The 144,179-nt window shown below is 46.1% G+C and overlaps 1 protein-coding gene across 4 annotated transcripts; it reads left to right on the plus strand.

Moving 5' to 3' along the window:
• The first annotated feature begins 31,382 nt into the window (after positions 1-31,382).
• RASSF7 (Ras association domain family member 7) lies at positions 31,383-101,883 on the plus strand. 4 transcript variants are annotated; one of them, XM_066582994.1, is made up of 6 exons: positions 31,383-31,506; positions 86,281-86,475; positions 87,657-88,549; positions 95,495-95,663; positions 97,972-98,121; positions 101,523-101,883. In XM_066582994.1, exons 2-5 carry the CDS (start codon positions 86,373-86,375, stop codon positions 98,079-98,081), a joined length of 1,275 nt encoding a protein of 424 aa, XP_066439091.1. In that variant the 5' UTR covers positions 31,383-31,506; positions 86,281-86,372; the 3' UTR covers positions 98,082-98,121; positions 101,523-101,883. The 4 variants fall into 4 exon arrangements, with proteins under 4 accessions (XP_066439091.1, XP_066439088.1, XP_066439090.1 ...); XM_066582991.1 differs by having other exon boundaries at positions 97,972-98,067; XM_066582993.1 differs by lacking the exon at positions 31,383-31,506 and adding an exon at positions 80,009-80,239 and having other exon boundaries at positions 97,972-98,067.
• Positions 101,884-144,179: the final 42,296 nt, after the last annotated feature.

Genomic DNA, 144,179 nt, shown 5'->3' on the forward strand with positions numbered 1-144,179 from the left:
CGGGGGATTTCCCCACAGCAAGGGACAGAGAGCGGAGAAATGGGGGATTAACCCTTCACCCCGCTCCGTCTCTCCGTGCTATGGGGAAACTCTCGAAGCCCTGCGTGGCTTCTTATCTCTGCTCCAAGCGCAGCAGCTCCAGTGAGCGGGCAATGTTTCATGCAATGTGCACATGAAATATTGCCCGTTCATGTGTTTTCAGCACATGTGAGTGGCGCATTTTTTTAACGCACGCTTGTCTAACCCAGGCCTAAAAGTGAAATCCTAAAAACAAATGGCAGAATTACTTTTTCCCCCCCAATCTCCCTAACAAAAAATTTACAAAAGAATTATACAATACATTACCTATAAATGATGCCATAAGAAAATACAACTTGTCCCGCAAAAAACAAGCCCTCATATGGCTGTGTCGACAGAAAAATGTAAAAGTTCTGGCTCCTGCAATGCGACAATGAAAAAAACTGAAAAATTAGTTGCTCATTAGGACACAAACAGGCTTGGTCACTACGGGGTTAAAGGGGTTGTCCCGCGCCGAAACGGGTTTTTTTTTTTTTCAATAGTTCGGTGCGAGACAAACCCGATGCAGGGGTAAAAAAAAAAAAATGTCCAGTACTTACCCGAATCCCCGCGCTCCCGCGACTTCTTACTTACCTTACTTACTTAGTAAGATGGCCGCCGGGATCTTCACCCACGATGCACCGTGGGTCTTCTCCCATGGTGCACCGTGGGCTCTGTGCGCTCCATTGCCGATTCCAGCCTCCTGATTGGCTGGAATCGGCACACGTGACGGGGCGGAGCTACAAGGAGCAGCTCTCCGGCACGAGCGGCCCCATTCGGAAGGGAGAAGACCGGACTGCGCAAGCGCATCTAATCGGGCGATTAGACGCTGAAATTAGACGGCACCATGGAGACGGGGACGCCAGCAACGGAACAGGTAAGTGAATAACTTCTGTATGGCTCATAATTAATGCACAATGTACATTACAAAGTGCATTAATATGGCCATACAGAAGTGTATAACCCCACTTGCTTTCACGGGACAACCCCTTTAAGGCTGTGTTCAGCAGAAAAGTGAACAGGGAATCCACTCCTACATCTGCATCAAATAATGCAGATTTTGATGCAGATAAGCCGCCAATTTCACTCTTTCAGTTGAGGGGTTTAAAACCTGTGGCGGCTCTGCACCAAAATCTGCAACATTTGGTGCAAATTCACTTCCCCTTTTTTTTACTGTGGAAAATCTGCAGGAAATCTGCCATGTGTGCACAAGCCTCAAGACAAAGGCATATCAGCATGCGGTATCCTGCCTACATGTGACTAGCTGAAGTCTATGAACACTTTACATGTATAGGTTGGGTGCCGGTAAGGGTTTCCAGCAAGGAGTCCGGAAACATGTAATATCACTTCAAAACAAATCTATGAACACGTTTTTTACTATTACTGTAAGTGGAATTTGCCAAACCTCTGAGCATACTTTTCTATTCCTCTTGTCACTTGCAGATATATTAACTGTATAGGATGAGACTTGCAGGCAGCAACTTTCTAAATATTTTTGACATTCTCAGCATATCTAATGGTGGCGCTGGTCTAGCTGACATCACTGTCATATACTGTGATTACTCACGTACCGCATGCTCAGCAGTACAGCACACAATGGAGTGATTGTACATGTATGACAACATCATTTATTACATGTCACATTAATATTCTGCAGCAGAAGCAGAATCACGTATGTGATTGACGACTAGTTATGGCTGATCTCTGTTCACACTTGCATTGGCGGATTTCCTTATTCTGACAAGACTAGCGCCATAGGCAGCGTTACTCTTGCTGTAAGAAAATGACAAAACCCTGGCAGAGCCCCAAAAGACTCAGCTTGAACTTCGATACAGTCACATTAAATTGCGCAGATTGAGAGATTTAACACATTACGATGGATGATCCTGTCATAATGTACTACTGGTCTTATTTTATTATTTAACCCTTTAAGGACATTTGGGGGGATTTCCATCTCCATTTTTCAAGAGCCATAACTTTTTATTTTTCCGCCGACATGGCCAGATGAGGGCTTGTTTTTTGCGTGTCGAACTGCAGTTACTTTTGTTACCATTTTGGGGTACCTATAATGTATTGTAAAACTTGCATTGATTTCATTGTAAAACACGTCAATTATGCCTTTTTTATGGCGTTAATCAGGCAGCATAAATGACATGATACATTTTTTCTGTGGGATGGTATTATTACGATGATACCAAAATTATTTTTTTTTTAGGTTTTTCCACTTTTACACAATAAACATTTTTTTTTCCAGAATATTTTTTTACATTGTTGTATTCTGTCCCAGAACTTTTTTATTTGTCCACGGACAGAGCTCTGTGAGGGCTTATTTTTGGCATAATGATCTTTAGTAGAGATTAGCGAACGTGCTCGGCCACGCCCCTTTTTCACCCGAATACCGCGATTTTCGAGTACTTCCGTACTCGGGCGAAAAAATTCGGGGGTCGCCGTGGCCGCCGCGGGGGGTTGCAGCGGGGAGTGGGGGGGAGAGGGAGAGAGAGAGGGCTCCCCCCTGTTCCCCGGTGCTACCCCCCACGCTGCCACGCCTCTCCCCGCCCCCCGGCGCACCCGAGTACTTTTCACCCGAGTAGTGAAGTACTCGAAAATCGCGGTATTCGGGCGAAAAAGGGGCGGGGCCGAGCACGTTCGCTCAGCTCTAATCTTTAGTTTTTATTGGCACCATTTTGGGGTACATACGGCTTTATTAATCACTTTTATTGTTTTTTGGAGGGGCAGAATAAACATTTTGCCTCAGGTTTTTTTTTCTTTTTTTTTCTGTGCCAAGTAAATAATGTGTTCAATTTATTGTACAGGTCGTTATGGATACGATGATACCAAATATGTGCTAGTTTTTAATTATTTTCTTTTTATACAAATTGGAAAGTGCGCAAAAAAGGGGAGTGTTATTTTTATTTTAACTTGTTTTTATCACACTATTTTTATTTATTTTCTTTACATTTTTATGTCCCTGTTCTGTTGCATTAAGTGTCCCTTAACTAGGACGTAAACTTACAAGCCATCTATTGCACTTATATTCCTGACCAGGACTGCAGGCCAAACGATCAGCAGATTAATGGGGACCCCAAGAGGCAGACCCCTATTGATGAACTATTGATGACTTGTCCTGAGGATAGGTCATTAATAGTTAAAGGGGTTGTCCCGCGCCGAAACGTTTTGTTTTTTTTCAACCCCCCCCCCGTTCGGCGCGAGACAACCCCGATGCAGGGGTTAAAAAAGAACACCGGAGAGCGCTTACCTGAATCCCCGCGCTCCGGTGACTTCTTACTTACCTGATGAAGATGGCCGCCGGTATCTTCTCCCTCGGTGGACCGCAGGGCTTCTGTGCGGTCCATTGCCGATTCCAGCCTCCTGATTGGCTGGAATCGGCACGTGACGGGGCGGAGCTACACGGAGCTACACGGAGCCCCATTGAAGAAAGCAGAAGACCCGGACTGCGCAAGCGCGGCTAATTTGGCCATTAGACGGCGAAAATTAGTCGGCTCCATGGGAACGAGGACGCTAGCAACGGAGCAGGTAAGTGAAAAACTTTTTATAACTTCTGTATGGCTCATAATTAATGCACAATGTACATTACAAAGTGCATTAATATGGCCATACAGAAGTGTATAACCCCACTTGCTGCCGCGGGACAACCCCTTTAAGGCCTGAAGTACCCCTTTAATTTTATTAATACTTTTATTTCATGGCACAATCAAAGGCAAAAATGGGAAGGAACTGAATGACCAACAGAGTATCAAGGATAGGTGGAGAGAATACACAGAGGAACTATATGCCTGCAACCACATACCTGGAGCATTGCGCGACGTTGAATCTGTGGACTTGGAGCCCTCCATTATGGAGTCAGAAGGTTATGGCAATGAAACAACTAACCAAAAATAAAGCACCAGGCATAGATAACATACCGGCAGAGCTATTGCTGCCAGTGCCAGTGAAAACCATCACAGCGCTGTGCTAGGTAGTATGGGCATCCACACAATGGCCACAGGACTGGAAAAGATCTGTCCTCATCCCTCTACCAAAGAAAGGCGACTCCCCAGAATTGCTCCAGCTACTGAACAATAGGCCTCATTCCGCATGCATGCAAGATCCTTCTCAAAATTATACAGGAAAGACTGAGATCAGTAGTTGAAGCGGCACTCCCTGATGCGCAGACAGGATTCCGTCGAGGACACAGCGCCCGCGACCATATTGCAAACCTGCGATGAACCATGGAAAAAGCTCAAGAACACCAAAAGAATATCTACATGTGCTTTGACTGCATCAACCATGACAAGCTATGGCATGCCCTACAAGAGCTGGGCATATTGACACATCTAGTCAAGCTGATAAAATCACTTTATACCAGTCTACAAATCACTGCGAGAACACAGTAATGGGGCAAAGATTGGTTTAGGATTGACAAAAGTGTCCACCAGGGCTGCATCCTCTCACCCTTCTTGTTTAACCTATATGCGGAAGTGATTAGGCGTAAAATGGACCTGGATGAATTGGAAATCGGGGATAAAATAGGTGGAAGAAGCATCAACAATCTCCGTTATGCGGATGACACAACTCTGCTTGCAGAAACAGAAGCAGCTGATATGTAAGATTAAAACTGAAAAGGAAAAATGGGCCTCTACCTGAATTTAAAGAAGACAAGAATTATGACAACTGCAAAAAAATGGCCAAATTCAAATCAAACCATGACCATGAGATCATAGAATGTGTGCCAGACTTCATCTTCCTTGGTTCGAAAAATTGATCAGGCTGGAGAATCAATGCGAGAGATAAAACATAGGATAGCATTGGGGTGAAGCGCGATGCTAAACAGGGACAAAATCTGGAAAAGTAGGGATATTGGTATAGCAACTAAACGAAGGATAGAGCAAACCACCGTATTCCTCATAGCCATGTATGGATGTGAAGACTGGACTGCGAAAAAAGCTGATGGAAGGAGGATTGATGCATTTGAGCTGTGGTGCTCGTGAAAGTTGCTGCATATACCCTGGACGGCGAGAGTAACAGAGAAGTCCTGAATCGTATAAGACCCAATACATCACTGGAGGGCAAGATGACCGGCTCAGACTCACATATTTTGGCCATGTAGTGCGAGCAGAGTTGCTAAAGAAATCTATAATGATTGGACATATCAGGGGCATAAGAAGACCTGGCCACCAAAGAACACGATAGCTGATACTGTCAGAACTGATACTGGCATGGATATCACACAACAGAAAGAAGCAGTGCAAAACCAAAAAACATGGAGGGAGCTCGCATTTAGGGTCGCTGAAGGTCGTGAATGACTAAACTCTTAACAACAGCACTACTTTTATTTATTTTTGTTTGGGGAAATGTTTCACTTCACACCTTTTTTTTTTTTTTTACACAAATCCTCTACTACACAAGTAGTATTTGTTATCTGATCTGTTTGCATAGTGAATTCCAAACATTATTAAGTCGTCTCGCACATGTTACTACTACTGCTGGTGACGTGGAGAATATCTCTCTTCTGAAAACCCTGTTATTTACTGTCTCTGAAGAGCGTACCGTAATCATCCACCTCACCAGCAGTAGTAGTGACTTGCCAAGTCCTTTCAGTCAAGGGAACATGACTTTTCCTAGCTTGGAATTAAACATCTGCCCAAAGTTGGAAATAAACAATGTTTAAATTAGGAAATTTGCCAAAATGTTGCTCCAGATTAATCCATTTTCGGGCCTCCCTTGGCAGAACCTTCACCACCAAGACATGCTTCATGATAGTAAAAATTTCTTGTCTCTTTCATTAAAGGGATTTTCCAGGAGAATAGTATTGATAACCTGTCCTCAGAATAAGTCATCAATAGTTGATCAACTAGGGTCCACTACTTAGGACCCTGGCCGATCAGCTAATTGGGCACCCGCTGTCAGTCCGGCAATACACAGAGGTCGGAGTGGAAGCTGCTGCTTCGACTCTTACTATCTTGGTGTGTATGCATGACTTATTTTGGTTTTCACTCGGTTCTTTGTGTATTATCCTTTTTCTTGGTCTTCCAGCTATCCAGTATATAACATATTCTTTTAACTTTTTTTTACAGTTGCAAGAAAAAGTTAGTGAATAGAGGTGAGCGAGCACGCTCGGTAAGGCGATATACTCGAGAGAGCATCGCCTTTTTCGAGTACCTGCTGGCGCGTCCCTGAAGATTCGGGGGGGGGGGGGGGGTCCCCGGGGCAGCGAGATGGAGCGGGGAGGAGAGTGAGAGAGATCCCTCTCTTCCTCCCGATCCCCTCTGCAACCCCCCGCTCACCCCCGCGGCCCTCCCGAATCTTCAGGGACATGCCAGCAGGAAATTGAAAAAGGCAATGCTCTCTCGAGTATATCGCCTTACCGAGTATGCTCGCTCATCTTTATTAGTGAATCTTTTGGAAATACATGGATTCCAATTAAGATGAGATCGGAAGTGTTGGTTTCACATGTGCTTTGTCCAGTCTAGAATTGTAATTTATAGGGTTCGTTCTGCAGCATTTTTTCATCCAAAACCGAGTCAAAATCCACATCATTGGTGCATATCCGCAGCTGATTCCAGCAGATACAACACTTCTCTCACTTCCCAATTCTTTGCAGTGCCGCTGGGCAGGTGATGCCACTTCCGCATCACCTGACCAATAACACCGCACTCACCACGGGGTGCAGGGTGAAAGGCTGCAAGGCTAGGCGGCAGTGCTCTACTGCAGAAGTCAGCTGCAGATTTCGAGCCATAAAGTGTAATGGGACAGTCCGACAGATAAGGGTTCCAACTTTGGAACCCGCACCTGTCTCTAGTTCTGGCTCCTATGGTCCCCAGCCCAGCTAAATGCAGCAGCCAGGGGTGGTATGGAGTTACGGAAACAGCTGAGCAGGCTGCACTGTGCTATTTCTTAACTGCACCGTGAAGCCCGAAACAGATATTGGTGAGGGTCTAAATGGTAAGAACCACATTTATCAGACTTTCTTGGCGTATGCTGTAGGTTATGCCATGCAAGTCTCAGTTGAGGATACCCCTTTAAGCCCCCCTTTTCATGTACAGCCCCCTGGAATAAATGGTGCTTTAAAATAAAATATATAATAATTGTGACCATCAGACTACATGCTACTAGTGATCAATGTAGATGCCAGATCATTATATAGGGTTCATTTAATTCTTCGTACAGCTGTAGGTGTTTATCCATTCTCCACTATATCACATGCAATAAACTAATATTTCTTGTTTTCTGCAGATTATCAGGAATGTTGTCCTGTAGAATGTTTATGGAGGTGAGCCGACTATCTTCTAACAGCCGATAGTGGGGTAAAGAAGGATCGAGCATGTTGGATTTCAGCGTGTCCAATTCTTTGCTCTCATAAGATATAATATACTGTCGGACCCTCTGTCCCCATTGTAAACACAAATAAGGGAGATGCAACAATACCTTTGCAGCGTCACCTACTGGAAAGCAGCATTCCTGCAAGTCAATATTAGACTCTTTATACAAGCCCTGTAACAATGACAGGGAATTGAAAGCCAAAGTCAATTCCCAGTCATTGTTACAAGGCTTGCATAAAGAGTCTAACATTGATTTGCAGGAATACTGCCTTCCAATAGGTGGCGCTGCAGAGGTATTGTTCCATCTTCCTTATTTGCATATCACCCAGAGGAGCATTGATGGCCTGACAAGTCTCCTCACCCACTCACCTTCTAGGTGCTCTCCCTAAGGCCGGCGCCCCCCAGAGACCCCATACTTACCAGCGGAAGATAGCGTGAAAACGCTTCCCCGCCCACCGCCGTCGCGTCATGTGGTACGCCCACCGCATCACATGACGCGCCGGCCGTGTCACGTGACGCGCCGGCCGCGTCATATGAAGCGGCGGCGGTAGGCGGGAAAGCGTTTTCACGCTATCTTCCGCTGTGTTACAGCGGGAGATAGCGTGAACGGACGGCTTCCATTGACTGCAATGGAAGCCGTCAGCGTGTACACCCGCGGCAAATAGAGCGTGCCGCAGGTGAGGACGGGAGATTTCACGGTGCGAAATTCCACGGTGGAATTCTGCATCGTGAGCATTGAGCTATTAGGTTCAATAGAACCTAATAGCAGGGGGCAATGCAGCGGATTTTTGCCGCGAATTTACGGGAAGGAGGCCTTAGGATAAAAGATAGCGTTCTTGACCCATTGTAAACACATGCACGCCATACATACTTTGCCGAGTCAGGCCGTATAGCTGCTGATAGTTCATGGTTACCTTTAGACCAGGGCAGGGTCAGCATAGGGCAGGGAATTAAATGACAGCTCTATTATACTGCTGGAGGCCTAGATAACACACTATACACACAGATAAGGCTCTGTATGCATCTCCCCATCACTCCCAGGTCACTGTTCACAGGGGTGACAGGGCTCCATCCCTTACTGGACACTTTATACTCCCAACTTTCAAAGAAAACAACAAGAAAAATAAGCTCTTCAGGACACGGGTGCCATGAATGTTTTTTGCATTAGGCCATGTTTCTAACAATAAGACTATAGGAAAAAAGCAATGCTCTTTTCTGTAGTCTTACAAGAGTAGGCAACTACATACAGGCCATATAGCTAGAGTCTGAGACCCTAGACCCCCCCATGATCAGGAGAGATGGCAAGGGGAGACCCAAGTTGGCATGGTATTGGTATGTAGCGCGAAGAGAAGTCCACAAGGTGGCAGAGACTTTTTGGAGTGGATAGGGGAGAGATCAGTGAAGAAAGGCCAGGGGATGCACAAAGTCACAAGGGCTTTGTGTAGGGATGGGATTAGAGCTGGGCAACTTTTACCATAGGGCAAACAGTGCTCAAGAAACAGGCACCCTGGTGCCATTTACAACTGGGTTTGTGTCCTTTGGAACCCGGGAGGAGGGGAGGGGGCAGGAAAAGGCAGCCTGGTGTCATTTCTTCTTTAGGGAGCTCCATCCCAACTCTGTCACTTTTTATCAGTGAGCTGGCCTATCATACATTTCACAAGTGCACATCCACAGTCCTGCTCCCTAGTACCTTGCTTCTCGGTGCTGGAACCAGAGACACTGCTGGGATGCACATTACAATGTATGGCAGGCTTGCACAATAAAGAAGTACCCGGGATGGAGCTTCCTAAAAGAAGAAATAACAGGATACTTAGGAAAGAGTTGGCAAAGAGGGCTCTTATTATAGTGAGGGAAAAGATTAGGGGGTTATTACAGTGTGGAAGCACAGAGCAGGGGCTTATTACAATGGGGCATGTAAGATGGTGAAACAGCCCTCCTGTTGTGAATGTACCTGTTTCTGTAAGTTTATGCTGTTATAACTGACATTTTGTTGTTTCACCACAAGGTCACTATGGCCTGAAATGAAACAGGGGAGAGGAAGTGCATCATCCTTGCCCAGGCAGGAAAGGGCTTAGAAGAAAAGAGAGAAGTGTGTGTGTCAGCCATCTTGTGAAGAGTGGTTTGGAGGACTGGAAAAAGTGAGCCAATGTGATCCATGTGGAAAAGGACCCCTAAAGAACCGGAGTTACAGTGAAGGGGAGCTGAATTAGAGACTGTTACGGCGTTTGTTAGCCCCCCCATATTAACCGAGAAGATTGCTTTAAGGACCGGGCTCAGAAGTAGCAGCGTCAGTGAGTTCACATAGTTCTCGGATGAACTTCTATTCCTGCCGTTCCAGACAAAGCATAGAGGTACCCAACAGACCCGGGTCAGCCAGAGAACTATGGCCTCTGGTGTAACCGTGCATGCACCGCATTGTATGTTTGGCGCCAAACTGCTCGAGACTGATAACAAGGCCTGTAGTTAGTTAATTAGTTAGGCATACTGTCAGTCACAGGCCGCACTACTGGTGACTGATCTGTCTGTTTATAGCCCTCAAACACAGACAACTCTATGGAGCTGTAATTCTCAGAGTGAGAGCTTTCTCCAAAAGTCTAAAAGATCTAAAAGTTACATGTTATATATCTTTACATTTCCTTGGCTTGTGAGCTATATACTGTGATATCTGTTTGGTGGTACTGTGGTTGGGGTGGATAGGGATATGTTGGTAAGATTGTAAGCCCTTGTGTCGTGCTGCTGGTGCTTTCTTAGCATCCTCACTAATTGTTCCTGTTTCTAGGGTGATAGAAGGTAATAGCGGCTGGTTAGAGACAGTCCGCAGATAGGCAAAAGCTTGGAGTATATTGGAAGCACACATTATAAAGCACCGTGCTGCATGGCATAAGGGTCTCGGCTGCCCAGCTGAGTGTATGTAAATATCTGGGGGGTTCTTTTTGGTAAAGGGTTTTACTAATCTAAGTAAAATCTCATTTTTACAAGTGAGTTGGAGTTGTCTCCTTTGTTCAAGACTTCGCTGTATCCTGGGGAGCCCACCCTGGTACACAGCTTACAGGAACACAGCTGGAGCATATTATAGTGGCGGGGTCACAGAAAAGAGGCTTATTACAATTGGGGCCACAGTGAGGATTTTTTACCATGGAGGTAGAAGGGGACATTGTTAATTTGTGGTGGGTACAGGGAGGGTACTATAACTATGTAGGGAGCACTGAGAGGAACATTAGGAGTAGCATCAGGAAAGGGAGAGTGTACAGTGATGAGTCATGGCTCGAAGAAATCTTTGTGGTGGTCTGGGCTGGAGAGGGGGTGGGGCTTATTTGGAGCATTAGTGAAGAGCTGGTTTGCAGTGGAGCAGGAAGAAGTAGACTCCTGCGAGAAGCAGAGCGGCTGCACTGAAGGAAAACATAGGAGATGCCAAGCAACTGCATCAAAAAGTACAGGGCATCGGTGTCGGCTCATACCAGGAGAGCAAAGCAGCAGGTGAGCTGTACAAGTGCGCGGGTCTAGGTGAATTTAAGCTTTTCTTATTTTTTGAGGCACAGAAAAACTGTGAGGCTACTAAAAGCACTGACTATTGGCCATTGGGACATGCGGTAGTCTTTCTTGGACAGCAGGATAGCTACCTGAATCTAGGACTAAACCACTGGATCAGGGACAGTTAAAATGTGTGTACATATCTTCATTTCACTGATCATTACCTCCTTCAGCACCATAAAGCACACATACCCTGCAGAAAGTTCTATTCAGCCAATGCAGGAAAGACACGTGTATCTCCAATATGATTGTACCCAGAAAAAGTTTTTAAAAATAAAACAATAATGCTTATTATACACACCAGCTTCAAACCAACATAATGCATAACACCAAGTTCTGAGTGGGAATGAGATAGCATGAATAAATAGCACCCTCAAGTAAGAGGGGCTGGTATTTATATGCGGCAAACCGGTGGGGATTGACTGGCTGGAGAACTGCACACCATCAGCCACCCAAATCATCCACACCTGCAGCAGTGTGCTACTGGAGACCCATAAAACTACAGGTCCCAGGAGCACAAACATGGCAGTACCCCCTTAAAAAAGTAGCCTCTGAACCCCTAGGGCATAAAAAAAAAATTGTAGCAACTCCTCCACAGATGCAATGTCAATACAGGATTTATCCTACGGGCCTGATACAGACGCATCTATGTCATAATCAGAAGTTAGTAAACAATCCGTGACACCCTGAAGAGAACTACTGTGCCTTACACAAACGACCTCAGTCACAATGGTCTGCAAAGAAACAGTGCACAAAACGTCACATTTGTCCTGAACGCAATGCACACCTCACCCAGGTAAAACGCAAATAGGACAGGAGGGAAAGGATTATGACAGGGGAACGCGCATACACGCCGAACAAGATAACACAGTAAACGGGACCTGTGAGCAGACATCCAACACCGACTGACAAACACCATAACAATCCCCTAGAATACCAATACACATAAGCAGATGGAAAAGCTAAAGCACATACAAAGTATTGGTTCGTATTTTGGCCAAGATACTTAAGCTCAGAAGACCATGACAAGGGTCCTTGTTGTCTCGTGAGTCCCTACTCTAACAAGACAACTGAAATCCCAGGGAGTCCTGCCTGCAAGCAGGGCGATCGTCCTAATAGGGACGGCCCCACGCTGGAAACTAGGGGCCTAGCTCGTTATGGATGGTAAACACCACACAAGCTGAATAGGACACTGTTCACACCAACAGACTTGGGAATCCCACCCAGAACCTCATGCATACTGCAACACCAAGTAAAACATGCATGACTCCATACACCGGGGTTCTGCGAGGAATGAAGAGAAGGATAAATGACCAGCACCCTCTAGCATGAGGGACTGGTATTTATGTACAGCAGACCGGCGGTAATTGGCTGGCTGGAGAACTCCACACCCAGCTACCTCAATCACCCCATATCTGTGGCAGTGTGCTCCTAGAAACCCAGAGAACTACAGGTCCCAGGAGCACAAACATGACAGCAAAGCTTTGCATTTCTGGTACATGGACGGTCCTACGATGAGTAAGGAGGCATACACCTTTTAATAAAGTTGGCGCATCTTATTCTAGCACTCCTCACATTAAGATTGGTGCCAGTCTTAATAACTTCCTCCTTTGTCTCTTCAGAGTAGACACCTTATTACACTTTTTAATTGAATGGCCTATTCTTTTCTAGACGGTTATTTCTCAGACAGTAGAGTCAACATCGAAACGGATACTGCAATATTTGTCTTTCTAGGGTGACTGTTCCTCGCTTCTGTAGGAACATTGTGAGCCAATTGTAAATAATGTTCTGAGTCCTAGAAGAAGCACATGACTCAATATCCTGATGTGTATAAACAGCACGACAAGCTGATGACCTTATTTCTTCTCCCTCACAAATCATGCCACAGGCAGGTTACACACGCAATCCTTGAAAAGCAATTCTGTCCGCAGTTTTACGGACTCCAAACTCCTGATAGTGCGAATTAGGGCCAGGGCAGAAGGGTGTAAAGGTACCTTTGTGGATGCTTCAAGGGTCCCAGCAAATAGAAAAACAACGAATACTCCAAAACTGATACACCTGATTAAGGCCCAATGCCCACGGATGCAAATTCCACAGTGAGATTCCGTGCGGAATTTCCGCTGTTGCATGCTGCCATAGGATTGCGTGCGCAGGTTCTGCTCTGTGCATGTGCGGCTGTGCGCCAGCCAGCACATTGCAGAGAGACAAGATGCCTGACAGGTAAGCGAGAGGTCACTGCAGGGGCACGGGTCTCAGCCCACTGCGAGAATCTCGTCATCGGAATCCGACTCAGCCGTATGCATGAAGCCTTAGGCTGAGTGTCCACAGGTGAGACGGAATATCGCGAGCACTAATGTCACCGCGATTTTTCACGATGAACCTATCTTAGTGATAGGTTCATCATGGAGAATTGCGGCGAATCGCAGCATACTGCAATTTTTAGATACGGGCGGAATCACGCTATGACAAATTGCCCCGGACACTCGGCCTTATTAGTGTTGTCTAAGTTTGAACTGTCATATTGTAAGAGGCTTTGGGGATAATTTACCATTATGGGAACTTTTCTGACATGCTCTTTTTCCCATCTCCAGTTTAAAATGCGACAAATCGAAAACGATGTTGATATTCGGGGTGTTGTAACATCTATCTTGCTATTTCTGCTCTGTATATTTAGACAAGAAAAGCAAAACTCTCACCTCGTTGCTTCTTCTTCTGAATTATATGCATGCAGGTATATACTCAGGTCCTCCACCATTCGGTCTGGATGGTTACACTTGACTTAGTAGACGTAGTGTAAGGGAATACGGACGTAGGCAGAGTATATTTTAACCTGCTTTATTGCAGATGTGCTTATAGAACAGACAGCAGAGAACGCATTTCATTCGATAGAATCTGCTGTCTGTTCTATAAGCACATGCTTAATAAAGCAGGTTAAAATATACTCTGCCTACTATTTCTGCTCTGGTATTTCATCTGGTTCATTATGTGCTTGTTCACATATATGTGACATGTATTGTTAGTTATTGTAGCAAACATTATCCCTGTTTCCAAATAGGCAGAATCAGGGTTGCCTGAGGTTCCTGACCTGGGGTCACCCTTATCAGAGAGAGTGCTTCGCATTTGGGCCTCATGCACACAGTCGCGCACGAATTCTGCTGAGTCCAGCTATGCCCACAGACATGGGCATTAAAAGACAGCTTCATACCTCTCTGGATCCAGCCCGGGTGTCCTCCGTCACGGCCGGATCCTCTTTCTTCAACACTGCAGATGCATCCGGGAACCTCCTACTTTAAATTGCCTTGCGGATGCTAATGCATCTCTATGGGCGGCTCGATTTGCGGATCTTTTGCGCACGAGTGCCACAAATCAAATCTGCCGTGTGAATTAGGGTCTCATCTAGAGATGAGCGAGCACCAAAATGCTCGGGTATTCGTTACTCGAGCCAAGCATTTTGTAATGCTCGAGAACTCTTGGCTTCAGCCAATCACAATCAGAGCTACCAGCAGGCGGGGATTTTAAATCCCCGCATACTGATAGCTGAGATCTACAGGGCCGGGGACAGCGGCAGAAGTTGCCACTGAGCCCCGGCAGCCCTTAATGGCTTTTCAGGAAAGGGCTTCATAAGCCCTTCCCTGAAAAGCCATTTAAAATTGTGTAAAAAAAGAAAAAAATAAATAAATACTCACCTCCCTTCAGCTGTCGGTGCTCAGCCGCGACCTGAAGCACTTCAGCCAATCACAATCAGAGCTACCAGCAGGCGGGGATTTTAAATCCTTGGCTGCTGATAAGCTCAGAACTACAGAAAGCCGGAGACAGCAGCAGAAGTCGCGCCTAAGTCCTGGCAGCCAAAGCGCTCAGCCAATCACAATCAGAGCTACCAGCAGGTGGGTATTTTAAATCCTTACTGATAGATGAGATCTCCAGAGTCGGGGACAGCCAGGAGAAGACAAGGCTGAGCCCGGCAGCCGAAGGGAGGTGAGTATGCATTTTTACATTTTTTTTTAACACTTTTCTTTGTTTGTCAGGGAAGGGCTTATATTTAAAGCCCTTCCCTGAAAAACATTTCAGGGGTGTCGGCAGCAGGATCCTCCATCGCAGCTGTCCTTTATTCCCTGCAGGGATTTAGAATTCCTCTGCTGCATCTGTCACAGATGTGGCAGGTGCAGCAGGGAATTCTTTTTCCTTGCGGGGATGCAGGAAACATCTGTCGCGTGCCATAGTTGCAAATTTTAGTGAATCTTTAAAAATGTTTAGATGTGGATTCACTTTATCTTCCATTGAGCTACTGGGTAAGGTTGCAACAATTTTTGCAGTTTTTTTTTAAAGTTGCAACTCTTAAATCTGTCTAAGAACCTCGCTAAATGTGCCCCATGGTCTGCATCATTTTTTGAGTAAATTCACATGTGGCATAATTTGTATGTGTAGAAAGGGGAAGGGCCCTGATCTACAACTCATAGTATCCTGTGGTGTTCACTAACACTACAGAGCACCCACTCTGAAAGGGGCAATCCCATGGTGGAACCTCACCGTATGTATCCCTAATAAACCCTAATTTAGGGGCGAAGAAAAAAAGGGCCAAAAAGAATAAAAAAATAAGCAAAGAAGAATATGAATGGTTTTTCTAAATATACCATATAAGTAGATGGTTGTTAGAGGATAACTGAAAATATACACAGAGTAGGATCACAAACCTCATCAAACCATCATGAACCTGAGAGGGACTTTTTTGTGGGAAATGGACTGTAGATTGAAGAAGCTTCATGTATTGGTAATAGTGATAGCTCTGTGGTCCCAAGGGAGGACACTGTCATTATTAATGGATGTCAGCAACACTGTGGGCATTCAGCGGTCAGGAAGAACCTGCATCAAGAGGCTCTGATGTAGTAACACAGCTAAAGATTTAACCTATATGCTCAATTTGAGCCACGTGAGAAGCGCTGGTCGCTTTTTGATGCCTCATAAAATATGTGATAACCGGCATCTTCACAAGGGGCAAACGACTGTTCAGATGGACATTTCTTCCCAATCATCAGTCTGTGTAAAAGCCCCTAAACTCCCTGGCTGTGGTAATTAATTTTATAGTTTGCTTGCAGAGTGGGATGAGTCCTGAAAAGCAATAGAAACAGTGATAGGAGAAGATAAGAGAGATGGGTCATTAGGAGAGCAAACAACAGAGTGGCTAGAAGAGATAAAAAGAAAAAACAAAGTAATCAGGGGTGCCCACCCTGTTGGCATCTCTGGACCACAGGGGAAGAGGAGTTGTCTGGGCCGCACATTAAGTACACAAATACTAGCGGAATTCTGCATGTGGATTTCGCTCATTGACAGGGCTAAATCTGCATGCAGATCCATGGCAGAAAGCCATGGATTTTGTCCCATTTGTTTAGGTGGAATTTGCACATGTGAGAATTCTGCTCTGTGAGCATACCTTATAGACATTTCACATGGAACCGATTGTTCTGCAACATGCCGTTCCTGAATTCTGCACCAAAATCTGCTAACTGCAGATTTTGATTTTTGCTGTCAGGATCCTGTTGTTTTCAATTCCACACTGCAACAAAACTGCGTTAGCAGTTGCGGAATATTCTGTCCTGTGTGAAAGGTCCCTTAGGCCTCATGTCCACGGGTAAATTATTATTTAAAATCCGCAGCGTTTTTCCTGCACGTGGATCCGCGCCCCATAGGGATGCATTGGACACCCGCAGGTAGTTAAATACCTGCGGATGTCATGTTTCCCTTCAGCCGTGGATCGACGTGCAGGGAAAAATCCGGACATGCTCCATTTTAGTGCGGGTCTCCCGCGGGGACGGCTCCCGCAGGCTTCTATTGAAGCCTATGGAAGCGGCCCGGATCCGCGGAACACCCGTCCCATAATTAAAACTTACCTGTCCCGGACACTGCAGGTCTCCCTTCCTTCCCAGCCGGATCTTCTCTCTTCGGCCCGGAGGATGTGCCCGGCGCATGTGCACGGCACGCTGCCGACGTGCCGAGCACATCCGCCGGGCCGAAGAAAAAAGATCCGGCTGGGAAGGAAGGAAGAACCGCAGCGTCCAGAGAGGTGAGTTTATTCCTATTTTTTGGCCTCATGTCCGTGGGGCAGGAGGGACCCGCTACGGATTCTCCATGAAGAATCCGCGGCGGGCCTGATTTTCCCCATGGACATGAGGCCTTAAAGGGGTTGTCCCGCGCCGAAACGGGTTTTTTTTTTTTCAACCCCCCCCCCCCCCCCCGGTCGGCGCGAGACAACCCCGATGCAGGGACCTAAAGAAAGCTTACCGGAGCGCTTACCTGAATCCCCGCGCTCCGGTGACTTCTATACTTACCGGTGAAGATGGCCGCCGGGATCCTCTTCCTCCGTGGACCGCAGCTCTTCTGTGCGGTCCATTGCCGATTCCAGCCTCCTGATTGGCTGGAATCGGCACGTGACGGGGCGGAGCTACACGGAGCCGGCATTCTGCACGAGCGGCTCCATTGAGGAGAGCAGAAGACCCGGACTGCGCAAGCGCGGCTAATTTGGCCATCGGAGGGCGAAAATTAGTCGGCTCCATGGGAACGAGGACGCTAGCAACGGAGCAGGTAAGTAAAAAACTTTTTATAACTTCTGTATGGCTCATAATTAATGCACAATGTACATTACAAAGTGCATTAATATGGCCATACAGAAGTGTATAGACCCACTTGCTGCCGCGGGACAACCCCTTTAAGGTTAAAATAATCAATTAATAGCTTCCTGAGACATGGACAGGCAGCACTGAACCCATGACTTCTAAATTAATGCAGCTGGGGTGGCCGACCTGGCTACTCCCGCTTATTAACTCCCACAGACTCACTTACAGTACTGCTGCCAGGCACTGGCCTAGCTGTAGCCTGAGAGAGAATTAGAAAGAGGGCAGGAAGAGGTGCAGCTAACAATGGTGCCAAGCAGCTCCCTGCTACTTTGCTGGGTACCCCCCGATGCCTTCAGGCCAGCAGCGTATCACGTGATCAGCGCAGCCTGGAGGTGGGACCAATGAAGGGTTTCGCTGGCTTAAACTAAGCCAGCATGGCTCCCTACTGGCTCTCTTATTGAGAGGGGGCACATTATTGGAATATGAGAAGCTGGATGTTAGTATCAACATATTACCCGCCACCTGTTTCTAATCAAACTGTTAGGAGGTGTTGGGACCAGTGGGTGCATGACGGCACACAAGGTGACCGGGCTTAGGACCCCGAGAGACCACCAGTAGAGAGGATTGTCTGATTGTCCAACAAACATGAGCAGCTCTGATTGTTTCACTGTCTGCCATCCAGAGACAGGTGGCACCATTGTTACATGACCCTGTGTCTGTCGGAACCATTTCCAGGAGCTTAGCTGTCGAATATTTGGTTTCACAGTGCCCATTACATGTTCTGCCTTTGACACCCACTTTCGCCTCCATTTGCAGTGACATTGTGAATCACAAAACTGGATGCTATGGAGTGGAACCGGGTTGTCTTCAGTGCTGAATCCAGGTTTAGTTTGGGGACTGATGATAGTGGTGTTCATGTCTGGAGACCGTGGCGTGAGCGCCTCAATCCTGCCTTTGCTGTGGAGCGGCACACTGCCCCCTGCTGGTGTAATGGTCTGGGGGAGGGGCCATCACATACAACAGTCAGTCACCCCTAGTAGTGGTACGAGGGACAATGACATCTCAGCAATATGTTCAGGACATCCTGCAGCCACATGTGTTCCTCTCATGGCGGCTTCAAAGAGGCATCTTCCAGCAGGATAGCGCCCGGCCGCACACACAATTTTCACTAATAGAACATGTATGGAACCATCTGGGACACCAACTTCCTACAAGCCTACAAGTTTGCACAATCTAGAGACTCAGTTACAACAGATGTGGACCGATATGCAGAAACTGCATGCCTCCATGCCCATCTGTATCACATCTTGTATCCAAGCTAGAGGCAGCCCAACAGGGTACTAGATTCTCCTTGCCCACCGTATCACATCTTGTATCCAAGCTAGAGGTGGTACAATAGGGTACTAGAGCCTCCACGCCCCCGTATCACATCTTGTATCCAAGCTAGAGGCGGTACAATAGGGTACTAGAGCCTCCATGCCCCCATATCACATCTTGTATCCAAGCTAGAGGCGGTACAACAGGGTACTAGAGTCTCCATGCCCCATATCATATCTTGTATCCAAGCTAGAGGCGGTACAACAGGGTACTAGAACCTCCATGCTTGCCCGTATCACATCTTGTATCCAAGCTAGAGGTAATACAACAGGGTACTAGAGCCTCCATGCCTGCCTGTATCACATCTTGTATCCAAGCTAGAGGCGGTACAACAGGGTACTAGAGTCTCCATGCCTGCCTGTATCACATCTTGTATCCAAGCTAGGGGTGGTGCAACAGGGTACTAGAGTCTCCCTTCAAGTGTTCAGTCTTCTGCAATAAATTAACCTTTTGCACTGATATTGTAATCACTTATTTACATCCATCACACACATAAAGTTTCATTCAATTCTGACAACTCCTTCTAGGTGCTTGATTTCATTTGACAATGAGTGTATATGGTCCCTGAATCTTTTGGACCTTTTCAATCATGTGACCTCCTCAGAGCCAATCCTACAACACACAGGAGCCATTATCTGGGTGCATTTTTTCCAATTGGCCACTAGAGGTCATTACAACCTTAGGTTTCCCATTTCTAATCAACTCTTTAGGGAAGCCCCTTCGGGGTAGGTAGGTCCAGTACATAACTACCTTTGAATGACAGCATTACAAACATCTTCACTGACAAAACCCTCTCCACATATTTTATGATGTCCTAATGTGAATCTGTGTGAGGCCGGCTTCACAGGGGCGAGGAAATCGCAAATTGCGAGATGCACAAATCTCATGTGAACATGAGCAATTTGTTCCCATATAGCAATGTGATGCGGGTAACAAATCGAGACATGTCCTATCTTGGAGTGTGCTCTCGCACCGCATCTCCCATTGTTTGCAATGGGGCCGACGGGAGCATCGCACCGCATGCTAGGTGCACGTGGTGCGATGCGATGTGAGGTTTCCTCCATTGAAAACAATGGGAGAAACTCAGTGATCCTCCTATCAGCTGCGCCGGAGGATCGCTACTTCCCCAAAGTGATGCAAGGCAGTTTTGAAACAAAAACGCCCCACATCCGTGGCGAAACCGTATGCTGGCGAGCGCAAAATTGGGCCCTGGTTCACGGCCTGATATTGTACTCGCCCGTGTGAAGTTAGCCTGAGTGACAACCAATGTGTTTGCTGTTACCGCTCCCATAAGAAACTTTACCCAACTTTACCCAGCTTTCCCATGGTCTTAAATGACAAATAAGTCTAGTTATGAAGCAAGATGTGGCAGCAGAGGCTATATGATGGCGGTACATCAGCAGAGGCTGTATGATGGCGGTACATCAGCAGAGGCTGTATGATGGCGGTACATCAGGAGAGGCTGTATGATGGCGGTACATCAGGAGAGGCTGTATGATGGCAGTACATCAGCAGAGGCTGTTTGATGGCAGTACATCAGCAGAGGCTGTATGATGGCGGTACATCAGCAGAGGCTGTATGATGGCGGTACATCAGCAGAGGCTGTATGATGGCGGTACATCAGGAGAGGCTGTATGATGGCGGTACATCAGCAGAGGCTGTATGATGGCGGTACATCAGCAGAACTAATTTTCAGCCTCTTGATGAAAGAAATACTTCCAGTCAATGTCGGAACGCTGAGATCTTGAAAAACTGCAAGGAATTGAAACATGATATATTAGAAAGTAGCAGTATATCCCATGATAGCCATAAACTTGTGAACAGTATGAATAAGGCTTTTAACTGGCGCAGTATAATAAGTTCAGTATACTGCGATGCTATAAACTGCATTATCAGTCATGGTAATGATTGCTGCATCCGTGCATAGAAGACGTCATACACAAAAGTTACCGAACTCGCCTGGAATTCTCTCCTATATTGTGACCGCATTATTTCACCCGCCCAGTGCACGCTGTTTTATTTTCTAGTTTTGCTTTGATGATTCTACTTTGCCGGACCCCTACCCTCCCTTACCCCCCTCCCAATGTGCCTTTACCCTCCTCCACTCTCATCCATCCTCTTCATAGTAATTGTTTCCCCCCCTCACAAATGCCAGGGCACTCACTCCCAGCTTTTCTGATTGGTCACAAACTTCTTTTTAAATCATGGGTGTCCCTGGCAACCACAAGCCCCCTTGTATCAAGAGATGCCCACCCACCACCACAGAGAGTAAGTGGGACGCTGTGCAGAATTACTCCCACAAATCAGAAGTTTCTTTTCCCACATGCAATCAGGTCCGAGCTGTAAACGTCTGACAAGGTGAGAAGAAATGACTTAGTTGTAGAAGTTAATATATAGAGGTTCGGTGGCATCCCCCCCACCGCAAGGAGCACCTGGGGCACATGCCCCATCAAGCCTCAGCTACATCCTTGCATCTTTCTGTGCCCGCTTGAAATGGCCTGAATACTTTGTATATATATGTGTGTATATATCTATATCTATCTATAGGATTATATTTGGTATATAAGCAATGTTTGGAGTAATGCGTATTTTTCTTATTGTTGCTTGTCTGTTTGGATAAATGCGCAATTCTTAATTGCACAAAACTAATGAGATGTGTGTATAGATTTTAAATAAAGTAAGTGCGTACGATATTAAACATCTGTAATATACAGTATATTATAATTCAGACCCCAGTAAATGTGGCTGAGGATATAGACTGTCATATGGAGGGGATACAGAGATTACATATTGACTGGTTATGGATATAGATCTGGAACCCCCCACGCCCGACCCCAATACTGCCCAAACATGTTGTAATCTATTGGGAGATAGGATGTGTTTAGAATTGAGGTTACTTACCCCAACCTGTTGCTCTCTGACTGTTGTACAAAGACAGCGCCCAGTATGAGCCACAGATCAGAGACTGCCAGTCTACATAGTATTCACACTGGCACTGACAAACGCAGCATTATGAAACCGATGATTTTCAATGGTTTCCAAACATTCGTGATGTTTTCACTCTTGCGAGGAGAAAAAATAAATAAAAATCGCGGCATGTCCTATCTTTCTGCATTTTGCAATTTTTTTTTCTCTTCCATGTTTCCCTATGGAGTCTCCTTTTTACCACATCGTAATGCACAAATTTGCGTTTTTATTTTTTAACATTAGAAAGTCCTATAAAATCATGTGGCAAAAACATGTGAGAAAATCGCAAGTGGCAGCCATGTTTTTGTGACAAAAATGCTCAAGAATCCTGGGAAAAAAATTGTGATTTTGCTGCGATTTTCTCGCGCCGATATCATGATCACCAAAGTGAAGGAGCCCTTAGGCAGTGTTTCCCAACTCCAGTCCTCAGGGCCCCCCAACAGGTCATGTTTTCAGGATTTCCTTAGTATTGCACAGGTGATGTAATTCTTGTCAGCACCTCAGACATTGCCACAGGTGGTATTACTAAAGCATGGGGGTCCAACTCATTGTCACCGGGGCCACATCAGCCTGAGGGCTTTTTCAAGCATTGCAAGACACACAATGAATGTGAACTCTATTCTCTGAATGGACTTATTCACATGAGCGCTGCTGCGAGGATAGAACATGCTGCGATATTCATCTTTGGGCGTTCCCACGGAATGCCTAGCCCATTGTTTTCAATGGGACCTTAAAGCCATTGCATGGCACTCGCCTGCCGAATAATTTTTTCCTCGCGAGTGCAATGTAAAATCAATGGGTAACACTTGCGATCCTCTGACAGGCATGAAACACACGCCTAAGGATCGCAGTTTCGCAGAAGCAAGGCGTTTTTGAAACAAAAATGCCTGGCATCAGCATGAAAAACGCACGTTGGAAAGAGTGATAACGGGCGGAGTTGTTCGGCCCGTTACTGCGTTCTCCCATGTGATTGTAGCCTAAAGCCGGGTTAACATGAGCATAAGGGTATTTGCGCACCTTAAAGTACCATTTTTACACATGTATCGGCGTATGTTACTGCACTTTTTGTGCCCGCAGGGCATATTTATTTGCGTGTGGCAAACAAAGTCGCGCCAAATGAAATGATTAATGAGTTTCTGATATGTTTTTATTCCAGCACAACTACGCAGTGCTTCATGCATGGTCTTGCCTATTGCGCACACATTTGCGTACCCCCAATTGACTTCTATGGGGACCTCTGGTGCGCAAATATACAGAAAAATGGAACATGCTCTTTTTTTTACGCGCGCGACCGATATGCACATGCTAAAATACGAAGATGTGAACAAAATGATTGAAATCAATGGGTTCTATTCTCTGAGTATTGCGCACACAAATTTTGAGCGCACATACCCAAGCAAATATGTCTGTGTGAAACTAGTCTTAAGCCCCCTCCACACGGGAGTATTCGCAAGCACAAAATTTGTGCACGCAATACGCAGAAAAAATAACCCATTTATTTCAATGGGTTCATTCGCATACGTTTTGTTTTATCCTGCACATTTCAGTCGCACCAAAAAAAAAAGCAGCATGCTCTATTTTCCTGCACATTTTCCCACCAGATGTCAATGGGGATGCGCAAATGCACGCAAAATACGCTAGGAGATGCGTGAAAAAGAAAAAGAATACATCTGGAACTCATTAGACTAATTAGCCATTTCAATCAGTGTGTGTTGTTTGCTGCACGCAAAGGAACATGCTTGCACGTGGAAAAAGTACAGTAAAACATGCCGATGCACATGCAAAAAAGCATTGTTCAATCTGCAGTTACACATATGCTTGTGCTCAACACTGATGAGGGGCAATCAGCCGAAACAGCTGTCTGTGCATTGTCGTTCTGCTTTGGCTCACAATTCCCAATCATTGTTATAAAGTTAGTTTAAAAAGTCTATCATTGACTTGCAGGAATGCTGCCTTCCAATAGGTGGCGCTGCAGAGGTAATGTTCCATCTTGCATTTACATTTCCCAGAGGAGCATGCATGGCCTTATAAGTCTCCAAACAATACGCTTCCTGACCAACTTCAAGAAGTACACACATCTTAATAAATGCGGTGCTCCGTTGGTCAGTCCATGCACCAGAATCCAAATCTATGGCAGCTATGAGCCAGTGTAGATTTGCTCTATAATTCACACAGTTTATGACATAAATTAGTAACTCTTTCAGGCCATAGGTGGCCACAGTTACCCGACAAGCTGGATGGCTACGGTGAGTGTTTAGGTTACCATGCCAGCACGGCCAATAGGGAAACTATAGGGAGAGGACGATCTGCAGGTGTGGCTCCTGGTGTCTGAAGTGTAGGTAGCAAAAAAATTAAAAACCTTCTTATCTTACCATCATCACCATTTTTTAGCACTGCAGTATATGTTGGCGCTATATAAATAAGGGTTTATATTATTTTTGAGGTCGTTGTGACTTGAGACATTTTTCTTTCACTCCCACTTGGACCATTATGGGGGACACTGTAACTACAGAGACCACTATGGGGGAGACTGTTACTACTAAGGCCATTATTGGGGACACTGTTACTACCAAGGCCATTATCAGGGACACTGTTACTACTGGGACCACTATGGGGGACACTATTACTACTAAGACTATTATCGGGGACACTGTTACTACTGGGACCACTAGGAGGGACACTATTACTACTAAGACTATTATCGGGGACACTGTTACTACTGGGACCACTGTGGGGGACACTGTTACTACTACGGCCATTATCGGGTACAGTGATACTACTGTGACCACTATGGGGGATACTGTTACTACTGAGGCCATTATAGGGACACTGTTACTACTGGGACCGCTATGGGGGACACTGTTACTACTGGGGCCACTATGGGGGTCACTATCACTACTACTGGAGCTCCTATAGAGGACACTGTTACTACTGGGACCACTATGGGGGACACTGTTACTACTAAGGCCATTATCGGCAACCCTGTTACTCCTGGGACCTCTATGGGGGACACTGTTACTACTGGGGCCAACATGGGGGTCACTATCACTACTACTGGAGCCACTATGGGGGACACTGTTACTACTGGGACGACTGTGGGGGACACTGTTACTATGGGGGTCACTATCAGTACTACCGAAGCCCCTATGGGGGACCCTATTACTACTGGGACCACTGTGGGGGACACTGTTACTATTGGGGCCACTACTGGGGTCAGAGGCGTAACTTGAAGCTCCCAGGCCCCGATGCAAAACTTGTAACAGGGCCCCCAACTATAATGCTTTACTCATAGTACTGGGTTCCCTATATGGACAAGAGAGGCCGTATGGGCCCCCTAAGGCTCCTGGGTCCGGGTGCAACCGCATCCCCTGCATCCTCTATAGTTACGCCCCTGACTGGGGTCACTATCACTACTAGAGGAGCCCCTATGGTTGACACTGTTACTACTGGGACCACTGTGGGGGACACTGTTACTACTGGGGCCACTACTGGGGTCCCTATCACTACTAGAGGAGCCCCTATGGGGGACACTGTTCCTACTGGGACCACTATGAGGAGGGTCACTATTAGGACTCATTCACACAGGCGTAGGCATATTTTGGTCGTAAAAATACGCTGTGTATTTGCGCAACTAAAAATTTCTTATGCCCGTGTTTTTTGGTATTTCTACAATGCCCCGTTCATGTAAACCATGACACGACTCCCCAGATTTTAGTTTTGAAAGTCTTTGTTGCTGAGGTTGACTAACTCTAATAATCACCTTCCTGTACGGCTGCACACTGGTGAGACGGACTGGTTAGACCTGCCCTGAGAGGTTTTGTACTTACTCTTGCAAACCAGGAACATTCCTACTTGCGAGGAGCCGCTTTTTACAGCCGGTTTCACACGCCGCATTGTAGTCATGTTTTTAAGTCTTTCTTCACCAAAAACGCTGCGGCCGCACATTGCTGGGGAAATATAAAATGCATTACATACAAAGCCTGGTGCCCCCCTACAGGCTGGTGCCCAGTGTGACCGCATGGGTTGCATGTAGCGAATGCCGGCCATGTCCTTATCTATACTATGTCTGTCTACAGCTTTAGATCATTTGCAGCCTCCATTAAGTATTATCACCCAGCTCTTCTAGACACCTGAATGGCCATTTTGCCTTGTGATATAGTTATATAACCTCTGATGCCCAGTTATTGTATAATGAGGGAGGGTACAACGTCAGCGCCATCTCTACTGTACCATCAGGTCCTATTAGTTGGCATCCATCATTTCTGTAAACAGAAACTGCTAGACAGTTTAGTCACCTGACGGCTCTAGGACAGAGACTTTATGAACTCAGAACTTAGTTTATCCACATAGTAATCAGTATAGAAGTACATGGGTGGAATCACACCTGGTGGAATTTTACGCACAGAGAAATCCGCACGTGGTAGGATGAGTTCGCACATCTCCGAACTGCTGTGGAATTTCGACTTTAGATTTCACCCCAAAAATTCTGCATCAATGTACAGTACAATGTAACTGAACAAGGATTTAACAAACCCCGTTGTCTTAGGCTACATGCACAGGAGCGCAAATATGAACGCCATTCGTTTGGATGGAGTTATACACATGAGTGGGTTTTTTTCCGTCACAGCGATGTGAGGTAAAGAAAAAAATCGCTGCACGTCCTATTTTTTCGCATCCCTCGAAACGCATCGCCCATTGCTTTCAATGAGGCAGTCAAACATATTGCCTGCTGGACGATGTGATGTTTCCAATTGAAATCAATAAGAAACACTTGCCAATACTCCGACGCGCGTGAAACGAGCACCCGAGGACCAGAATTTCAAAGAAGTGATGCAAGGTGTTTTTGCATGAAAAACACCTCTCCTCCGTGGGAAAAACGCATGTTGACAAGCGTAATATCGGGCCAAGAATATCGCGCTCACCTGTGTAAAGGTAGGCTGGTTTCATACAGGCGAGAATCTCAAGCGAGTTTTGTGCTTTGCGAGACGCATAAAACTTGCGCAAATATGAACTCTATTCTTTTGAATGGAGTCATATACACAAGTGATGTTTAGTGGCATGCTCTAACTTTTCACGTTCCTCGGAACACATCAGCCATTGATTTCAATGGGACCTTTAATGCATCGTATGGCTCTCGCGTGCCGTGCAACGTGCATGTGTGATTTCCCAGTGAAATAAATGGAAAACACTTCCCATCCTCTACGAATTGCGATTTTTCCGCTCACAGAGGAAAACAATCGCAGCATGCTTTATTTAAGTGCGGTGTCCGCACAGACGGCTTACATTTAAGTCAATGGAAGCCGACCAACCCGATGCCCTTCCACAATTAACATTGTGTAAAGGTCGCGGGACCCGTGTCATCGCCTAGCGACAGCGTTGGAAAATTTGTACTGCGCATGTTCATCTGGGCCATCCGCAGTACAGATAAAGAAGAAAAAAGGCAGGTACGCGGGGTCATTGGTCGGGCACATGGTCGGATTCCTGTGTGGGATCCCGCATACGGAATACGACCTGTTCGTATGCAGCCGTCCTTAGCTGCTGTTACCATTTGGCTCCCAAAACCACCCAGAGCAGGGCAAGAGGTGAAGTAAACACTAATTTGGCAGGAAAGCTCTCAGACAAGCAGGGGTCAAAAGGGCAGCTCAGTGCTAATGGTTAAAATCCCATGCATTTCATATGGTTTCTCTATATTTTTGTCCACCCCTCCCTGTACATACAAGTGCAATACAATTTTTGTTCCGTTCTCCTATAGGGAAGAATGGATGACTATTCAACTGAATCGCCCACATATTGGACATGCTGCAATTTTTCCTTTTGCATCATTGCTTCTTGAAGCGCTGTGAGACAAAAATCGCACATGTAAATGCACCCATTGAAAAGAATGGGTTCTTTTTCCATACAATTTTTTTGCAACTCGCAAAGCACAAAAGTCATGTGGGAAGATCGGCCGTATAAATGCACCCTGATGAAACAGAAGCAAATGGTGAGCTTTCAGTTGGCTTTCTGTTTTTAAAACACGCTTTGCAATCAATGATGGGGAAAACGGATCAAATTTGTGATATCGCGATTGCAAGTGTGGAGGCACCCTTATCCAAAAATGGAACAGAGATGGAAAACAGAGATTAAATGCTAGTGTGAATCCAACATTATTTTATTGCAGGGAACAATATTAAAGGGGTTGTCCCGCGCCGAAACGGGTTTTTTTTTTTTTCAACCCCCCCCCCCGTTCGGCGCGAGACAACCCCGATGCAGGGACGTACAGAAAGCTCACCGGAGCGCTTACCTTAATCCCCGCGCTCCGGTGACTTCTATACTTACCTGTGAAGATGGCCGCCGGGATCCTCTGCCTCCGTGGACCGCAGCTCTTCTGTGCGGTCCACTGCCGATTCCAGCCTCCTGATTGGCTGGAATCGGCACGTGACGGGGCGGAGCTACACGGAGCCGCTCTCTGGCACGAGCGGCTCCATAGAAGACTGCTGAAGACCCGGACTGCGCAAGCGCGGCTAATTTGGCCATCGGAGGCCAAAAATTAGTCGGCACCATGGAGACGAGGACGCCAGCAACGGAGCAGGTAAGTAAAAAACTTTTTATAACTTCTGTATGGCTCATAATTAATGCACAATGTATATTACAAAGTGCATTATTATGGCCATACAGAAGTGTATAGACCCACTTGCTGCCGCGGGACAACCCCTTTAAGTACTCAAGGGAAACAGTGGTGCTTATAATTGACTCATGTGGTGCAGTGGAGCCTATAAATCACTAAAGGAGGCCCATTTGACCATCGCCCAATGGCCCATGTAAGCCTGGAGCAGGCCCTGGGTACAGTGGTTTAGATGGATACACTCTTTGTCAAAAAAAAAATCCTGCACCTAGAAGTTGTCATTTTGCTGCAAAACTCGGCATGCAGTTACATCTCAGGCAGATATGCAAATGTTTGTGGTGTGATTAGATGAACGGTCTTGTCACCCGAGGTCCTAAAAGTGGTTCCACCTTGGCCTATAAAAGGTTCTCAGAGGCTCCTTATCTGTAGTGACCTCTTCTTCCGCTTGTGTAGAGTTAGTTGACCACTAGACACCTCTATGACGTAATAATAGAGATTTCACCAGTTACCAAAGTCTGAGAGGGGCGCATTATTGGGATGTGAGAAGCTGCATGGTCGTATTGACTAATTACCAGCCATCTGTACCTTTTTGGCAAGACTTTTTGGAGGTGTTGGGACCAGTGAATGCGTGATTGAATGCACACAAGTATCCAAGCTAGAGGCTGTAGAACAGGGTACTAGAGCCTCCATGCCCGCCCATATCACATCTTGTATTCAAGCTAGAGGCGGTACAACAGAGTACTAGAGCCTCCATGCCACCCATATCACATCTTGTATCCAAGCTAGAGGCGGTACAACAGGGTACTAGAGCCTCCATGCCTGCCTGTATCACATCTTGTATCCAAGCTAGAGGCGGTACAACAGGGTACTAGAGCCTCCATGCCACCCATATCACATCTTGTATCCAAGCTAGAGGCGGTACAACAGGGTACTAGAGCCTCCATGCCTGCCTGTATCACATCTTGTATCCAAGCTAGAGGCGGTACAACAGAGTAATAGAGCCTCCATGCCACCCATATCACATCTTGTATTCAAGCTAGAGGCGGTACAACATGGTACTAGAGCCTTCATACCTGCCTGTATCACATCTTGTATCCAAGCTAGAGGTGGTACAAGAGGGTACTAGAGCCTCCATGCCCTACTGTATCACATCTTGTATCCAAGCTAGAGGCGGTACAACAGAGTACTAGAGCCTCCATGCCACCCATATCACATCTTGTATCCAAGCTAGAGGCGGTACAACAGGGTACTAGAGCCTCCATGCCCACCCGTATCACATCTTGTATCCAAGCTAGAGGCGATACAACAGAGTACTAGAGCCTCCATGCCACCCATATCACATCTTGTATCCAAGCTAGAGGCGGTACAACAGGGTACTAGAGCCTCAATGCCTGCCTGTATCACATCTTGTATCCAAGCTAGAGGCGGTACAACAGAGTACTAGAGCCTCCATGCCACCCATATCACATCTTGTATCCAAGCTAGAGGCGGTACAACAGGGTACTAGAGCCTCCATGCCTGCCTGTATCACATCTTGTATCCAAGCTAGAGGCGGTACAACAGAGTACTAGAGCCTCCATGCCACCCATATCACATCTTGTATCCAAGCTAGAGGCGGTACAACAGGGTACTAGAGCCTCCATGCCTGCCTGTATCACATCTTGTATCCAAGCTAGAGGCGGTACAACAGAGTACTAGAGCCTCCATGCCCAACCATATCACATCTTGTATTCAAGCTAGAGGCGGTACAACATGGTACTAGAGCCTTCATACCTGCCTGTATCACATCTTGTATCCAAGCTAGAGGTGGTACAAGAGGGTACTAGAGCCTCCATGCCCTACTGTATCACATCTTGTATCCAAGCTAGAGGCGGTACAACAGAGTACTAGAGCCTCCATGCCACCCATATCACATCTTGTATCCAAGCTAGAGGCGGTACAACAGGGTACTAGAGCCTCCATGCCCACCCGTATCACATCTTGTATCCAAGCTAGAGGCGATACAACAGAGTACTAGAGCCTCCATGCCACCCATATCACATCTTGTATCCAAGCTAGAGGCGGTACAACAGGGTACTAGAGCCTCCATGCCTGCCTGTATCACATCTTGTATCCAAGCTAGAGGCGGTACAACAGGGTACTAGAGCCTCCATGCAGACCCGTATCACATCTTGAATACAAGCTTACTTATAACTACGTTACAATCACACAGAGAAAGTGTCATTCTATCCCGACAACTCCTTCTAGGAGCTGGATTATTTTTTAAAATAAGGGCCCCTACACACAGACATGTTTGCGTGCGCAATACACAGAGAATAGAACCCATTGATTTTAATGCATTAGCCTCTTTGTGTGCGTTTGTGCAGCAAAGACCCCATAGAAGTCTATAGCAGGTGTGCAAATGTGCCTTTTGCTGTACAATTTCACAAAATAAAGAACACATCTGGACATTTAAACCATGGAAGGGGTAAGTGGTGCCCGCGTGTGTGTGAACTGGCCTGCATGCTCTAAATCTACAGTACTGTTCTTCAATGTGCGCACATATCTACCTTATCCAACCTCGTTCACTGCGCAAATACTTTGCGCTGAGGTGAGCATTTTTGCGCATAAGCTTGTGTGAAGTGTACATTGCACATATAAAAACGTGTCCGTTCATTGACAAACTGCATTATCCGTGAATCCACTATGTCTCTCCGCATTTCTATTTGGTAACTAAGTAATTGTAAGTAGTTTCAGTAACTTTAGCTATTAATACTAGCAGTACATTGCATTGCGAAGTGATGTTGGGAGCTTTACCTGGACGAGAAAGAGTTAAGGGCACCTCTATAGAATGACATCACCTACTAGTTGACACCTGGCCACGCCCTCACCTGTGTGATAGGTGGAATTACCTGTGGGGGTGGGCTGGAGCTGCTGCAGGTTGCTTCCTGGCTCTCTGTCTAGGTCGGTGCTGCTGGGGGAGGATCAGCTGATGAGCAGTGACACTGAGGACTGGATGTGTGACTCCTGAAGCCATAGACACTGCGGACGGCGCTGGGAGCAGGTGAGTTACACCCAGAGGACGACACCTCCAATTTTGGGCTTCAACTTGAAATTGTTTGGTTTTCCTCCTTCTCAGCCATTACTTGTATGTTGGCTCTTAGTAATGTGGCCAATAGCCTGACAGCAGTAGGACGTACCTGTTGTACGCATATGGCGCACCTGTAGAAGACGCCGGACAGACTGGCTCATGTCACCTGTCCCAAATCTCTGAACAATTGCACCATTTTCTGGGCCGGCCGGTGTTTTCCTTCCTTTTTGATATTGGAATGATAAGTGGTTGAATAGTTGTACGGAATACGAAGAATGTGTTAAAGGGATCCGCCAACTTGTACTACAATATTGTGCGTGAAGCGTTCAGACTTGTCAGTCGGTCTCATGGCAGGATCCTTATTTACTCTCCATGGCAGCCTGTTGCTAAAATGGCAGAAGACTTTGTCGCCGGGAGAGCTGCAGCGGGGAATTCAAATTCCCCACAGCTGTAATCTAAGTGCTGGGAGGAAGCATTCGAGGTGTTGTACCGATGGGCCTCGCAGAATACCGTCCGCCAGAGAGCGGCGGTGGGGGACTTAAAATCCTTACAGCTGTCCTCCGCTGTTACCGGAATGGCCCCCACTTGTAAAGGAAGCATTTCATGTAAGGCCGGGCTCCCACGGGCCGATTGCAATTGTGAGATCAGCGTCCATGGCAAACCGCAGTCATTGAAAAGCATGCAAAACTGCTTTTTTCGTTCACACTCGCGGACACGCATTGCAGAAGAAAAATCGCAGCGTGCTCTATTTTGCTCTCGAGACTGCCTCTATTGAAGTCCAATGTAGGCCACCTAAACGCGGACGTTCAAACGTAAATACACCTATGCCCGTGTGAATAAGCCCTAAGGTTTATGCTCGTGTGAATAAGCCTTAGGGCTTATTCGCACTTGGCCGTGTACATGTGGGCTATTGGAACCATATGCTTTTTTTTTTTACCATGCGTGATAAAAAAAAGATACAAATTGTGCATTTTTAATCTCAAATGCATCATACACAAAGGAAAATTAAGGCTGCGGTCACACAGGGAAATCTCACGGAATGACCGCAGTGGGACTGCACGGAAATATCGCAAGATTTCTGCGGCAGAAATGCAGCTTCAAAACTCGCGTCGTCCTTTGCTGGTTTTGAAGCGGCTTTGCCACCTGCATTCCGCTGCAGCCATCTCTCCCCATAGAAAAGAGAAATGGGCGCAACGGAGACGGCGATAAAATTGACATGCTGCGGCTTTGAATTCCACGCGGCATGTCAGTTTCAGCGTGGCTAGGCCTCAACAGCTTCTCCGCAGTGTATGGATGAGATTTTTGCAAATCTTGTCCACTTTGCTGCTTTATCCCGGTATAGAAATTGCTGGCGGAATTTCAGTACAGAAAGTCTGCACGGAAATTCCGCCCCATTTGAACCCAGCCTTACAGTGTAATTGCAGGTGAAAGTTAGTTTCTCACTGACCTACATTGCACGTGTAGATACAGCCTATAGTTAGGACGTTGCCAGTAATGCATTCCATCCCCTCCGTTGGGTTAAGGAGCTTGCGCCAAAACGAAATTGCACTCTGACTTTTATGTGCTCAGATATTGAAGGTTGATTGAAAGATGCGTCTTCACTACACGGGCCACATGGAAGCCGTGTGGCACCAGCTCTTGCACAACTCCAAGCCCTGGCGTGCCAGTCAGAGGCTGCCCAAGCCAGACTTATATAACTAGTGTTTAAATTCCTAGTCTGACTGTAACATTTGCAGCTGATGTGTTGTGCAGGCGAGATGCTACATTTGTTGCAACATGACAGAAGATGACTAAGTTGTTTACTAACAGTTGTGAAGTTGGACCTTCTCAGTGATGTGTATTATTGGGGCTGTGGTGACCATTAGTCTTACTAGTCACAACATGTTGATTTTTGTCTTTACGCTTCTTTTTTCTGAGGTCACCTGGAAGTGCCTACAGTGGTGATCTTGTGTGGAGTAACGCTAGGCTGCTTGTCTCTTACCTTTGGCAGATTTTCCTGGTTATGGGGTAGTTCTCGGTTGCAACAGCTTTAAACTATGTTTTTTCTGGATGGTTACCTGCTTGGATCAGCTTATAACTAGAATGGAACCGCTTTTCTTTGTTAATATTGGATATGGTACTGTATGTAAGAGGCACTGCTTCTAGGGGAGTAAAGCTCTGTGTGCATGAGCCCTTACACCAGGCGTGCACAACCTTTTCTGGTCCGAAGACCACTCTGTCCTATTGTATCGCTCCCACGGGCCTTGATGGAACTTAAGGGAGTATTACGATCTAAGACATCAAAATTATGTGCTATAAATGTCTCATAGGTGCAGAATTCACTACTAGGTCTCCCACTTACAAGAATTAGGGGTTCCTTCTTCCCCAAATCCGTACTGCAGAGAGGAGGGGACCAAGCATGCATGTAGCTCTGTCCATTGCAGATTATGGGTCGGAGCTGGGCTTTTCACAACTTCCATGAACTGCAGTGGAGAGAGCCACATGGATGGGCGTCAGTTTCTAAGGATCCTTCTGTACCGGCTGAGAATCGGCCAGCTGTAACGTGTAACGTTTGGTATAGCCTATTGATTAGAGTTCACTACTGTGCACACACAGATGATAGCATGAAGATGAACAATCGTTACTACAGTTACTTGTCCCCATTCATGAGCCGGAAGATGTGCGACCGATCAGCAAGCAGTTTTGTACTTGCTAAAAAAGTTACTATCGGCCAACAAACAAGATTTCTAATGTTAAAAATGTGTCGCACAAAAATCGCAAAGCACCAACTTGCGATGTGTTTTTAACATTAGAAAGTCCCATTGACAGTCGCGTGAAAAAAATGAGCAAGAAAAATGCAAGTGTGCAGGAGCCCTTACAATGACCTATGGTTGTCAGAATAATGAGTCAAACGAGCGGTTACAGTCGGCTGTGGGCCCTTGTACACACGGCCCTGAAAGTCGCTCAGTATTAGCTAGTCGTTCCTTTTCAGTAAGCTGTAACGCAACAACAAGCAAGCGACTTCTAGTAGTGTAAATAGGAGTTATTCAAACTCTGAGGGACTGCCTGTTGGCTCTACCTACATTCTCTGAAAAACTATGGCTCCCGTGTGAAAGCAGGGAGAAATGGGCCAGCTGCACACAAACGGGCCGGATTCTGTATGCGGGATCCTGCACCGGAATCCGACCCTGTCCTTGGCCGGTGACCCCGCATACCTGTCATTTCTTTTCTTTTTCTATACTGCTGCTTTTTCTGCATAATCTGCGACCTTTCCACAATGTCAATTGTTAAAGGGCCGCGGGTTGGACGGCTTCCATTGACTTCATAGTTGTTCCGTGTGAGGGTACCTTAGGCTAATTGTCCAACACTCATTCTTGTTAATCCTATTTGAGGACGTTACTTCTCACTTTTTTTTTTCATATCTCCTGGTGAAAATGGGAAACCGTTTTCCTTCTCCTCCCGCCCTGGGATTCATTCTTCTTTTTGTCCAAAAAAAAAAACACCCATCACAAATATAGTTGTATACAAGAGCCGTAAAGCAGGTATTAGAGCCCTGCGCACAACACCTCTATGGAGCCATAGGCACTCGTATACCGCCAAATAGTGCAAGTTTTCTATTAGCCACCTGACTCTTGACCGTATTGCCCAGTAGACCTCTATTGGTGCCATATTAGGTCTACTTACCAATTGAAGTACAGCCATCTGCATGAGCCTTAGCTGAGATTTTGCTGTGATCTTGCCTTAGAAGCCACAAAGCATTTGGCCTATGCGTATTTTACTGTTTGTTTTTTTGTTGTTGTTTTTTGTGTGTGCATGCTCTGCATATTTGCACACAAAAAAAACGCATAGTTTAAATTAGGATGTGCTATTTTTGTGCACAATATGCACCAAAATAGAACATACTGTGGGTTTTTTTTTTCTCATGGGAATAAACTCATTGACATCAGTGGTGCATGTAATACGCAGTGCAAATACACCCGTGTGAATAAGCCCTAAGACTTATTTTTAAACTATGGGTGACATCAGAGCAGTCAGAGGAAACCTACAAGGAAAAACAAAACAGGTGGTGGGGGGGGGGGGGGGACACACGTACGCACCCCATGTGGATGTTGTCTTGGTCAGGGGACGTGCGCACCCCGCGTGTGGATGTTGTCTTGGTCAGGGGACGTGCGCACCCCGCGTGTGGATGTTGTCCTGGTCAGGGGACGTGCGCACCCCGCGTGTGGATGTTGTCCTGGTCAGGGGACGTGCGCACCCCGCGTGTGGATGTTGTCCTGGTCAGGGGACGTGCGCACCCCGCGTGTGGATGTTGTCCTGGTCAGGGGACGTGCGCACCCCGCGTGTGGATGTTGTCCTGGTCAGGGGACGTGCGCACCCCGCGTGTGGATGATGTCCTGGTCAGGGGACGTGCGCACCCCGCGTGTGGATGATGTCCTGGTCAGGGGACGTGCGCACCCCGCGTGTGGATGATGTCCTGGTCAGGGGACGTGCGCACCCCGCGTGTGGATGATGTCCTGGTCAGGGGACGTGCGCACCCCGCGTGTGGATGATGTCCTGGTCAGGGGACGTGCGCACCCCGCGTGTGGATGATGTCCTGGTCAGGGGACGTGCGCACCCCGCGTGTGGATGATGTCCTGGTCAGGGGACGTGCGCACCCCGCGTGTGGATGATGTCCTGGTCAGGGGACGTGCGCACCCCGCGTGTGGATGATGTCCTGGTCAGGGGACGTGCGCACCCCGCGTGTGGATGATGTCCTGGTCAGGGGACGTGCGCACCCCGCGTGTGGATGATGTCCTGGTCAGGGGACGTGCGCACCCCGCGTGTGGATGATGTCCTGGTCAGGGGACGTGCGCACCCCGCGTGTGGATGATGTCCTGGTCAGGGGACGTGCGCACCCCGCGTGTGGATGATGTCCTGGTCAGGGGACGTGCGCACCCCGCGTGTGGATGATGTCCTGGTCAGGGGACGTGCGCACCCCGCGTGTGGATGATGTCCTGGTCAGGGGACGTGCGCACCCCGCGTGTGGATGATGTCCTGGTCAGGGGACGTGCGCACCCCGCGTGTGGATGATGTCCTGGTCAGGGGACGTGCGCACCCCGCGTGTGGATGATGTCCTGGTCAGGGGACGTGCGCACCCCGCGTGTGGATGATGTCCTGGTCAGGGGACGTGCGCACCCCGCGTGTGGATGATGTCCTGGTCAGGGGACGTGCGCACCCCACGTGGATGTTGTCCTGGTCAGGGGACGTGCGCACCCCACGTGGATGTTGTCCTGGTCAGGGGACGTGCGCACCCCACGTGGATGTTGTCCTGGTCAGCCTAAAAACCCATGAATGCAGTAATGGCGCTAGTATATAATGGTAGTGTGCAGCTGTGACTCTTCAGTGGTTGTGAAATGAGCTCATGGCATGTTGGGATTTGTAGTGTTAAGCAAAGTTGCACCCTATAGAATCTGGTATGGGATAGCCAGCTGTATTGTACTGTATGAGCTGTATTTTAATCTTTGCTTCCAGAACTGATCATTGCAACTTAAATTTCCCGACCGCAGATTATTTTACGTAATTTCCGTCCGTTTCGGCTGCTGGTTGCATTTAGCAGCAGGTGGTCGCCGAAGGTTGACAAAACCTGGCCATAAACCATCCGGTTGTATTGTGCGGGCAATGAAATTCAATATGTGACCAAGGGGACAATGAGCGCGGTGTGGATATCTGTAGTGAGCGGCCGGTCCCTACCTGAGACAGGTATCACACAACCTAATCGGGGACAGCATAGATACGCTTAGAGATAATAGGGCTGGAATAGAAGAGTGGCAATAGTCCCCCCCCCCTTCATCTCTACTCCACCTGCCTCCAGCTCAGGTGAGCACAGGTGAGCAGATGTCAGCAGCTCCTTATGTAAGACGGACCATTCAAAGGTCTAAAACATGTATTTGTGATACACTGATGTGTTATGTGATGCATTCCTGTCTGCTTACAGGTAGACGTTCTTGCCACTTTACTAGACTCACCTGTACATGTTTCAGCCTGGTTACCTGTCTTAGAAGCATGTCCTCACGTGATCAGTCTGCCAGCTGCTCAGGTCACAACACCTCGGCTCGTGCCTCGTGACCGTACCTGTATGATCATGGGGAACGCCAGGAAGTATACAGTCTGCATCCGAAATATTTAGTATCTTCAGCATTCAGTATAACCATATAGAACGCTCATAGACTGTAGACACTAGCACCTCTGCTCAATAGTCTTGGGATGGCTTCATATGGATATACTTGCTTGTGCAATACATAAAGACTCGAAGCCATTGATTTCAATGGGTTTGTTCACTTTTCCATAGTTTGTGCTTACATTTCAGCAGCGCAAAAAAACAAAGTACATGTTCTATTTTTCTACATATTTGCGTACCAAATGTTCCCATAGAAGTCAATGGACGGGTGCGCAAACGCAAGGACATGTGAAACACTTTGTGTTTACGCAGGAAAAAGAACGCATTATGACTAGCCATTTCAATGGGAGCGTCTTTGTTTGCCGTATGCAAATGAACATGCCTTGTGTGCGCAAAAGTACAGTAAAATATGCCAATGCGCGTGCAAAAAGTTTAGTTCATTCCACCACAATGCTATGCGCAAATGTGTATATGCTCATATGAAGGACTTCCTGACATGTCTGTTGTAGTAAGTACTTGTGTTCGGCATGAAATAATAATTTTGAAGCATCTTTTCTTGGCCATTTGTGTTAAGCCGTTCCTCTGTTGTTCCTCCTGAATACGGTAATTACAAATAGATGGGTGTACCCATTGGCAGGGAGAGGAGGGGTGTCTGTATTGTCATCGGTGATTGGACAGTGTCAGACTTTGTAGGGATAACCCCCTAAATAATAACACCCAGTTGTCAATTCTAGGAGGAATAACAGAGGAACTGCCAATGTGGAGCTCTGAGGGGCTCTGGAATAGTTATATTATGGGGAATACAAGTATTTCCAAGGCCGTGTTCACATAGGGCAGAATTGCACAGAAAATCTGCAGCATTTACAGTAGCAACAAAGTGGATGAGATTTAAACAAAAAACATGACATGCGGTACGGATTTTAGCCGATCCATTATAGCAGTAGAAATTCTGTCTGACTCCCACCTCGTCAAATGCGGAAGTGGGGGTTCCACACCAAGATCTTCGCTAAAATCCACACTGGTGCAGAATTCAATGACGCTACATTGATTTTCATTGATCGGTTTGCACTTCATTGCGAATAATACGCACACAAAAAAGAATGCAGCATGTTGTATTTTGCCATGTGATAGAGCCCTCTATGTAATCAACGCTGTACATATGCAATTACAGTGCGTATGTGCGCAGTTTATACGCGGTGTTGCGAAGTTACAGAGCCGGAAGTTGAAACAAAAAAAAAAGAAACCAGGAAGACGGCGCATGATAACAGGCGTGAGATACGCTGTCATGCGCAGTCCAAAATCTCTGCCACATGCAGCAATAAGCCGACTCCACAGCGGTAAAAACTACCGCTGTGGAGGGGCTCGCACGCTTCCGGTTGTGTGAACCTGGCCTAAGGGTATATTCACACGACCATAAAATCATGCAAGTTTTGTGCATTGCAACACGCACGAAAATACAACCCATTATTAGTCATGGCTGTATTTACATGGCGGATTATTTTTTCCCTTCTCGCAGCGATGCTGCAAAACGGAAAGATCGCTGCATGCTCTATTTCTGTGCAAGTCTGGCATAAGAATATAATGTCTCCATCCCAGCATCCAGATGGAGTATCCCTGTGCCGCGTGAATGCACGCTTAAGGTGTTACCTGCCGTAGTGTACGTGGGAATCTGCTGCATCCATCATCCTTACTCCATTACCAACTCCCTGCTTATCTCCTCTCCTGACTCACATGGCAGAGCTAGGCACAGGGTGAATTCCTCGCATGCCTTCCTGAGCAAACTCCCCCACTTCAAAGCCAATGAAGCTGGTCTTCCTCATATCTCGTATCGCTCATGCACTCTGTGGTTTCAGAAATGAAGTTACAATCGCGTGTTTGTAACCGGCAGGGTTGTTTGTGCAGGTTGGTGTGAACTAACAATACTTGTAGTGCAGCCGGCATGTCATGTATATGTAGCCATAACCATACAGGTGTATGGGGCAATCCTTTGTGCAGGTTTGTTTGTACCACAGTTCATTCTAAAGCCAGCTGTGTACATTAGATAGCCGTCAGCCGAACAAGTGTCCCCCTGGCAGCTATCTCTCCTGACTCCCCCATAAATAAGCACCCTTCAGTTGAGTGTACATGTTTACCTCAATAGGGAGAAGCTGCAATATCTGCAACCAGACGCTTCTGCTAGCAGTTCAGCTCTGTAGAAAGGATCAGGGAGGCTGAAAGCTAGTATTGTCCAATACATGGAAATCTATTCGACTATAGGGGCCATCCCGCCTATAGTGACTTCTCTTAGCAAGCTTTCAGTGACTTGATCCCACAGGAGACACGATTCTGTAAAAGCAGATATGTTGAAAATAACACCCAAAATAGAATACTGCACAACCAGTGAGGGCGCTACTGAGCTTTAGGCCACCTGCACACTGGCGGATTTGCATTGCATAATCCATCCGCCTCTGGATTCTGCAGTAAATGCTATCCATAGAATGCAGTGGAGAAAAAGCTTTTTCCTGCACACGAGTGGAAATCAATTTCAATTTTTATTTTTTTTTACCGCTCGCAGAGGAAAAATTGCAGCATGCTACATTTTTGCGTAGATTCTGCACATTGCGAAAGGTCATGGATTCCGTGTCATCGCCTAGCGAAAAGTAAGAAAAAGCCTGTGGACCATCCGCAGTATAGCTAAAGATACAGAAAAGCCAAAACATGGCTTGTGTATAGGAAGCCCTAGTCTATATGTAACACTGCGGCCTCCTCATGCAACATTGATTTTTGTATCATAACTGGGTAAAAAAAAATGTGATCAATAGGAAAGGAGCCCATTGCAGAAGTCGCACTATGTTCTTTGTATCTTTCCCAGCTTTTCTGATCACCTCATTAGGTTAACCCTCTAATCAATCAATCAATCAATCTTTTTTTCTCTACAACTCTTTTTTTTTTTTTTTTAAACTGGTGATGTCAGAAGGCCAATGAGATGGTTACGGATCAAGGAATGCCAACACACTGACTATTGTTGCTTGTAGGGAATACATAGGCGTCTGGTCTTTAGACTATACTAGATTATATATTTAGATAACTTTGCAGATAACCCCTACAAAGCAACAGTTCTAGAGGGTAGATGCAACGTAAAACCTTTACATCGGGCCGAGTGGGTGGAAAATGATGAGGGGTGACATAATATATAAATCATTATGGCTGCTATGAACCCAAGGGTGGTTTCACGTCTGCATTGGAACCCCCGGTCAGAGGCTCAAAATACCGGATGTGCTGCATGCAGCGCTCTCTTCCGTTTAAAAGCTGGGCAGCTGAGTGGGAAAAGAATGGACCCCATTATAGTCGTTGGGGTCTGTTTGGTACTGTTCTGTTTCAGTCCTGAGTCATTTGGCCATGGGGATTCCCAGGTGCAGGTGTAAAACCACCCTAAGCATGTCTGATGGGGAACTCTGGAAGTTGTTAAACTACAGCTGCAATATGATGCCCACTAGTGATATGGGTTTTGGGGGATTGTATAGGTGAAAGGATATAAAATATTGTTTTACAGTACTAGAGATGGAGTGATATGCACAATATGTCTCACAGAACCTGGACTATATTGGACGTAAAAAAGGCTAATCTCGCCACTCCAATATTTTCTCAAATGAGTCCTATTCCGCTTCACTCTAGTTGTCACACTTGCAGATCAAAGTCAGAAGTCCTTTCATAGACCTCGTCCACCGCCTCCCTCATAGCCTTTCATCACGATCTGCTCTGATGCACTCAATGAGGCTCTCTATTTACAGGTGCGTCTCAGAGCTCCACACGGAGAGCCCTAAAACACCTCGCATTTTATATTTGCGTTCATTTCCTTTTTTTTTCAAAAATTGTGGGAGTCTTCACTCCTGTGGGGCGTCATAAGATCATGTCATAAGTAAGTTACACTAAACTGCTCTGGGCAACTATATCTACTTCTCTCCTCTCCACCATTAGGAACATGGAGTCTAGCCTTTCATTGCCATATAGCGCCAATGCTGGTATTCAGAGTTGATGGCATGACCTTATAGGCACAAGCATGCCCTCTTGGCATGAGCAAGAACTTTTTGCTATTCGATACTAGTCCAAAGCCAACTGGACCAAAATGAAAAGGCTGTTCAAAATCTAAGATTTTGCAAGTGACCATATATTATTTTTCACTTAACCGCCACCTGTGTTTTGGGGGAGTGATATACTGTAGGCTTGTTGCATTGTGCGGTGGAGCTCTATAGGAGTGGGATAGAGTATCCAGCTGGTCTGGTGAGATAACACGAGGTGTCCTTTACAAAGAATGCAAAGATTTATAGCAAACGATAAATGGCTGAACAGACTTTTCCTGCAGATTACTGATTGAGGCATAAATCGAATTCATCTGTATACATGGAAGGAAAGGTTTCTGTCATACGCTCTCAATGAGCCTTTGGTAGTGGTTTTTTATAGGCGTCATGTCATTGGCTCATTAGTAACTTGGCTTTTGTGCTTGTAACATTTATAAGTAAATGAAGCTCTTCAATCAGACCTGTATTTGTTCTTGGCTAAGCAATATATAGGTCTGATGTATTCTAGTCCAGTTGCTGCTAGTGTTAGGATTACGCTGCTTTTTGGTACATTGTTTAGCTTATATGCCTTGAACCAAGCGATGGCCGAAAGATTGTTCATCTGGTTGGTATATGTATGTGTACAGTTGCCTCAGCTGCTTTGAACAGGAGGCCCAAACAGTGTGACTCTAGCTTTTTGGCCAATTCTCTCCTTTTGGTTGCACACACAAATGAAGACCTGGTATCGGCAACAAGCCAAGGTTGGTACAGACTCCTGGTCGATGATTTGGTGGGAGCTCCCTCCCCACGACTCGGTCATATCCTGAAACTAAGGGCCCTTTTACATGAAGCAATTTCTTCCTGTAGACAAGTGACGATCAATGAAACTGTCACTTGTCCACCCAGCCTTAACAGGAGACGATTCAGACTCGGATGAATATTTGTTCATGCACTCAGTTATCCCCCATGGAAAATCCTTGCTCTCGGCAGCACATTTCTTGTTCCTATTGAGGTATACAAGAAACCATAATATTTTTCTTTTAGACAGCAGAAAAGATTCGATCAGCCAATGAACATGCGTTTGATCTTTCGTCGGTTGTTCGGGTGCAGCTTTACACAGGTTGATACGAGTGTTTGTGTCCCAATGGTCATTCCATGTGAAGGGCCTTTTGGGTCTGTTCATATCTGTGCTGAAGGGACTGAAAGAAGCCTAAATGCAGATCAGGTATAAAATACTGGACAACATAGTGCAGCATGCTGTGTTACAGTATGTCGTTTGGTAAATTTACAGACACCATGATGGAAACCCAAGGGACTCCATTGTAGTGTCCATTTCCATCATCGCCTCCTCCAACATACATTGAGATTTTTATGTTTTATGCTTTTTGTAAATGCCCATGACTTGCTACTAAGAGCACCTGGTGATAGGTAATTGGCTGTAGGGAATTACTCCTTTTGCCTTCTTTATGCCCTGCCCATTCATATGAACTTATATGTTTGGAACAAAACTTCTGTTGGTCCATCAGGTGAGAAGATATCTTCTAAAAGTGCCCCATGGTCAATAAGTCACCTAAATGTTCATAGCAGGTGGCATTGGATAGCCTGAAACATATACTGGGATTCCAAATAGGCTATGAACCAATCAGCCCGATTTGTAGTAACAAATGTACAAAACCTACATCCCGATGAATTAAAGGAAGTTGTATAGGAGGCAGTGTGACTCTATATCACTTCTTCACTTTGTTGTACGTCTTCCAAAATTCGATTTTCAGCACAAGCAAAAGGAATATGATGCACTTTGCTCCCGAGCTACAGTAAACCTATCACAGTTTATCTTGGGAAGTTTTAACTCTATTAAAACTAATTTCTATATAGTCTACTTATAGTAAGTATACAGCACTATAGGTATGATGATCCGCTATGGTGATATTGCACTTATTTGCAGAATATCCCCCTGTATTCTGTTCTCATTGTCAAGTGTTCAGCCTTCTGCATTGGTTTGATGGCTAATATGTGCTTCTTCGTGTTGGATGGGGGGGGGGGGGTGACCTTTTGTAGTAACTTTCTTATCAGTCTGGAATGTTCTCTAAGAGGAGGAGGTCAGTACCCCAGCGTAAACCTGGTTGCCAGGTTTATTTTCCTAATCCCAGGATTTGTACCTTAACTGCATTTGCCCTCTCTGAACTCCCATACCTTCTAGGATCCAGCTATACGGCTGTATGTTGGGGCCACGTGCTATCCGTGTATTCCATAGATCGCACATGGACCTATTAGGCCATTCACATGGACTTGTGTGAAAAGAAACCCTACATATCCTATTCTAGTCAGATGCAACTTACGTCTGCGTTTCTCAGGTGCCGCTCACATAGGACTGTCTGAATATGACCTAAAACTCAGATCCTGATTTAAGCTGGAAATACACATTTGATTAAATAGATGCTACTAAAATAAGCATCAGTTGCCAATGATCTGTAGATATATACTATGGACAACATAACTTCATTGGAAGCGTAACTGTATAGGGCGGGCTCACCCCGGTGTATTTGTGCGTACAAAATTTATGTGCAATACACAGAGCATAAAACCCAATGAAATCAACCGCAGCACGCTCCTACTTTTTTGCATATTTGCGTACTAAAATTCCCCATAGAAGTCTATGGGAGGTGAGCAGTACACTGCGTAATTCCGTGAGAAAAAACACATTAGGAACTCATTAGGCAAAGCAGCCTTCTAAGTCAGGATGTGGTTGTGCCCTGTCCGCAAAAAGTACAGTGAAATACGTAATGCGCTTGCAAAAAAGCCTAGTTCGTTCTGTAAAAACTCTGTGAAATCTGCTGTGAATCCGCACCAAAATCTGCGTTAAATGTTATGGATTTAGATTTTGGTGCCAATCTCAGGGTGTTTTCACATAGTTTCCTGCTTAGAGTATAGGTAGTGATGTGCAAAGTTTTGAGAAGTTTGGTTTCGCCCGTTTGCCAGGCTTTTACAGAGTTTGGATGAGTCTGAATTGATTTGAACTGAACTGGAAATTCACCAAAACCCCTAAGGCCCCCTGTCCACGGCCATGACTGAATATCGCTAGCGATATTCCGCCGCGGGGGAGGAGGGGGGCGAGCTGTCAGGTCTCTGCAGTGAGTCTATCTGACAGATAGGCTCACCGCAGAGAATCGCGGCATGCCGCACTTTGAATCCCACGAGCGGAGAATTGCTATGCTTCTCCGCTTCTGGACGCCGGTGCTGCGCTGTCCATAGCAATGCTATTGAAGGCGTTCGCTGCGTTACCCATGGCCGGATTATCGCTGCGGGTAACGCAATGAACAATCGCCCATGGACAGGCAACCTAAAACTGGTATAAAACTCTGTCTCAGAGCCATAAAAGACCTTTCTCACAAACTGAGAATGTTGTACAGGGCTTTTTAACTGAACCAGTAGGACCCTGTTTTGGGTAGAACTTTGCTAAAATTTTAGTTCAGCGGGGACCTGAACCCGAACCCTGCTTCTATCAAAGTTCGACCCCCGAACAGGGTTTTACTGGATCAGTTTGCTCAACACTAATCATGCGAACAAGAATAGATAATTCCAGCTAGGGAAGGATCTGTTCTGTGACAGACCCCACTGACCATAATGTCTGTCAGGCTTCTGGCTGCCGAACCTCTTCCCAGACAAGACGGTCCAGTAGGCTATGTTTTATATGGGATTTCGTGATGGGGTCACTGCCAGAGGCGTCTGACGCAGCTATATGCATAGCCTATGGACAGCAGAAGGATGGATGTCTGCTGATCAGTCAAGGCTGTTTGTATGTTTAAGGTTTTCAGATTAGGTATTTTTACCCCATCATATTGGGGGAATTTAGTGCACAAACACTGGTGGATTTGAACTTTGCTTACTCTGCATGTGTGCGAAGCGATCAACTATCCTAAACTTTGCACTTTTCAAACATTGCTGTGCTCACAGTGTGCTATGGGAAATCGATTCTCCCTCCACACTTACGGAAACCAATTGCGGTTCCTGTGAGCAGAGGAGAAATCGCAGCATGCTCCATTTTTATGTGGATTCCACACTGACGGCATCTATTGAAGTCAATGGAAGTCGTCCTATACGCAGCTGGAGTTTTGGGGAAAAAAATCTGTATCGTGCATGTCCGACGGCTCGCTGTGTGGATCATCAGCAGTATAGGTAAAAACTGTACACTGTTGCTCCCAGGGCCAGATTCCGCTGTGGGGTTCTGCATGCGGAATTTGGCCCTGCTGTATGGAGCTGGCCTATGTATGATTTTGGAATCCAGGCTGTTGAGCTCACAGAGCATTGCCTGGAGTGGTTACAATTGTATCCACTTATCTGCTGAGAGCAAGAAGAGCAGAATGTTCCCATTCACGGACTGCAAAATAATCTATTGAAAATGGTAAAGCATTAAAGAATTGACACACTAGAAATAAGTAGCACTTATCTAGAAAGTGATTAAGCATTATTTTATATAAAATCGAAAAATCTATATATTCAATATCATAGTGGTCTGGAAAGGATAAATATGCTGTATATGTTTGTTATTGTTTCATGGTGAGTTTTTGGAGTTCCTGTTATAAATACAATAATACAATTCTTCTCTTGCCAGAATAAAGGTTTTCCCCACAGGGCCTTGGAACAGCATTGTGTCCCCCTCCCCCCATACAAAAGACCCATTTAGTGTCTGATACAAGATAAGAGATGAAGGGGGAGTTCAGGTATTTTGGTAATGGGGGTTGGGGATACTTTTTGATGCCCAATTTAAGAAAGGAAGTGGAATAAATATAAAGCAACCTGAACAGAACATAGGTTTATCTAGTAAAGAAGACAATCCTTGAAGATTAGGTGGGCTTTATCTTATCTGTTGGTAAAAGCTTTCAGTATAGTAGCCGACTTTTGAGTGAAACCATACATTGAGAAAGCCCACTGGCCTGCTTTGTTTGTTTTACTATACATCATTACAATAGAAGGATCACTTGCGTTAACATCAATCCCCCTGCTAATTGACATTACTCCAGTCCGCGCTCCTTTATGGAACTTTTTACTATGTTTTGCCACTGATCCTTTAATTCAGGAAGCATGTCATTTGAGATCAGAAATGTCAAGACATATCACAAAAGGGTGAAATCTTAATCCTGAGTATCGACCTAATTACAATAACAATAACCTTCCCATAGTTGTTCTCGCTGAGAATGCTGAGAGCTTTCTTGCCTTTATTGTGGTGTGAGCTCCACCGTAGAGCTGAGATCCCAGTGACAAAAGCAGAATAGTCATGTTGGTAAGTCTGACTGATATATTCCCGGCATTGTCACCAAAATAGTGTGGGACATGACTAGTGCTCTTACTCACACATTTTAAATGTGCCTTGTATTGTAAACTGTGACTCACTGGAGAAGCTTTATGCACCAAGCAAAGGGGGATTGTGGGAAAATCAAGGTTTCTTCTACATGAAGGATCCATTAATTTATGAAGAGTTGGTCCAAGAAGTTTGTTGACTTGAACAGCACTATAAAAAATCAGCACTTTGATTTTTTTTTTCTTAATCTACATTGTAAGCCCAAAGGAGATGGTCTAACTCTGGCATGAAATGTTTTCCAAGTATTCAAATGACTATCCCCGAAATGATTGGAAAAAATCCAATATGTTTCACGTCAATCTTTTTTGTATCCAATAGTAGTGGTTGTATGAAATAAATGGTTATTGGCTGCATACTGGTCATTTTAGATGGTAGTGATTCATAAGAGCAATGTATAGAGCTAAAACCTTCATAGCTCATCCCTAGGAAAGGCCATTCGTGTGTGATCCATAGTGACCCCATGGATTGTAGTCCTGTGGGTTGTAGGTAGGGACAGTGGCCACAAGACCTGCTTACATGATGGTTCCACTTGTGCTTCCAGCCTGTCATGCCTCCTTGTATTATGCTTGTACTATTACATATCCAGTAAGCACTTTATCTGGGTGCTAAACTTCACTTGTACATGGCTTAATCAGTTACTGTGGGTAGAGGTACATGGGATGTGGCAACGACCCCAACAACCACAAAGCCTTTTCTTCGTTATAATATATGAATTTATTTAACTTACTGCCACTATTAAAACAGAGTTGGTTCTGAAGATGGAGCCATGATTTAACCCTCATGATCCCATATTTCAGTATGACAAATAATTGACTTCTATGGGGCCCTTTGGTGTGCAACTGCATTCAATGTGATCATGAAGAATCTCTGAACCAGGTGTATTTTAGAAAGTTGCATCTAGTCTCCATTTCCTTGGTTTATGAGCAACAATTAACATATAATGAAGGACTGCTTCTTGAGTAACAATAACTTTGATAGTAAAGCACACCAGACCCTTTCCTACTGTACCTCTACTTGTGTCTCTCGTTAGTTATCTCTACCTGTAGGTGTCCAAAATTACATGCATAGAAAGTAGGAACCTTCTACTAAATACAGTGTGAGCAAAGTGAACTGGGATATGGATAATATGGAGGAGAGTAAAAATAGACAGCCTGATGATTTACATCTGAGGTCTTTTTATACACTGCGTGCCTGATTTAGGGCTCATGTCCAATGCCGGGTTGGATTCTACCGGCGAAATCTCGCAGCGGAATCAGACCCGGTGCCCCTCAGAGACCCTATACTCACCTGTCTGGATCCGCCGCAAGAGTGTGATGCACCAGCGCTGGGGTAGGATGCAGATTACCGCGATACTTCCACTGTGCCTACAGCGCAGAATATCGCGGGACGGATGGCTTCCATTGACTGTCGTGGAAGCCATCTGTGCGTTTTTCTGCACAAGTTAAAACCTACTGCGATTCTCTCCCCCCGAGCAGAAAATTACAGCTGATTTCTGCTCGTGGGCAGGGGGAAATCGCTTTACACAGCATGTCTATGGACTGGCATCTATACCGCTATAATCCGTCCATGGGCATTCAGACTTATGCTGGCTTCACACGAGCGTTCTGCATTTGTGCGCACCTCAGCACTGCATCTTTGTGGAATGAACACGCATTGAAGTATTTTACTGTACTTTTTGCCCCTACAAGGTATGTTCATTTGCGTATGGCAAACAACGGCACTGGTTGAAGTGACTCATTAGTTCCAGATGTGTTATTTTTCCAACGCAATTATGCTGTTTCACGCATTTCCTTCTTGATTGTGCAAGTATTTACACATCCTCATTGACTTCTATAGGGATCATTGGTGCGTGAATACGTAGAAAAATTAGAACATGTTCTATTTTTCCTTTTTTTGCAAAACCAAAAGGTGTGTGCGAAATGTGGAAATGTGAATGAACCTACTGAAATCAATGGGTTCAGTTCTCTGCATATTGCGCATGCAAAAATGCCTGTGTGAAGCCAGCCTTACCAAACAAAAAGTAAATGAACAGAGTTGAGAGAGCAACCTAGAGGACAAGTGGTGTTCGTGCATACAAAAAAAGAAGGGGGGAGATAGATAGATAGATAGATATCTTTGTTTAATGCATTAAAGGGGACAAGAGATCCATAAATCATGGGTTGTCATAGTAGAATGCAACAAAAAAAGTAGTAAATTCACCTAATCATGTAGAACTACTTAATATGGGCAGACTGTATGAGCGGAGGCTATGCTCGCAATAGCTTACAGTCTAAGATGCTGGAGGCCATGCAAAGTAGTAAGGCAACCACATTTGCATGCGTCATATAGTATGAACAAGTGCCCATAAGTGTTTTCTGCTGGTTACTTCATGAATGACTCAGAAATACAAATGATGCCATAGAAGTCCGTGGCTATAACCTGCACAGTTATTACCGGTGCCTGAATGTTGGATGAACCATGTCTACATGCATGACTGCCACAAAACAAGGGAGTTGTGTGCAGGTTTGCAGAAGTGAAAACTATGAAATTTGATCTTATTGGGAAGAAGGACCTAAGAAAATAAAACTATTAAATGTGTTTTAATTTTTTTTTCTCTCCTTTTAAAAAAGGAAAGCAAAAAAATATAACCGCGTCTCTTTATAACGTTCAACTCCATAGGGCCAGGCTCACGTGGGTGGACCAGATTCAGCATGTGAGCCCGACCGGCAACCCTGTGCGCCTTATCGTGGAGGACTGCGATGGCTCGCAGTCTGTCATGTACGGTGTTTTTTTTTTTTTTAATTTTTTTTATTTGTTTTTTTTTATTGAAGGCTTGCATTTCCAGCGCCATCGCCAAGGGGGACATCGCTGTCTGTGAGGGGGTTTATGTGCTCCATAGTGTGAACAATTCAGAGACTGAACTGTTTCTTCATGTAGAGCTTGTCATCAGAAAATGACCTATCATATAAATAACATTTATTGCATGAAGGAGGTTGTCCCTGTAAACTACTTATGAGATGAAATGTGCTGCATGCCAAGCACCAACGGCCGTAGTTGTATGCTTATAAGGCCGGCTGCACACAGGCGGATTTGCATTGTGCAATCCGGAGCGGGCATTCGCCTCTGGATTCCGCAGTAAATACCGCCCATAGCATGCTATGTAAACAAGCTTTTTCCTCTATGCAAGCGGACACGGTTTCTATTGAAGTCAATGGAAACGTCTCACCCGCGGCCCTTCTACAATGACTATGCGGAAAGGTCGCAGTTTCCACGTGATCACCTTGTGGGAAAAGCCGGGATTTAAAAAGAAATTAAAAACTATATTGCGCATGTCCAATGGCTCTCGCCGTACAGACCATCTGCAGTAGAGGAAAAGAAGAGCAGGCATGCGTGGATGCCAGCTGGGCATAGGGGCGGATTGCAGGGCAGACTCCTGCATGCAGAATTCGACTCAGCCGTGTGCAGCCGGCCCAACACTGCAGAGTCTCCCTTGTACTGTAGCAGGAGGGTGACCTGGATACCCCCCACTTCAGCACAGGCATGGATTATTATGTGAGGGTATAGCAGTATATTTATATAGGTGTATGTTTTTGGTTGCTGCATATGAAAACGTCACCGCAAAAATACCCAGGTGACTAGCGGGTCCGCCCAATGTGCCCCTTTGGGCCAGAAGTAGTAACTTCCAGTACTTCTCCTTGTGACGTCTGTAAAATAACACGTTACAGGCTGTGCGTATTCTGCAGGTAACAAGCGCAGTTGTCTCAAGGAGGCTGCAGGCAGAATAACCCAGCCCTTCCGTCTTAAGACAATGGCTCTTTTTATGATGATGCCAGAGGGTGGAACATGTATTTTGGCAAACGTGAGCAAGAGTTTAATATCTTGTAGAGTGTCAGTTCTGTGGTTCAGGTAAAGGACACTCAAAACAACAAAGTGCTGTAATAAAAAGGCTGGGTTCACACGGCGCAGAACTGCCGCAGAATTTCCGTTCGGACTTTCTACACGCAAATTCTGCATGAATTCTTAAACCCGAGACCAAGCAGCAACGTGGACAGGCCCCGCGGAAACTGACGTGCTGTGAAACTTCAAATCCGCAGCATGTCAATTTTAGCAGTGTTTCCACTGTTGTCGCGCTTCTCTCTATGGAGAGAGATTTCTGCCGCAGAATTTCTCTGCCGTCCTGCTGCGGACATTCCGTGAGATTTCCGCCCCGTGTGAACAAGGTGTAAAGGGCAACAGAAACTTTCTTATTAACATTAAAACTCTGTCTGCCAGATGAGGGGCTCCTGCCCTGCGCCCGATATCCACCGCAAGAAAACCCCAGTAATAGTAGGACCTGCTGATGGTTTTTTATGAGGTTGCCTTACTTATATTTTGATGATGCTGAGTTATTATAGTCCAGAGCTGCATTTATAACTCTAAGCTTGAGAGCTAAAATCTCCCAGCATTCATTGCTGGCTCAGTAGCTGCTCTGAGATTGCTCTAGTGCAGGGTTGTTTTTCCTGTGCCGTCGCTAAGCGATTACGCAGGTACCTGCGATTCTTACGCATTGTCAATTGCAGATGGCCCGCGGGTTGGACAGCCTCCAATCCACACGAAAACAGAACAAGCTGCAATATTTTTTATTTTTTTTAACTCTGGTTGCGGAAATCGCAATTAGTTTCTGCGAGTGTCAAGGAAAAAGCGTTCTTGCATGGCATGTTCCAAATAGTATTCGCACCACCTTCATCCACCACTGTTCTGTATCCCCAGAGTTGGGGCCCATCCACACATATTTTTGTGGAAATTGTAATTCTATGGCTTTCTCTGATCTGAAATATGTGATTTTTCTCCAATGTGAAATAATGATCACATGGAGGTGACTTCACAGTATGTGTATGAGGAAGAGTACAAGTAACGGCGGTCTACAAGACTCCGCACAACCTGTTTGACAGGTTCACCGGCACAGTCACTCGGAGGGCTGTGATTACAGAAGCGAACGCATGGGTTGTGTCAGATCTAGCCTCAGACTGAATGTGAGACTATGGGAAGTCTTAAAGTTGAGGACAAAGGTCTTAAGTGTATTAGTGACCTTGCGCTGAGTATAGAGGTGCCCTTGGCTGTCCCCAAGTGTTGTGAATATTTGCTCGGGTCGGTGGCCATATTGGCTTTCCCCATTCATACACGCTGCTGCACCTGAACTTGGCATACAAACACATCTGTTTCGCAAGTACTACAAGGTCTCGACGCCACCCATTGTTTGTGCAGGTAGCGGAGTCCATCAGATAAGATTTATTTTGACCAATAGGCAAGGCGGTTGTGACAATTGCTTAAGATGTCAGATTGGTGAGGGCCGAAGGTTGGTCTCTTTAATATCCTTATATGTTAGATGCTACGTTATGATCTGAGAAATCGCTCCATACTCTTACAAAGGAGCATTAAACCTGAACGTGCAACTTGCAGAGAGGTTGCAGAAGGGAAGATATGCAATATAAAGTAGTGATAGCTTCCATTGAAGTCAGTGGAAGCTGTCCGACCCGTGGCCCATCCGCAATAACATTGCGGAAAGGTCGCGGATACCTGCATCCACGCCTAGCGATGGCACAGGAAAAGTAGGCATTTAAAAAAAAAAAAAAAATTAAAAAAATAAAAGGAAAAGTATGGGTACACATGTATGCCGCCTGGGCACACTGTTATTTAAAAAACCTGCCGAGCTGGACAGCAGCCGTGTGCTTACAGCACCTGTGATGATGTCACCACCGTCTAATAGGTCACCTGTGTGGCAGCAGTCCGGGGTCACATGACCAGGGGCTGATCAATGTGTGCAGGACTTTTCTGTCGCGTTTGTGATCCCTCTTGTATGGGATTAAGAATGTATGTACCAAAGCCGTGGTTTTGTATGACGTGCATGTACCAGAGGTGTGTGCGTGTGATGTACAATTAACAGAGGTGTGTGTGTGTGTGTGTGTGTGTGTGTGTGTGTGTGTGTGTGTGTGTGTGTATGGGAGACGTGCATGTACCAGAGCTGTGTGTGTGATTTTTGCATTTAGCAGAGCTATGTGGTGCATTGTGCCACCAGAAACACTGGTACTATAATTTCCCAGTAATTACTAGTCATTTAGAGTACACAGGTGATGGACGATTTGCCAAATGGAGAGCAAGGGGAGAAGGGTTGACCAGAGGCAGTTACGTTCCAATGAACGATCGAAACTACCAAATCATTGTTCAGTTTAATTGCATTCCTAGTGAACCATGTATGATCGCTACGTCACCGCTGGTTGCACACGCATTCCAATTTATCTTGCTGTGTACAAGGGCTATAGGGCTGGTTTCATGTATAGTATCTTTTTGAAAAAACACAATGTTTTTCATGGTGCCTTAACAGCTTTTATATATTTTTTCTATGCAGCCTTATGATACTGTGAAGTGAATGAAATATACTGATTGTTAAATACAATCCCTCCCCTATTTATGCCGACAAACAGAAAAAAAGTCTCACCTTGCTGTTGCTGATATGTGCTCGTATATATTCACTTTATGCAGGTGTATACTTGCGTCCTTTTACCATTCGGTCCGGATGGTTACACTTGACTATGTTTAACAGAGTTGAGGGAATATGGACGTACTCGAGTATACTTCAAGCTGCTTTATTGAAAATGTGCTAATAAAACAAAGGACGCGTTTCAATTCACCTTGAGGTGATCAAGATTCGGCAGAATCGAAACGCGTCCTTTGTTTTATTAGCACATTTTCAATACAGCAGTTTGAAGTATATTCGAGTACGTCCATATTCCCTCAACTCTGTTGAACATAATCCCTCTTGGATACAAGATGTGATACGGGCAGGCATGGACGCTCTAGTACCGTGTCGTACCACCTCTAGCTTGGATATATGATGTGATACAGGTGGGCATGGAGGCTCTAGTACCCCGTTGGACCACCTCTAGCTTGGATGCAAGATGTGATACAGGCAGACATGGAGGCTCTAGTACCCTGTTGTACCACCTCTAGCTTGGATATAATGTGATACAGGCGGGCATGGAGGCTCTAGTACCCTCTTGTACCTCCTCTAGCATGAATGCAACATGTGATGCTGGTGGGCATGGAGGCATAGAGGTTCTATATGGTATCCCTCGGAGCATCTAAATCTTGTAAACTCATAGGCTGTGGAAGTTGGCATCCCAGATGGTCCCATACATGTGGCTGCAGGATGTCCTGAACATATCGCTTAGCTGTCATTGTCCCTCGTACCACTACTAGGGGTGACCGACTGTTATATATGAGGTCCCCAGACCATCACACCAGCAGGGGGCAGTGTGCCTCTCCACAGCAAAGGCAGGATTGAGGTGCTCATCTCTAGACATAAACACGGCCGTCGTCAGCAGCCAAGCTAAACCAGGATTTGCCGCTGAAGACAACCTGGTTCCACCAACTATCAGTCAAGTTTTACCGTTCACAACACTGCAAACTGAGGTGACGGTGGATGGGTGTCATGGGCAGTACATATAATGGGTGCCATGGGATCATATATCCTTCAGTCCAGCACCTGGAAATGGTTTTTGACGTACACAGTGGTGTAACAATGATGTCACCTGTCTCTGGAGGGTGGGCTACAAAACAGTTGGAGGTGTTCATGCTTGTTGGACTTGTCAGACTATTGATGGTCTGTCGAGAGCATCCTGAACTTGGTCCCCTTGTGAGCTCTCACAGATCCACTGGTCCCAACACCTAACAGGTTAGAACGGCCCGAATGGCGAACAAATTGTCGATACGACCATCCAGCTTCTCGCATCCCAATAATTCGCCCTCAGACTCTAGTAACTGGTGAAATCTCTTCTGTGTCGTAGAGGCGTCTAGTGGTCAACAAGCTCTACACAAGCGGAAGAAGAGGTCACTACACACAAGGAGCCTCTGAGAGCCTTGTATAGGCCAAGGGGGGGGGGAGCACTTTTAGGGCCTTAGGTGACAAGACCGTTCATCTAATCACCACAACTCTAATCATTTGTATATCTGCCTGAGATGTAACTGCATGCCGGGTTTTACAACAAAAGGACAACTAAGTGCTAGATTTTGTTTATAGAAAAAGCGTACACAGCGCACCACGGACAATCTATGTCTGTCTGTTTTTTGTTTGTTTTTTTTTCAAAATGCAGCATGCTCTGGATACAACAGTTTTTTTGTTTTTTTTTGTTTTTTTTCATGTGTTAAGCCTCATGCAAAGGCTATGTACAAAACCGTCCTGAGGCCACTCTCACACAGCCATTTTTTTTGGCAGCATTTAGCATAGTGTTTCAAACGCCGCGCTAAAGGCTGTCAAATATCTCCATTGATTTCAATGGGGCTTCTCAGACAAAATTTCAAATGCTATCTGCTCTATTTTAGTGTTTTCCAGCGATTTTATATTTTTTTTTAATGCACATAATCACCCATTGTAATGATGGGGTGCGTTTGAAAACGCTGTAAAACGCCGCATTTAAACAGATGCCTGCGTGAGAGTAGCCCGATACTGTCAGTGTGTGTCATTAGACTTGCACTTGGACTGGGATTTATGGATTACAAGCACCTGAATGTGTCCCAATAAATGAGCCTGTTTATGGCTGCCTGACATTGGGCTTACAAATGTAAAATTAATGCATTGATTGCAACAAACCATAAAGTATCGGGGACAACCGATTTCTTTAAAGGGTTTTCTGGGACTTCAGACCCTTTTACATTGAACAGTTATCGTTCAGTTTATTGGTGGATCGTGTGAAACTGAACAATAACGTTTCATGTAAGCGACTGAAGGACGACCGATTAGTTGGCTTATTGTTTGTCAGCCAGTTTAAACAGCGTAAAAGTCAATGATCGGCCCGTGTAAACATCTATGAACATCTTCCTGGGTCCTATGAATGGAGGTCGGTGGCCAGGACTGATCTCAGCGCTCCGCCTCCATTCACTGAGCGATTATCGCTCTTGTATGAAAGCACAGCAGTGATAATCATCCCGTGTGAAAGGACCTTAAGATACTGATGACCACCACCTATCTGTTCGAAGGGGCTGTGGCGCTCAGGAAAATGCTGCATTCTCTTTATTTTATAAGGGCGCTTCTGCTTTCCTGCTCCTTTTGGAGAAGGATAGGGGGAATCCCCATGGCCAAATGGCTCCGTCTCAAGACAGAACCGAACATCGTCGAATGGACCCCATTGACTATAATGGGTTCTGTTAGTTTTCCGCTCAGCTGCCTGGCTTTTAGATAGAAGAAATTAGCACTTTTTCTTCTGGTATTTTGAACCGGATCTGCGGAGGAACCCCCAACTGGAGGTTCCAACTCAGATGTGAAGCCACCCTAATGAGTACAGCGCTGCAGTCCTGGTATTACAGCTCAGTCCTATTCGCTTGGACTGGACCTCGCTGCACAAAGGTCATGTGACTGATAACGTGATTTCATGGGCCAAGGAAGAGGCTTCTTGGCCCCTTCAAACAGCTGATCAGCTGAGTACTGGGAGTCAGAGATCCCCACCAGTCTAATACTGATGACCGCTATAATAAGGATATGTTATGGTTACATCCAGGAAAACTCTTAAGCACAATATCCTGGACACATCCCTTACTAAACAGATCCTCGAAGTGTGACCTCACTGCGGACGCACGCTTGGTTCATGAGTAAGTAGTACAGTGTGACCAGATAGCTTTACTCTGTCGTGGCTCTACAAATTATCCCAGGTATTATAATGTTACCGTAGTCACATGACCTGCACGCACGCCATTGTTATTGACAGATAAAGACCTAGCAGGAAGTTTTGATAGTCACACTGACAACCTGGAGAGTTTCCAGCAGCGTAGATGTTATCAGAGGAGCAGCGTACAACTAAGACACTGTGTACTCCAGCTTTCACAATGAACCACCCCTTGATAAATGTTGCTGTATTACAGGTTGCACTGCATTATTGTAATGAGCCGGGCGATCGGATAACTCGCATTATAATATGTTGTATTGATACAAAAGTTGCATTAGGTTGCAGGTTTGTATTTGAAATGGGATTCATCGGAAGTAGCAAAAGCTCAGGCTTTATACAAGTCTATGAAGGGATTGCATCTAAAAGTTCTTTACATCTCATTGGTTAATGTATGACGAATACACATAGGGCATGGTCTATGCTTCCTGAGGCCGCGGACTCAGTCCACACCTAGATCCAATCAACAAAACAAGATTATATTTACCTATTCTCTTATACCGGTATATATTTTTCTCTCATAAGTGTATATAGAGTCAGGCATTATCAGATAAATGTCAGTGACCGCTATATCTGTTCTGTTTTTGCTTATACATAGATTTTTTTTTTTTAACTTATTTATTCACTTTTATATTTTTATTGCTATTAAGTTTTTTTTTCTTTCTATTTTCTCTTCTGTACAAAAAAATTACCAGTTTTAATTTTTGTAATTTTTTTTAACTTAAGACTTTTTGACTATTGGAAAAAAAAATTCAGCATGTGTTTTTTTTGTTTTTTTTTTCACTTGAGATCAGTCTCATACGAATAGAGCAGAGCTGCAGGAAATATTGTGGCTAGCATATGTTATAGGCATATTTTCAGGCATTGGATACATGATGTGATACAGAAGAGCATGGAGGCTCTAGTACCCTGTTGTACCGCCTCTAGCTTGGATACAAAATGTGATACAGGAGGGCATGGAGGCTCTAGTACCTTGTTGTACCACCTCTAGCTTGGATACAAGATGTGATACGAGCGGACATGGAGGCTCTAGTACCCTGTTGTACTGCCTCTAGCTTGGATACAAGATGGGATACAGGCGGGCATGGAGGCTCTAGTACCCTGTTGTACCGCCTCTAGCTTGGATGCAAGTTGTGATACAGGCAGACATGAAGTCTCTAGTACCTTGTTGTACCACCTCTAGCTTGGATACAAGATGTGATACGAGCGGGCATAGAGGCTCTAGTATCCTGTTGTACCACCTCAGCTTGGATACAAGATGTGATATGGGTGGACATGGAGGCTCTAGTACCCTGTTGTACCGCCTCTAGCTTGGATACAAGATGTGATAAGGGCAGGCATGGTGGCCTACAGGTTCTGTATGGTATCCTGCAGCATGTCAGCAGGACCACATTTGCTGTAACTGAGCAACTAGATCTTGTAAACTCGTAGGCTATGGCAATTGGCATCCCAGATGGTCCCATACATGTTCTAATTGCGATACATCTGGTGACTCTCAGGCAATGGAAGTGTGACAATGTTGTGGGGGCATTCCTATGACACCCTCCTGTGGGGCTCAAAGGTGATATCTGTGTCCCTTTTAAACTCCTCTTATCCCTAATACTGTATTTAGACAGGATGAATGTAAGGCAAACTATGCCCGACACTTGTACCTATGTCTCCTCGGGAGCTAGTATTGCTGGCTCGCTCACAGAGCGAGGGGGTGGCGAGGCTGCAGGAGATTTCTCTCCTCGTGCTCTCCTGCCTCTCTCCATTAACTTAACATAGCAGCTGTTCAGTACTGAACAGCCGCTATGTTAAGTCAATGGAGACAGGCAGGGGAGAGCGAGGAGAGAAATCTCCTGCAGCCTCCCTGCTGAGAGCTAACTATACTAGCTCCCGTACAGCAGCATAGAAGAGAGTATGTGCGGGTACAATTGTCAGGCATCGTTTGCCCGACATTCGTCCAGTCTAAATGGGCCTTAAAGCTTTACTAAAGCTATATCTCCTCCCTTATCTCTGTCTACTACCCTACATGTGCTCCCCTTCATGCTAATGACCTTTATACTAAAGGACCATTTAGACAACAATTATCGCTCAAAAGCCATCTTTTGAGCGATAATCGCTGCATCTAAACTCGCTGCCAACGTGCACTTTTGTGCATTATTCGTTCATCGCTGACTCAATCCAAACCTGCCACTTTTTTTTTTTCCCAAGATTTTTCCTGAGCTGCACCAGTTCTCTGGAATGTGCTACCCCATACAAACAGATTAATTCCTAAAGCCCACAGTTTTAATCGTACTCTAAAAAACACAAGGCTAAAAAATACTCTTTGAGGCTTACCACATTCCCTAATCCAACTGCACTCCATTTACCCAACTTCTACATTCGCCCTCAGAACCTGACCCCCCATCATCCCAACTTTTGATGACCAACTCATGTAGCTGTATGCATAGTATGCTTATTTAAAAGATGGCTGGACCATTGTACAGAACAAGCTGTGTCCATCACCACTATTTCTTCATTGACTATAACAGTGATGGCGAACCTTTTAGAGACCGAGTGCCCAAACTGCAACCTAAAACCCACTTATTTATCGCAAAGTGCCAACACGTCAGGGAGCGGGGCTTATCACGACGTATGATTTTTACCCCCGTTGTTCTAAAAAGGTATTCTAAATAGACAGCGTGCAGATTTTGACTGCTTTTTGGATGCGGAAATACTGCAGAATGTCCAGAGCGGAAATTTCTGTGGAAAATTCTGCAGCATTTCCGCATCCAAAAAGTAGTCAAAATCTGCACCCGTTCTATTTTGAAACAGCCCTGCCCATTTCCGTCACCTGTAAACATACCCCAGCGTTAATAGTGACCCCCACATCACAGCGGCCCCAGCGGTAATAGTGAACCCCCACAGCGATAATACTGACCCCCCCACCACACAGCAGCCCCAGCGTTAATAGTGACCCCCCACCCCCCAGCAATAATAGTGACACCCCCCCCCCCCCAGCGGCCCTAGCGGTGATAGTGACCCTCACCCCCCAGCAGCCCTAGCGGTGATAGTGACCCTCACCCCCCCAGCGGTGATAGTGACCCTCACCCCCCCAGCGGCCCCAGCGGTGATAGTGACCCCCACACCCACCCCACAGCGGCACCCAGTGTATTAGGGACACTCCCCAGCGGCCCCAGCGGTAATAGTGTTCCGCACCCCCCAGCGGTAATAGTGTTCCGCACCCCCCAGCGGTAATAGTGTTCCCCACCCCCCAGCGGCCCCAGCGGTAATAGTGACCCACCCCCACACCACAGCGGCCCCCCAGTGCAGTAGTGGCACCGCACAGTGGCCCCCCAGTGCAGTAGTGACACCCCACAGTGCCCCTCCTGAGACCCACATACTTACCTCCTCCTCCGCCTGGAAGCTCAGCTCCTCTTCTGGTCAGCGATGGTCCAGGCATGCATATTAACTTTTTCTTACCCACTTATGCCTCAATAGGTAATTCCCAGCAACCTGATTGGTTGTTTAGTGAATCAGCCAACCCAAACAACCAATCAGGTTGCTGGGAATTGCTGATTGCAGCAGAAGTGGGGAAGAAAGAGTTAATATGCTCCCGGCACACACTCTGACTTCAGTGTGCTGCTGGACGCCTCCCCCCTCCCGAAGGAACCAAGTAGTAGGCGACGTCCGGGCAGGGGGGAGGGGGATTCCAGCTGCACACTGAAGTCAGTGTGTGCCGGGTTCAGCACGGCTAGCAGTGCCATTTGTGAATGCCGGCAGGGGAGCCGCGGCCCCTGCTGGTATTCACAAGTGGTGAGCAGTCGATGGGGCGCGTGCCAGTAGGGAGGGCTCTGCGTGCCGCCTCTGGCACGTGTGCCTTAGGTTCGCCACCACTGGACTATAATATGTAATATCTCTCTCAAGAAAGGCATCCAGGCCCCTTTTGGACTCTCATCGAGTTCGCCCTCACCACGTCCTCAGGCAGAGAGTTCCATTGTCTCACTGCTTTTACAGTAAAGAATCCCCTTCTATGTAGGTGTAGAAATCTTTTTTTCCCTCTAGATGTAGCGGACGCCACCTTGTAGATAATGGAAGAGATCTCTGTATTGTCCACTGATGCATTTATACATAGTTATTAGGTCGCCCCTCAGACGTCTTTTTTTCTAAACAAAATAACCCCAATTTTAATAACCTCTTCGGATTCTGTTTATTACTTTAGTTGCCCCCCTTTGTACCCATTCAAGCCCTGATATGTCCTTTCTGAGTACCAGTGCCCAGAACTGTACATAATATTCCATGGTCTGACCAGTGACTATGTAATGTACGTTTTTGTCTGTTTACGCTATTTATGTGCCCTCTGTAAACTGCCACGGAATATGTTGGCACTATATGAAAAAAGATTATATGAAAACATTTTAAGTATTTCAAGTACACTTCCATTTTTTTCAGCCCGTTTACCTTTTGGATATTCGAGTGATATCGAATGGGGATCTATTCTACATTGTAGTATTAACTGAGGACGGTTGTACAGGAATCTTGGCAAGTAAGCCAACTAAAATAAGACCCATCCATCACTGCATTAAGTTCCCTCTTGATGCAGCCTGCGTACAGAGATGCATCTCATATGAATATAGTCAATAAGTGCCAACATTTCTGTTTGTATAATGGCCAAAGTCCAGAGCTGTCATAAAGGAGTATGATTACCTCGGGTGAACTCTGATAGCACTTCATCAAGGTAAAATACAGTCTCGCACTCAGTGCTACAATCAATGGTGTATCCGGTGGTCCTGTTCACACAACTTACTTTTTAGGCCAGTGTCACAGGGGTGTAAGCACATTTGTGGAGTTGCATGTTAAAAATCTCGTCCACACGGGACAGCCAATCGGTCACTGCGGCACGAATTCTCCGTCCGCAGCATGTCTATTTTTTTTTTTTTTTATTGCGGCCACCCTCCTCTTTATGGGAGCGTCGGCTGCAGCGGGAAAGCATGCGGCCAAGCCGCTCCAAAACCCGCGGCTAATTTTCACAGGCTTTAAAGCTGCGCTCTCCTGGCGGAAATCTCGCGGTTTTTCGCTGCAGCTAAACCATGAGATTTCCAGCGGGATTCCGCCATGTGTGAACTCAGCCTTACAGTGAGGCACTGTTTGCCCCCACAGTGTGTATCTCAGTTTGCACCCCATGCAGTTAATAGTGCCTACTTCTGCCAACCTCACAATTGGTGCTGCACTCTCTTCCCCACATGTGTCCCCCAAACCGTTAGTGCGTCTTAGGGGCACAACTAACTGCCAATAGGCCCTGGCGCAAAAAGTTGAAAGCAAACAGAAAGGTTCTGTTCTGTTAGTGTTTTGTGTTTGTAAGGCTGGTTTCACACAGCCGACAAAATCGTGCAAAAACGCAGAATCATGAAACTCATGCTTTTCAATGGTTTCCTTTACATTTGCAATGTTGTGTGAAAAGAAAAAAAAAATTCTGTTTTTTGCTTTTTTTTTATCGTTCATGTTTACCTGTGGAGCCTTCGCACAAACTTGCGTTTTTTGGCTTTTTTTGTGCTATGCGTTTTAAACATTAGAAAGTCCTATTGTCTGTCTTGCGAGAAAATCGCACGCGGCAGCGATTTTTGTTTTTGCAAGAAACAGCAGCACTGACGCTCAAATCGCGTGATCAGATGTGATTTTTGCTGCGATTTTCTTGCGCCGATATCGAGATTGCCCATGTGAAAGTATCCTTATAGGAACAAACAGTGCAGTCTGCAGCGTCATCTGTTCAGGTTAAGAAACATAAACCAAACAGAACAGAAGTAAGCAGCTTTCCGTCTTACTTTTCTGTTTTTTGGGAGGGTTTTTACACCCATTGAAAATAAGTAGAACAGAGAGCCTGAAAGTCCTAATGAAGCCTTAACACAGATGTGAAAAAACTCTTATTATTGTATGTGCTGGGCTGTATGAAGAATGTGGCCCTCCACCAATCTGAAGATTTTAAAGGATCTGATGCTTCTTAAACAGCTATGGTACCAGAACTAAGCTTACTACATAGATGTGATGCCACAATGAAGGTTACTACTTAGATACAATACCATAACCGATCTTGCTCAATAGATAAGGTAACAGAACTGAGCTTATTACATAAATACAATACCAGAACTGAGCTTTGTGCGCAGCTATGGAACCCGCACTGAGCTTTGTGCGCAGCTATGGAACCCGCACTGAGCTTTGTGCGCAGCTATGGAACCCGCACTGAGCTTTGTGCGCAGCTATGGAACCCGCACTGAGCTTTGTGCGCAGCTACGGAACCCGCACTGAGCTTTGTGCGCAGCTACGGAACCCGCACTGAGCTTTGTGCGCAGCTACGGAACCCGCACTGAGCTTTGTGCGCAGCTACGGAACCCGCACTGAGCTTTGTGCGCAGCTACGGAACCCGCACTGAGCTTTGTGCGCAGCTACGGAACCCGCACTGAGCTTTGTGCGCAGCTACGGAACCCGCACTGAGCTTTGTGCGCAGCTACGGAACCCGCACTGAGCTTTGTGCGCAGCTACGGAACCCGCACTGAGCTTTGTGCGCAGCTACGGAACCCGCACTGAGCTTTGTGCGCAGCTACGGAACCCGCACTGAGCTTTGTGCGCAGCTACGGAACCCGCACTGAGCTTTGTGCGCAGCTACGGAACCCGCACTGAGCTTTGTGCGCAGCTACGGAACCCGCACTGAGCTTTGTGCATAAACACTTATCAAATGTTGTGAGGAAAAAAAAGTGTACTGCTTGAAAATTGTATGCTCTTATAGTTATGCCGTAGTAAATGCATTGCGTTAACTCCTTGGTGGCATCTGCAGTACACGGTGGTCAGAAGACAGTGACAAGAAAACAGGGGCATCCAGTAGAAGGTCTATCTCATTAACCACCTCTCCCCCAGCACTCCAGCTTCTCCATCCACTAGAGCTCAGATTTTTTTACTGTACTTTTTTTGCGCGCACAAGTCATGTACAATTGCTCATGCAAAAAGACGCACCAACACTCTCAGCCATTGAAATGGCCAATTAGTTTAATAAGCTCAAATAGTGTTCTTTCCATGCGCAAATGCGCAAGAAAATAGAGCATACTGTGTCTTGGGGGGGTTAGTGCAACGCAATTGCGTATGCAAAATAAGCGCTTGTGATTACACCCATTGAAATCAATGGGTTCTATTTTCTGCGTATTGTGCGTGCAACATTTTGTGCACAAACGCCCGTGTGACACAGGCCTTAGTCTAATTGCTAACTGCTAATGATGGTGCTGTGAACGGACTTGGCTGCTGTGGATACTGGTCGTTAGCTAGTGGTGGGTATCAGTCATAGCTTCAGTAAGGGCTCCTTCCCACAGCCGGATATTTGCTGAGGAATGTGCAGTGGGCGTCTGGACCGAGGATCTGCAGCAAATAGCGCCCATAGCATGCTATGGGAAATCGATTCTTCCACCACACTTGCGACATCCAATTGCGGGTTCTGCAAGCGGTGGAAAAATTGCAGCATGCTCCATTTTTTTTTTTTCCCCGCGTAATCCGTGTGGACGGCTTCCGTTGAAGTCAATGGAAGCTGTCCTCTTCGCAAACCCCTTCGCAATCACATTGCGCCACAGCAATGACGCAGGAAAAGCAGGAGTTAAAAAAAAAATCTGTACTGCGCATGTCTGACGGCTCGCGGACCATCTGCAGTACAGAAGAAAAGAAACGTAACAGGTAAGTGCGGACGCCAGTGCTGGCATGCCAAATGTGGCTCTGCGGTGTGCAGGGGGCCTTAGCATGAGAGTTTAATAGTAGAAAATCATTTTCTATCTGATGTATCAATCTGCTCCTTACCTAATGAGAGCCATAAATATCCAGCGCTCCATTATTTTGGGATATATTCCTATTTCTTTCTGGGGTTTTTTTTGCCAAGCATTGACAATTTTTAAAGACCTTTGTTTCATTGATCAGCTGGATATATTGGGGGTACTCTGGGGTTGTATCCACCAAGAGTGAGGAATGTAGCAAAAAGTATAAAAATATAGAAAAAGTATAAAAACAAATGAGGCGTATTTTAGGTCTTTATGGCTCCTGGTTTATAGTTTTAAATAACCCTAATAAAAGTTATATTTTAACTCATTTTGGTAGTGAATCCCCAAATTACGGCAATCTCTGGAATTGGATTGATCAAGCAGTGATTAGTAGAAAATCTTAGGTTGCAACCGATACTTGCCACGGTTAATGTTTCCCCGTGTTGTCCGCATCAGGTTCTCGCCCGCTACTCTCCAACAAACTTTTTTTTTTCTTGCACATTCATTTTCTATGTGGTATTTGCTGAATGGGAAATAACTTTCTGATGTGACCTCCTTTTCAGACTTTTTTGAATGGGGACAAAGCTATGTGCTGAGCAAGTGGTATGTAGGCAAATTAAGCCCAATTAATCTTTTAATTAAAGGCTGCTAATGGCGAGGAAATAGATTTTGCCTATGTTGTTTACCTTCATTTAGGGAGCTAAGATGGATGTGAAGACTGATATAGTACATGCATTGTTGTAGAACATCACATCTCACCGGAAGGGGACTTCTTTCTTTGATAGGTCCCTAAGCTTCAACAAACAGCAACTCATTAACTGCCCTCCTTTGTATCCACTTGATAAACTTGGGCTTTAGTACCTATTTGCTCAGTAAATAGTTTTACTAACAAATGGTTACATTTAAATACAATTTGTTTCTGTGCCACGGACCACAAGTCATTGTGTTACTGCCAGGTTAACGATCAGCGGGTTCATCAATGGTTTAATGGGCTTGATGATGACTTCATATGTATGTATACAAATACTGCAATCTTTTCTTCATATGGACTGTAGGCTCATCTTCGTCTTAAGGCTGGATTCACATGACCGTATATTGGCTGGGTTTTCACACCGAGCCGATATGTCGTCTCTCTCTGCAGGGGGAGGAGGATGGAAGAGCCAGGAGCAAGAACTGTGCTCCCGCCCCCTCTCTGCCTCCTCTCCACCGCTCTGCACTATTTGCACCCTAAGGCCCATTTACATGTGCAGATAATCTTTCCATAACCGGCACCAGTCAACTATATAGCATATCGATTGACGCTCCTTTAACTTCCATTATATGTGGCAGTCGTCATGAGTATGAAAACTGAGTGGGAATGACAATCGTTAGTTGCCATACAGTCTGCATCCTCGGTTTACACGGGGGACTTACTGTCAACATACAATTGTTATACCCACATAAAAGATGTAATCAAGAAATGAGCATTTAATCTTTTGTGGATTGATCACAATTGGGAACTAATGTCCATATGAACAATCGAATCGATCATTCACCTGTGTAAAGGGGCCTTAAATTTGGCACCACACCTTCTACAGCTCTTGGCTGAATGGTAGTCGTTTCTTCTGATCCTCCTATAGAGGTGCACATTTGGTTCGAGCAAGCCTGCTCGTGCTCTCAAATAAGAGAGGAGAGCAGGAGCCCTTTTATATGGGACGGCGCAGATGCCCAACTGGTCATCCCAGAGAAGATCACTCCTTACTAGAGATGAGCGAACGCGTTCGTCCGAGCTTGATATTCGTGCGAATATTAGGGTGTTCGGGATGTTCGTTATTCGTGACGAACACCATGCGGTGTTCTGGTTACTTTCACTTCCTTCCCTGAGACGTTAGCGCGCTTTTCTGGCCAATTGAAAGACAGGGAAGGCATTACAACTTCCCCCTGCAACGTTTAAGCCCTATACCACCCCCCTGCTGTGAGTGGCTGGCGAGATCAGGTGTTCGCCTAATATAAAAGTCGGCCCCTCCCGCGGTTCGCCTCAGATGCGGTGTGAGTTAGATGAGGGACAGTGCTGTTTATACCGGAGCTGCTGTAGGGAAAGAATTGGTAGTTAGTGTAGGCTTCAAGACCCCCCAAAGGTCCTTATTAGGGCCACTGATAGCTGTGTGTTGGCTGCTGTTAGCAGTGGGATTTTTTTTTTCTCAAAATCGCCTCTGCAGACCGTTGCACCTGGCATTAGGGACAGAAGTGCTGCATAGGCAGGGAGAGTGTTAGGAGTGAGTGTAGCCTTCAAGAACCTCAACGGTCCTTTCTAGGGCCATATTTATCCGTGTGCAGTACTGTCCAGGCTGCTGTTGGCTGTGCTGCATTTTTTTTGGGCTTCTCAAAATCGCCTCTGCAGAGCATTGCACCCTCCATTGATACTGCAGGGAAAGAATTGTATAGGCAGGGCCACAACACAGTTATTATTCATAGAATATACGCAGTGCTGCCTGTTGGTGGGAAAAAACTGAAAACAAATCTATTTGTCCAGCCTCTGTCCGTCCTTACGGGCGGTGGACACGTGTGAGCTGCGTGAAAAACATTGCTAAATCATACGCAGCCAGCTACGCTTTACTGCTGGGTTCGCCATTTGCTTTCCTTAATTGGGAAAAAAAATACCTGCTCTCCAAGAGTTATAATAACTCTGCTACCCTCACGTTCTGTGACACATAAGCAGGGACACAGCGCAGTTATTAAACTTCGCAGGTTCATTGAATATACGCAGTGCTGCCTGTTGGTGGGAAAAAACTGAAAACAAATCTATTTGTCCAGCCTGTGTCCGTCCTTACGCCTGTGGAGACGTGTGAGCTGCGTGAAAAACATTGCTAAATCATACGCAGCCAGCTACGCTTTACTGCTAGGTTCGCCATTTGCTTTCCTTAATTGGGAAAAAAAATACCTGCTCTCCAAGAGTTATAATAACTCTGCTACCCTCACGTTCTGTGACACATAAGCAGGGACACAGCACAGTTATTAAACTTCTCAGGTTCATTGAATATACGCAGTGCTGCCTGTTGGTGGGAAAAAACTGAAAAGAAATCTATTTGTCCAGCCTGTATCCGTCCTTACGCCTGTGGAGACGTGTGAGCTGCGTGAAAAACATTGCTAAATCATACGCAGCCAGCTACGCTTTACTGCTGGGTTCGCCATTTGCTTTCCTTAATTGGGAAAAAAAATACCTGCTCTCCAAGAGTTATAATAACTCTGCTACCCTCACGTTCTGTGACACATAAGCAGGGACACAGCACAGTTATTAAACTTCTCAGGTTCATAGAATATACGCAGTGCTGCCTGTTGGTGGGAAAAAACTGAAAACAAATCTATTTGTCCAGCCTCTGTCCGTCCTTACGGGCGGTGGACACGTGTGAGCTGTGTGAAAAACATTGCTAAATCATACGCAGCCAGCTACGCTTTACTGCTGGCTTCGCCATTTGCTTTCCTTAATTGGGAAAAAAAATACCTGCTCTCCAAGAGTTATAATAACTCTGCTACCCTCACGTTCTGTGACACATAAGCAGGGACACAGCACAGTTATTAAACTTCTCAGGTTCATAGAATATACGCAGTGCTGCCTGTTGGTGGGAAAAAACTGAAAACAAATCTATTTGTCCAGCCTCTGTCCGTCCTTACGGGCGGTGGACACGTGTGAGCTGTGTGAAAAACATTGCTAAATCATACGCAGCCAGCTACGCTTTACTGCTGGCTTCGCCATTTGCTTTCCTTAATTGGGAAAAAAAATACCTGCTCTCCAAGAGTTATAATAACTCTGCTACCCTCACGTTCTGTGACACATAAGCAGGGACACAGCACAGTTATTAAACTTAGATAATTCATTCACTAGAGGCAGTGGGGCCTTTCGTTTTCCAAAAAGGGCAAAAATTATATTTGCCCTGCAGTCTTGCGCCAATTTATTTCCTGCCTGGGAAATCTAATCACTGGTAATACAGCATGCTGAGGGGTAGGGGTAAGCCTAGAGGACGTGGACGTGGACGTGGCCGAGGACGCGGAGGGCCAAGTGAGGGTGTGGGCACAGGCCAAGCTCCTGATCCAGGTGTGTCGCAGCTGTCTGCTGCGCGATTAGGAGAGAGGCACGTTTCTGGCGTCCCCACATTCATCGCCCAATTAATGGGTCCACGTGGGAGACGGTTATTAGAAAATGAGCAGTGTGAGCAGGTCCTGTCCTGGATGGCAGAAAGTGCTTCGAGCAACCTATCGTCTACCCGCAGTTCTGCGCCGTCCACTGCTGCCAATCCGAATCCTCTGTCTGCTGCTCCTCCTTCCTCCCAGCCTCCTCACTCCACTACAATGACACCTGCTCAGGAGCGGGAACACTCCCAGGAACTGTTCTCGGGCCCCTGCTTAGATTGGGCAGCAGCGGTTCCTCTCCCACCAGAGGAGTTTATCGTCACTGATGCCCAACCATTCGAAAGTTCCCGGGGTCCGGGGGAAGAGGCTGGGGACTTCCGCCAACTGTCTCAACAACTTTCTGTGGGTGAGGAGGACGATGACGATCAGACACAGTTGTCTTGCAGTGAGGTAGTAGTAAGGGCAGTAAGTCCCAGGGAGCAGCGCACAGAGGATTCGGAGGAAGAGCAGCAGGACGATGAGGTGACTGACCCCACCTGGTGTGCAACGCTTACTCAGGAGGACAGGTCTTCAGAGGGGGAGTCAAGGGCATCAGCAGGGCAGGTTGCAAGAGGCAGTGCAGTGGCCAGGGGTAGAGGCAGGGCCAGACCGAATAATCCACCAAGTGTTTCCCAAAGCGCCCCCTCGCGCCATGCCACCCTGCGGAGGCCGAGGTGCTCTAAGGTCTGGCAGTTTTTCACAGAGACGCCTGACGACCGACGAACAGTGGTGTGCAACCTTTGTCGCGCAAAGCTCAGCCGGGGAGCCAACACCAACAGCCTCACCACCACCACCATGCGCAGACATATGATGGCCAAGCACCCCGCAAGGTGGGACAAAGGCCGTTCACCGCCTCCGGTTTGCACCCCTGCCTCTCCCCCTGTGCCCCAACCTGCCACTGAGATGCAACCCCCCTCTCAGGACACAGGCACTACCGCCTCATGGCCTGCACCCACACCCTCATCTCCGCTGTCCTCGGCCCCATCCAGCAGTGTAGTTCAGCGCACCGTTCAGCCGTCGCTTGCGCAAGTGTTCGAGCGCAAGCGCAAGTACGCCGCCACGCACCCGCACGCTCAAACGTTAACCGTCCGCATCGCAAAATTCATCAGCCTTGAGATGCTGCCGTATAGGGTTGTGGAAACGGAGTCCTTCAAAAGTATCATGGAGGCGGCGGCCCCGCGCTACTCAGTTCCCAGTCGCCACTACTTTTCCCGATGTGCCGTCCCAGCCCTGCACGACCACGTCTCCCGCAACATTGTGCGCGCCCTCACCAACGCGGTTACTGCCACGGTCCACTTAACTACGGACACGTGGACAAGCACAGGCGGGCAGGGCCACTACATCTCCCTGACGGCACATTGGGTGAATTTAGTGGAGGCTGGGACAGAGTCAGAGCCTGGGACCGCTCACGTCCTACCCACCCCCAGAATTGCGGGCCCCAGCTCGGTGGTGGTATCTGCGGAGGTGTATGCTTCCTCCACTAAAGCACCCTCCTCCTCCTCCTCCTCCTCCTCTGTCTCACAATCAAGATGTGTTAGCAGCAGCATGTCGCCAGCAGTCGGTGTCGCGCGGTGTGGCAGCACAGCGGTGGGCAAGCGTCAGCAGGCCGTGCTGAAACTACTCAGCTTAGGCGATAAGAGGCACACGGCCCACGAACTGCTGCAGGGTCTGACACAGCAGACCGACCGCTGGCTTGCGCCGCTGAGCCTCCAACCGGGCATGGTCGTGTGTGACAACGGCCGTAACCTGGTGGCGGCTCTGCAGCTCGGCAGCCTCACGCACGTGCCATGCCTGGCCCACGTCTTTAATTTGGTGGTTCAGCGGTTTCTGAAAAGCTACCCACGCTTGTCAGACCTGCTCGTAAAGGCGCGCCGGCTCTGCGCACATTTCCGCAAGTCCCACACGGACGCTGCCACCCTGCGCACCCTGCAACATCACTTTAAGCTGCCAGTGCACCGACTGCTGTGCGACGTGCCCACACGGTGGAACTCTACGCTCCACATGTTGGCCAGGCTCTATGAACAGCGTAGAGCTATAGTCGAATACCAACTCCAACATGGGCGGCGCAGTGGGAGTCAGCCTCCTCAATTCCTTTCAGAAGAGTGGGCCTGGTTGGCAGACATCTGCCATGTCCTTGGTAATTTTGAGGAGTCTACCCAGGTGGTGAGCGGCGATGCTACAATCATTAGCGTCACCATTCCTCTGCTATGCATCTTGAGAAATTCCCTGCAAACCATAAAGGCAGCTGCTTTGCGCTCGGAAACGGGGGCGGGGGAAGACAGTATGCCGCTGGATAGTCAGGGCACCCTCCTGTCTATTTCTCAGCGCGTACAGGAGGAGGAGGAGGAGCATGAGGAGGATGAGGAGGAGGGGGAAGAGACAGCTTGGCCCGCTGCTGACGGTACACCGGCTGATTGCCTGTCATCCTTTCAGCGTGTATGGCCTGAGGAGGAGGAGGAGGAGGAGGATCCTGAAAGTGATCTTCCTAGTGAAGACAGCCATGTGTTGCGTACAGGTACCCTGGCACACATGGCTGACTTCATGTTAGGATGCCTTTCTCGTGACCCTCGCGTTGCACGCATTCTGGCCACTACGGATTACTGGGTGTACACACTGCTCGATCCACGGTATAAGGAGAACCTGCCCACTCTGATTCCCGAAGAGGAAAGGGGTTCGAGAGTGTTGCTATACCACAGGACCCTTGCGGACAAGCTGATGGTAAAATTCCCAGCCGACAGCGCTAGTGGCAGAAGGCGCAGTTCCGAGGGCCATGTTGCAGGGGATGTGCGTAGATCGAGCAGCATGTACATCCCAGGCAGTGCAACAGTCTTTAAGGGCCTGGCCAGCTTTATGGCTCCCCACCAAGACTGTGTCACCGCTCCCCAGTCACGGCTGAGTCGGCGGGAGCACTGCAAAAGGATGGTGAGGGAGTACGTAGCGGATCGCACGACCATCCTTGGTGACGCCTCTGCCCCCTACAACTACTGGGTGTCGAAGCTGGACACGTGGCCTGAACTAGCCCTGTATGCCCTTGAGGTGCTTGCTTGTCCTGCGGCTAGCGTGTTGTCGGAGAGGGTGTTTAGTGCGGCTGGGGGAATCATCACCGATAAGCGTAGCCGCTTGTCAACCGACAGTGCCGACAGGCTAACACTCATCAAGATGAACAAAGGCTGGATTTCGCCAGACTTCTGTTCTCCACCAGCGGACAGCAGCGATACGTAAGCAATACGTAGGCTGCACCCGCGGATGGAAGCTACGTTCTCTCTCACCATCCAAAACGGGGACATTTGTGCTTCATCAATCTGTGTCTAATATTCCTCCTCCTCCTCCTCCTGTTCCTCCTCGTGAAACCTCACGTAATCACGCTGAACGGGCAATTTTTCTTAGGGCCACAAGGCTCACTCAAATAATTTTTCTGAACAATTTTTATAAGTTTCAATGCGCTTAAAAGCATTGGAACTTTAACTTGAACCAATTTTTCGTTACACTGGGCTGCCTCCAGGCCTAGTTACCACTTAAGCCACATTAACCAAAGCGATTAATGGGTTTCACCTGCCCTCTTGGCTGGCCATGGCCAATTTTTGGGATGTACATTAGTACTGTTGATACAGCAATTTTTGTGGGCCCTCGCCTACAGTGTAATCAAATTAATTTTTAGCCCACCTGCATTACAGCTGACGTTACCTCAGCTGTGTTGGGCAATGCAATGGGATATTTTTGTGTACCGCCGGTGGGTTCCAGGGAGCCACCCATGCTGTAGGTGCACACTGAGTTTTTAATACTTCTGTACACTTCTAAAAAACCCGTCTGACTGGGGCATGCAGTGTGGGCCGAAGCCCACCTGTATTACGCACGACATTACTACCTCAGCTGTGTTGGGCAATGCAATGGGATATTTCTATGTACCGCCGGTGGCTTCCTGGCACCCACCCAGGCAGTGGGTCCACAGGGAGTTAAACCTACATGTGTCCACTTGTAAAGAACCCCAGTCTGACTGGGGCATGCAGTGTGGGCCGAAACCCACCTGCATTAACCCTTTCCAGTCCACTGTGTGACCTGTGAAGACATTAGGGTTTAAGGCTGTACAGCTCCGTTGTTGGTAGACGTCCGTCGGGGTTCTCTTACTGTATATTGCCAGCCTCTCTGCTGTCGGAGCCTATCCTACGTGTCAGCTCATGCAGTACTGGCTTTAGCCAGCATATAGCGCCGTTGTATAACAGCAGAAAAAGAGTAAGCCCCCTAGGAAAACCATATACAAATTGGATTGGAAAGGGTTAAGCACAACATTACTACCTCAGCTGTGTTGGGCAATGCAATGGGATATTTCTATGTACCGCCGGTGGCTTCCTGGCACCCACCCATGCTGTAGGTGCACACGGAGTTTTTACTACATCTGTACACTTATAAAGAACCCCAGTCAGACTGGGGCATGCAGTGTGGGCCGAAGCCCACCTGCATTAAGCACGACATTACTACCTCAGCTGTGTTGGGCAATGCAATGGGATATTTCTGTGTACCGCCGGTGGGTTCCAGGGAGCCACCCATGCTGTGGGTCGACAGGGACTTCACAATAGGGAGTTGTACCTGCCTGTGTCTATGAATTAAAAAGCCCGGTCTGACTGGGGCATGCAGACACCTTGACAGAATGAATAGTGTGTGGCACATAGGTTCCCCATTGCTATGCCCACGTGTGCAGCTCCTGATGGCGGTGGCACAGGATTCTATTTATCATTGCTTCTGTACAGCATTGTGGGCTATCGCTCCGCCACTTTTAAAGAGGGTCGCTGCCTAGCCGTGCCAACCTCTGCAGTGTGTGCCTGCGGTCCCTCGTCATGGCAGACGCAATTCTAAATAGACATGAGCGTGGTGTGGCATGAGGGCAGCTGAAGGCTGCGCAGGGACACTTTGGTGTGCGCTGTGGGGGGGAGGGGGGCCGTTTGGGCAGCATGTAACCCAGGAGAAGTGTCAGTGGAGTGTCATGCAGGCAGTGATTGTGCTTTGTTGGAGGTAGTGTGGTGCTTAGCAAAGGTATGCCATGCTAATGAGGGCTTTTCAGAAGTAAAAGTTGTTGGGAGGGGGGGGGGCCCACTCTTGCCGGTATTGTGGCTTAATAGTGGGACCTGGGAACTTGAGATGCAGCCCAACATGTAGCCCCTCGCCTGCCCTATCCGTCACTGTGTCATTCCCATCACTTTCCTGAATTGCCCAGATTTTCACACATGAAAACCTTAGCGAGCATCGGCGAAATACAAAAATGTTCTGGTCGCCCATTGACTTCAATGGGGTTCGTTGTTCGAAACGAACCCTCGAGCATCACGGGAAGTTCGTTACGAATAACGAACACCCGAACATTTTGGTGTTCGCTCATCTCTACTCCTTACACAATGAGCGATCACCGTTGAAGCGACTGAAGGCGGAAGGAGCTTGGGATCGTTCCCATCTGCCTCCGGTCACAGTAAACAGGCAGTCAGTCATGGATGAACTGCTACCTGTTTACACGGGTTGATTGTCGTTCGGTTGTCATGCGTTCAGGAACTGAATGTTGAGGGGTCGGATTCTTGTTCGCTGTTCAGTCTGTGCACGCATTTACACCGAATCATAATTGTTCTCATTGGATCACGGGAAACTGACCGATTCGGCCGTGTAAAAAGGACTCTAAGTTGCGGCCAGACATTTCCGGTGGTGAGCAAGTTCAAAGTCAAGATGCCCTATTCTCTCCCACACATCTGTTCTGGATTATGGTTTCTCCAGCAGGCTTCGGGGTATTTTGTAGCTTCCGAATTGTACCGTGTGCACACATCGTCGAGCAGATTAGACACAAGCTGATCAATCTCATATCCAAAATGGCTCTCTGCCCAGAAACAGCCAGACAGGGCCTTTTATTGAAAAGGATAACACCTGCCCTTTATGGGCGTTTAACAGATTACATCAGTAACATATAGGATTCTCATTTGTCGGATCATATAGAATCCCCCACCTCTCTGCCCACCCTCTACTAGCCAGGATGTAGCTTGGACTTTGTCCTCTATGCAGGCAACCTTAAGCAGTTTCTGTGTATGTGGCAAGCCATTGTTTTGAGAGGTCTCTGTGTTGTTTAGTAACTTTCTGTGTGGGGGCAGGGCTGGGGATTCATCCAAGATATACACAAGCTATATATATATATATATATATATATATATATATATATATATATATATATATAACACTGTGATTTAACTCTTTCCTTATGCAGCAGAGTTCCACATTAGGCTGAAGTATTATGCTATTGTAATGACATTTGGTTTATACAAATCAATAGACATTTTACACTGACTAATCATCATGTCTATCACACATCTGCCAAATGAATGTCAGCCAGACGTGATACACATTTGATAATTGTCCAGTCCTGCCAAAATCTGTGGATTTGGTTTACCTTAGAAGTAAATGGTATAAAGACGGCCACACACAAACTAAGATTTAGTATAACCATGTTCAAATATGTTGATGGAGAATTCTGAGATAATGGAAGAGTGTCTTTCCTTCAGGACCCTCATCTGTTCGTTAAAATGGAGAGTGATTGCCAAGAGTGTCTGTCTCTTTCTCTTTAGTCACCCATACACGTTCGATAGCTTTCAACCTACTAAACACCATCACGTTTGATCAAGCGCGTGTGTATTCGGAATGTAGAGAGGGGAGAAGGCCGCTGCCAGCCACTTCTTACAGTAGCAATTATCTGATCCTTATCTCATCTAACAACTGCTATTGTGGAGAAAAAGTCCGGCACACGGCACAACCTTCCAAGAGAAGATGTTTTGACAAGAAGTGGAGGATAAAAACTTCTCTATTGATGAATCAACAGGAAACCAGCCTAGAAAGTGTTTCGAGGTGGAGAGACTCTTCTTCAGTTAAGCTGGGGTGAGGATAGCTGTGTGGTTGGCTGGTCCTGTTTAGGGCAACAAGTCAGGTTGTGAAATAATGGGCACCCAGTGACACAGCTCAGCTGTCCTTACCCCAGCTTAACTGAACAAGAGGCTTTCTGCCTAGAAATGTGTGTTATGGTGGGTCCATGTTAATTCAACCATAAAGCAGTTTTGATTCTCCACTTGTTGAAACGTCTTTTCTTGGAAGGTTACCCATGTGCCAAACTTTTTTCCACATACTAGTGTCTGCACATTAGTCCACGCCTACCACCAGTAAGGTGTACATGTGGTTGGCAGCACCTCCTTGAGCCCATCTGCTTAATCCTATGGTTCAGCTTTCAGCTTTAGACTTCAACACAAGGTCGCTCCACTCATCCTTTTCTTTCTAGTTCTTAATTGCTGTTGGGGAACTGTTGGGAGGCCAATTGGTCCTGTAGAAATCCACGGGTTCAGTCACTCTATAGCTAATGTGTATGGCTAGGCTTTGTGTAATGTATAGACATTATGACTCCTCCAGCAATCGTTCCTTTTGTTTTTTGATAGGCATCATGTAATGCAGATTTTGTGCCTTGTGGTGTTGCAGCCGTTACTACTGAGCTCACCGTAGAGGTTCCCGTAGTGTAATCATGTTCAGCTTATTTCCAGAGACCTTTTGTAGCAGTTGGCAATTTTCACATCGGATAACCTGTTTAAATACTGATTCTTAGAACTCCCGTACTTTCAGGAAAAACTGATAAAATAGCATGACTGAATTAATTTCTATCTTGTGATAATTTGCTTTAAAGCAGCTTGTTAAATGAATACACACATGTATGGTCTGTAGACTTTGTTGTGATAGTAGTTGACCTGATGCAAGAGCAATATGATAATTGGGAGAACTTGGAGAACGTTGTATGGTAGGCTTTAGAGGTAATTGAACCCGGTGTTTGAACATCTCTGATAGGGTGCACTTGTTTAAGCCGGTAACAAGAGTGCTCCCAATGTCTGCTGCAGCCCCATGGTTGCACTGAAGCAGCGTTCATGTGGTATACTAATATATATGTATCTACTTGTGCCACAATTATACTAATCTTTCTTCATAACCACTACAATGTTCAATCTCACCCACACCTAACTTAACCCCTGAAGGACCAGGCTGTTTTATACATAAAGGACCCGACCCTCTATCTAGGGATTTTACCCATGTGGTGGTTTTACTGACCTAGTTCTTTTTTTTTTTTTTTTTTTAAAGCTACCAAAATTATTTTTCCTGTGTATTTTTTTTACCCATGACATATAGGGCTATTTTTTAAATGTCTCTTTCACTGCCTTTTTTTTGTTCCTTTTATTGGGGGCAAAAAAGCTAAAAAAGATTATTTTTTTCTTTGTTTTCTACATTTTATAGTTATTTTAGCGTAAATATATTTAAAAAAAACAAACAAAGTATGGGAATGGGTTCCTCCATTTTGTTTCAGACGTTTCGACATATAATATGCATGGTTTCGGATTACACAGCGCATATGGTGACTGTTTTGGTTGTCGTTGGCTTTGAGTCATTTTTATTCTGTAATTTTTTTTTAAACTTTATTTTTGCAACTTTTTTTTTTCTTACCATCTGCCCCATCTACCCCCTTCCCTGCCTTATGACATCATAGAAGTCTTCTCATTCACATGGTCATCTTTTTTTTTTTTCCCATTATTACACACTTTTCCCCTGTAACTGTGGCTCCTATATATTCCCCAGCTACAATGGAAAACATCCCCTGTAGTGACAAAGCCACTAACAGAGCTGATCAGGGTCTGCTAGGACCCTGTAGCTCTGCTGTAACAGAGGGGATCCGGCGGTCATGTGATTGCTGGATCGCGTAGTGGAAGAAACCCTTCCACTTTTACTTCTCAGTACATAGCGCTCATTGAGCGTTATGTACCCGGAAAAGGAGGCGGCAGAAGTGGTTAAAATCTGCTTCTCCCTTCTCCTTTGGGTTCTTAGTTGTGCCTAACAGCTGAGGACCCAACCTGCTTCTGCTTGATTGCTGCAGCAGACGCTTCAATCTTGCACTGTATTTTTGCTATCGCCAGGGTTAAAGTCTAGGACCAAGCGCTGTATATTTACCGTGCTTGGTCCTTAAGGGGTTAAGAACATTTGATAAATTGGTTTTATGTAGAACAATACATGTATCTTTAGGTTAATTCAATCTATGGAGAGATACTGTCTTGGGATATGCACCTGCAGAATGATATGTGAGAGACTTTCTAGTCCATTGTTATGTATAGAAGGGAGTCAATACCAGGGAGGAGGTGAAAGTTACTGATGACTTCATTGTTCTTGGATGTACCTCGGTTGTCTTGCTTATATCTTGTCTAGCAGGTTTCTTCTTCCATGGATCTGTCTAATGTTGCACCCTAGTTGCTTTTATTTTTTTTTGAACCCTCAGCCAGGGGGTCCAGTGAACAAGCCCAAAGTACCCAACACTGTGAAAGAGGATTGACACTTCACCCCTTCCCCTCACGTGTATGTCACTGTCATCTACCCTGTGTTAGCATTAAAATGGGCTATCCCAGGTAGTAACTATTATTAAGGGATAATGAAACAAAGTTTAGGGATTGACCCTGTTTACACAACTACTGAAATAACAATTAGAGTTTTCTTTCAATGGGGATTAATGCACAGAATGTATATGTTCTCTTATGCTATGTTCTACACGGTAGTGTGTTTTAAGCACCTATCTGATTGTGCTATGGTGGGGTAACATAGTATGTAAGGCCATCCAGTATTACCCCATTCTCAGGTAGAGAGTTCCATATTCTCACTGCTCTTACTGTAAAGAACCCCCTCCTATGGCCTCCTTCCCACGGATGGGTCAGACACCACATGTAGAACTCCCACAGCTGAGTTTGATTCCGTGCCTGGCCAGTGATCCCCTGCGTACCTGTCTGATGTCTTCTATTCGGCGCTGCAGATGTGCCTGCTGGGACTCCATTGTGCATGCGCAGTAGCCACCGGTGCTCTGCGATGACTCGGATCCCGCAATACTTCCGCATTGCTCACTGCGGAAGTTCCGCGGGACAGGTGGCTTTCAATGACTTAAATGGAAGCCGGCCATATGTATCCCGCACAAAATTGCAGCATGTTGTGATTTCTCACCCACGAGCAGAAAATCGCAATCTATTTCCGCTCATGGGCAGGAAATTGCATTTTGCCATATCACGCTATGGGCTGGATTTACTGTTGAATCCGGAGGTGCAATCCCGTTCCAGATTTCACAATGCAAATCTGCTTGTGGGAAGGAGGCCTATGTCCTGTGTAGAAACCTTCTTTCGTCTAGACGCAGAGGGCGCCCCCTTGTTACAGTCACAGTCCTGGGTATAAACAGATGATGGGAGAGATCTCTGTATTCTCCCCTGATATATTTATACATAGTTATTAGGTCGCCCCTCAGCCGTGTTTTTTTTTTTTTTCTTCTTCTAAACTAAATATCCCCAATTTTGATAGCCACTCTGGGTATTGTAGTTTACCTATTCCATTTATTACTTTAGTTGCCCGCCTTTGTACCCACTCATGCTCTGATATGTCCTTCTTAAGTACTGGTGCCCAAAACTGTCCACAATATTCCCTGTGTGATCTGACCAGTGACTTGTAAAGAGGAAGAACAATGTTCTCATCCTATGCCCTAGACCTCTTTTGATGCACCCCATGATCCTTTTTGCCTTGGCAGCAGCTGCCTGACACTGGTTGCTCCGATTAAGCTTACAGTTAACTAAAACCCCCTAAGTCCTTTTCCATGTCAGTGTTACAAGTGGTTTCCCATTTAGTGTGTAATGGTGATGTGTATTCCCCTGTATTCCATGTGCAGAACCTTACATTTATCAGTGTTAAACCTCCTTTGCCACTTTTCTGGCAAATCCCACAATGCAGCAATTTAATTTGTTCCAACATTTAACAAGCCTTTGAAAATGGAGTGGATTTGTGATAAAACTAGCAATAGCAGTGCATTCAAGAGCCACGCTATGCACATCTTGGGACCGTACCTTAGTGACAAGTTGACAGTTTTCATTAGTTTTTCGTAAGCCTTTCTTAAGGTCAAAACTCCTCCGGCACAACATGCAGATCAGCAGGACATAAGTGCCTGTTTTTGCTGCAGATTTTACACTTTGCAGTGCAGCAAGTTTTGATTCCCTGACGTAGCAGACCTGACCACTATAATTATCCTTCCTGAGACGGCCATTCTTTATCTCCTGCCGTATTGTGTGCATCTATAATAGTAGACCCATCTCTGCAATTCCACCCTGACGTAAGACCAATTTTACTTGTCCACCAGTAGCACAAGAATAGCTTTACTATGTTGGCTACTATATCCTCTTTGTGTTGGAGCAGGCTGGTTCTACGAGTCCAGCCGCCACTCCTGTTTACCCTGAAACTGGGGAGGGGGAAGAGCAGGAGGTGGGGGCTTTATAAATCAGGCTTTTCCAGGGGACATTAAGATCATTCACAGGCTGGACAGTAGCTGTTCTCATCTGCCCCAGAGCTCCTATGGATGTTCTAACTTTATCCTGTGCCGTTGATATAATGAGATATGAAGTACGGTTGCTTATAGAAAGCCTACATGGTAAATGTTGTGCAACTCTACGGTGATACTTGTAACTGGACAGGTCAATGTACGTAGGAGGCTCGTAAAACAGGTGACGCACCCAAAAGAAACATCTGAAGAATCTCTGCTCACTGAGGTATGTACAGTATATTCCAAGTATGGAAGAGTTTTCAGGAACCAAGTGTAAAGTAATTGCTTGCTGTATAATTATTAACCAAAGTCTCTTAACGAAAGTATTTCTACAGCAGATTATCCGTAATGGTAGAGAAGCTATAGTATTATAATAGTTATGTCTGGTTTCCTGTACTACTATTAGACTGAGCAAGTCTGATTTATCATTTTGTGCATTGACTCTTTAATAGTTTGTCTATCAGGCTTAAAGCGTATCAGAGTTTTCAACAAGCTTACTAAAATACACCAGGTTCTCTTTACCTGGTATATTTCTGCTGTTACACCCCATTTAATGTCTAGGTTCTGATGTTCAGGTGGTCTTTCCTATTTTTCTGCTCTTTGCAATCTACTTTCAGGGAGGGGGTGTGTAGCAAGCCTAGCATTCAACCAGTAGTTCACTGTCCTGACTTCCTTATCCTGACTTCCCAGACTGTATTGCACTGTCTCTGGTCCAGTCAGACCCTTGTTGCTATGCAAACGTCCCCCTGTGTCTTTGTTACTATAGAAGCTCTTTGCCAAAAAGTCAGTGGATTACAAAGAAGCTGGAAGGGAGGCCCCCTAGTGGCAGCCACTTCAAACGTGATTTGCAGTGGTAAAGCAACAACATTTTTAATGGAAGTATATTCTAGAAATGACGAGAATAACACAAGTCAGTAGATGAACATAAGTTGTCTGAAAAGTTAGTGCCCCTTTTAAAGACTTTGTCCAGAATTTGAAAAATATAGCTGCTTTCTCCAAAAACAGTGGGAGGAACCTGGACCGAGCCTGCTAGGTAATGTATTCCCTTTTTTTTTTTTTTTTTTTTTTATGTAATGCAGCTAGGGCTTATTTTTGGGGTAGGGCTTATATTTCAAGCCTCTCCCAAAATCTTGAAAAAGCAGGGTAAGGCTTATTTTCAGGGTAGCTCTTATTTTTGGAGAAACGGGGTATGTTCTTATCCCAGATTGCTTATTTAATGATGCAAGAACGATCCTTGACAATCCATTTGTTGACAAGAACAGATGGCCCAGTGTCCCATACTTCCAAAGACCTTTTAAAGAGTTCTACCACAATTATAGGGCCATTTTATGTCAGACCGGAGTTCACATTGACTTTTCATTGCGTTCCAATCATGTTAAGATTACAGCACTACTGAAAGCACAATGGCTGCCTATAGAGAGAAAAAAATGGTCTAGCGAGAGGACACCATCATGGACTATAGAACCTAGTTGGCCAGCAATGCGTTTGTAAACCTACATACAAGGCAAGAAAACCTTAAAACAAACTGAGCTAAACTGAAAATTCACTGCCTCACCAATAGTCACACGTCCACGGAGGCCATGCAAACCAAACTTAGGATTTGTATCACATCGATCCTGAATGCAACACCTAAAGCCTCCTATGGACCCCATTATAGGGCGATCTTCAAGGACCATTTTTCCATGTACACCTCTACAAACTAATGGTGGCTTTATATAAAACTATCGTCCGCTGAATGTAAGTGGTACTTATTCCGTGTAATCACAGCCATCAATAGGGTGACTAGCAAGAATTTACTCCCTAGTCCATTTCTTTTCAGCTCACCTAAAAGCAGTTACTAGTTGCTGTATTATCGTCTGGTGTGCACTTTGACCATTTTCAGATTGCTGTGCACCTGCGATCTTCAGAGGGGGACACTGTGGGAACCAGGGGGCAGGGGAGTATAAAAAAAACTATATATGGCCTGTCTCCCTGTCGCCTCCGCTAACAACACAATAACTTAAAAGGAACCCGCCACCTCCCTACAACACCATAAATTAACGACTAGCCAATATACTTTGCAGGGAGGTGTGCGCTTCAGTGACCACGAACATGAAGAACAATCGCTCTGTATACAAGCATGTCGTTCATGCGTGATCAACCCACTAGAGCCACTATCCGAATTATAGTTGTCATGTGTAAACCCAGCCAAAGGGCTCACTCACATGGGCATATGTGTCCTGCATATTTTTAGTGTCCTGTAGTTATCAGATGGAGGAAAAACGAATTGTCCCGCTACATTTATAAAAGCTCAACTAGGACTGATTTCACACAGCCGTCAAAATTGTGCGACATCTGCTCATCAAGAGAGAGAGCGAGATGCTCGCTCATCTCTAGTGGTTTCCCATGAGAAGCACTTGCTAATCCACCGACGTGGCATTCGCCCTCACCAAAAAAGCACCTCACATCCGTTGGTACATCGCACATGCATGAGCGCAATATCGGACTTAGTTTCATGGCCCAATATCGCGCTCAGCCGTGTGTAGGAAGCCCTAGGGCTCATTCACATCTGTTCTATGAGGTTCCATCTTCCTGCTCCAGTCTGGGAGCAGGAAACGGAACCCACTGGCCAAACAGATCGGTCTTACGATGGAACTAAACGGTGCCGAATAGACCCCTTGACTATAATGGAGGCCGTTTGGTTTCTGTCCTGTGTCTTAGCGGAATGCAATAACTGAGATTTTTAGCAGAACGCCCGACGATGATGTAACCGGGCCGAAAGATGTAAGAACTGCCTGAGTCAACGAGAGCGACAGAAGAAGTGTTAATGCAGCTCGGGACTAAAATACAGCCGGTCACCCTGGATCAGTACAGAAGGGATACAATGTAGTCCCAAAGTTACTTAACCTTCCATGAAGATTAGGTCTATATATAATCTGTACATGGTGCTTAGAGCGACATCCTGCTATAAATACATCCTACTCATATTTATAGCAAATCATCATCTTAATTGCATAATCTTGTTTCCTAAGGGTTTGTTCCTGCCATTGCAGGGTTTCTTCTGTGATGACCTCATACAATTTATTACCTTTAACTAGCTGTGTCAGAATAGTTCACATTGTTTTTGTATTTCCAAACACACATCACACTATTAATACATGTGTTGCAGAACATTTTAACCCTTTCAGTTCTTTGACACCTAGAAGGTCATTTCGAAAATTGCCTTTAAGACCGTATGATCTGTATTAGGGTGCGTTCACACGAGCGCATAAACGGCGCGTTTTTGCGCCCAATCATATAAACGTGACCATCTGAGGCATTGATTTCCAATGTATTCGTTCGCACGGGCGATTTTACGGCGCGTAAAAACGGCAACCCAGAACATATGCGATCGAAATACGCGCCAATGCATATTCGATGGCCGAAAAGATAGTTTGCAAAGTAGGAACAAACGAAAATACGCTTTCTAGCTCTGGTCGTGATCGGCGAAAAACGTTCTTTCCGGCGATTATACGCTGCGCTCGTGCGAACGTAAATACGCCTACACTCATGTGAACACACCCTGAAGATGATTTGGGGAAAGTGTTAATGTGGCTAAACCATTGTTCCCAATAGTCTGACTGTAACACAAGCATTTCACTGATGTGACCATTCCTGAAAAGTGACATAGTTGCTGAGATACAGTTGTGGGATCCGGCAGCGCTGTGGGCTATAGATTGGGGATGGACATGATATCTTACACTCGGGTAACATCTGGTTGTACTGTAGCCTGCAGAACTTACAGATGGTTTTCGCACTAATGACTTTTATGCCCTAGGCACAAGAACGAGAAGTGTCTGACCATTGGGACCTCCAACAATCCCGACATTTGTGATAAATGGATTGGTGGTCACGGATGCACACTACTGTGCCATTCACAAGGGGGACTTGGGGTGCACAGATATTGGGATTGCTGTCGGACCCTCAGTGATCAGATACTTAATTTCCCTATAAGCGAAAATGTCCATTAGTGAAAAATCCCACTTAAGGGCTCATGCCCTGCATGCCTATTTACGTGCACAAAAAAAAACAAGTAAGGCCAGGCTCACACGAAGGGGGCAGATACCGCATGCGGGAGGCCCACTACGGATTCCGGCTGAGAGCACGGCCATTGACCTTTCGTACGGCAAGTAACTGTTTTTTAAAACAGTACAGTAAACTGTAGTTTTTAAAAAATTATATATTTCCTGTGCCGTCGCTCAGCAATAACGCGGGTACCTGCAGCCCATAAATAATGTTAATTGCTTATGGGCTGCGAGTCGCATGCCTCCATTTACTGCAATGGAGGCCGTCCACGTGTATTTCACGTAAAATAGAGCATGCTGCGATTTTTCTTCTGCTTGCAGAAAGTTTGAAAAAGCATGCCTTACAATGCCCGCGTTTTATGGCAGATCGTCTGCGCGGATGCCGATCGCGGAATCCGCAATTCAAATCTGGTTGTGTGACCTACTGACTTAAGGCCATTCATTTCATGCACAAATACACAGTGAATGTGACTTACCGTGCATATTTGTGCAGTGTCACTCACTTCAATAACCTATTTCGGCGTTTAATATGCATCAAAGTGAGATATGCTGCGTAGCTTTTTTTGTGACCGAAAATATGCACAGGTGAATAACCCCATTGTATTCGATGGGTTGCATTCAGTGTGAATGAGTTTACACACCCTGTGTTTAATATGTGGGGTTTGCAATGACGCTCAGCAGCAAAGTACATTATACTGCCGATGAGTGGGGTGGGAATAGGGTATTCCTATCTCAGCCAATCATGCTTGAGCTGGCAAAACCCCTTTGTATACAGGGACCGCCTTTCTGGCGAGAAATGTGGAGCTCTTAAATATCAGACATATATAACAATAACAACCTTTATTTGTATAGCGCCAACTTATTCCGCAGAGTTTTCAGGCATGGATATCCTGTGGATACGCCATAAATGTCTGAGATGGAAATGGCCCTTTAACATATATCCATGCTCATTTTCATACATGCATAGGTGTTCTCCTCTTGACAACATGACATAACGATGTGATGTTAATATTCTGTCCTCTTATACAACTCGTTCTGCAGCCTGTGGTGGTCATGGAACGACTTCCTTCCCAGTGTATAATGACTCGATCCAGTGAGATGCGGTATTGTGTGCGTATATGGATATAAATATACCTGCGCTTCATTTGCATGTCCTGTCTCAGGATTTTTCTGCGGTGACTCATTGCCTCTCCTGTCGGTTTGAGCAGTTGCACCCATCTTTCCTTCCACATTCTTTTCCGAGGTTTTTCTGTTTATGAACACATTCCGGTGTCAGTCGGAGTAGTGACACTTCATCTATTACATGTATCTCTTCCCTGATATCACTACTAGCGTGCTACCTTCAGTAGGGTGTGTAGAGTACTTGTTCTTGTCTTCTGGATCACACGGTAGAACTCCATACAAGTCAAGGTAACAATGTCTGATTTGATCGTACCTATGCAAATGATCATTGATGTTTTACTAGCAGAGTTTAAGTGCCGTCTTATGTTTGCCGGGAGCCACTTTGACACCACCGTAGACCCTTGGGGCACCTTTACATGGAATGATTATCGCTGGATCGTGAAACATGAGCAACGATTGAACAATAATTTGTTTGCTTATCGTTCATTTTATGCAAGCATGAAAATCACCGTTGGCTCGTTTTCTAATCATTCGGTTTTAATACAGTCGTTCTCATTTACTGGTTGCCTGGGTGATTGGCCAGTGAATGACTACTTCTTGTCAATCAGCATTTTCCTGTACAACCCGGGAATTTAAACTATTTGGTGTGTACATCTGTATGACAGAGCCTCGTGTGGCACAGAGTGCTAAGGCAGCAGAAATGCAATCCTAAGCTCTTGCTCACGACCTGAAGGTTGCAAGTTCAATCTCCGCGTGGCTTAGGTAGCCGGCTCAAGGTTGACTCCGCCTTCCATCCTTCTGAGGTCAGTAAAATGAGTACCCAGCTTGTTGGGGGGTAATAAATAAATTATCTGAAAGCGCTGCCGAATAAGTTGGCGCTATACAAATAACAAGATTAGAATTGGTTTTAATGGTAACATTTTTATGACGTGCGTTAAGAGCCTCTCGCTCAACTTCGTCTTGGCCAAGCCTTCGATGATCCTTGGTGATTCCACAGTGAATGGTGTGCTCATAGCACGATAGTTCTGTCCTCTAGAAAGATGCTATAAATGTACATGCATGTATGACACTATGTGTAACTTTATTTTCTTCTTCTTTTTAGGTTTACATCTTGTGAACTGTGATGAGATACTAAACTAACCATCATCCATTGTGCCCAGTCTTCTTTTCTGCTCCAAATTGCTTGTCTTCAGCATGGAATTGAAAGTCTGGGTAGATGGGGTCCAAAGAGTCGTCTGTGGGGTAACAGAGCAGACCTCCTGCCAGGATGTGGTCATCGCCCTGGCCCAGGCCATAGGTAAGTGTTTACTTTTAAGATTTATCTGCCATTTGTATGCAAATCAGCTCTTCCTTTTGATGGAGATTGCGGTTTGACTGAATAAAGGTAATTTTGCATACTTTTTTTTCCCTATCTGGCAGTGCCTGAAAATAAGTCTCCATATACTTGCTGGATTTCGTCGAATGAGACATTCCCCTATATGGATACAAGAGGGGGTCTTGGTTAAAAGAGGCTGTAACAAGATTATAAATTTTCTCTATCCACAAGAAATATAACTTGCTGATGAGTGGAGGTTTCAGAGACCCCTGCTGATCTTGAACAGGGGTCTCTTGTCACCCATTCTTCTCACTGCAGGGTTGTTGTTCTCCCCTACAGTGAGGAGAAGACTGAATGGTGCACTGGTTATGCAAGCACGCTGACACATCATTCACCTTTAATGGGACTGCGGAGATACCTGAGTGACAAGCAAGTGGGTATATCTGTCAGATCCATTGAAACGAATGGAGCTCCGACCAAATGTGCTCGGCCAGCGCTCCATTCATTCTGACGTCCGTGTCGAGAGAAGTAACCCCCGAGGGGACAGGTAGAGGGGGTACACAGGATCCCTGGTTTTGAGATCAGCGGTGAGACCCCAACCGATCAGCAAGTTATCTCCTATCCTGTGGATAAGGGATAACTTGTAATCTTGGTACAACCCCTTTGGATGGAGAGTGCTTGTGTACGGGCTTCTCCATTAAAATCTATGAGTGAGAAAGCGCTATGCTTTTCCTTAACCTCCATAGACTTCAATGGAGAAGACACACCTCTTCCTTGAATTCTATGGACATAGCAACTGCACAGAACTGGTGACATGGAGCCACATTCCCCCAATAGGTGTTGGTTTCAGTGATGGTGGGACCTGCACCATAGGATATTCCATAAATTGGAATGCCCTTTTTGATAATTTATGAACCACCCAATTAATAATTTCTGTTTGATCGGTTTCTATTGATGTTGTGCTCTGTATTAAATACTCTTGAAAATTTCACTGGTTGTATCATAAATGTGGACAGTCAGTGAATGTAGATGACCGATTCCTACACACCTCTCTAATGTATGCAGAAAATAAGCTTTTATGGAAAGTCATTTCTCGGAAGGTCTTTGTCAACCTTTCGATTCTATACTCAAACTTCTATACTCAAACTTGTATTCTCTTACAGGTCAGACAGGAAGATATGTGCTTATCCAGACTCTACGGGACAAGGAAAGGCAACTTCTACCTCATGAGAGACCTTTGGAATTCTTGTCCAAAAGTGGACAATACGCCAATGATGTCCATTTTGTATTAAAGCGTACTGGACCCAGTTTAACGGAACGCCCCTCTTCAGACAGTGTTCCTATCCCACCTGAAAGAACTTTTGTCAGGTCTAGTCTGCCTCTCAATCCTCGGACACATGGTACAGAAGTTACAAGGTCAAAAGAGCCTAAAAAATCTTTGACTTTTAATTTGGGACCTATGAGTTCAAGTGATATTTTGCTTAAGCATAGACAGAAACATCAGAATGGCACAACTGGTAAAGACTCTGCTCATAGAAAACCTACCAAAGAGGAAATCTTCAAGTTGGTGCTACAGCAACAAGAGCAACTCAAAGCACTGGAAATGCAAAATGGTGGTTTAGGTAAGGACATTCAAACATGGGAAAGGGGCAGAGCTGGCGGACCTCATGAGGAGGACGATGAGATCGCTTATCTGGAAAGACTTATCCGCCGAAATGATGCTGAGCTGGCAGAGGAGATGTTTTGGGTGGATGAACTCGAAAGAGAGAGGGCAGATGAGCAAAAAAGACAAGATAAAATGAGACAATTAAGGGCTACAGTGGAGGATTACACCCTTAAGATTAAAGAGTTGGGTGAAAGGACTGAAGCCTTAGAGCAAGAAATCCAGAAGGAGACCTCAAAAAGACTTTCAGGGGCACCCAGTGCTGCTGATATCGAGGATATGGCGGCAAAAATGAGAAGGGAATTGGAAGCCAAGGCCTTACAGAGCCAAGAACTAGAAAGTAATCTGTCTAATGTGCAAAGGGCTTGTGAGGAGGCCAGAAGAAACCTAGAGGTAGGCTTGCTGCTCACCTGTAGTAAAACAAGGCTTGGCTTATGCATGTGACATGTGCTTGCTACAAGGCTATTCTTTTCATATGGACCTTCTGTGTGTAAATATATGTTGGCTGATGATGACTGCTCAAAGTATGCTACAGCCATCCCCATAAGCACATGGGATGGAATATTGTATCCAACTGTGTATTTTATTGGCATAGATTGACTGTTGCCAGTGAAGAAAATAAAATCTCCTTTATTCTGCAAAACTAGTAATTTCAAGGTGAATGTGAAGTGATGCACACTACACCAAATGTTCCTGCATTGTTTCATTTATTAAAGCTCTATCATTAATGTGTGTATAGACCGTTGTACTTAGTTGACTGCTCTTGCCCATTGATAGATTTCTATAAATGCCCTCAAGGTTTGGAGACTGAGACCTCTTTTAATCTTGAGCTAAAATGACAAAAGTACCCTGCTTCCCCCAAAATAAGATCTACCCCTAAAATAAGCACTACCCTGATTTTGGGGCGATCTTCAGGGAGGCTTAAAATATAATCCCAGCCCTGAAAATAAGCCCTAGCTGCATTACATAAAAAAACCCTTACCTAGCAGGCTCAGTCCATGTTCCACCCGCTGCTCCGGCAGGCTTCCTGCAGTGCTTGGCTGCTCCACAGAAGAGAGCTTCCTGGTTATGGGATTCTTAAATCCCACCTCCAGGAAGTGATGGCTGTGATTGGTTCTCGAGCGCTGCTTAGCCAATCAATGCAGTCCTGGATAAACCAATCACAGCCATTGCTTCCTGGAGGCGGGATTATCTTCTGTCGGCGGGTAAGAACTGCAGGAGCTCCGGAGAGAAGCAAGAGGGTCGTGAACCAGCCTGTTGGGCATGTATGATAAAACATCCCCTGAAAATAACACCTAGTGCCTCTTTGGGGGCAAAAATCTATATAAGACAGGGTCTTTTTCAGTGGAAACATGGTAGTTATAGGGCAAAACCATCAAGTTATGTTCACATGAGGCCAATAAGCTGTGGGCCTGAATGCACACTGACAGATAATCGCTGCAGGATTCGCAGTCGGGCACCCGTGCGAATCTCGCAGCAATAGCCGTCCATAGACATGCTATGTTAACAGATTCTCCCCTGCCCACAAGCTGAAATCAACTGCGATTTTCCGCTTGCGGGGGAGAATTGCAGCATGTCCTAATCATTGCAGAAAATTGCGCCCACTGCTTCCATTGCAATCAAAGGAAGCCATCCGTCCCGTGATACTCCACGCTGTGAGCACAGCGGTAGTATCACAGGAAATTGCGTTACTGCCCAGCGCTGAAGCATCATGCGCGCCAGCTCTCTGGCAGAGACTCTCATCGTGGATCCGGAGAGGTGAATATGGGTTCTCTGGGGGGTGCCGGGTCTGATTCCGCAGCGTGATTTCACAGGCGGAACCCGACCCGGTTGTGGGCATGAGGCCGTATATTTTTCAACACGGATTTGTGTATATAGAAACTCTGCATTGTAATACAATATCCGTAATCTGATGTCATTCACACACTGTAAAAATAAAAAAACACCAGAAACTGACCCGCAATGGGGATTTTAAATCCGCAATGCATCAGTATTCTGATTGGCTGCAGATTTTTTTAATAGGGAAGCTAAAATTTGCAACAATTCTAAATTGAATCCATGGGTAATCTGCAGCATAGCAAAATCTGCTGGTATGGGGGCATGTTCTAAAATAAAGATGTAAAATAAGTAAAAAGTCTCCCCTCTTTCATCTCCTCCCTGCGCCCCTGAAGAGTCGTGCCTGCTCTCCCAGTCTCTGCATCCAGTGATGAGGTGTCGTACAGACGCATGAGCCTTGCAGCCAATCACAGGCTTCAGCTGTCACTTGGGTTGAGACATCATCGCTGGAGGTTAGAAGAGACCAGCTGGGGAGGCTGAGTAGATGGGAGACGGTAACTTTTTTTTTTTCCTTTTAAAGGCCTCCTTCACACGAGCGTCTACGCCTGTATGTAGAGCCTGTATGTAGAGGGCTTAACTGTTGCACAGCAACACATCCACAAGCAAAATGAATTCCTTGTGTATTGTCAGCAGCAAATCCGTCCCGCGTGAGCCTACCATACGGTTACTTTTATTTCAATTCTTGAATATTTTCAAAGTCCATCTATTTTTTTAAATTTTTTTTTACAATTGTATTAGTCTGTTTTGCCACGATTGCAGTGGTACATTTAGTTAAAAAATAACGAAGTATCTACAAGTTGGATGTGATACGCCTTTGTTACGAAATAATTGCTGTAGTATTTACTCAATCTAATAGCGGCTGGTGAGATATTAAAAAAAAAAAAAACATTCAAGGGCACCTTCTGTTTTTAAGAAAAATCCACTTGCTCCCTCTGGTGGATTCTTTTGAAATTGACACTTGATTGTGCAAATGCCAAAGCACTATAAAGTTTCTGTCTGCACACTTATAGGATGCAGCAGTCTGATGTGCTCAATGACCGCTCCTCTGATGATGGGACCATGTTTTTTTTTTGTTTAACTTTGTTCCAAATCCAAGCTTCTAATAAAGTTTGATAATGTGTGATTTTGCTACTAATGGTTATGTTAAGTTACAGTCTTGCAGATACAACATTCATATCACTCATCGGTTACATGGATCTTGTGGTTATCTGCTCTGTCCTATTGAGAGAGTCAGCGATGCTAATCAATGCAAGCAGGAAGATGTCCATACTCAAAATAAGTTACATAGGGGCCAATTAGAAGAAATGGTTATTAATCAGATCTATAAACCTTCTCATTGATACAGAAATGCCACAATAAATCTGCAATATGTAAACGCACCCTTAAGGCCTCCCCCACACAGGCATTTGCAGTAAGCGCAGCGTTTTTTAATGCTGCAATTACTGTGATTTCAGCAGCGCTGGCATGCGTTATTCCAGCGGTTTTGGTGGCTTTTCAGCACAGCTGATAACGCAGCCAAGGAAGCTGGAAAAAAATAAAAAACTCACCTAGTAGACGGCATTGCTGTGGGCTTTCAGGCACTTGTCTGTTCCTGCAGAGCATCTCTTGCTGGTAACGGAGTTTCAAGACCACACCCCAGCAAGAGAGTACTCTGATTGGCTGAACCGTGAGCCATTCATTTATTGAATGGCTACTCCAGCACCAATCACAGCCAATCAGAGCAACCTCTTGCTGGAGCCGGGGTCAAATCCCATCACTGGCAAACGATCTTCTGACAAGTGGCCAGAGCCCCGAAAAGCAGCACCAGCAGCGGTGAGTATAACTTTTTTTCTGTAGTGCAGCTAAAGCTGCGTTTAGCGATGCTCAAAGCGCGGCACCAAGTTTTGCTACACTTTCAGCAGCGCTGCTAACGCTGCCCATTCATATCAATGTGTGACGCTGGGTTGAAAACGGCCAAAGGTAGAACATGCGTCGCTGTCAAAGCGCAGCGTTGAAGACTCTGCGTTTTGACACTTGTGTGAAATGAATGGGAGCGTTGTACAGCATTTAGCGCAGCGCTGAAAAGGCAGTGGTAAACGCTGTAAAAAAAAAAAAAGTGTGTGAGGGAGGCCTAAAGTGGTATTACACGTTGGACAATGTCCATCTGTTAGGATTGTCACCAGACAATAAGCAGAGAATTTAGATGCTCCTCTGCTGGGAACCCCAACCATAAAGTGTAATCTGCATGCAACTATCCCATTGAGTCCTCCAAAAATGGTGGAAACCAGGAGGCCAGGTCAAACAAAGATCCAAGTTTGCACCTTTGACCTCCATGTGACTCACTAGGTTCATTTTGCTCAAACTGTATTTAGAGAGAAACCATGGCAGGACCGTGTGTGCGCACAGAAGGAATAGCAGCACCATTTCTTGGGATCCTATGGCTTTTTATCCTGCATTTGTAGCGTTCTCTGCTCTACAGGCTGTATCTCTAATTCTAAGTTTTTACCTGAGTTGATGGGTGAAGAATAGCTGCTCCTCTGTCTTTTTCTCTCATACACAACAAAGCAACAGCAGTATGGAAGACATCATAGAGAAGTACTGAGCAGTGTAGATGTAATTTCAGTAGCTGTAACACAGTAAAACCTCACCAGAAGTACAATGAAAAGGAATTGGAAATCTTAAGGATTGATTTGTAATTCGCCTTCTTGCTGGATGCACCTCTGGCTTTAGTTCAAAAACTGCATGAAAAACTTCCATAAAAACTGCAGCTTGAGGGTAGACCCAGATGTCCGTAGGCGTCGCTACGGAGCATAGTTTCGCCCGAACGGAGCGCAGGAGTTAGAAGAAAAAAAAACGTTGGAAGATAGGTGACGCCTGATCTTTCCTGCAAGTAGTATTCACTCCGTGCGGAGAAGATGGGACAAGTCTTATCTTTTCTCAGCCGTACAATTAACAGCCAAGAAAAGAGCTAGTGAGTCAAAACCACTGAAATCCCATTGAAATTGGTGGTTTTGTTTCGTCCCGTTATGCTGCCTTGATTATCACAGACGCATAAGTGGAGAAATACACGTTCATCTGAGGGTACATTCACGAACGCGTGAATCTCGCATGAGTTTTGTGTGCTGCGAGACGCACAAAACTTGTGCGAATATGAACTCCATTTTTTTGAATGGATTCTTGAGCGATGCTGTGAGGTAAAAACACTGCATGTCCTATTTATTTTCACATCTCTCAGAACGCTTCGGCCATTGTATTCAATGGGACAGTCAAACGCAGCTGTACATGCAAGTGCGATGTGATGTATCCCCTTAAAAAAAGATGGGGAAACCCTTGCCAATCCTCCGACGTGTGTGAGACAAGAGAATTTCAGAGAAGTGATGCGAGGCGCTCTTGGATGAAAATTCTCTTCGCGTTCACAGGTAAAATGCACGTTGAAAAGCGCAATATTGGGACGGGTTTCTCAGCCCAATATAGCGCTCGCCCATATGAAGGTAACCTTAATAAGACAGGGGGGAAAAAACGGAGTATGATTACAGCCATAAAGGGTTTTTTCCCGGGACTTTAAAATTGATGGTTAGCTTTAGGGCTCCTCTCCACAAGCGAATGTTCACTGCGTTCCCCGTGGCGATAATCCAGCTGCGGGGAACGCAGTGAACACTTTCCATAGCGCTGCTATGAAAAGTGCAACCCCCCTGTCCACGAGTGGAGAATCGTAGCGATTCTCCGCTCGCAGCCGGCAATTAGCAGCATGCTGCGAATTGCCGTGACTCTGCAGTGAGCCTATTTGTCCGATAGGCTGACCGCGAAGATCCGTCTGCTGGCTCCTGCTCCCCGCCGGCGGCTCCCGCAGCGGATTCGCAACGCCTGTGGACAGGCAGGCTTAGGCTGAACAACCAATATTAGGTCTGCTTCCTGCACCCCCGCTGATTGAACAGGTCATGGCGCTCCAGTGGGCACTGTGTTGCCTTCACGGCAGGCCACACACCCAGCAGAATGTATGCAGCTGGTGGGGTGTGATGTGCGCCCCTGTAGGCACAATGCAACCAGATAATTGAGGAGGAACGCAACAAACAAAAGTAACAAGTCCTAAAAGCTTGAATATACAAATATACATGGGGAGTGTCCAGCATGATGGGCGTAGCGAGCGGGACGTCCCTCCACAGTTACATCCCGGAATGCCAAGGGCATAATAACCTACGAAGTAAAAGATTAACTGTTAAAAATACAATCCAAAGTCCGTTGCTCCCAGGGAGGGGGGTTGCTGCGTTTTAGGGCGCTTTCACACGCCGCAGAAATCCACACCAAAACCCTCATGGCTTCATGCAGATTTTGATGCAGAGATGCTGCGGAATTCAGTTATTGTCAAAATCTGCATGTCAGACTTGCGGATTTTTCTGCATATTCCACTGCGTATTGTGGCCAATTCCGGTACGTGTGAGCGCAGTCTTATTCACCCAGTACGACAATACAGCCCGCTTCTTGGGCTTTTCTCAAGCATATTTCAATCGGGAAGTGGGCAGAATTGTTACACTGGTAAATATAATACATCCCACTTAACACCTTGGGAATGTGGTGAACCTTGATAATTTTGTATACGAGTTTTGATCGCTGACAACCTCCTTTTCTTACTACATACTGCATGCATTGTGCTGCTTGTTAACTGGCAAACAAGGTGAAGCCCATGTGTACTGTCATCGGACATGGCTTCTTCAGGAACCTCTTCATGGTTTAACATTAAATTTAGATGTCCTATCCTTAGAAAAACAAAGTCTCCTAATTCAACATGAGCTGCTGTTGCGATACCAACCCGGGCCACTGGGCTATGGTCAGCTCTGTCTGCTTCCTGCATTGACAGTGGCCCTGAGAATCGGCTGATCGGTGGGCATCTGATCATCTATTGATGACCTGTTGGTCATCCGTGCATTAAAATAAAGTCCTGCTATACCCCCTTTAACATCGTTACATGACCTGGTGCAAGACCAACACAGCTTTCCAGAAGCAGAAGGCTGGTTGTTCTCCATAATTTGCTTAGGAGCCAAGTTGCATAGGCTTCTAGGAATGTAATGACGTGCTGGAGTCTCCTGTGATCAGTAATGCTCTCTAAAACTATCCATTTGTTGCTTGATCTTGGAAACTGAAGTATAGTCCCAGATCCACTATAGAGTATAATTATGGCTGCACTCACATTATGTTTTATGGAAGCTTTCCCACTGCAAACACCTAATGCATTTATAGGCCCTCACCCAATAGAGGCCAAAGTGGCATGCGTTAGGCTGATATACGTTGGCGTGCAGATTTTTTTTTTTTTGCAACTGTATATAGTAAAGTGCAGGAAACTGCATTCTAACTCAGTGGGCCAAATGTCTAAGGCACGGTTTAACATTGGGACCAGGGAGTAGTCTATGCCTTGTCCATGGGTTGTGTCTAGTATTGCCGCTCATTGCCATTTACTTGAAATGTAAAGTTGTATTGCTCACAGTTATACACTGAAATAACGGGATTTCATGATTATTCTCTCTTTAGGCAAGAAATAAAGAGCTAGAGGAGCTTAATAAGGACCTCAGACAGTGCAACCTGCAACAGTTCATCCTACAAACTGGTTCTACAGTTACCAATGGCCAAGTACGACTAGATGAGGAGGCGTTTTCTGATCAAAGTAGCACACAATGGGAAGGCCAACACGGAAGCCGAGGTATGAATGCCCGTCTGTTCATAGTCCTGTGGCAGCAAGAATCTTCCTTCTCTGAATATGCACATTGTGGGGCAGATTTACTACTGAAACTTCAGCAGTTCTACAGGGACAAATTGCACCAGAAAACAGTTTTACGTGGTTTGTGCAGCACTTCTAATGTGTATTTAGGCCCTTTCGGGCACCTTACTCACAAAGCCATGCATTGCGGAATCCACAATTGTCACCCACGTGGACGATCTGCGGTATTCTATGCCCATTTAAAAAATAGAACATCCGCATGTCCGCTCAGATAAGCGGATAGCGTTTATGATTTCCACGTGTCCTATTTTTGTGTGGAATCCACATATATGGCTTCTATTGAAGTGAATGGAAGCCGTCCAACCTGCAGTCCATCCGCAATTGACATTGCGGATTGGCTGTGGGTAACCGTGTCATCGCCTAGTGAGGGCACGGGAAAAGCAAATATTTTTGAAAAAGAAAAAAAAATGTACTGCAAATGTACATGACGGATGGTGAGCATCCGCAATACAGAAAGCGAAGGTACACAAGGTCGCCATCCGGGGGCAGAGCTGCGAGATCCCGCCTGTGGAATCTGAGTCATCGGCCTAAGCCAACTAATAAGGATTATAAAGTTAGACTAGACAGTCTAAGGATACGCCAGATTATCAGCCACTGGGATAAAGCTGGTGCATTTTTAAGATTTTCCAGTCTGTTGCACTCTTTATTAGGGTGACTACCCACTACAGTTTTTTTTTCACTGCGAAATTCGCAGCGTTTTTTTTTTTGCATGGGTCTATGGAACTTGTTAATGTTAAAATCGCGACCACGCAAAATCGCGATTTCGTGTTAAATTGCGATTTTTGCGCGATTGCAATTTTTAACATTAACAAGTCCCATAGACCCTGGAAAAAAAATGCTGCGAAATTCGCTGTGAAAAAGAACTGTAGTGGGTAATCACCCTTAGACAGTGTGACTCCGGTGATGGGGCTTATACACCCAGCTATCACAGCCCTGTGTCTCAGAATATAACAAAGTGCTGTGGAGGACCATCCTGCACCGCATTACACAGACAAACAAATGACTGCTTTTTATTTATTTTTTTTGTGCCGCATGTAATGCTTTTAGTTCCCCTGTGGTGGTGCCGCAGGGTAATTGAAAACTTGCTGCCAAATTTCCCCAAAGCTTACTGCTGATCACTGGGAGGGCCACACTTTGTGATCAGCTTATTGTCAAGGGATTCTTCTAAGTCTGACATCACATGAGTGTATGCGCAATTATGTACCCCTTAGCGCAACTTTTTTGCGATATGCACAAGGCTTTTTGGACCCTTGTCAGTATTTTACTGCACTTTCCCTGCCTGCCAGACACAAACTCGCATCGAATGAAAGGGCTCACTCATCTAATGAGCTGCAGTTGTGTCCCTTTTCAGGAAGGATTATGCAGTGTGTCACCCATGGTGTTGCACATTGTGCGCACATTTGTGCACCCCCCATTAACTTCTATGGGGATCTTTTGATGCGCAAATATGCAGAAAGACAGAACATGTACTTTTTTTTTTTTGCGTGACCACAAGGCTTGTGCCAAAATACAGAACGGTGAACAAACCATTGACATCAGTGGGTTGTACTGTCTGCGTATTGCGTGCACAAATATGTCCGTGTGAAGCCGGCCTAAGAAGTCAAGATTGTCCAAAATGAAGAACCCCTTTTTAACATCTTATTCCAGTGCAGCATATTCATAAATATAAATGGAAGCTTCTTCTAAGGGTGCTGTTACAATAGGTGTTAAGGAGAGCACCTAGAAGATGTGTGAGGAGACTTATAAGGCCATGCATGCTCCTCTGGGAAATGTATGCAAATAAGGAAGATGGAACTATACCTCTGCAGCGCCATCTACTGCATAGCAATATTCCTGCAAATCAATGTCTGACTCTTTATATAAGTCTTCATAACAATGTTTGGGAATTGAAAACCAAGCCAGAAAGCCATACACAGGCAGCTGTTTCGGGGTTTCTGGCTTGGCTAGTGAGAGGCCTATGATGTGGGTCGGGAAGGGTTTCCTCTCTGCCTAAGCCAAGTCAGAAACCTACTGCACACTGATGAGGGGCAAAAAAAAAACAAACAGCTGTCTGTGTATGGTATTCTGGTTTTTGCTCAATTCCTTAACTGCATTGCAAAACTTGGGAGCTACATTGTTTACAGTCTGCACCCGGACGGCTCCGTTCGGTGACTGAGACATATGGCTGTAATCGGCGTCGTAACGCTGCAGCCTATGGATGAAACCATCACAATTTTGCTTTCTTTTTTAGGACGCTCAGATTCTCTTTCACGATCCACCCCCAATCATCTAACAGGTCATCCGCGTACGCTGCAGAACACGCTCCTCTCTACCCGGAACCCGGAGGGTGTGTATGTGTGACGTCCCCGCTCTCTCCGCACTGCTTCTTCCTCTCTTGGTGGTGGGTGTTTTCTGCATGATCATCCCTATTTTTTCGCTTTCCTTGCACCGCCTCAGAATAACCTAAATACATATAAATTGTCATATTCAGGGAGACTTAAAGTTGCTGTCAAATGATATCAAAAGTTATTAAACTTTGCGGTGTGGTTCTGCTTTTGATCTTGTGCCTATGGCTCTACAAACTATTATCGTGTCCTGGGACTTCAGAAGTGTTCTTTCACAGGTTGCCATGGATACGTCCTGGAGACAAATCCACAGCTACAGTTTGAGCTTGCTCAGTAGGAACCATCAGGGGCGGCCTTCTTTTTTTTTTTTCTTCTTTTTTTTTTTCCATCTTTTTGGACCAAATTGCTGACCAATAGTAGGGCAGGGCTAAGTGAGAACATACAGAGTAAGGCCTCCTGCATACTGCAAAGACGCGGATCCGGCTGTGGCAGCAGCAGCGGCGTCCACGCGTACCTGCTCTGTCGCTGGAGAATCTGTAGTGCGGATGGATCTGGCTACTTGCCGTCGCATATGCGCGGTATAGATTTTTGTCCTCAATGTTCATTGCTGACGGGCTGCGGGTCGGAAGGCTTCCCTTGACTTTAAATGGAAGCTGTCTGTGTGGGCTCCACACAGAAATGAAGCATGCTGAGATTTTTTTTTTCTTTTTCTTTTCCCCCCTGCGAGCAGAAATCGCAATTGTTTTCCGCTCGTGTGGAGGAAGCAGCAGATCTCTCTAGTAAGTAATGGGCGGTATTTGCTGCAGATTCGCGGTGCGGACGCTGACTGCGGATTATGCAGCAAATACCCACCCATGAGCAGGAGACCTAAGGAAGTATAGGATTTTAACAAATCCGTTTGCTTACAGTGCAAAGATCCACAGCAGAAGATGGACCGGCTGCTGCTGATGTTCGTATCCACAGCAAACTCTATTTGTTGCAGAAATGCTGCAGATTTTCACTGTGGAGTTCATCCATTGCAGTAAGGGAATTCTGTAGTGAAAATCCGCAATAAAATCTATTAATCTTTATTCACAGTCAACCGATATACACTACCATGTGATGCATTGGATTCCAATGCATTAGATCAGACAGGCGATTTCCGGCCGCGTAAAAGCGCCTGTCCAGCCAAGATAGCGCATTTCTGCTGTGCGCTTTTACGCCAGCCGTGAAAGCTAGTTCAGGAACACGGAACACGTTGGCCACTGCCATACACTCCTATGGGAGCCTATAGTAGCTGGCGGAGAAGGGAGGTGAGAGGGAGTTTGATAGCATGACTGCTAAACTCCTTCCCCCTTCTCTCCTCCCCTTGCCGGTTGTTTGCAATGGGAGGGGGTGGGAGCTAGTTGCTAAGCTCCTGCCCCCTCCAATTGCAGGCAGCTGACAAAGGGCGAAGAGGGGTGTGGGAGCTTAGCACACTAGCCCCCTTCCATTGCAAACAGCCAGTGAGGGGGCTGAAAGGGGGAAGGCAGTTTAGCAGAGCTAAGCTGTCCCACCCTGCCAGACCACAATCAAGGTTTGGCGTATATGCACCAGAGCCAGGCCGTTTGAACAGGCGTACAAACAGCAGATTTGTGTGCCCGTTCACAGGTTTTTATGGCACCAGCGGGCGCATGTAAAAACTCCTACGCTCCTGTGAAGAAGCCTTTAGGTGCGCACTAGCCATGTGTTCGAATTATGCCTGAGAGCCTTGAAGTTGACAGAAGTGGTGAGGGGCGGTGAAGGGGCGGGAGCTCAGTTCCTGCTCCTGGCCCTTCCATCCTCCACCCCCACCCCTGCAGACAAGGACACCGAATATCGGCGTGGTGTGAAAACCGAGTCGATATACGGTCGTCTAAATAAGCCCTGAAAAATACAACTCGTCCCGCAAAAAACAAGCCCTCAGACATCTACACTGATAGAGAAATAAGAGTTATGAGTTTTTTTTAAAAGGTGGGAGGAAAAATCGAAATTTGGGGGAAAAAGGGGGGGGGGGGTCTGCGTCCTTAATGGCTTAAATAACCTAAAAAAGTAGTTTGGGTGATGATAGCTGTTTTGCAAAAAATAAAGACTGCCACATAATCTTCCAGAGCCTGGGATTGTGGGCACCACAAATGAGATTGGGAGCAACACCTTCACTTCTGATTGTATCTGCATACAACCCTTAATATCAATGTCTCCAAAGCTGATTTGATTTGGACTATTCTGAATGAAAACTTCTCTATAAGCAGCTGTGGGCTTTCAGATTTCCTTCTATTCCCCCGCAGCTTCACATTCATAAATGACTTGTTACTGTCTTAATTATTTTGGCTAAAGAAAAATAAATTGTGGTCACATGTGGATTAGTGGCTCAAGGTTCTTGTAGGTCTGTTAATGATTCCCACATAAGCATGCGAAGAACAGTGGGCATCTAGATTTCATATCGAATTTTATGATCATTAAAGGGTTATTTGAATCTAAAGGGGCTTGAATCTCTTCATTAGCTGTTGACTCATTCAGCCGACAGCCATTTCTGTTCCCCGCCCCTTCATATCCCTCATGCACATGAAGCGTGTTTTGAATGGTCAGACAAGAGTAAGTCACCGCTAGGCAGCTTTGGCGGTGGCTTATCTCCAGGGAGACGAAAATGATCTGGCGTTGAAATTCAACATGTCCGATCCTTCTTTCCCTTCTTTTAATCTCATCTGTGGCTAATATAACATTTTAGATGTAAATCCTTTACCTTTATTACGTTGAGAGGACACAGTTGTAAACAATTGCCCAAATGGGTGGTACAAACTCCCCCTCATCGCATGTACTACAACATAAGCTCCAGACTCCTGTAGCCCTAACTTGGGGTTGGAGACTATACATGGCAATTTGCATGTGGCTTTTAATTTACTCTTCTTGAGTCGTTAAAGGGGTTTTCCTGGACTGAAATATAAATGATCCTTAGCCTTCAATCAACTCATCAGTGGGAGTTCCAGGAGTCGGACTCCCACCATACCGTAGTGGGGGTCTGACTTCTGGCACTCCCACTGATGGGTTGATTGAAAAAAATGTGGCCTCTTCCTGGTCTACCAAGCACAGCACCGTACATTTTATAGTGCCAGTGCCTGGAATTGCAACTTCGTCCCTTTCACTTGAATGGGACTGCGCTGCACAAAGGACATGTGACCGATGAACATGTCACAGACCTGGCCTCTGCCAACAGCTGACTGATTCGGATGTTGGGAGTCTGATATTGTTGCTTTATCCTAAGGATAGGTCATCAGTATTTTAATTCTGGAAAACCCTGTTAACATAGTATGTGAACCCATCCCTGTTCTAATTGTCCATAGGTTATATATAGCTGCAAAAGTTAAACATTCCCTGGAAGAACATTTATATCCTAATTAGTGGGTTACAAGTCAGATGTGACTTCTTCTCTATTAATCTTTTGTTTGTGCATCTTTTCCAGTTTTACCCTCACGGGACACCTCATGGACTTGAAGGATATCCTCTAAATGAATACTAGGATCTCCGCCTTTTCTAACTGTTATATCTATATATGAAATGACGACCTGTCAAAAATCTATCTATATATTTTGTGTATATATCTAATTGTTTATATAATTTTGTATTAAACATTTCTTTTGATACAGATGTGTATAAAGAAATATCCCTAGCTGTTTAATATGAAACGTGCGACATGTGATCGAGAAAGTGGGAAAAAAGTTTGGATATTAATAATGTGAAAAGAAAAAAACTTTGCACCGTCCTTGTAGAACACTGTGTATCCGTGGATCATGTATTTCAGTAATAAAAAATATATATTTTAACCCTGATGTGTCGCTTGTCAAATACATCATCTTATTTTGTGGATTAACTATGCTACATACATGTATGGCTCGCAGCAGAATTGCACGGACACCAACATTTCATATTCAGCACTGGTCATGCAGAGTCTGACTTGCTCCATGGGTGTGGAATAAGGGGAGAGGCCCTTTTTACATGGGCAAAATGGGAATGTTGACCCGATCATCGGGCCATATGAAAATGCGCTTGATAAGATGACACTCATTCATTGGCTATCTGATCTTTCACGCAAGCATAAAATGTTCGCTCATTGGCATCACCTCATTCCATGTAAGGGCGAAGTCAGATGAGCGTTTTTTTGCACTAGGCTATGTGCGCAAAAAAAGCGCGTCTGATAGAAACATTGATTCCCTATGAAGTGTTCACATGTCTGTCTTTTACAGGTGCAAAATCTTTGCACATGCAAAAGATAGGACATGCTGCATGTATTGAATCCCCGTGGGGAGTCCCCTCATCACTGAACACTGTGACAGCACTGTCACAGTGTTCAGTGATGAGGGGACTCCCCACAGGGAGAAAAGAATCCCTTGTCACAGCTGTGGCAGAGGATCGTGATGTTCTCCCATTGCCTTCAATGGGACCGGCTATTTTGCCGCGATAAAACGCGTGTGTGAATGAGGCCTTGATGTGGGTTTTAGGCTTTATTCACACAGGTGTTTTATCACGGTGATTTTTCTGAAGCATTGGATTCCAATAAATTTCTTCAGATGGGCGATTTTTGGAGGCGGAAAATCGTCCGGCTGGAAAAAATAGCGCCCACCAGCCGGCTGCGTATATGCTGACTGAGAAATATAGGTATGGACCTATCTTTTGGCCGAAATGCGACGGCCGGTCCCATAGACTCCTATGAGAGCTGCCGGAGAAGGGAGGTGGGAGGGAGTTTAGCAATGGGTCTGCTAAACTCCCTCCCCCTCTCTGCCTCTTGCCGGATGCCGGCAAAGGCAGGTGGCAGGACGGGTTGGGAGATTAGCACACTAGCTCCTGCCCCATCCCCTTGCCGACAATGGGCGGGAGTTTAAGATGCTAGCTCCCACCCCCTCCCTTTGCCAGCAAGGACCAGAGAGGGTGAGGAAGTTTAGTAAAGTTAAACTCTTACTCCTGCCCGACGGTGTTCCAGGCTGTGGCGTATATGCGCCGCAGCCCCGGCCATCTGAAAGGGTGACAAAACAAGAAATGCAGCCGTGACTTGGTCGCGGCTGCCTCTCGTTCATGTGATTTTCTTTTTTTGGCCGCACTTGGGCCAAAAATCGAGTCGCCTCTATGAAGGAGCCCTTAGGTGCACAAAACGTAATCACAGCATAATAAAAGCATACATAACCTAATATACTAATTATAATACAACGTTAATTGAATGCCTTTAGGTTGAAGTAGACTGATTATACTTTACAATGGTAGTCCTAAAGCAAAATTTATATTGTAAAGTGAGACAATCCAATTAGGATGCTTATCAGGGCCATTACTCCAGGACATAATGGTTTCTTAGTGCTATTTTAGCAATCACTTCAAAATAATTAAGAAGCAGCCATTTGTAAGATGAGGTATTACACTGGGTAGGTCTGACACAATATATGAAGTAACCCAGCCTCAAATTAACCATTCGGCAATACTTAGAGTGACAGGGCCATACATAACTGATAAAGTACTTAATTGTAGAATGATAACCATATTCTGATAGGGATTTGCATAGGATAACGTCACATTCAGGAAATGGCTAATAATTAGCTCTGTGGAGCTACGTCCTACTACACTATATATAACAATGGCCAGTCTGATACACATGAGGACAGGATGGCGATTACGGAGATATTTTTGCTTGACTTTTTTAGATGTGTGAAGTACCTCATAAACAAGAAACCAAGTTTGGCAAGTAATATATAGTACTAGCTTGTTACTCCCGACTTCGTCCGGGTAACAGAAAAAGTTAAAATGGTGAAAGGAATGCAACTGCAACCTAAGGTCTGGTGGCCCTGAAATTGCGCCAATATCTCTGTAGCTCTAAGAGACGCATGACACTCATAATCTAAAGTCCGACGGACCTGAGACTGCTCCAGGGTCACTACTGCTCTAACTGCAGCTTTTTGATGCCTTCTTGCCTCAGCGGGGTCATCATATTCTTGGCTTCTAGTAATTTTTGCAGCTCGAGCTGTACTAGAGCTATGCGCTAGATCTGGCTTGTGTTTACGCGGCATATTAAAAAAAGCACAAAAAAATGATAGGAAGTACTATTATCAAAAGGAAGACATTTCTTACACAGCTGAGGTAAAATAAAAGCTGCGCTGTGATTGGTTGGTATTTCTTATAGTGCTGAGGTAAAATTAAAACTGTTGCTATGGGCAACACAGATTTTCTTTAAAATCTCAATCCATGTTATTGTGTCTTTGCTTTAAGTTTTAATCACGGTCAACGCCGGGTATCCCTGCTCGCTTAATAATAGGATATGTGCGGCAACGACGTCTGCCCATTTGGGGAGGCCTAGCTTATGATGTGTACCCCCTTCCCTTCCGCCACGGCGCGCCTGCGCATCACCAAATACATCTGTCTTGTTGCGCTTCCTAGAGAATTCTACAAATTTTGGGGATAAAACTCATCCTATGTCCTTCCTCAGGATGCAAGCTATCTCCCTGCCAAATTTAATCAAAATCGTTTCAGCGGTTTAGCCGTGAAAAGGCAACAGACAGACATTTTTATAAATGATCTGGAGGAGGGAATTAATGGGAAACAGATCAAATTTGTGGATGACACAAAGCTAGGAGGGATAGCTAACACTAGGGAGGATAGAGATAGCATTCAAAAAGATCTAGAAAAGCTTGCACAGTGGGCAGCGACTAACAGAATGGTATTAAACAAGGAGAAATGCAAAATCCTACATCTGGGCAAGAAAAATAAAAAAGCACAACCACAATGGGAGGAATTGAGGTAAGCAGTAGTGATGAGCGAACGTACTCGTCCGAGCTTGATGCTCGGGCGAATATTAGGGTGTTCGGGATGCTCGTTACTCTTAACGAGCACCACGCGGTGTTCGGGTTACTTTCACTTTCCTCTGTGAGACGTTAGCGCGCTTTTCTGGCCAATTGAAAGACAGGGAAGGCATTACAACTTCCCCCTGTGACGTTCAAGCCCTATACCACCCCCCTGCTGTGAGTGGCTGGGGAGATCAGATGTCACCCGAGTATAAAAGCTGGCCCCTCCCGCGGCTCGCCTCAGATGCCTTGTGAGTTGAGGGAAAGTGCTGCTGGTGCCGGAGCTGCTGTAGGGAGAGTGTTAGGAGTGAGTGTAGGCTTCAAGAACCCCAACGGTCCTTCTCAGGGCCACATCTATCCGTGTGCAGTACTGTGGAGGGTGCTGTTAACAGTGTTGCACAAATTTTTTTTTTTCAAAATCGGCTGTCTGCAGAGCATTGTGCCCTGCAGCAATAGTCCAGGGACAGAAGTGGTGGTTAGGCAGGGAGAGTGTTAGGAGTGAGTGTAGGCTTCAAGAACCCCAACGGTCCTTCTTAGGGCCACATTTAACCGTGTGCAGTACTGTGCAGGCTGCTGTTAGCAGTGTTGCATTTTTTTTTTTTTTTCAAAATCGGCTGTGCAGAGCATTGCGCCCTGCAGTAATACTACAGGGAGAGAATTGTGTAGGCAGGGCCAGAAGACATATATTATTGATTGAATATAATCAGTAGGCCTTCCCTTTAAAAAAAAAAAAGGGAAAAATTCTATTTGGCCTGCCTCTGTCAGTCCTCAGCGTTCTGTGTACGTGTGTGGTGGGTGGAGATAGTAAAAAAATCATATGCAGCCAGCTACGTCTAACAGCAGTCTTGCGCCAATTTATTTCCTGCCTGGGAAAAATCACCGCTCTGCTGCACTTCATATAACTGCATTTCTGTGGAACACATTTCTTATCTGATTGAATATAGTCAGTGGGCCTTCCCTTTAAAAAAAAAAGGGAAAAATTCTATTTGGCCTGCCTCTGTCAGTCCTCAGCGTTCTGTGTACGTGTGTGGTGGGTGGAGATAGTAAAAAAATCATATGCAGCCAGCTACGTTTAACAGCAGTCTTGCGCCAATTTATTTCCTGCCTGGGAAAAATCACCTGGTGTGCAACGCCTACTCAGGACAGGTCTTCAGAGGGGGAGGCAAGGACAGCAGCAGGGCAGGTTGCAAGAGGCAGTGCGGTGTCCAGGGGTAGAGGCAGGGCCAGACCGAAAGTGTTTCCCAAAGCGCACCCTCGCGCCATGCCACCCTGCAGAGGCCGAGGTGCTCTAAGGTCTGGCAGTTTTTCACAGAGACGCCTGACGACCGACGAACAGTGGTGTGCAACCTTTGTCGCGCCAAGATCAGCCGGGGAGCCACCACCAACAGCCTCACCACCACCAGCATGCGCAGACATATGATGGCCAAGCACCCCACAAGGTGGGACGAAGGCCGTTCACCGCCTCCGGTTTGCACCGCTGCCTCTCCCCCTGTGCCCCAACCTGCCACTGAGATCCAACCCCCCTCTCAGGACACAGGCACTACCGTCTCCTGGCCTGCACCCACACCCTCACCTCCGGTGTCCTCGGCCCCATCCAGCAATGTCTCGCACCGCACCGTCCAGCCGTCGCTAGCGCAAGTCTTTGAGCGGAAGCGCAAGTACGCCGCCACGCACCCGCACGCTCAAGCGTTAACCGTCCACATAGCGAAATTTATCAGCCTTGAGATGCTGCCGTATAGGGTTGTGGAAACGGAGTCCTTCAAAAGTATGATGGCGGCGGCGGCCACGCGCTACTCAGTTCCCAGTCGCCACTACTTTTCCACCCCCAGAATTGCGGGCCCCAGCTCGGTGGTGGTATGTTCGGCGGTGTATGCTTCCTCCACTAAAGCACCCTCCTCCTCCTCCCCAACCTCTGTCTCGCAATCTAGATGTGTCAGCAGCAGCAGGACGTCGCCAGCAGTCGGTGTCGCGCGGCGTGGCAGCACAGCGGTGGGCCAGCGTCAGCAGGCCGTGCTGAAACTACTCAGCTTAGGAGAGAAGAGGCACACAGCCCATGAACTGCTGCAGGGTCTAACAGAGCAGACCGACCGTTGGCTTGCGCCGCTGAGCCTCCAACCGGGCATGGTCGTGTGTGACAACGGCCGTAACCTGGTGGCGGCTCTGCAGCTCGGCAGCCTCACGCATGTGCCATGCCTGGCCCACGTCTTTAATTTGGTGGTTCAGCGCTTTCTGAAAAGCTACCCACGCTTGTCAGACCTGCTCGTAAAGGTGCGCCGGCTCTGCGCACATTTCCGCAAGTCCCACACGGACGCTGCCACCCTGCGCACCCTGCAACATCAGTTTAATCTGCCAGTGCACCGACTGCTGTGTGACGTGCCCACACGGTGGAACTCTACGCTCCACATGTTGGCCAGGCTCTATGAGCAGCGTAGAGCTATAGTGGAATACCAACTCCAACATGGGCGGCGCAGTGGGAGTCAGCCTCCTCAATTATTTTCAGAAGAGTGGGCCTGGTTGGCAGACATCTGCCAGGTCCTTGGAAAGTTTGAGGAGTCTACCCAGGTGGTGAGCGGCGATGCTGCAATCATTAGCGTCACCATTCCTCTGCTATGCCTCTTGAGAAGTTCCCTGCAAAGCATAAAGGCAAATGCTTTGCGCTCAGAAACGGAGGCGGGGGAAGACAGTATGTCGCTGGATAGTCAGAGCACCCTCCTGTCTATATCTCAGCGCGTTGAGGAGGAGGAGGAGGAGGGGGAAGAGACAGCTTGGCCCACTGCTGACGGTACCCATGCTGCTTGCCTGTCATCGTTTCAGCGTGTATGGCCTGAGGAGGAGGAGGAGGAGGATCCTGAAAGTGATCTTCCTAGTGAAGACAGCCATGTGTTGCGTACAGGTACCCTGGCACACATGGCTGACTTCATGTTAGGATGCCTTTCTCGTGACCCTCGTGTTGCACACATTCTGGCCACTACGGATTACTGGGTGTACACACTGCTCGACCCACGGTATAAGGAGAACCTTTCCACTCTCATTCCCGAAGAGGAAAGGGGTTCGAGAGTGTTGCTATACCACAGGACCCTGGCGGACAAGCTGATGGTAAAATTCCCCTCCGACAGCGCTAGTGGCAGAAGGCGCAGTTCCGAGGGCCAGGTAGCAGGGGAGGTGCAGAGATCGAGCAGCATGTTCAGCACAGGCAGTGCAACACTCTTTAAGGCCCTGGACAGCTTTATAGCTTCCCACCAAGACTGTGTCACCGCTCCCCAGTCAAGGCTGAGTCGGCGGGAGCACTGTAAAAGGATGGTGAGGGAGTACATAGCCGATCGCACGACCGTCCTCCGTGACGCCTCTGCCACCTACAACTACTGGGTGTCGAAGCTGGACACGTGGCCTGAACTAGCGCTGTATGCCCTGGAGGTGCTTGCTTGTCCTGCGGCTAGCGTCTTGTCAGAGAGGGTGTTTAGTGCGGCTGGGGGAATCATCACAGATAAGCGTACACGCCTGTCAACCGACAGTGCCGACAGGCTTACACTCATCAAGATGAACAAAGCCTGGATTTCCCCAGACTTCTCTTCTCCACCAGCGGACAGCAGTGATACCTAAGCAATAGGTAGGCTGCACCCGCGGATGGAAGCATCGTTCTGTATCACCATCCAAAACGGTGACATTTCTGCTTCATCAATCTGTGTATAATATTCCTCCTCCTCCTGCTCCTCCTCCTGAAACCTCACGTAATCACGCCAAAAGGGCAATTTTTCTTTGGGCCACAAGGCTCACTCATATGATTTTTCCAAACAATTTGTATACGTTTCAATGCTCCTACAAGCGATGAAACTTTAACTTGAACCAATTTTTCGTTAAACTGGGCTGCCTCCAGGCTTAGTTACCACTTAAGCCACATTAACCAAAGCGATTAATGGGTTTCACCTGCCATCTTGGTTGGGCATGGCCAATTTTTTCTGAGGTACATTAGTACTGTTGCTACACCAATTTTTTGGGGCCCCCCTCACCTACAGTGTAATCATTGTAATTTCTATGTTCTTCGCCTGCACTCATGGTACAGAAAGGTGTGTGGGGTTGGCCTACACTTTTGCTACATAAATGTAACTGGGGCCTTGTCTATACTGCAGCTACTGAAATGTGAAAGAGACTGTTATCTCCCTAAACTGCTGCAATGGGAATTGTTACTGGGGCTTGTCTTGAGTGCTACTATTACTGAAATGGAACTAAGACTGCGCTCCTCCTATACTGCTGCTTCGGAATTGCTACTGGGGCCTTTCTTGAGTGCTACTATTACTGAAATGGAACTAAGACTGCGCTCCCCCTATACTGCTGCTAGTGATATGTTAGTGGGGCCTGTCCTAATACTACCGCTGAAATGTGAATAATTCTGGGCTGTGCCTATACCGCAGCTAATGGTATGTCACTGGGGTGTGGAAACAGAGGCTTCACAAAGACATGATGGCGGCGAGGCCATTTCCCACCAACGCTGTTACTGTTAAGGTGCATATAACCACGGACACGTGGAGAGGACACATAGTGCCTCCAAAACATCCCCCTCCTCCTCCAACAATGAAAACATTCTTGGCAAATACCTTTGCATTGGTCCGTCTGGTGGCAGTCCAAGAATTTCACCTTTAACGACACTACAAGAGAGCACCGCCACCATCCCCCCGCCACGGCCCACTTAATCATGGCCACATTCCGAAAACCAACGACATAAAACCGCGCTACTAGGTCCGCAGTCACCACCACATTACCACCAACGAGGTTACTGTTAAGGTACATATTACCAGTCTGACTGGGGCATGCAGTGTGGGCCAAAGCCCACAAGTATTGTATCTGACGTTAGCTCTGCTGAGTAGGGCACTGCAATGGGATATTTTTATGTACCACCGGTGGGTTCCAGGGAGCCACCCATGCTGTAGGTGCACACGGAGTTTAACCTACATCTGTCCACTTCTAAAGAACCCCAGTCTGACTGGGGCATGCAGTGTGGGCCGAAGCCCACCTGCATTAAGAACGACATTACTACCTCAGCTGTGTTGGGCAATGCAATGGGATATATTAATGTACCGCCGGTGGCTTCCTGGCACCCACCCATGCTGTCGGTCCACAGGGAGTTGTAACTGCATGTGTCCACTTCTAAAGAACCCCAGTCTGACTGGGGCATGCAGTGTGGGCCGAAGCCCACCTGCATTAAGCACGACATTACTACCTCAGCTGTGTTGGGCAATGCAATGGGATATTTTTATGTACCGCCGGTGGGTTCCAGGGAGACACCCATGCTGTAGGTGCACACGGAGTTTAACCTACATCTGTCCACTTCTAAAGAACCCCAGTCTGACTGGGGCATGCAGTGTGGGCCAAAGCCCACCTGCATTAAGCACGACATTACTACCTCAGCTGTGTTGGGCAATGCAATGGGATATTTTTATGTACCGCCGGTGGGTTCCAGGGAGCCACCCATGCTGTAGGTGCACACGGAGTTTAACCTACATCTGTCCACTTCTAAAGAACCCCAGTCTGACTGGGGCATGCAGTGCGGGCCGAAGCCCACCTGTATTGTATCTGACGTTAGCGCTGCTGAGTAGGGCACTGCAATGGGATATTTTTATGTACCGCCGGTGGGTTCCAGGGAGCCACCCATGCTGTAGGTGCACACGGAGTTTAACCTACATCTGTCCACTTCTAAAGAACCCCAGTCTGACTGGGGCATACAGTGTGGGCCGAAGCCCACCTGCATTAAGCACGACATTACTACCTCAGCTGTGTTGGGCAATGCAATGGGATATTTTTATGTACCGCCGGTGGGTTCCAGGAAGCCACCCATGCTGTAGGTGCACACGGAGTTTAACCTACATCTGTCCACTTCTAAAGAACCCCAGTCTGACTGGGGCATGCAGTATGGGCCGAAGCCCACCTGCATTAAGCACGACATTACTACCTCAGCTGTGTTGGGCAATGCAATGGGATATATTAATGTACCGCCGGTGGCTTCCTGGCACCCACCCATGCTGTGGGTCCACAGGGAGTTGTAACTGCATGTGTCCACTTCTAAAGAACCCCAGTCTGACTGGGGCATGCAGTGTGGGCCGAAGCCCACCTGCATTAAGCACGACATTACTACCTCAGCTGTGATGGGCACTGCAATGGGATACATTTATGTACAGCGGGTGGGTTCCAGGGAGCCACCCATGCTGTGGGTGCACACGGAATTCCCATTGCGGAGTTGTACCTGCCTGTGACTATTTATAAAAAACCGCGGTCTGACTGGGGCGTGCAGACACCTTGACAGAATGAATAGTGTGTGGCACATAGGTTCCCCATTGCTATGCCCACGTGTGCAGCTCCAGATGGAGGTGGCACAGGATTGGATTTCTCATTGCTTCTGTACAGCATTGTGGACTATCACCCCACCTCTTTTAAAGAGGGTCGCTGCCTAGCCATGCCAACCCTCTGCAGTGTGTGCCTGCTTTTCCTGTGGCAGACGCACTTATAAATAGACATGAGGGTGGCATGGCATGAGGGCAGCTGAAGGCTGGGCAGGGACAGTTTGGTGTGCGCTGTGGACACTGGGTCGTGGGGGGGGGGGGGTAGGGCAGCATGTTACCCAGGAGAAGTGGCAGCGGAGTGTCATGCAGGCAGTGATTGTGCTTTGTTGGAGGTAGTGTGGTGCTTAGCTAAGGTATGCCATGCTAATGAGGGCTTTTCAGAAGTAAAAGTTGTTGGGAGGGGGGGGCACCCACTCTTGCCGGTATTGTGGCTTAATAGTGGGACCTGTGAACTTGAGATGCAGCCCAACATGTAGCCCCTCGCCTGCCCTATCCGTTGCTGTGTCGTTTCCATCACTTTCTTGAATTGCCCAGATTTTCACACATGAAAACCTTAGCGAGCATCGGCGAAATACAAAAATGCTCGGGTCGCCCATTGACTTCAATGGGGTTCGTTATTCGAAACGAACCCTCGAGCATCGCGAAAAGTGCGTCTCGAGTAACGAGCACCCGAGCATTTTGGTGCTCGCTCATCTCTAGTAAGCAGCAGCAGATGTGAAAAAAATTTGGGGTATACTAATATATCACAGACTTAACATGAGTCAACAGTGTGATGCAGCAGCCAAAAAGGCAAACACAATTCTGGGATGTATTAAGAGAAGCATAGAGTCTAGATCACGTGAGGTAATTATGCCTCTCTACTCTTCCTTAGTCAGACCTCATCTGGAATACTGTGTCCAGTTCTGGGCACCCCACTTTAAAAAAGACATAGACAAACTGGAGCAAGTTCAGAGAAGAGTTACCAAGATGGTGAGCGGTCTGCGAATCATGTCCTATGAGGAACGGTTAAAGGATCTGCGAATGTTTAGCTTGCAAAAAAGAAGGCCGAGAGGAGTCTTAATAGCTGTCTACAAATATCTGAAGGGTTGTCACAGTGCAGAGGGATCAGCCCTATTCTCATTTGCACATGGAAAGACTAGAAGCAATGGGATGAAACTGAAAGGGAGGAGACACAAATTAGATATTAGAAAAAACTTTCTGACAGTAAGGGCTGTTTCCCACGAGCGGATATACGGCGATGGCGTTTTTATGTTTTCATGCCTGCTCTGTAAAAGCGCCAGAATGGGTGTTTTTCCGCGACCACGGACAGCATTTTCTCATCCATTCACATGACCGCGAGCATTGTTTGTAGCAAAAAAAAAAAAACGCAGTGCCCCGGAAAACCCTCGATATACCTTCCAATGCCTATATAGAGGCACCTGTAAGCTTTTTTGCAGCGTTGGACGCTGCAAAAATGCCTCCCTCCCTTCTTTTTTCTTGCTCCCATAGGAGTCTATGGGACCCGCCGGCATATATTGGCCAAAAGATAGTTCCAGAACTATGTTTTGGCTAAGGGTATATGTGTCGGCCGTGTATATGTTCTATTTTTCACGCTGCCGGCGTATTTATGTGCCATATAATCGCCCGTGTGAATGAATGCATAGGGAACCAATGCTTCACATGGGTAGCGTATATATGCCCGAGCATGAAAACACGGCGTATATACGCTCATAGGAATGAAGCCTAAGGGTGATCAATGAATAGAACAGGTTGCCACAGGAGGTGATGAGTTCTCCTTCAATGTAAGTGTTCAAACAAAGGCTGAACAAATCTCTGTCTGGGATGATTTAGGCTGCCTGCAGACGAGCGGGTCGGATCCGGCGGCGAGAATTCTCGCCGCGGGACCCGACCTGAGCGCCTGCAGAGACGAGCGCGTACTCACCCGCGCCCGGCGGCCCCGGCTCCTTCATGTGCTGGCTGCCGGGCAGCCGGCGCATGCGCAGACCGAAGCCGGCGGCCGGGTGAGTGACGTATCTGTGCGAGGCTCTGCGAGCCCCGCACAAAAATGGGACATGCCGCGGCTTGTTTGCCGCGCGACATTTCACGCGGCCAAACTGCGACCGTCTGCATAGGAGTGCGTATTGTAATGCACTCCTATGCAGGCTTTGAGCGGCGAAAATCCCGCGGGAAATCCCGCCGCGGGATTTCCGCCCGTGTGCAGGCGGCCTTAGTGAATCCTGCATTAAGCAGGGGGTTGGACCCGATGACCCTGAAGGTCCCTTTCAACTCTACCATTCTATGATTCAGAGTTAGCGTCTATTTAGACATGAGGAATCTCGGGCAAACGATGCCCGACACTCGTCTCTGTGTGTGCTTGCTCTTGTGCTCCTACATGGGAGCTGGTAGTGCTGGCTTGCTCACCGAGTGGCCAGCAGGGGGCGCAGAGGCTGCAGGAGATTTCACTCCTCCAGCCCCTCTCCATTGACTTAACATAGCGGCCGTTCAATAGTGCATCCCCTCCCTACTCTTTCCCTGCTCCCATAGGAGACTATGGGAACCGCTGGCGTATATTGGCCAAAAGATATATGCGCCATCCGTGTATATGTCCTATTTTTTCGCGCTGCTGGCGTATTTACGTGCCATATATTTGCCTGTGTAAACGGCTGCTTTGGAATCTAATGCTTCACATGGGTACCGTATTTGCGCCCGGGTGTGAAAACGTGACATATATGTGCTCGTGGGAATAAAGCCTTAGCATAATAAAAGGTGAAGTCCCCAGTGAAAATCCACAGCAATCAATTATTATGCTGAGGCGGCTTCTTTCACACAATTGCATTTTTTGGACCCATACTAAGAACAAGTGTTCCAGCTAGACTCTGAGTCTACTGACCTGAGCTCACAGCATCATCGCTCCTTAAGAGTTTGGATCAATGGAACTAGGATCGTGTCAGGACACTTGTCCACAATATGGGCACAAAAATGCACCCATATTACGCTTGTGACGAGTAGCTGTTAAACTATTGTAATTTCACTGATCGGCCACTAGATGTCACTAATACAGATGTTACTTACAAGAATGATGATTATGGACATGTTAGGTAAGGGCTCACTCACACGCACATATGTGTCCCGCATATTACGCCCATATTTTTCATGCGTGTAAGAAACGCAGTACACAGCAAATATGCATGTACATAATGGTGCATAATACACACCAAAAAAAGACATGCTGTTGTTTTTTTTTCAGGCAACATGCTCCCATGTAAATAAGCCCTTAGTTTCCACAATCTTATTTATCTAATGTGGTTGCAGCGTATGCAGTTTATGGATACAGATTTGTCTTTTCTGGATTAGACCATATGTGCAAATACGCTCTCCTTAGCGCAACGCATTTGCCCTGTGAATGAGGATGATTTGTGTGCATGTCTGCGCCCTGGTACTGTACTTTTTGCGCACACTGGGCCAGTTCCCATGTGCATGTGACACACCCCTTTCATGGATTAAAAGGCTATTTAGCCTAATGGGGTCCAGATGTTTTTTTTTCACAGAATTGCGCAGTGTATTGCACAATAGACTACTCTGGGAGCCTTTGCTGCCCAATACAGAGAAAGATAAAGACCTATATTTTGCACGTGCTTGAAATGAGTGCGCAAATCTCACTCATGAAAACTAATCCATTGAAATCAATGGATTCTATTCTCCCCGTATTGCATGGGAAAATGTTGCGCAAGCAAAAACGCACGCAAATATAGTAATCTGAAGCCTCCAAAACCTCACTTAGGCCAAATGTCCACAGGCGGGTTTGATTTGCAGAATCTACATGGGGCATGCACGCGCGAGATTCACAAATCAAGCCACTACATAGGGATACATCCGCAAACGAAATAAAGAATGAGGATTTGGTCCTGAAAAAAAAAAAAATATCCCAGCATGCACCATTTCAGTGCAGATCCTGCACAGATGGCTTCATTGATCCGTGGGTCGTGGATTCCACGGGAAAGCAGGCGTTAAGAAAAAAAGGTACTGCGCATGCGCATCGGAGCGCTGGCCAGCACTTCTGCGCACATCAGCAGACCCAAAAATAGAAGAAACAGACAGCACGCAGAAGACCCAGACAGGTAACCACAGTGTCCTCAGCCGCGGGCAGAGTCGGATTCCGTTGGCCTTAAGGAGATGTGCGTCAACGGGGAGAGATATGACGGTACAGGTGGCTGCCACAGAGGGATTATAAGCAGAGACCTAATTAAAACAGGGGTTACTAAGTAGTTCTCCATGTGGACCCAGTGTTTCTGCGTTTTGTAACCCTCACCATGTGGCTAAGGCTTCCTTCACACGAGCGTATATCGGACGCGCTTTTACGGCCAGACGATATATGCTTCCCATCTGATGCATTGGTTTACGATGCATTAGTTCAGATGGGCATATTCCCGCAGCGTAAAAACGTCCGTCCGACAAAGATAGCGCGTGCGTTGCAAATTCTGGGCAGGCATTTATACACCGGCCAGAAAAGCTCCCATAGACTCCTATGACAGCTGTCGGAGAAGGGAGGTGGGAGGGAGTTAAGCAGCGTGTCTGCTAAACTCCCACCCTCCTCCTCTCCACCCCTTGCCGGCTGTTTGCAATGAGAGGGGGCGGGAGCTAGTGTGCTAAGCTCCCACCCCACCCCCTTCCTCTTGCCGAGAAACAGCGAGGGGGCAAAAAGAGGGAGGCAGTTTAGCAGAGCCTAACTTGTTCACGCGATTTTCGGTCGTATTGTGGCCGTGACATGGCCGACAAAAAAAATTGCCTACTCTCGTGTGAAAGAGCCCTAACTGATATAGATGTGTATCTAGATCGTAATCATTCATTTCGGAAATGCCCAGTGGTCCTACCAATCTGTTTTTGGAAGCATTTTATTAGCTAGAAGGGGTTTCCACTGCACCCAAATACATTGTGACCACAATCAGTTCACAGCTGCAAAAAAGCCTTTCGGCAGGCAATGGGGAGAGCGTGGAAGAAGAATAGTAGTTCTGGTAATAAAGCTGCCTTCACATGAGCGAGTACAATATGAGGTCGTGAATCCCGCCCGCATATCACGCTCCCCACCATGTGAAATCCCCATGGATGCGAGTCGCTTTCATGTGAATACAGCCTTGCATCACTGCGGGGATGAAGGAATCCCCCGCCGCAGCTGTCACAGCCATGGAAGAAGATTGCAGAATTTCTTCCATTCCTTTCAATGGGACCAGAGCTGCTGCCGCCAGCCCCGTTGGAAACAATGCGGCTGCGATGCGAGAGCAGTCAGACAGAAGATGCTGTGATTTGTTTCCTGCATCACATTGCGGTGCCGATCCGGTGTAAATACGTCTGCACAGTATCACCCATGATTGGCTTAGATACGTCTACTGTGCAGACGTATCTAAGCCGATCCGGCGTAGATATATCTGCACAGCTGAAATACAGCAGCTCAACAGACGTATCACCCATGATTGGCTTAGATACGTCTGCACTGCAAATGTATCTAAGCCAATCATGGGTGATACAGCAGCTCAGCAGACATATCTAAGCTGTGCAGATGTCTCACGCAGGTTCGGCTTAGATACATCTGCACATTGAACTAAAGATGTATGTAAGCCGAAGGGACGAATGTCGGGCAAACGATGCCCAACACTCGTCCTCGCAAGTATGCTTTTGTACAGGAGCGGGTATCCATGCTACACAGTGGGGAGGCTGGAGGAGATTTCTCTCCTCGCTCTCCCCCGCCCCCCTCCATTCACCTAACATAGAGGATGTTCAGTGCTGAATGGCTACTATTACACTGAATGTTGATAGTTTCTCCTGGCCCCGCCCCCTCTAAGTTCACTCTACAGCAGGAGAACGTCCTGCACTGTAGAGGAAACTTAGAGGGGGCGGGGCCAGGAGAGACTGTCAATTAGTTCAGTGGAGGTGGGCAGGGCCTCGGCGGGAGATACTGCTTTTTTGTTCAATGTGTTGTCCTGCACTCATCGGGGGAGCGCACACAGAGGAGAGAGGCGCAGGGCATTATGGGAATGCAGCACAACGGCGCCATCTTTTAAAGCTGCTTACAGCATCAGTTTACAAAGAAACAGCCATTACAGCTTATATGAACCCATAAATGCAGTGCTGTACAATGCTTATTGAAAGGAAAGCATTATTATTCTAAAAGACTTTCACCCTGCATGGCTGGACAACCCCTTTAAGTGTGTATGGTCTACAATTAGGACCCCTTGAAGTGAGGGGATTTCCCTAAGGGCTTGGGCTAATGATAATATGAATAGCAATGGGGACAGTGAGCAGCCTTGTGTAGTGTCATTCGTGATATTAAATTCTGTTGATAGGGCCCCATTTCTAAAGACACGAGCAGAAGAGTTGGAAAACAATGCGTGAAAAAACGAGCCCTCAAATCCCATTTTACTCAAGGCCACAAATGCATACTCACCATGCCCCAAAAGTCAATTATAATAGATACTGCGCCCCTGAAATCAATTACATATAACGCCCACTGTGTCCACGGAAATTAATTATAATGCCTACTGAAATGATCTAGTTTTCTTCTTCACCATGATTCAGATCATTTGAAAACTACATATACTTATCCTCCCCATAAAATATATATCCTGCATGTATACACAGTCATGAGAAAAGCTAAGTACGCCCTCTTTGAATATTACAGTTTTACATATCAGGACATAAAACAAATCTGGTTCTTAGAAGGCATTAACAATAAGTAAATATAACCTCAGATGACCAAAGCACATGACAAATGAAATTGCATCATTATTTCACAAAAACTAGGCAACAATGCAGAAGCAGTGTGTGAAAAACTAAGTGCACCCCATAAAACAATAGCTTGTGGAACCACCTATTACAGCAATAACTTGAAATTATTGTTTTCTGTATGACTTTATTAGTTTCTCACATCTTTCTGGAGGTATTTTCGCCTGCTCCTCTTTACAATGTTGTTTCATTTTGCTGAGGTTTGTGGACATTTGTTTCTGCACAGCTCTCTTAAAGTCCCACCACAGCATTTCTATTGGGTTGAGGTCTGGACTTTGACTGAGCCATTGCAACACCTTGATTCTTTTCCTTATCAGCCACTCTGATGTAGATTTGCTGGTGTGCTTGGGATCATTGTCCTGTTGCATGACCCAGTTTTGGTCATGCTTTAGCTTTTGGATAGATGGCCTCCTATTTGATTCTAGAATGCTTTGGTATACATAGGAGTTCATGATTGACTCGATGAGTGCAAGCTGCCCGCTTACAAAACAAGCCCAAATCATCAGTCCTCCACCACCATGCTTGACAGTTGGCATGATGCGTTTGTACTGACATGCTATGCGTTAGCGGCGTAACTAAAGGCTCAGGGGGCCAAGGGAAAACTTTAGTTCGCCTCCCTCCCCCATCTGTACCTGTACCCCTACCTAAACCGTGCTGCATACAGCTGCAAAACGAATTTGCATACATGATCTAGCCCCTTGGCATAAGCTTTCCAAACATGACATTTCCTGAACTACATGAAAATTTGTTTGCAGCCCCTTAGGCTAATTTCACACAGGTGAGTGCGATATCGGGCCATGAATCACGGCCCAATATCGCGCTCACCAAAATGTGAATTTGCCGCGGATGCAAGGCATTTTTGTATCAAAAATGTCTCACATCACTCCGGGGAAGTAGCGATCCTCCGACGCGGCTGTCAGCAGAGTGTCTCCCATTGTTTTCAATAGGGATACCTTGCATTTCACTGTATGGAATTAGCACATGGTACGATGCTGGCACCAGCCCCATTGAAATCCATGGGACATGCAATGCAAGGGCACACCCAAACATAGGGCTGCAGAGATCTCATGTCTCCTTCATATAATTAGATATGTACAGCTGGTATAAGTTATACATCCTCTGTATATCTTCCAGCAGGATAATGCTTGGCCGCACACACAAGGGGGTCACAGTAATGTCCCCACAGCATTATCATAATTCTGTGGCTGCCCGGTCACCAGATTAATATATGGGACCTTTTGAAACGCCAACTTCGGCAGCCGAGTTTGGATGATCCAGATCACTGGCGTAATTATAGGCGATTCAGGGGATGCGCTTGCACTCGGGCCCAGGAGCCTTAGGGGGCCCATAAGGCCTCTCTTATCCATATAGGGAGTCCAGTACTATGAATAAAGTATCATAATTGAGGGCCCTATTACATGTTTTGCATTGGGACCCAGGAGCTGCAAGTTACTCCTCTGCATTAAGGGGTTAAGAGAATTTGGGAGAGCCCCAAACAAACTTTTACATCCAGGCCCACGAGCTTTTAGCTACGCCCCTGATCTGGAGGCTCAATAACAGCAAATTTGGAGAGATATGTAGCAGGATACCAGACGGAAACTGTATACCTCCATGCCTACCCGTATCACATCTTGTATCCAAGCTAGAGGTGGTACAACAGGGTACTAGAGACTCCATGCACACCCGTATCACATCTTGTATCCAAGCTAGAGCCGGTACAACAGGGTACTAGAGCGTCCATGCCCAACTGTATCACATCTTGTATCCAAGTTGGAGGCAGTACGACAGGGTACTAGAGCCTCCATACCTGCCTGTATCACATATTGTATCCAAGCTAGATGTGGTACAGCAGGGTACTAGAGCCTCCATGCCTGCCAGTATCACATCTTGTATCCAAGCTGGAGGCAGTACAACAGGGTACTAGAGCCTCCATACCTGCCTGTATCACATCTTGTATCCAACCTGGAGGCGGTACAACAGGGTACTAGAGCATATCACATCTTGTATCCAAGCTAGAGGCGGCACAACAGGGTACTAGAGCATATCACATCTTGTATCCAAGCTAGAGGCGGTACAACAGGATACTAGAGCATATCACATCTTGTATCCAAGCTAGAGGCGGCACAACAGGGTACTATCAGGGGAAGGAGGGGGGGGGGGCTCTGGGTGGTACCCCTGATGGTACGCCTATGCTATGCTTTGTCCAGAGGACATTGTTCCAGAAGTCTTTGTTCACATGAAACTTTACAGACTTTAGCCATGCTGCCATGTTCTTTTAAGATTGAAAACCCTTTCTCCTCGTAACCCTTCCAAACCAGCCCTACTTGTTCACTCTTTTTCTGATTGTACTGTTATGACCTCGATTATTTAACACACTGGATGGGGCCTTCAAAACCTGAGACGGAGCTCTGGGGGTTTTTGCAATTTCTTCAAGCATTACACAAACGGACCTTGAATTTTCTCCTGGGAAGATTGACAACTGACTTTAATGTTTTCCACCTGTGAATAATCTTTGTTACTGTAGAATAAGGGACTCAAATTGTTTGGAACTTGCCTTATAACCCCTCCCACATTTATGGGCCTCAACAATTTGCTGATGGCTTTCCTCCTTTGCATTGTGCTAACAAACCTGAATTCTAAGGCCTCATGTCCACAAGGAAAATTAGGCCCACTACGGATTCTCCATGTAGAATCCGTAGCAGGTCCCTCCTGCCCCGGGGCCTAAAAATCAGAATAAACTCACCTGCTCCGGACGATGCGGATCTTCCTTCCTTCGCGGACGGATCTTCTTTCTTCGGCCCGGCAGATGTGCTCGGCATGCCAGCGGCGTGCCGCGCACATGCGACGGCCACATTCGCAGGGGCCGAAGATAGAAGATCCGTCCGCGAAGAAGGGAAGAAACGCATCGTCCGGAGCAGGTGAGTTTAATTCTGGTACGGGTCTCCCGCGGATCCGGACGGCTTCTATAGGCTTCAACAGACGCCTGCGGGAGCCGTCCTCGCGGGAGACCCGCACGAAAATGGAGCATGTCCATTTTTTTTCCCGCACGTGGATCCTGAATTTGGCTGCAGATTCCAAGAATTAGTGGGGGGCACTATTACTGTGGGACACAAAGGGAGGCACTTTTAGGCCTCATGTCCACAGGGACAGATCCGCAGCAGGTCACCCGCACGCGTGATCCGCGCCCCATAGGGATGCATTGGACACCTGCAGGTAATTAAATACCTGCAGATGTCATTTTCCCTTGAGGTGCGGATTGCGTCTGCGGGAAAACACCAGCGGCATGCTCCATTTTAGTGTCGGTCTCCCGTGGGGACGGCTCCCGCAGGCTTCTATTAAAGCCTATGGAAGCCGTCCGAATCCGCGGCACACCCGCAGCCGAATTCCTGCTCTCCAGCGGGGAAGAGGCGTTTAAAAAAAAAAAAAATGGAGTGCACGGCCCATTCCGGACACGACGGAGGGCAGATCCGCAGTGCCCGGACAGGTAAGTAATGCTTACTTTTTAGCCTCATGTCCGCAGGAAAGGGGGGGGGACCTGCTGCAGTACTCTGCATGAAGAATCCGCGGCGGGCCTGATTTTTCCCGTGGACATGAGGCCTTATGAGGTCACATCTGTGGCTGCACACCGTTATTGGGATTTCTAAAGCGGACACATTATTATGAGGGATATCTGCAGATAACACACCGATATGGGGATCGGTGGATGACGATGGGACCACATAGGATATGGCATAGTGCCTCATTTGTACTTCTGTGCATACAACAGAATACCAAGAGCAGTAGTGCTTATCTCAATGAACTGGGACTCACACCACTCTGATTGTGCACGCAGCTATACCGACGCCTGCCGACTCCGTTCCCCGCTACCGTTGTGGTAATATGAAAGAATATAGTAAAGCTCTGAGTGGCGCCCAACCAGGGACCGGCAAAAGGAAAGTATGAGCTGCTTTATTTTTCAACTGCGAGACAAGTCGTCAACTTGCTTTGTTATAGAACTAATAGCTTCTTCAGGCGCTAGATCTAGGATAGTACATGGACACATATAACCATGAGCATTATCGCAGGCAGACAGGTCCGAGTTCATAAACACTATTGGCCAACCCAATATAATAAATATTAAAAACCCACTCAGCTTAAAACATCAAATTGGAAATACAGAATATATCTGAAGACTATAAATAGATAATAAATACTAATTGGCAAAAACAGTGTGACCAAATGGTAAACCTTTTAAAAACATATGATCTATACTTGTGTGGATATTTTAACTATTAAAAGATATTCTAGAGAATTCTGCAGCTAAAAACGTTATTTAGCATTTTTTAACTTTTTACATTAATAAATAATACGATTGGATATTGCCTGCAATTCATATCTTCTCCAGTAGATGTCACGCTAATTCCGATAATTGGACCATCCTTTCACAATGCTCAAATTTATTGTATATTGTACTGATCAAAAGAAAATCCTAATGAAAAAAAATTTCAAAACTAACCAAAATGCAAAACCAAAAATGTAAAAAAAAAAAAGGATTTGAAGCGGTATGTAGTAAGCAGTGTGAGGCCGTGCTCACACGAGCGTTTTCGCATTACATGTTTTACGTGTAGAATACGTTGCAACAATCTCCCATAGGCGGTCATGTTCCTGCTCACACCAATTGTGCAAAATACATGCGCAAGAAAAATCACAGCATGCTCTCTCTTGGCGCGTTTTACATGTGCATACAGGCCAAGATAGTACATGGCGACTGCGTACTGACTACATGTCACACGTGTATATTGAGCGTAGATCAAGCGATCTGCATGAAAATTGTACTGTGTGAACGTTTGCCATAAAAGATCGATCACCCCTAAATCGTTGTTGGTCGGCGCCTGCAGCGTTCAGTTTAAACAGTCCGTTGTTCATCTATGAACGGCTGCCTGTTAAGGCTACTTGCGAGAAAAATTGTGCGGTGTGAGTGCAAACGCAGAATTATGAAACCTATGCTTTTCAGTGGTTTCCTTCACATCTGCAATGTTTTCACTCATGTGATGTTGCGAGAAAAAAAATTGTGGCATGTCCTAAGTTTTTTTTTAAATCTCCCAGGTTTTCCTATGGAAATCGCATTGCCAATCACGAACTTGCGATTTTCACGCGATCCGATGCGTTTTTAACATTATTGCATGAGTGGGTCTCCATAATTCAAGAGCTATTAAACTTTTGTTTTTCAGTTGTCTGAACTCGATGGGTGCTTGTTTTTTGCAGATTGACCTCTAGTCTTCAATGACCACATTTTTTGGAACATATAACATGTTGATCACTCTTTATTCCATACTTTTCCTAGAGGCAAGATTAACAAAATCTGCAAATCTTTTTTTTTTTTGTGCATTCCCCATGCGGTATAAATAAGCTAAATTAATTCTGTGGGGCGGTACGATTTCATCAATCCCAAATTTACAAGGGTTTAATGGCTGCTCCCCTTAACATGGGAGATCTGAGCTAGGCTTTTTATGTAACCCCATAAAAAGGAGTATCAGGATAAAGCCCCTCAACGCCCCTCGTAAAAAGCGTAAGGGCAGTTAACAGGTTAATCAGCCGTGCTTCAGAATTGTAAGCCGGAATTAAATTAAAACTATAATTATCAATACAATCTGCCATTTTACTCTTTTCCTTGGGAGGTTCTTCCGGGCTTAACTGTTTGTTTTGCTTTTTGGGCCGCATCTTAAATTATTAGAACCATGAAAATGTATTACTCATCATCTCATTGTATGCCTCATCCATTCTTAATGCTTCTTCGTTGTAGGCGGCATAATCGTGGATAACTGTTCCTCTCTTCGTTGACTGGTTTAATAATATTATATATGTATTATGGATTAGAATGGAATAGAATTTTCTCCCTCCAGTAAATCCAAGAGGACAATGTCATAAAAGGTTTTTATAGAACGACTTCTATATGTAGACCGGACCTGAATGTCAGAAGGCAAACCGGCAGCTGACCGGTGAAACCTACTGGCGGAGAATCGGTAGAAACTTCCCAATAGACCGATCTCAGACCGGAGATGCTTCCCACAGTACTCAGCAAAATGATATTATTGACCCCAAAGCCCTTATGGATTACATCCAGGCTCTAAGGGGAAGAATAACTATTTCAAGATCTTACCCCAGAACAAAGTTATATCATCACGTAACACCAATACTCCTTGTCTCATCAATCTGTCTCTCCCAGGGCTTTGGAGAATGAAAGTAGTAAACTGTTCGATATCTTGTTATTTACAATACACGATTCCCCCATAGTATGGTCCTTCAGGGAGGAAACTAGAAAATTCAGAAATTCGGAAGACGACCCTCACAATCGATAAGTCAGGCATGGGCTGAAGTGTTAACCCTTCTGGAGATGGGTGGGGAGCCGTGAATAAATTTGTGAAGGACAAACTTATTACACAATATTTTCCCAAAATTGGATGGGATAAAAACCACTGAAGAAGCATCCAGGACCTAATGAAAGGTCTACAAAAACTTCTCCCTTGGGTCCTTGGTTGTGCACCGCACCGACCAGAGCTCCGCTAATTTCTTCCTGCTCCAAAGGCTACTGTGACCAATCATCAGCCTCAGCGCTCGAATGGTGAGGTCTGTGATTGGCTGCAACAGCCTGCATCATCCCATACGCAGCATCACAGGAGAGGTCATAGGATGTAAGGGCTAGAGCTGTGGGGACCTAGGAGAAACAAGTATACAATCCTTTATTATTTTTAGGCATGGGGAGCAGGAATTTACCTCAGACAGTCTTTAGGGGCACAGTCCTGATTGCATCTTTATACAATGGGACTTTTAGGGCTAATGCTCACGGTTGGATTTCTGCTGCGTAGAACCTAATAGCTCAGGCCTAATGCCCACGGCCGTGACAGACTCCGCTAGCAGTATATCTCAGCGCAGTCTGTCACGGTGCCACCTCAAAGACCCCATACTCACCTACCCGATCCGCTGTGCGAGTACCACATGATGCACCGGCAGTGTCTTATGGCAGGGCAGCGTATTCACGCTATACTTCCGCTGTGCTACAATGGAAGCCGGCCACATGTATTTCCGCGGAATTTCAAACACGCCACGGGTTATTTCATGCAGTGAAATGCCGCAGCGTGGGCAATGAGCTTTTAGGCTCAATAGAACCTAATAGCTGCGGGACAATGCTGCAGATTTCTACCGTGGGCATTAGCCCTCAATGCTCACGCTGCGGAATTCCACAGCGTGAAATAACCCACGGCATGTTCTAGACACACGCGGCCGACTTCCATGTTAGTGAATGGAAGCCAGCCGTCACGCTATACTTCCGAGGTAGAACAGCGGAAGTATAGCGTGAATATGCTTCCCCAACTCACCGCCAGGCGCATCATGCGGGACTTGCACAGCGGATGCGGGAGGTGAGTATGGGGTCTTTGGGGGGGGGGGGGGGGGGGGCGCAGTGATGGACTCCGCTGGGGTATTCCGCTGGCAGAGTCTGGCACGGCCGTGGGCATTAGGCCTTAATTAAGCAATTAATATTCATGTGCCACCATAAAATGGAGCTTCACTTGAAACAAATCAGTACATTAAATGGCTTTTTTTCCTGTAGTGGATTTGCATGCAGGAAATCCGCAGCACATTCCAGTACAGAGCAAGTGAAAGACTTCAAAAAAATCTCATCCACACATTGCAGAAATATATATATTTTATTGATTCGCATTTTATTTAGTTTGATGTACTAGATACCAATTGTTTGTATTTCCTGAAAGTTAGAGTTGAATATTACTAAAACACTTGGATAGTAATGAAAAGCGTTAGGCCAACTTCAGATAACCAGATTTTAATACATCCGTACTATGGATCCGTATTAAAGGACATGTTACAGATGACATTACAACCATAGGTCATCAGTATTTGCCTCTGTATTGTTTTTACTGTCTACTGCGCAAATCTGTATTTGCCAATAGAAAATAATATCAATACAGAGGCCAAAAAAAAAAAGTTAAAAAGGCAGTGAAAAATACAGCCAGGTGGATACATAGATTTATATTAGTTCCGTATTACAGTCTGCAAGACACGGGCCAGACATGGAGCTAAACTGGCCTTAGACTTCAAGTCCCAGTGTTTGAAAAACGAGTATTATTTGTCAGTTTATTATTGCTGAATTCTATTATACAGGTATTTTTCGTTAAACCAAAAGTGGTCAGTAGGTACACTTTATCTGTATCACTGTAGTTTGTATTGGACACGAATAAAGTAAAAGGTAAAGTCTCTGGTGCAAGCACCAAGTCATGACCGACTCCTAGGGTGACGTCACATTGTGACATTTTCTTGGCAGACTGTTTTTGCAGGGTGGTTTGCCATTACCTTCCCCAGTCATCTTTACCCCCCCAGCAAGCTGGGTACTCATTTTACCGACCTCAGAATGACGAGTCAACCTTGAGCCGGCTATGTGAACCATGCAGGAATTGAACCCGCAACCTTCAGGTCATGAGTGAGAGCTTAGGACTGCATTCTGCTGCCTTAACACTCGTGTGCCACACGTGGACATTAATACACTCATCTAAATTGTGTAAAGGGACCAAATTTTTATAAAGTAAATATTTGTTAACTTTCAATCGCAAAGTACTTTTTTTTTTTTTTTTTTTTTAATAAAAATTAGCAGATCTGGTCCCACCAGCCATGTGTCACATTCCTTGTCCTGCTAGTACCCAGTAACCACCATACATACCCAGAGGTGCTGAAAGACACCAAACGCTCCCTTCAGTAGCGGACCTTTGCTATTCAGGTGTTCCGGTCTTTTTGAAATGGTTTATTATTGGAATTTAGGTTGTAAATCAATCAATACAACAAGAAAGTCACAGAAAAATTGTATGAACAACAGGTACGTGTGCCAAAAATGCAGAGATGCATCATGTGTATCACATAACCTTATCGATAAGACATTTTGTCAGACTTCAGTCCTTCTCAAACAAAAACCTAAACCTCCTGAGGATACATTCACATGACTGAATTCACCACTAAATTTTTTTACAGTGACGCGAATCTGAAAAACTGCATCAAAATTCACGTCTTTTTGCTTCAGGATTTTGGCGCTGATCCAAGTGTGGATTTGCCCTGTTTTGGGGCAAAATCCATGTGCGGAATTCTGATGCGGAAAATCACGTTTCTGCATCAAGAAGTGACATGCGTTTTTCCCCCCCCCCCATGTCTGAATTCTGCAGGTGGAAAAAAAAAAAAAAGTTGTTCTACTCCTCCCAACTACAAATATAATGTAATATAGCAGTGCATCAGGCAGTATGTGCAGCAACGGCCAGCAGTCGGCAGGGTCATTCCAAGAGGCTGGTTAGCCGCTGTCACACGCACAGTGGCATTTATATAGTAGCGCAATGTGCGTTAGTCAGTGGCTCACCTGCATCTGGAGACATATGGTTGAGATGTTTCCAGAATCTTCCTGACCGAACGGTTCCTCCGCCATCATTACCCCAAGACGCCTGCAATGACACAAACAAATATTAAAGTAGGATATTATCAACCCAGTTATAATATGCTGGCAGCTGTTGTGTAGAATAGTAGGAACTGGAAAATCATCATGTATAAATGGAAATTGTTCTTGATCCACATGATAAACTGGATATTTATGGCCTTGAACTACATGATTCTATAAATGTTATACCTGCACATAGTGTATGTTTGGTAATGTAATATTAGGTTATTAGGCCAAGTCTCCATTCCATCTTAGTGTGTCATGTGGGCGGTTTCCTATGCTCGCTATCTTTGGATAGAGGAAACCTGACATCACCCACTGACAGTGAGGAGGAAACCGCCCACTTGACACATTGACAGAGAAGAGTATCCTTAAAACCTAGGCAGAGATAGTCAGCAGGCCATTGAGGTATACAGGCAGCCCAGCAGACAGACACGACACGTACTCTTTAAACTGGTCAATCCCACCAAGTAAGGTTGGCTCTACCGGCAACCAAAATGTACATGGGGGTCTTCAATGGCAGAGGACGAGAAAAATAAGGACCTTTCTGCAAAAAGGAAAAAAAATTACACACACGGCAGTATTGGAGGACGAAAAAAAAAAAAAAAAAAAAAAAAGATGAAAATCAGGCACATATGATTTCAACATGTCATACCCACAGCTTCTGCAGGCTGAAGCCAGAGGGGGGTCCGACAGCAGTTTATTCCCCTCTTTCAATTGAGATAAGAAACGCCCAGTAAGAGTCGAATACTCAATAATGCTGGTGGTCTAAGACCACATTCACATGTGATACATTTCTTGAAGATGCAGCGTTTATTTTAACTAGAACTTGTCACTGTATGGATTTTTAATAGTCATCAACAGTTTAGCGCCAGGGAACTGCCACTTAGGATCCCTGGTGAGCAGCTGCCAGTGCAGCAGGTGGCATGGCACTGTCATCATTGTTGGAAGTGGAAGCATCATTGAGGGCTTCCCTCCCATTGAAATCAATGGGTCTGCTGCTTCCTATTATGCTTCCGCGTCCGATCCAGGTGTTGGCGGCAGAAGTCTAATAGGAGGCTTCAGCTCCCATTGATTTCAGTGGGAGTGGAGCCCTCTATGAAGCCCTCGCGCCCAACCTCCATGGTGACATCCAGCCTTTGTGCAGTGGCAGCGGGCCACATGATCAGCTGATCCCTGCAGATCTCAAGTGGCGGGATAGGTCATCAACAGAATTTGACTAGAAATATATAAAAATGTTCTAAGCGCCTGCTTGGGAGGTCTAGATATTTGAAACTTTTGGCCCTTAGCTCAAGTTACGTGCAAATGTTCATCCCTTCACATAATTTGCTTTGCTGTAGTCGCACACACAGAATGTAACTGACATCTTCCATCTGGTAAGCAGTTTGCGTGTTGCTCATAGAGGAACGTCCCAGATGTCCGGGCCTCTAAGCTCTGGACTTCTCTCTGCGGTTTGTAGCATAAACTTGTAAGAGTTATTTGAGCGCTACTCCCTGGAAGGGATACTTCATTCTACGGTCATACACAGGGGAGCGTAGATATTAACGGTACTTTACAGAACTGCATCTCCAGCAAACATAATAAAACTTGTACATTTCGGACTTTTTAAAAAAATTTTTCATTGTACCCTTTTCTCCATCTTAGAGTATTAACATGTCACACCATCAACATAAGGATAATTGCGCAACTATTATGAACATAACCTGAATGAAATATACAACAAGACCCTCTTTGAGCAGAACTCCATGTAAACCCACACCGGCTTCTATGGAGCCGGTACTGACTGTATTGCAGCACATTATAAGGGTACTTCCACACTTACCGGAATTTACAGTCACACGTAAGAGTCTGCACAAACATTCACAAGGCTGCCCTTCAGATTTTGATGCAGAATTGAATATTGATTAAAAGGGGAACCCATCACCAGGTCCATACTGCCCAAACCATATATATAGGCCAAATAGGCATATCTGTCCCAGGTTCTTGTTGTCTGTGTCAGGAATAGAGATGGGAAGGCCTGGGGAAAAAAAGGAACAGTTGGGGGAAAAAGTCTTTCCGTTTTTTCCCCCAAAGTTATATAGTTTGAATGCCAGAATACTTATTAGAAAAGTACATAATTACACACTTTTCAATTTTTCCAAAAAAGAAAAACGTTATCCCCCCCAATTTTTCAGTTTTTTTCCCCAGCCTTTCCATCTCTAGTCAGACAGCTCGAGCATGGTGACAGGTTAACTTTAATGCTGCATCAAAATCTGCAGTAAAACGTGCAGATAACGGTGGATTTCCATGTGGGCAAATTCCAATACATATTCTAAAACGTGCAAAAGTACCCCGATATAGATAACTCCGTGTAGGAATAGACTTGCTGCTGCAATAGCCAGAATCTCCTGGACTTACCGCATAAGCAGTAATGCTTCCTGGACTAGCACGTTTGCAATAAATTGAGCAGTGGATGTAAATTTCTAGAGACAGACCCGCCATGCTATAAAAAGGACGGTCTTTAAACTGGTTAGAGAATTAAAATTCTAACATTTGTAAATGGGCATTATCTAGTCGGAGCATTCACACTACAAAGTTCCTCGAAGTACCCAACCACATCAGATCCCACCTACAGACATTGTATGTGTTCTACTGGTCGTGGAGCCTTCTTGCCCAATCAAGTGCCAAGTGTGCTGAAGATTTCTACAATTTGTATTAACTTCAGAAGCAGAAAGTACATTGGGGGCGTCCAGCGACACTCCGAGACTAGCCAACTCTAGTTGGCCGAAGAGACTCACCGAGAGGCAAGGCTTGCGCCACCAGCAAATAGAGCACGCTTGATTTGGACTGAAGCGCTGAGGCTGTGTTTACTCGGCCAACAGCAAGTCAAGATTGAGAGTCTCTAGCACGACTCGCATTGCTCAGAACATGGACACCGTGTCCAAAGTCTGTGTGGGAACACTGCACGGTCCCATGTACTATTCTCGTGTGAAACGTGCTCAAAAATAGGACATAATGCGATTTTCCCATCTTACAGCATCTCCGTGAGGAAAAAAAAATAAAAAATAAAAAATCATCCATGTTAGCAAATAGGGTCTATTTTCGTGTGCAAAGCACAAGAAAAGTTGCGTGAGAAGATTGGCCGTGTAAATACGCCTTTTGAAAGAGGTTTAAAGAGCCCGTCACAATCTAGGAGCTCTATAAACCAAATTATGGTACTTCTAGGAAGCTTCTGAGGAATCTGCGGATGCAGTTATTATACTCACCTGACTCGCCGTGCGGTCACCGTGGAAGTCTATGCCAGCTCACTCATACACTTTAGGAAATAGTTGGGCTAAACGTACTGATTTTAGTGGGGCCAGCCAACTATCATAAGTGTATGGGGACCCCCCCCAACTCTTCCCTGACATATTAAAGGAGAATCAGGCACATTAAATTCAACACCCAATCCTTTTGTCCTCCCAGGAGATAAGCCACCGCTAGAGGTTTTCTCCACATCTACTGAAAACACAAACGATCAGTTCAATTGAGCGTTGTGTATGGCGAAGAGAAGAAAAAAATTGCCGTTGTCCGGATAAGTGTTTGGCCGACATACTGAAACTGAATGGTCACCTTTAGCAAGGCCAAAGCCGAGATAGACTCCATGATAGAGGCCGTTTCATGAGGTGGATTAGACAACTTTCCAGTCTACTAAATGTTGCAAACATGAACCAAGACAGTCGTAGGTCATGTGACTCGGCAAATACAGTTACAAAACTTCTAAATTCAGATTAGGGGCATGATCACGCATCGCGGAATGCTACACATGAAAATCCGTCATTCACTGCAATCAATGAATTCTACGACTTTTCTGCAGCACACGGAATGTCCTGCGGTAGCATGGCTATCTTCTACTATAAGTGAGGGGTTTGTTATTCACTTACATTATACTGTAGACTTCTGTGGAATTTTGGCTTGCAGGCTACGGCAATTCCGCTGTGTGTGAACTCACCCTCAACAATGGTGGATGACCCTTTAACCAACAAACGGAAGTAAGGACACGTTCACACTTTCATGGGCAACTGCAGCTGGGTGGTATCGCAGCCGCAAGCCGCTACCTGGGAACGCACCCTAAGAGACATCTTTTAACCAGACCTCAGGTGATGTGGGCGTCGTGTTAAATGTCAGTAATCTAGGATGACCCATATAGATGTTATAGTCATACGTGCCTCACACCCAAAGGCAAATATTGAGTTTTATTGGTCTCAACACTTCAATCGCTATGAATAGCTCTGTGACTAATGCTGCGGAGAGATAGCATGGAGGCACTTTTATGGCACAAGCTATAAAGGGAGTCTTAGGGCTCATTCACTCAGGCGTCTTGTCGCCACGTATTACACATGCATATTTTCCCATGTACCACACGCTGAATGGAGGCAGAGGAAGTCTATGGACCTTCAGTCACACCTGCGTTTGAACTGCGAGTAGACACTGCGAATAAAACACAGGAAAAATAAATCCCAGCATGCTCTATTTCTCTGTGTATCATACGCGGTCCTTGAAGGGCTGCGTATGAAACGCTACGCATTTGCAGGCATTGTGAAGGGGCAGTGTTACAATATGCAGCCCAGCAAAAAGACATTAAGCATTTCTGTAACGTCAGAATCCTGGGCACGCACAGTGCCAATCACAGCCAATTCTTATTTGAGGATCATTTAAAAAGTGATCCTTAAGGAAACCACCCCACCCCGAAAAAACAAAACAAAAGGATTCTTTAGAAAGCATCCATTTTTGTATTTTTGCTCAGTTTTCTACGGGCAGGAACTTTTTCCCCTCCCCATTTTGCTGCTCTCACAATGGATCAACTAGACTGAAGACTAAACCGCTAGTGTGAAATGGCCCTAAATCTAGAGCAGAGATGCTTAGAGTTTCCATAAAGTGGTCCGCCGTCCAGTTTGGTGCCATTAGCATCGTGTTGGTAGTGACTCTGGATCAGTGGGGTCCATTGGAAAGTTCAATCCGTTGAGAGATTTTAAAACTATGTGATTCTGAGCAGTCAGCTATCGGATCGGTCATGAGGCCCTAACATGGTCTAGTTACAGGCAGAAGCCCAGCCTTGGAAGAAAACTTAGTGTTGTTACACATGCTCCATATTGCCATGTAATATATCAATGTGCCCTCCACATCTAGTCAGCGACATGGAGCAGGGCAGTATATGTATACACGCAAAATACAACTTATAGGTGTTTATTTGTAACTGCGTGCCAAGTTTTGCTGTAAAAAAACAGCATCTGAGGCAGATATGTAAATGATGAGAGTTGTGGTGTGATAAGATGAGCGGTCTTGTCACCAGAGGCCCTAAAAGTGGTTCCCCCACTTGGCCTATAAAAGGCTCTCAGAGGCTCCTTGTGTGTAATGGCCTCTTCTTCCACTTGTTGACCGCTAGACGCCTCTACAAGGCAAACAAAGATTTCGCCAAGTTAAGTTTAAGAGGGGCGCATTATTGGAATAATGGATATAATTGTATCGATGAATTGCCGCCACCTGCGCCGTTCTGAGCAGACTGTTAGGAGGTGTTGGGAGCAGATGTATGGTGGCATGACAAGACGACCGGGCTCAGGACACCCTCGACAGACCACCATGAGAGAGGATCGACCGACAAGTACGAGCAGCTCCAACTGTTTCATTGTCCGCCATCCAGAGGCGCGGCGCCATCATTACATCCCTGTGACTGAAGGATATTTGGTCTCACGGCCCTCATTACATGTACTGCCCTTGACGCCCGCCATCAACTCCGTTGGCAGTGGTGTTGTGATAGATGAAACTGGATGCTAAGGAGTGGAACCGGCTTGTCTTCAGCAATGAGTCCAGGTTTAGTTTGGGCACTGGTGACAGCCGTGTTCATGTCTGGAGAGCGCCTCAGTCCTGCCTTTGCTGTGGAGCAGCACACTGCCCCCTGCTGGTGTGATGCTCTTGGGGCCATCGCATACCACAGTTGGTCACCCCTAGTAGTGGTATGAGGGACAATGACAGCTCAGTGATATGTTCAGGACATCCTGCAGCCACATGTGTTCCTCTCATGGCGGCTTCCAAGAGGCATCTTCCAGCAGGATAATGCCCAGCCGCGCACACAAGGGGGGGGGGGTGTCACAGGAATGTCCCCACAACATTGTCACTTCTGTGGCTGCCCGGTCACCAGATTTATCGCCAATAGAACGTGTATGGAACCATCTGGGAAGCCAACTCCAACAGCCTACGAGTTTGGATGATTTAGAGGCTCAGTTACAGCAAATGTGGAGCGATATGCCGCATATGAGAATGCAACCTCGCTAGCAGAAAATCAGGAAGATCTCGAACAACGGATACTAAAAGTTAAATGAGGAAGAGAACTAGCAGTCCTATAGTGGAATATCAAGAAAAATAAGATCATAACCAGAGATGAGCGAGCGTACTCGGAAAAGCACTACTCGCTCGAGTAATTTGCTTTATCCGAGTATCGCTGTGCTCGTCCCTGAAGATTCGGGTGCCGCTGCGGCTGACAGGTGAGTCGCAGCGGGGGAGCAGGGGAGAGCGGGCGGGAGAGAGGGAGAGAAAGATCTCCCCTCCGTTCCTCCCCGCTCTCCCCTGCAGCTCCCCGCTCCGTGCCGGCACCCGAATCTTCAGGGACGAGCACAGCGATACTCGGATAAAGCAAATTACTCGAGCGAGTAGTGCTTTTCTGAGTACGCTCGCTCATCTCTAATCATAACAGCTGGTAACGGTAGAGGGGGAAAAAAAAAAAAAAAAAAAAGAATCAAGGAAGAAATCGAAGCAGTTCAAGACTTAGTCTTCCTCAGATCGAAAAATGGAGAATCCGAACTCAAAATAAAACGAGTCGGCTAGGTCACAAAATGAGTCGGCTAGGTCACAGCGCATTGTTAAGTATGGATAAAATTTTGATAAACGACATAAGCAACAAAACGCCAAATAGTCGGTGCAATCATCTTCCCAATCACAACGGCTGCAAGAATTGGACACTGAAGAAAATAGACCAGAGGAATACGGATGCCTTCGAACTTTGGTGCTCGAGGAAACTCAAGACAAATTTCTTGAAATGCTAAGATCACGAACAAAACAGGCCTGGACCGCAATAAACCAAAGTTTTGATTGAAGGGCAAGATTAGAGACGGTACAACAGGGCGCTAGAGCCTCCATATCCACCCATATCACATCTTGTATCCAAGCTAGAGGCGGTACAACAGGGTACTAGAGCCTCCATGCCCACCCGTATCACATCTTGTATCCAAGCTAGAGGCGGTACAACAGGGTACTAGAGCCTCCATGCCCACCCGTATCACATCTTGTATCCAAGCTAGAGGCGGTACAACAGGGTACTAGAGCCTCCATGCCCACCCGTATCACATCTTGTATCCAAGCTAGAGGCGGTACAACAGGGTACTAGAGCCTCCATGCCCACCCGTATCACATCTTGTATCCAAGCTAGAGGCAGTACAACAGGGTACTAGAGCCTCCATGCCCACCCGTATCACATCTTGTATCCAAGCTAGAGGCGGTACAACAGGGTACTAGAGCCTCCATGCCCACCCGTATCACATCTTGTACCCAAGCTAGAGGCGGTACAACAGGGTACTAGAGCCTCCATGCCCACCCGTATCGAATCTTGTATCCAAGCTAGAGGCGGTACAACAGGGTACTAGAGCCTCCATGCCCACCCGTATCACATCTTGTATCCAAGCTAGAGGCGGTACAACCCGGTACTAGAGCCTCCATTCCTGCCTGTATCGAATCTTGTATCCAAGCTAGAGGCGGTACAACAGGGTACTAGAGCCTCCATGCCCACCCGTATCACATCTTGTATCCAAGCTAGAGGCGGTACAACAGGGTACTAGAGTCTCCATGCCCACCTGTATCGAATCTTGTATCCAAGCTAGAGGCGGTACAACAGGGTACTAGAGCCTCCATGCCCACCCGTATCACATCTTGTAGCCAAGCTAGAGGCGGTACAACCCGGTACTAGAGCCTCCATGCCCACCTGTATCACATCTTGTAGCCAAGCTAGAGGCGGTACAACCCGGTACTAGAGCCTCCATGCCCACCTGTATCGAATCTTGTATCCAAGCTAGAGGCAGTACAACAACATACCAGAGCCTCCCTTTAAAGGGTTCAGTTTTTCACAATAAATGTTCCTTTTTTAGAGATATTGTAATCACTTACTCATACCAGCATTATAATCACGCAGAGAAAGTGGAATTCTATCGGATAACTTCTTTGACAATCAGTGTTTGTAGCCATTCCACTCTACACACTGAGAAACTCCTCCATTCCTCTATAGGAGGTGTGACACATACTGCAGTCAGCCTATAGATTCTGCTGCCACTCTGTGTAGAGTCCTGTATACAGGCAGTCAATCATCCTTGGAGTAAGAAACAATGTATAGATCAGCAATAGTATTAGGACTAAATCAGTTCTATTTACACACCCCACATCCACCTTCTATGTGTGAAATGGGATTATTAAAATGCTTATACAAATTAAGAAAATTCCCTGAATACTGACCATTCTTAAATAATCGTTAACCAAAGTGAAACACGAATATCGCTCATAATTAGCAATATTGGATGGAAAAAAAAAAAATTAGCACTGTGCTCATGGGCCCCCATGCAGCCATACGAGTGTACCTGATATAGAGAATCCTAAATAATGGGGGAGCTTGTAGGAAGCAAAAGGATACCAATAAAAAACACATTGCTATATATATATATATATATATATATATATATATATATATATATATATATATATATAGCAACACGTTCAAGATGACAGTTAATGTGCAACACAGACTCACCAATTGACACACATTACAATTGCATTCCTATTATAGTTTTCTTTGCAGTCACTCAGCATTTTATGTGCACCTATATTACACACCTATATTATATATTACTCACATGGATCTGGAGCCAACATATACTATACAATGAAATAAACACTGACATGCCAATGAAGAACACTGCTTAGGGGGTCACTTACTTGAGCTCTCCTGTACATGATGCATTTCCACCAACTCACATGTTAATTCATATTACTACAATGGCATTAAAGCTAAAAGTTTCCTAGACTGTGAGCATCACACAGCCTGTAAGTTACAGCTGGACCAGCCCTGCCCACACCACCTGCCACCAGCAGCAGCTTCATCCGCCCTTCTGACTCTAGAGTTCAATAGCCAATCACATTTCAGCACTGGAGAGACTCTCCCCGCCCACTTATAAAGATCAGCCAATAAGAACAGAAGTAGGCGTGTCACACTAGCTCGATCTCCTCCCAGCCCACTGGTTGGGGTGCGGTGCGTTCGGTTCTGCACGTCTTACATTAGGGAGTGTACCATTTGACTCCCCACCCAGAGGTGGAACCTGATTAGTCAGGATATACGTTGATTAAAGGATTCTTCAATAAAGACTCTTAAAACACATTGGTGCCTTCGCTTACAAGAAGTATAACGACTGCGCCTTCTCAGTACATCACGGGAAGTATTCCCCATGTGGGATTTTATGAACACTGACAATAGAGCCCTCCATCAATGAGGTGGTAGCTTCCAAACCAGAGGTTAGGAATGTTTTGCCATGAGTCCTGTGTCAGTGCGCACGTACCCCAGTAGCTGTGTGACGTGGATGGGCGTGGTTTCTGCGAAGGGGAGTGGCTAAAGCGCGCGGGAAACTAGAAATTCTATTACAACGTTGTGGTGTATAAGAATGAGCCTCTGAGGAAAAGCGGCCAGAGCTCAGCCTTCATTTTATAAAGCTGCGCTGAAAACATGAAAGCTGAGCTTTATTTGGTTGCTATAAGAAAAATGTATATTTTTATAAACATGACAAAAAACACAAAAAGCTGCGCAACGCGCATTTGTGAGATAATCTTCCACTCAGCTCCATCCTAGACGGCAAACTGGGACAAGAGAGAAAGTTCTGGACGTGAACAGCGCTCCGGCGTTTTCACGGATGTAATCGCGCTGCACGAAGCGCTATTTCCCGCAGAAATCAGCGATGGAAACGCAATACGCAGCGAATAGAACCTATTGATTTCAATGGGTTCATTCGCATGTCCGTATTTTGCGAGCGCATTTTGGCTGCGCAAAAAAAATCAGCGTGCTCTATTTTCCTTTGCATTTGCGCAACAAAAGTCCTCATAGAAGTCAAGGGTGGTGCGCAAATACGCCAGGAGATGCAGAAAAAGAACACTTCTGGAACTCAGACTAATTAGCCATTTCAATCGGCGCATTTTTGCCGCGCACATATGAACATGCCTTGTGGGCGCAAATAGTACAGAAAAATACAACAATGCGCGTGCGAAAAAGCATCGGTCATTCCACAAAAGCACAAAAAAGCAGCATTCAAGCTAATTTCACATGAACGTACTTTAAGCTCCTCATACGGCCGTGATAATGACGGGGAAAAAACGGAACCACCGATCTCTGGGATTTCAGTAGTTTCGTTTCCACCAGGACTCGCCCTGTTTCCCCGCATGCAGCGAATATAACGTGCGGGGGAGATTGGGCAGCCGCTGAATTCCCGTCTCTTTTTTCAACGTTCTGGCACGGAGTTTGAGCTGCCAGCAAAGGGGCAAGGACTTTCTTCATTCGGGCGCAGCTACGCTCTGTGCCGCCGAGTGCCTGTGTAAATAAGCCCTCATTCTGCATAAACACTGCGCTCAGCATGCGCCAATCCACATGTGAACATGTAAATCGCCTCAGACGCTGATGTGAAGGAGGCTACCAGTATGTAGATGACTGACTCCAGTCAGGCCTTCCTTCACGGCGGCTGTGACGCAGGCCCGCGCACATCTCACTACATCGCACGCATTTATTATTGCTTCTTTACAGCGATTTTCACATATGTGTGATTAATTTTTGCAGTAAAAAATGTACGCTTCGCATCGATGTGTTTTTCGTGCTCGTTGAAAAAAATCGTATGTGGCTCTGACGGTAAAAAATATCTATCACGTTCGTATGCAGGTTGCACGGCATGCGAGGGAGAGATGCGCTTTTGTTTCACTGCCATAGCAAATATCGTCCAAAATCAGGACGTGCTGCAATTTATCTATCTTGGACTATCGGTGTGCGATAATAACCGCTTGTGGGTATTAATCCATTCAGATTAATGGTTTTTTCACATGCAAGTTCTGTCCTCCTCATGTAAATACAGCCTTAGGGCTCATTCACACCAGGGAATTTGCGCAACTATTAAAACCAATGTTTTCCTATGGAAGCATTCAGACGAAGGAATTTTAGCCGCGCAAACAAATTGCACCCAAACAGAAAGGACATCAGTGACTGAAATTCTCTGCAGGGGAACCCCTCTCTCCCCGCTACGGGCAATTCCTCCTTCTCCCCTGCAGGGGAACCCCTCTCTCCCCGCTACAGGGCAATTCCTTCTTCTCCCCTGCAGGGGAACCCCTCTCTCCCCGCTATTGGGCAATTCCTCCTCTACTGCAGGGGAACCCCTCTGTCCCTGCTACAGGGATATTCCTCCATCTCCATTGCAGTGACAACCCTCTGTCCCCACTATGAAGAAATTCCTCCTCACCTGCAGGGGAACCCCTCTCTCCCCATTACAGGAGAATCCCTCCTTGCCCCCTGCAGGGGAATCCATCCCTGCGGGGGGGCTTTCCTTCATCTCTCTCTCCTCCTGGAGCAGCAGCACTTTTTTTCTACAACATGCAGCTCCCAATTGTGTGAATGGGCAATTTGTGCACAAAGGTCCCCATAGTAGTCTATGGTGGAGTGCAAGGAGATGTGCACTACACTGTGCAATTCCGCTGGAAAAAGAACACATCTGGGACTCAGGCTAAATAGCCATTTAAATTGAGGCGTGTTTGTCTGCCTTGCGCAAAAATACACGTTAAAAGCGCAAATATGTTGCGCTGTGTGGCACATAATTGCTCATACGCATGTGTGAAGGAGCCCTTCGGAGCCCGAATGGAGAAGATAGATCTGCGCAAGCGCGTCTAAAAAAGCAAGAAGACACCGAAGTTAGACGGAGCCATGGCAACGGGGACGCCAGCAACGGAGCAGGTAAGTGAATAACTTCTGTATGGCTCATATTTAATGCACAATGTACATTACAAAGTGCATTAATATGGCCATACAGAAGTGCTTAACCCCACTTGCTTTCGCGAGACAACCCCTTTAAGCCTCCTGTACCTAGCGTGTTTTTGAACTGTGTTCCATCCCTGTTAATCCATGGACAGCATACGGCCAATTATAGGCCTATGAGCCTATGCACTCACATGGACTGATGGTGGCGCTGTAGGTCCATTTAGCATTTGCATATTTCCCACAGGAGCATGCACCTTGTCAGCCTCCTCACACCTTCTAGGTGCTCTCCCTAAGGAGAAACCCTTCCTGATCCACATCATACGCTTCTCACCAGCAAGGCCAGAAACCTGCTGCACACCAAAACATGGTCTTCTGAATTTGCCTTGAGGTTGATTTCTCACATCCTGGAATTGTTGCAGAATTGCAACTTCAGTATGTGCACCGAAATCTGTAATAAAGTGCAGCGCAATGTAAGCGGAAGGGGCTTCACTAACCCCATCACTCACAGCCGAAGGAATCCGCAGCAACCACATCAGGTCTTCACTATGTATGTCATTCACTGCCATGAGCGAAATCTGGGGTGCAAATCCACGCTAAAATCCACCATGGAGTGAACTGATGTGTACTTAACCTCCTGCAATCTCTAAACATACCCTGTCGGTTATTGACATTGCTCTACCGTATTATTTGCCAGAGTGAGTACATGTGTGTAAAAGTATACATGTTAGGCGGTCTGCACACGAGCAACTTGGCTTCTGCATGCCGAATTCCACAGCGGAATCCAACCCTGTGCCGGCCGGTGACCCCGCGTGCGTGTACAGAATCTTTTTAATCTGTACTGTGGATGTTCCAGCCGGCGCACATGCGCAGTACAGATTTGGCCGCACTGTCGCTAGGTGATGACGCAGATCCCGCGACCTTTCCGCAATGATGATTGCTGAAGGGCCGTAGATCGGACAGCTTCCATTGACTTCAATGGAAACCGTCCACACAGAATCTGCCTAAAAATAGAGCATGTTGTAATTTTTCCTCTGCGATCGAAAAATCGCATTTGATTTCCGCCCGTGTGCAGGAAAAATTGCTTTTCCACAGCATGCTATGGGCAGTATTTGCTGCGGAATCTGGAGGTGGATTCCCGCTCCGGATTCCGCAATGCCAATCCGCCTGTGTGCAGGCAGACTTAATGTGTTCGCAATTGTCTGTATGTGTGGCTGAGGGGGATCCCGCGATATTTGGCAGTCTTAGGGCTCGTGCCCACTGCCGGATTCACGCCGCGTTCCCCTCGGCATAAATCCGCGGCGGAATAACGCAGCTATTAGGGTCTATTGAAGCTAATGGCTGAGTTTTCACATGCGGAATTTTGCCGCGGATTTACGCTGCGGGAAAAAAAATTACAACATGTTCTATTTTACCGCGTTTCTCCACGACGGGAGGTTGGGGGCCATGGAAAAACGTGGTAAAAAGTATGTTTTTCCGCGATTGCCACCGGGGACTCTTTTGTTTATCCCCGCAGGATTCTCGCAGCGTAAAACCGTGGTTTATCCCGCACCGTCCATGGGCAGGAGGCCTAAGGCTGCTTTTAGACGAGTGCATTTTATCTCCATATTTGGTCCTCTTTTTGAAGACCGTAAGGCCGGGCTCACACGAACAGGTCGGATGCATGTTGGAGACTGGTCACACGTGTCCTGCAGCTTGTCTTAGTTCCGGGTCCATGATGCTTTTATCTTCGGCCCAGTCGTCAAGGCCCTTCGGTCCTTTTGGATCTTCTGATTCCTTGGGCCCTGATTGTCTGGCCCTGGTCACAGTTGCAGCTTGCCCACAACAGCCTCTTGTCTGCTCCCTGGCATGAGGGCACAGATCCACGTGCAGCTCACGCTGCTTTCCATGATGGTAGCAGCCTGTAACACTTCAGTAGCTTCTTTGATGCTGTTCCATTGTACTCTTCTCGTTGGTGGCACAGTACAGACCTTTAATTTGGTACCAAGAATGGGCGATGGGTGGGATTTAACCTCTATTATTCCCTATCATGGGGGCAGTATCTGCCAGGCAGAGATGCGCTAGCCACATCACCGGGGTAGAGCCTCCTCTCTAGCGCTTACAAACATTTATCTTCCAGCACTTAGAGCGCCTGCACTACTGCCTGCTGCTGTATATGCAGGAGGGACGAGACTTGTACTCAGAAAACTTTCTTTTCTCCCTGTTCCCCGCCACATGACTAGTCAGAGGATGGGGCTTAGCATGGCTGTAGAGCCACTTCATTGCTTTTTATTCTGATTTTTGGGTGGTGGGATGAACAAAAAAACAGCAATTCTGTTTTGCATTTAATTTTTAATTCATTCACTGTGTGAGTTAAATTGTGATAATTTAATAGTTTGGGTTGTTCTGGATACAACAAATGTTAATTATGTATACATTTTATATTTTAGGATTTTTATTTGATTCTTTTTAAGTCGTACAAGGGCATTTCACCCCTAATTGATTTAATGACTGATGGGCATCAGGAGCGCTATCTTTTCTCCTTATGGAGAGCACCTAGAAGGTGAGAGACGAGACTTATAAGGGCATTCATGCTCCTCTGGGTAATATGCAAATAAGGGAGATAGAACAATACCTCTGCAGCGCCACCTATTGGAAGGCAGCATTCCTGCAAGTCAATGTTAGACTCTTTATAAAAGCTTCCTAACAATGACTGGGAATTGAAACCCAAGCCAGAACCCATACCCAGACAGCTGTTTCGGGGCGTTTACCCCTCATCAGTGTGCAGTAGGTTTCTAGCTTGGCTAGCAAGAGGCCTGTGACATGGGTCAAGAAAGTTATCTTTTCGCCTTAGCGAGAGCACCTAGAAGGCGAGTGAGTGAGGAGATAAGGCCATTTGTTCTCCTCCATGTAATATGCAAATAAGGGGGATGGAACAATACCTCTGTAGCGCCACCTATTGGAAGGGAGCATTTCTGCAAGTCAATGTTAGACTTTTTTATAAAAAGTCTAACATTGACTTGCAGGAATGCTGCCTTTCAATAGGTGATGCTACAAAGGTATTGTTCCTTCTCCGTTATTTGTTACTGACAGATGTAATACACTGCAATACTTTTGCTTTCATCTTCCAATCAGCTTTATGGCGCATACACATGCAAATGTACTACTGCTGTGCGCAACTTTTGAGTTTCATGGAGTTGAAATACAACACTCAGACATCTACGTGGCCCTACTGTACTTCCACAAGTTTCACGCTTCACAGGACACAATGCCTGGGTCAGAATAACTTCGAAAATTGAAAAGGAAAATAGCAGCAGTCAAAAAATATGTTTTAACCCATGAATGTGATGTTTCGGCAGGGTAAGCCCCTCTCTGCATTACTTGGTGTCTGTGTCTGTTATCATGGCATATGTTTTAGTACAGGAAATAGAGTTAATCATATTTCAGTAAAGTGAATATTTTAGTGCTATCTGGAAAGATCTCAGTGCATTCAGGATATTGGTCTACTTTGAGTGTGTGGCACGGTGACTAAGAGCACGTACAACATTTACGTGATGATACTCTAACCCCTCTAACATACATGTACGTTGGACATGCATGGGATTTGTATGAAGCGGCTCGTGAGCCAAACCCACTCCGTAGGCAGTGGATGTCGGTTGTACTGGACAACTTACACCGGGAAGCAGCTGCCAGGATTGGAGATAACTCCAATCCCAGAATTTAACCATTTAGATACCACTGCCAGTTCTGACACCAGTATTTAAATGTTGGTACAGAGGGGAGGGTGTTCTCTGTCACCAAAACAAGCTTCCTCTGTCACCCAAAGTATATTGAATAAGCAATCAATTGATTGCTATTTAAGTCTGTTTAGAGGTAGCACGCCCACAATAGGAGGATCCCAAATGGGATTATGGCACAACAGATGATCCTACTATGATGAAATCTCCCAATCGGCTACTCGTAGGAGGAATCGGCAAACAGGTTGAATGGATTCCTCCTTACAATATGCACTCTCAGTAATATATCACCCTCTACATTGCATAAAAAGAGCCTGATCGTTTGGCATTGATTTCTAGGTCTGCCCATGAGGCTGCATTATTGGCTAGAAAATATGGATACACCCCTAAGGGGAGGAGAGAGCTTGCTTTATAAGGGAAGATACTTTCACAGCACTCAGATAGCCCTGACCTACCATCAAGGCCAGAGGCGCTACTGCTCTTACTCTAGACCAGAAAAATGCATATCAGAAATAGGCAGTACTATTAAGAAAGCAATAGCAATCAGCCTGCACTAGCCTTTGTGAGCCAGGCTTTCATCAGACCTTGGGAACTCCTAGTCTATGCCTGCTATCTCCATAAAAAGCTGCGGCTGTTTGCTTATTGCCCAACCTACTAAGATCTGAACTATACAGAGAAGCTGCCTGTACATCATAGACTGCTTCCTCTCTCTAAAAAACATAGAAAAAATATATAGATCTCAGATTTGTATCATATAGAGAGACCACCTATACATCAAAGGTCGTTCTCTCCTGAAAATATACAAATCTCTGAAATTAACATTTTAAAAAAAAACCTAATATAGCCGCGTCCATAAAAGTCTGATCTATTAAAATAGTGTAATCTATATCCTACATGGTGAACATCACCAATATATATATATACAATGCTATAGCTGCACTTTTTTGGTCATCCAAGAAAAAAATCAATCAAAAAGTTGT

Source organism: Eleutherodactylus coqui, chromosome 11, assembly GCF_035609145.1.
Source record: "Eleutherodactylus coqui strain aEleCoq1 chromosome 11, aEleCoq1.hap1, whole genome shotgun sequence".
In the NCBI taxonomy this organism is placed as follows: domain Eukaryota; kingdom Metazoa; phylum Chordata; class Amphibia; order Anura; family Eleutherodactylidae; genus Eleutherodactylus; species Eleutherodactylus coqui.

Excerpts from the sequence above, each read along its gene's own strand:
- RASSF7 (XM_066582991.1), top strand. The coding sequence starts at position 86,373 with ATGGAATTGAAAGTCTGGGTAGATGGGGTCCAAAGAGTCGTCTGTGGG. Across the intron at positions 88,550-95,494 it reads AGGCCAGAAGAAACCTAGAG|GCAAGAAATAAAGAGCTAGA; the intron begins GTAGGCTTGCTG and ends TTCTCTCTTTAG. Across the intron at positions 95,664-97,971 it reads AGGCCAACACGGAAGCCGAG|GACGCTCAGATTCTCTTTCA; the intron begins GTATGAATGCCC and ends TTTCTTTTTTAG.